Raw genomic sequence first — 144,179 nt, forward strand, 5'->3', positions numbered from 1 at the left:
TGAACTGCCGAACTTTTAGCAAATCGTTTGAGTTCGTCGAACGACTCGAACACCCCCCAAAATTACTCGAACATGAAATTGGCGAACCTCGAACATCGCTGATCTCTACTGATTACATCAGCCCCAGTCCCTCACAAGTAGCAGCGGTGGCATCTATTCCCTTGCCGCACTACCGCAGGTGGCGTCACGAACATTAACTTTATAATCCCTTGTAAATAGCCCCTGCCATCTTATTAAGCGTCCGCCATTACCCGGGTCCGGGATCACTCGAGCCACCGACCACCCGGATCCGAGCAGCTCGGTTGCCCCGGGCGCGACAGATACTCACTTGTTATCGGTGATGCTGTCCCCGGCGATGCTCCTGCTTCCAGGTCCGAAGCAGTCAATATTCAATGGGCAAAATTAGCGGGGGTCAGAAGCAGGAGACAGCAGAGCCGAAGACAGCAGCGCTGGATACAGGTGAATATAGAATATCTTTTTATTTCAAAAACACGTGTTTTCTCTGGTACGTGTCACACTGATGTCACACGGATAACATCAGTATGCAATCTGTGTGACACCCGTGATGCCGGAGAAAAAACAGACATGTCTCCGTGTGTGCATGTGGGGTCACTCCGGGTCACACGGTCCATGTGAAAACACGGACGTGTGTGTAACTCCAGGGAATAACATGGGTACATGTGGCATCCTTGTTAAAAATGGATGTCACACGTACCTGAAACATGGATGTCTGAAACCGACCTAAAAGTGAGTGCACATGAACAGCGTTTGCAACGTTTTAGACGCAGTGTGTTTTTGCTGCGTGCAAAATACTGCGTAATACAATAGAAGCACAGTGGATGTATTTATAGAAATCCCATGCCCACTGTGCTTCTTTTGTCCACAGCATAAAGTGACCTGCGGCGTGGCTTCCCGAGCTGCAGTGTGTTAAATTGATGCTGCGGAGACGGTAGTGTTCTCCGCAGGAAGAATAGAGCTAAAGTCTGCAGGAGCTCGATTCCCAATTGTGGGCACGGGCAGCGGCATTCTCCTGCGGACAGCACTCGCGTACCCGCAGGAGAGGACCCGCTGCGTCCAGGACGCTGCATGTCCTGATCGCAGGCTGCTTTCACACTTGCATTGTGAGGCATCCATCACAGTGCGTTGTGTGACGCATTTGACGGATGCGTTGCGTTGCAAATAGTGTTCTAATAAAGGTAACGGATTCCTGTGAAAGAACGTTTTGCGGGTTTTTTTGTTTTTTTTAATGTTTCGCCGGGAAAGGAGATTTACGGTCAGGAGGACAGAGAGAGAGACAGGTGACCACAAGTCCCCTGAGTGACCGCAGTGAGCCGCGCGATCAGCGGTGCCGTCACTCAGGTGAAGTCCTCCATTTGAGAGCGGTGGCCGCGGGTAACCTAAATGACGGCACAGCTGATCGCGCGGCTCACTTCAGTTGCTGCATGGAGCTGATAAAGAGCGGTCGTGTTCTACAGTCGCTCCTGTCAGCTTCATGTAGCAGAGCTGGATGCATCGCGGTACCTCGTGTGGATTACGCCGGACCTGGAGGGGTATTTGGGGATTAATAAATGGTGAAAGAGGGTGTTTTTTTGTCTTTTATTCCAAATAAAGGATTTTTTCGGGTGTTTGTGTTTATTTACTTTCACTTACAGGTTTATCGTGGGGGGTTGTCTCATAGACGCCTGTCATGATCAAACTAGGACTTAGTGGCAGCTATGGGCTGCTGCCATTAACTCCTTATTACCCCGACTGCCACCGCACCAGAGCAATTCGGGATGAGCTGGGTAGAGTCCCGGGACTGCCGCATCTAATGGATGCAGCAATTGTGGGCGGCTGCTGGCTGATATTTTTAGGCTGGGGGGCTCCCCATAATGTGGGGCTCCCCATCCTGAGAATACCAGCCTTCAGCCGTGTGGCTTTATCTTGGCTGGTAGCAAAATTTGGGGGGACCGCACACCGTTTTTTTAAAATTATTTATTTATTGTACTGCATTACATAGACACGCTCACCGGCGGCTATGATTGGTTGCAGTGAGTCAGCTGTTACTCAGTTTGGGGGCGGGTCTGACTGCAACCACTAATAGGCGCAGGTAGGCGGGGGAAGCAGGGAATACGAGATGGAATAATGAGCGGCCTGCATTTTCAAAAGCAGGAGAAGCCGCCAGAGCAGTGTGACAGCTGTGCAGCGCCGCGCCAGTGATCGATGAGTATGAGAGAGGGGGTGAGAGGGAGAGACTGACCGACAGAGAGAGACCAGGAGTGATTTTAAACGATTTAGATCATTCTGCTGGACATGCTGAGCATGCTCAGTAGAACGTGACGGAATACGTCAGCGGATTCGGCCGCTTAGCGCATTGTGGTGGAATCCGCCACCATAGACAATCATTAGACACCTTGGCGGAATCTAACGGAATCCGTCAAGGTGCGTTATTTTAACGACCCAAAAAACGCTACATGCTGCGTTCCCTCCGCTGCATCAAAATAACGACTCAGCGTCGTCCAGCGGATGCAATGCAGACTTGCTAAAGTGCGTCGTTAATACAAGTCTCTGGAGAATAGTGCAGTGCGTTAACGGACTGCGCTATTCTCCATAGCGGCGTATTGCACTGAACGCAAGTGTGAAAGCAGACTAATTGCTTCCTGCATCGCCCAGTGGCTGGAAGTGAGCGGCTACAGGGAGAAATAGCTACACTGCGACTTTTTGTAGCTACTGATTGATTCTACAGCTGCAGTCCAAAGCGATACATTGGGTAGTATGTAACAAGGTTACGGCAGTTGCCACTTAATAGTTCAAATCAATTGTAGCGCTACAGTAAAAATCACAGCGTAGACCAGGCCTAAGGCTATGATGCATTTTGTCTATGCATTTTCTATGCATTCTGGGGTAGAAAACCGCTGAAAGAATTGACATGCTGCAGATTTATTTCTGCACCAAATCTGCAAGGCAAAAAAAAAGCAACATGTTCATAAAACTTCAGGATTCTCATTCATTTTGCTGGCATAAGGATCTGCATACAGTTTAGTGACAAAAGTACTAAAAAAAGCACTGTGTGCACATGACCTAAAACTTCTTTCTTTCCCTGTAGCTGCGCTTAGAGTAAGCCTGCCAGACATTGATATAAATGCTATTTACCACTATATCTGCAGGTAAGGCCTCTTTCACACGTCCGTGAAAAACCATGCACGTTTTTCACGGACATGTCAGAGGTGCGTTTTGCCCTTAGTGAGCTGTGTTTTTGGCACACGTGTTTTCTCCGTGTGTTATCCGTGATAACACACGGAGAACGGGAACTTTCTGCTCAACTGTCCCTGGTGTTGCTGTCCGTGGTGCTGATCTACGGTCTCCGGTCCTGCCGACTTCCCGCTGTTGCAGCTTCCGGCTGCAGTGAAGAGAATATTCAATGAGCGGTGGTCGGAAGCAAGTGACAGCAGCGGCAGAGACAGGAGGGCTGGAGAAGGTGAGTAAAGTTTTTTTTTTTTTTCTCAAACACATGTGTTTTCTCCGGCGCGCATCACACGGAACACTCCGTGTGGTCCGTTTGCGTTCCGTGTGACACCCGGGATGCAGGAGAAAAATGGACATGTTGACATGTGGAGCACATGTACACACGGTCCATGGCAGAACACGCACGTGAGCGCAGACCCATTGATTTTAATGGGTCTACGTGTGTCCGTGTCTCCGGTACGTGAGGAAGAGGACCAAACACGTACCGGAGACACGGACGTGTGAAAGAGGCCTAAAAAGGATTTCTGGAGTTGACGGGTTTTCTTTAGGGTAGGGTCACATGACAATATAATATATAGTTCCGATTTTCATCCAGAAAAGTGGGACAACTTTTCTCACTTGTCATCTGTGTGTAGTCCGTATTAGTCCGTGTGCCACCCGTTTTTTTTATAGCAGCAGCTTTTAAAGGGAACCTGTCACCAGATTTTTCCCTATGAAACTAATAGAATCACCTTCTGAAGCTCCTGTGCTGCATTCTATGAAGGTGCACCTTGGCCCTGACTCCCCTAATTAGACCCCAAAAATAACTTTATGAAACTTGGCCGTTAGGTATGCTAATTACCTGTGTTGGTCAGATGGGCGGGCTCATTTTCTGCTCCTTCCCCCCTTCCGCCGCTGATCACCATCCTCCTTTCTTGATTGACGGGATGACGCCTCCGTCATCATCCTCGTCGCATTTTGAAATCTCACGTCTATGCAGTTAGGTTGGCTCGTGTGAGATTTGAAAATTCAACAAGGATGATGACGGAGGTATCTGTAAAAATCTTATACTATACTGTGACATTTGTTTTTTTTATTTTCACCCATAGACTTGAATAGATGAGTATCATTCAATTTACTGACGAAAATCGTGCCTGGTGCATTTATTTTTCACTCACAGATTCTGTCAGTGAAAAAAAATCGGTCATCATTGCATAACATTGCTCCGAGTTCTGTCTGATTTTTTTCATGGATAGCACTCAGACTGAAAATACGATCATGTGAATCTGGCCTTAATCAGCTAAATTTCAGATAAAATTGAAGAAAAATCTATGTTTTCTTATTGTATCAATAAGAGAAACAAAATAATCTTACAGTTGTAATAAAAAGTAAAATAAAAGATTTGTGAATCTGCATGTCTTCGTACACGGCAGGTCTCTTCATCATTAGTGATGTAACAGACTCAAAGAGGCGCAGACCTGGAATAAATGGCCGTCCATCAGAAGACCTGAAACACCCGCTGTATCACATCATTTATTTCATCAAGGGTTTGTGCAGATGAAGGCTAAGCCACACGGCAAGAAAATCGGACCGAGTGGAATGCGATAAAACATCGCATTCCACTCAGACCAATATTAGTCTATAGGGTGCTTTACACGCTACAACATCGCTAGCAATAGATAGCGATGTCGTGCGCGATAGCACCCGCCCACGTCGCTGTTTCGTCATGGGGGTGATCGTTGCCGTAGCGACCAATACCACTACGGCAGCGTCACACGCACATACCTGCTTGGCGACGTTGCTGGAGACACCGAACAATCTCTCCTTTAAGGGGGCGGTTCATTCGGCGTCACAGCGGCGTCACTAAGCGGCGTCACTAAGCGGCCGCCCAGTAGCAGAGGAGGGGCGGAGATAAGCGTCCGGAACATGCCGCCCACCTCCTTCTTTCCTCATTGCCGGTGGACGCAGGTAAGGAGATGTTCGTCGTTCCTGCGGTGTTACACACAGCGATGTGTGATGCCGCAGGAACGACGAACAACCAGCGGCATGCACCACCAACGATATTATGAAAAGGAGAGACATGTCACCGATCAACGATTTTTGACGTTTTTGCGATCGTTGATCGTCGCAACTAGCTGTCACACGCTGCGATGTCGCTAACAATGCCGGATGTGCGTCACAAACACAGTGACCCCGACGATATACTGTTAGCGTTGTCGCAGCGTGTAAAGCACCCTTATGTCCCAGCACCCATGAGCAATTATTTTCTCTGCCCCAATCGGAACGAGAAAACAGTCGCAGCATGCTGCGACTGTAATGCAAGACTCTTTCTCTCGCACCCATTTAAGACTATGGGGTGAGAGAAAGATCGTACTGCACTCGCGGTACACCAATATCCGGCAACGGAGGAGAGAGGGAGATAAATCCCTTCCTCTCCTACTCAGCGCTGGCCCACCCCTCCTCATCACTGGCCCACCCCTCCTCAGCGCTGGCCCTCCCCTCCTCAGTGCCAGCCCGCCCCCTGCAGCTGTGGTCCGATCGCATGATCGGACCTCAGTAGCAGGGAAACTCACGTGACACTTGGCTCCTGCTGTGCTGCCAGTGTGAGCAGAGTGTCATGTGAGGATCGCATTAGTCCCCGTGTGGCCCCGGCCTAACCGTATTTTCAGTCTGAGTGTTATCTGTCAAAAAATGTGATTGCATTGGGACCAATGTTATTCAATGAGGTCTCATTTTTTCCGCAGACCACAAAATTTGCAGCATGCATGATCTGCCTCCATAAATCAGATCACACTCAGTCATTCAACTCTATGGATCCATGTAGAAACTCGAATCACACACGGTCATTCTACTCTATGGGTCTATGTAAAAACGTGGACTGCACTCGGGCATTCTACTCTGTGGGTCCATGTAAAAACTCGGACCGCACTCGGCCATTCAACTTTATGAACTCTATGGTTCCATGTAAAAACTCGGACTGCACTCGGCCATTCAACTCAATGGTTCCATGTAAAAACGGGGAAAGCACTCGGCCATTCAACTCTATGGGTCCATGTAAAAACTCGGCCTTTTAACTCTATGGGTCTACGTAAAAACTCTAATTGCACTCGGCCATTCAACTCGATGGTTCTATGTAAAAACGTGGACCGCACATGGCCATTCAACGCTATTGGTCTGTGAAAAAACTCAGACCGTGCTCAAATAGTATTCCAGTGTAGTCCGATTTTCATGGACTAACGGAATGGAGTTTTTGGAGTTTTTTTCCCTCTCCACTGCTGGGAAAAATGGATCCCACTCTGATCAGATTCTGATAAAACTGTGCTCAGCATAATCGGACCATTTCTCTCGGATGGGGAAAATATGGTGGTGTGACCCAGCCTCAGGCTACGTTCCCACAGTGAGCTTTAGGTGAGATTTTCTGCACCTATTAGGGCTCATGCGCACGTAACTGCTGAATATTCTGCAGCGATTTGACAGCACATGTGCGCTTCGAATCGCTGCAGAAACACTGCATAATGGATGTAGTTTTTTTGTAGAAAAAAGCCGATTTCATGCGCTATGGCTGCTGCCCCCACCATAGACAGAGTGGGAGCTGCATCCAGAACGCACAAATTAATTTACATGCTCATTTTGTGAACGCACGGATTTGGGTCAAAATTTTAGCACCCAAATCGCTGCGTTCAAAAAAGCAACGTGCGCACGTGTCATGCACAATCTACATAGAATGTGCTGGGGACGCAGGACGCCTGCATTTACGCTGCAGTGCAATACAAAGCGTAAGCGCATACAATTAAACAACGTGCGCACGAACCCTTAGGCTATGTGCACACGTAGCGTTCTGTCCCTGCAGAAATTTCTGCAGCGATTTGAACAGCACACGTGCGCTGCAGAAACAGAGTCCGTAATGAAAAAAAAACAAACGATTGCATGTGCTCTGTGTGCAGCCCTCCCATAGACAGAGCGGGGGCTGCATGCAGAGCGCAGGAAAGAAGTGACATGTCACTTCTTAGAATGCGCGCTTCGGGCAGCAGCCGAAGCGCTGCGCTCTAAAACACCACGTGCGCACGGCCCCTGCATAATCTTCATGGATTGTGCTGGGGACGCAGGACGCATGCAGTTACGCTGCGGTGCAGATTGCAGAGTAACTGCATGCAAATACGCAAGGTGCGCACATAGCCTTAGGTATATTAGGTCCCCTGCACTCTTTTTCTCATTGCATTTTTCAGCGTATTCTTTCTGCTGCCGTTTTGTCTCTTTTCATACTTCCTATTACTCGGCTTTCAGTACATGCGTTTTTTTAATTTGTTTCAGCCACAAAACGCACTAAAAACTTTTTTTTTTTTCCTTGCGGATTTTCTCTCTCCTTCAGCTCTATGTGGAAAATCTGCAAATAAAAGTCATATTTACTACAGGAGAAAGTGACATTTTCCATCCGGGACGTCGGGTTACGCAGCGTAAGAACGCACAGCGGCCGTGAGATTTCTAGAAATCCCATTAACTTTGCTGGAAATGGTAGACGCTGAATTGAGCAGTGAGATATGCAGTGGAAAAAAAAACAAAAAAAACACTAAAATTTCACTGGAACTTTTGAAGAAAACAAACAACTATTCTGCTTTTCTAATATTATTATAATAATAATAATAATAATAATAATAATAATACCACTTATTTTGTCTTCTAACAAGATACCAAAGGTTTTTTTTGTCCTTTTTTCCCCTCTAAAACTTAAAAAAAAAATGCAAGAGTCCAGAGGTGCAAAGAATGTAATTCTTAGGAGGTCACATTAACCTTTGTGCAGGCAGCACCACAGACTATTGTTTCCTGCACATAACAGAAGGGCATCTCAGGGCACCACAGAGAATAGATGGGGGCAGCAGACCAGCATGGGCTCCAGGCACTCCGGCTGCCCCTGCCCCCTGACCTTGTGCCCTGCACAGCCCAGTTGTGTGACACTCTCCACATGCCTGAGCTCCCCTCCCCCCTCACCAGAGGATGCACTATTATGTAGTCCCGGCCACTCAAGGTTTCCCTGTGTCCATCGCCCCCCACCTCTGTGCTCTCTCCCTCCGCCTCCTTCTACCTCGTGTGCCTGCGCAGGAGCTCGAGGAAAAAAAAGTCCCGGAGGGCTCTGCCGAGCGCCCAGTGTGAGCGCCAGACGGCGAGAGCTGCCGGTGAGAGCATGAGTGGCCGGTGATGGCAGCGGACAGGATGGCCCGGAGGGCACTGCTGATGTGGGCAGCGCTGGTCAGCCTCCCAGGTGAGTAACTTTCCTCCTGCCGTGTCCTATGTATGGCTGCCCCAGGACCGCACATAGCTGCACTCTCAGCCATGGGAGTACTCGGCTGCTGTGATGCTATTCCCATCAGCTCAGCCTAATATTGTGAATTATTGGGCACTTAGTGTAAATATACCATGTGAGTTGGAGGGGTCTGTCAGTATAATGTGTATTGGGGTGGCCATGCTCAGTGTGGAGTTGCCCAAATGCTAATTAGGGTGGTGATGTCTGTACAGATGTTCCCATTGATGCCCATGGTGTCCATGCCACTATGTAGGGGGGCAATTAGTGAGTAAAGTTTGAGAAAAGTCAGTGTTGCTTGTCCTTTCCATTTATTTTCCATCCACCTTGTCAGACTTAGAAGCAGGAATCAGTTATCATTGCTGACAATAAGTTATCCGCAGACGATGGCCGCCCCCCATACACGGGCACACGGAATGGTAGATCCTATATATAATATTCATTTATATAACGCTGTTAATTCCACAGTGCTTTACATACAATGGCAACACTGTCCCCATTGGGGCTCACAATCTAGGTTCCCTGTAGGTATGTTTTTGGAGTGTGGTAGGAAACCAGAGGAAACATACAAACTCCTTGCAGATGATGACCTTAGTGGGATTTGAACCCAGGACCCCAGCACTGCAAGACTGCAGTGCTAACCACTGAGCCACCGTGCCGCCCATATATAAGCCCATACATCCCATGTATTTATACGTGATCTGCGGAGAAGTGACAGTAGTATGGGAACAGGTCACTCTGGTTACATATTAATGCTGGAAGGTATCATCCATTGGCTCTACCATTCACAGAGATCAAGCAGAACTGTAATCTTCCATCCGTGTATTTACTGTATGAACGATTATTGCTCAGTGGTTAATACTGTAACCTTTAGGGTCTTGGGTTCAGATCCCACCAAAGACAACATCTGCAATGAGTGCCTCTGTCCTGTATGTTGCATGGGGTTCCTCTGTGTCCCACTCCAAAGACTTACTGATGGGGGATATCGATTGGGAGTCCCAATGGGGACAGAGCAAAGCGCTGTGGAATATGTTGGTGCTATATAAGTAAATGTGCCCCTTCTCTTGTATAGCACCATGGAATCAATGATGCTATATAAATTGATAATAATGTACTCACAGACAGGTGTGGACTATGGTAATATTGCATTTTATTAATAATAATAATTAATTTTATTCATTTATATAGCGCTATTAATTCCACAGTGCTTTACATACATTGGCAACACTGTCCCCATTAGGGCTCACAATCTAGAGTCCCTATCTGTATGTCTTTGGAGTGTGGTAGGAAACCGGAGGAAACCCACGCAAACACGGGAAGAACATACAAACTCCTTGCAGATGGTGTCCTTGGTGGGATTTGAGCCCAGGACCCCAGCGCTGCAAGACTGCTGTGCTAACCACTGAGCCACCATGCCGTTTGCTGTTAATGTGCTATTATTTCATTTGTAAAGCGCCATGGAATAAATGGCACTATAATAATAAATAATAATAATTATACTGGCATAAGATCATGCATTTATCATCAGTTGGATTGTGTATTGGTGATCAGCATTGTTCATGTTTTGTTCCATCTCATTACCTGTATTTATAGCAATTAACGCTTTATCTTGTGAAATAAGTGTTTGTTGTGGAGCATTTAGTGATGCCTATTGTAAGGCAGATCAGCCATTATTAGCCCAGAGATCAGATAAAGCCAGCTTGTGATAGATTTTATACTTTTGGATCTCAAATTGTGTAAAATGTATCAGTTTCTGGAGTCCACTTATTGACCCTTATCTGAAAAATCAATTGTCAATGTGGATTCCAGAACTATTTATAAACATCACCTTAATGTCCTTAAAACAGAGCAGAGATTAAAGGGACTAATGAAGGGGATTGCAGAGGCTGTGTCCTCAGGCCGGGGCTCTTTAGGTGACCAGCCTTCTTTTTATCTCTGGTGGTGATGGATGAAGAATCCAGGCTTGTTGAATTAGGTACAGAACGCATGTTAACTTCCTTGAGAGATCTGTTCTCCTAAGAAAATGTGTATTGGGTAATTAAGTAATCCCCACTGCATGAGACAGTAAGCAGCCAATTAGTTCCGCATTTCTGGAACAGTTGGCAATACACAAACGTGGAAATAAAGGGTCCCTAATCCCTCTCCCACTGCGATCTAGCAGCAAGAGTCACAAATATTAGGAAGTGGCTTTGTCCTTCATTTAAATCCATCTGCGAAAATGTAGAAAAAAAATTGGTAAATGAAGCAAGTTGGTAAATGAAGCAAGTTGGTAAATGAAGCAAGTTGTAAGTTCTGAGGAGCAATCTCTGCACCAGTAACATAAAATGACCACTTTTTGATCTAGGACATATAGTTATTATTCAGAAAAGGGACAATAATAGGATTATTATTCACCTACATGCGAAGTATAACTCAGTAAAAGGTATTACAGGCTACATAAAGGCCGTTATGGACTTAACCCTAACCACCCTGGGTGTGAAAGTGCTAAATGTCCCCAGGGTAGAGAACCTGCTTGTATATAAAGAGGCAGGGATGTTAATGATTTCTTTTAAAATCAAACTTTTATGACTTTCCTTGTTTAGGATCTCCGTGACAAGCTTGTAAAATTAGCAAACAGCTTTACCTCTTGTTTTCCTGTTAATGACGGTGAAACCTCACATTGTGACTTGTCGTTTGTGGAAAGTGTCCCTAGTTTACGAGTGTTTGGTAAATAAATATGAGAGCGATTGTAAAGTTCACGTTTCTTTCTTTGGGACTTGGAGACTTCATTTGGTATATTGGCTTAGGTGCCTGTATCGAGTCCATCCACTTTATATCTGGAGTAGGGAGACATCTGGGACCTCGGTATCTATATTGGCTTGATGAAAAAAGTGATGCTTTTATGTAACAATACGATAATTGTAGTCGGGGCAGTGAAGATTTTTATTTTTTTTTCTTGAAATCATTAAAGGGAACCTGTCATCAGAAATTTTTCTTTAAACCTAAAAGTTTCCCCCTCTGCAGCTCCTGGGCTGCATTCTAGCAAGGTTCCTGTACTTTTTGTGGCCCCTTTTAAACCAAATTAAATACTTTATAAACTTGTACCTTTTGCTATGTAAATTGCGTAAATCGTCCATGGGGGCGGGCTCTCTGCTGACCGTTGCTGTTCCTCCAGCAGATTTGTGCCGCCCCCCCAACGCTGAATTTCATCTCAGGACGACGCCCCTGGGCGCCCGTGGTCCCGCGCATGCGCTGTGCGACTGTAGCGGGACTGTGCACTGTGTGCACGTGTGACCGCTCGTGACGTTTTGCGCAGGCACGAGATTATGGGCGGCGCTGTGAGTGTCATCAGCAAGTGCCGCCCATAACCTCGTGACTGCACTTTCCCCTCTTCCTCCAGCGTTCTGCGCAAGCGCTTGCTGGCCAGATGACCCGACGTCACCTCTTTCCCATCTTGCCCTGCTGCAGGGAAAGATGGGAAGGAGATGACGTCGGGTCATTTGGCTGACGAGCGCTTGCGCAGAACGCTGGAGGCAGCGGGGGAAAGCGCGTCCACGAGATTATGGGCGGGCACTTGCGATGCAGTCACAGCGCTGCCCATAATCTCGTGCTTGTGACACACGTCACCAGCGATCCTGGCGTGGGCGGCACCTCGGGCGCAGTGGGCGGCGTCCTGATGGGTGAAATGGAGCGTGGGGGGACGGCGTCAATGTGCTGGAGGACCGGAACGGTCAGCAGAGAGCCCGCCCCCATGGACGATTTACAAAATTTACATAGCAAAAGGTACAAGTTTATAAAGTATTTAATTTGGTTTAAAAGGGGCCACAAAAAGTACAGGAACCTGCTAGAATGCAGCCCAGGAGCTGCAGAGGGGGAAAAGTTTAGGTTTCAAGCTAAATTTCTGATGACAGGTTCCCTTTAAGGCTTGCTCACATGTTGCGTTTTTTGCAGCGGAAAAAAAATCACAGCATTTTACAGTCCCAGCAAAGTGAATGAGATTTCTGATTTTTTTTTTTTCCTTGCAGATTAGACCCTTCATCATAATAATAATAATCTTTATATAGCGCTAACATATTCCACAGCGCTTTACATACATGAGCAACACTGACTGTCCCCATTTGGGCTCCCAATCTAAATTCCCTATCGGTATGTCTTTGGAGTGTGGAAGTAAACCGGAGAATCCGGAGGAAAGCCACGCAAACACGGGGAGAACATACAAACTCCTCGCGGATATTGTCCTTGGTGGGATTTGAACCCAGGACCCCAGCGCTGCAAGACTGCAGTGCTAACCACTGAGCCACCGTGACGCCAAATCTGCAGCGTGTCCATTCTCTCATTGTTTTTGTAGTATTTTTCAACCTTTCCAATGAATGGGGGGGGGAGCAAGATAAAAAAACCCCCAAACAAACAGGCAATCAATGTGCTTATTTAACGCAACTGTCTTGCCAACACTTTGGTCTTTGCAGCAGAAAAATCTGCTGCCAATACTAAATGCATACACATACCCTTAGCTGATGCTCACATGCAGTAGTTTTGCAGCGGTTTTATTTTTTATCAACAGAAAAGAAGCTGCTTTTTACACTACCTGTGAGATTTCTTCTTTTATTTCTTTTTCCTGACTGAACTTGAGAACCTCAGCATTTTTTTCATCCACCACCGTGCGGAGCTGCCGCCCCACCACCGTGCGGAGCTGCCGCCCCACCACCGTGCGGAGCTGCCGCCCCACCACCGTGCGGAGCTGCCGCCCCACCACCGTGCGGAGCTGCCGCCCCACCACCGTGCGGAGCTGCCGCCCCACCACCGTGCGGAGCTGCCGCCCCACCACCGTGCGGAGCTGCCGCCCCACCACCGTGCGGAGCTGCCGCCCCACCACCGTGCGGAGCTGCCGCCCCATCTACACCCCACCTACTGTCTCCTCCCCATAATCCTATAGAATGTAAGCCCGCAAGGGCAGGGCCCTCTTCCCTCTGTACTAGTCTGTCTACTGTAACTTGTATATGTATTTTGTATGTAACCCCCTTCTCATGTACAGCACCATGGAACTAATGGTGCTCTATAAATAAATAATAATAATAATAATAATAATAATCCATTGAAAGGAATGAAAACGTGCAAAAAAAATGCACTAAACAGGTTTTGCTACGTTTTTGCAGCATTTTTTTTTTTCGAGGGGGGTGAATAAAGGTAACGTTAGTAAGTATGTACTGTAGACAAAGCACACTCTTGATCCACACCAAAAAAACACTGCAAAAAAAACGAGCGAAATGTGCGCTTTGAACACAGCATTTTGCTACCCATAAAGCAGGTTTTGGTTGCAGAATAAGATTCTACAAAAACACTGTATGTAAGCATAGCCTTAAGCGGGCTTTATACACAGCGACATCGCTAACGATGTCGCTGGTGAAAGCACCCGCCCCCGTCGGTTGTGCGTCACGGGCAAATCGCCCGTGGCGCACAACATCGCTTACACCCGTCACACATACCTGTCTAGCGACGTCGCTGTAGCCGGCGAAATGCCTCCTTTCTAAGGGGGCGGTTCGAGCGGCGTTACTAAGCGGCCCCTCAATAGAAGCGGAGGGGCGGAGATGAGCGGGCTGAACATCCCACCCACCTCCTTCCTTACATCCTCATTGTGGACGGCCGCAGGTATGGTGATGTACAGAGCGATGTGTGCTGCCGCAGGAACGACGAACAACCTGCGTCCTGCAACAGCAACGATAATCGGGATAGGAACGACTGGTCAATGATCAACGATTAGGTAAGTAATTTTGATCGTTACCGTTCGTTCCTGTGTTTCACACGCAACAACATCGCTAATGAGGCCGGATGTGCGTCACGAATTCCGTGACCCCAACCACATCTCGTTAGCAATGTCGTTGCGTGTAAAGCCCGCTTAAGGCTATGTGCGCACTAGGCCGTTTTACCCGCGGATTTACCCGCGGATTTGCGGCGGAAATTTCTCGAGAAAGGTTTGAAATCTTTCTGCAGACATTTCCCAGCAAAACCTATGGGAACAAAAAATAGCTGTGCACACGCTGTGGATTTTTCTCAAGAAAATTTCTTGAGAAAATTTTCTCAAGAAACTTTCTTGAGAAAATGAGCATGTCCATTATTTTCCGCAGGTACCTGCGGTATACCCCCGGAATTTCACTCCATTCACTGTAATGTAATCGCGAAATTCCGGGGGTATACCGCAGGTAGCAAATGATGTGCGGTATACCCCCGGTATAGCCGCGATTTACCTGCGTTCAATGATCATCGCTCCCTGCGGTTTTGCATGGAGTGATGTCATTATGACAGAAGAGGAAGCGGAGCAGAGTAAACACAGACGTCATACTCCCTGGACGCCGCACAGAAGCACTTCCGTGTGACCTCCAGGTGCCCGTGCAGTCTGTGTCCCGCTGCAGCCCCGCCGCTGCACGCACAGCAGTGTTAGTGTCTGCCCGCAGTATCAGCAGCTTGTCACGCTGCAGCGCAGGCAGACACTGACACTCAGCAGTGCGTGCAGCCGCGGGGATGCCGAGCGCTGCTGTCAGGAGGTGAGATGAGATCATTACCTGCTGTGACGATCTCCTGCCTCCTGACGTCACGTCGGTCACTGCTGTCTATGCCCGTCTCGCGAGCGGCCCGAGACTGTCACTAGCGGTGACGTCACGGGCTCTCGCGATACTGCTGACAACGCGGCGGGCATAGAAGGCAGTGACAGCGCTGATGGCAGGACTCCAGGAGATCATCACAGCAGGTAATGATCTCATCTATCCTCCTGACAGCTGCGCTCGTCATCCCCTGCAGTGTCCTGGGCTGACCTGTTGATGTTGGCTCAGGTCACTGCATTGCTCTCCCAGCCAATCAGGAACATTCTGTTCTTCATGGACTGGGACAGTGACTATGGTTTGGAACGCCGTGGGACGCACCCCCCCTTATTGGATTACGCCGGACGTGGAATTGATTGTTCTTATCAATAAATTGGTGAAAGAGGGAATGTGGGGAGTGTTTTTTTTCAAATAAAACTTTTTTTGTTGTCTATTTTATATTTCTTACTGACTGGGTTTGTGATGTCAGGTATCTGATAGACGCGTGACATCACTAACCCCAGGGCTTGATGCCAGGTGACATTACACATCTGGTATCAACCCCATATATTACCTCGTTTGCCACCGCACCAGGGCAACGGGATGAGTTGGGGCGAAGCACCAGGATTGGCACGTCTAATGAATGCGCCACTTCTGGGGCGGCTGCAGCCTGCTATTTTTAGGCTGGGGAGTGTCCAATAACAGTGGACCTCCCTAGTCTGAGAATATCAGACCCCAGCTGTCCGCTTTATCTTGGCTGGTGATCCAATTTGGTGGGGACCCCACGTTTTTTGTTTTAAATTATTTATTTAATGTAAAATAACAGCGTGGGGTGCCCTCTGTTTTGGATTACCAGCCAAGGTGAAGCTGCCAGCTGTGATTTGCAGACTGCAGCCGTCTGCTTTATCCTAGCTGGCTACAAAAATAGGGGGAACCGCACGTCATTTTTTTTTAATTATTTATTTATTTTTTGGCGAAATACAAGGCTAGGCACATGAAAGTCACTAAAGGGTGCCAGCTTAGAATATGCAGGGGGGTGGGACATTATATAGGTCTTTCTCATCTATCTATTCATCTATCCATCTATCCATCTTTCCCTCTATCCATTATCTGTCTATCTATCGATTATCTATTATCTATATTATTTATTTCTGTTCAGCATAAAAAAAACGCAGGGACCAACCTGCGGAAAAAACGCGGCAAAAACACATGCGTTTTTCCCGCGGATTTGGTGCGTTTTTTTACCGCAGGTGCGGTAATCTTCAACTCCCAGAAGTTTCTCAAGAAATTTTCTTGAGAAAAATCACTTTTCTAGTGCGCACATAGCCTAAGTCTTAGGCCACGTGCATACATTGAGTATTTGGTGAGGTGTTTTTTACCTCCAGTATTTGTAAGCCAAAACCAGGAATGGGTAATAAATACAGCAGTGGTGCCCGTGTTTCTATTACACTCTTCCTCTGTTCCACTCCTGGTTTTGGCTACAAATACACCAAATACTCGGTGTGCGCACGTGGCCTTGTTTTCAGCCCTGCAAAATAACCTATGTGGTGCTGATGTTGCAGTAGCTTTCACCCATTGGTAGTGGGGACATCCTCTGTCGAATTTACAGGTTATATCTGTAGCGTAGGTTTCCGCTGAATGGCGATGTGGCCTACCACTTGTGCCATGTGACTTTGTACAAGTGAGAAATATCTTTGTGCGGCCACAAATGTAATCACATCTATGGGATATCTTTTAGAATGTTATATCCCATTAATATTAAAGGGGAAAGGACTTTTTTTTTTTTTTTTTTTTTTTAATGGCCCAGAATCCAATAATAATAACTTCTACCTGTCCGTCTTGGTGATGTGACATGCCATTATTGTGGAGGATACATTGTCACACTGTTTATCCCTGTCTTTCTCAGTTGCCTTGCTATTTTCAAAACTCCCATAGAAGTGAATGGTGATAGCCACGCAAGATCAGCGCGTGTACTTTATTCAGAGCGCAAGATGGGCCCTGTTCTAGAGAGAGATTGTGGATATGCCATGAATGTCTGAGATGAGAAACTCCCTTTAAGATGTTTCCAATGAAATTGACCAAAGTGCACTCTGTAATTACTTCTTTGGTGTTAATTAGATCCTCTGAAGAGCATTGTATTCTATGAACGGGTTTGCTTCATAGTGGCTGGATTTCTTGTGCTTATTTCTTCTTCCTTTTGTGTTTTCTTTTCTATTGTGAGCCCTCGCGGGCAGGGTCCTCTATCCTCCTGTACCTGTCTGTGCCTTGTATTATTTATGATTATTGTACTTGTCTTTATTATGTATACCCCTTTTCACATGTAAAGTGCCATGGTATAAATAATAAAAATAATTGTTCTTCTCCCGCGCAGGGTCTTGGTGTTTCAGCGATCTATTGTTCGTAAACGAACCTGTGGATGTAACAGTTTATCGGAAAGATCCAGCAGTATTAGATTGCGTGGCTCAAGGGGAACCTCCAATCACAATCACATGGCTGAAAAATGGAGCAAAGATTTCCGAGACTGAACGGATCTCAACTTTACACAATGGCTCCTTGTACATCCAGGAGGTGGAGGGCAGGAAAGGAGAGCAGTCCGATGAAGGATTTTACCAGTGCTTGGCTCTGAACAGATATGGTGCCATTTTAAGTCAAAAGGCTCATCTTTCATTAGCAAGTAAGTTTGGCGTTACGTTTCATCTGAGCTGCGAGTCCCGGTTTTCTATAGACTGAAGAACAATTGGACTGGATTTACCTAAATATTTGAACAAAGTGAAGACACTGTTCAATATACTCCTTAATTAAGCATCCGTTTGCACTTCTTTGCTGATTGGCGGTCATTGATAGCCTGTTTATACAGGCAGACCGCTCTTCGTTCATTGAGCATAGGCTGCCATTGTTGTTGACAGCGCGAGTCCTTTTTATACAGGGCAATGTACTCCCAAAAACAATGATTCCTAGGAACGCTCATTCATAGTGGTCATGCAGTATGTATGGACCTTAAGGGTATACATGAAATGAGAATATTAGCATCTTAAGGCCCCCATGCACATTAGACTAATATTGGCTAAACCCACCTATATCGCTGGTTCAGACAATACTCTAATATGTATGGGGTACCGTCTGACTGATGGTCGAGAGAGATTTTAATCAAACAGATTGTCCTAAGACAGTAGTTAGCGCTTAACCCAAAAACCCAATATATCTGCAGCTAGGTTAAAGACAAAAAAAACCCTTAATTTGCCTGGATTCAAAAATATAATTTGCAAGAGATTTTCTAAATAGACATAAAAAATCTCAAAAAACCAGAGCTGAAAATGGGTTTAATTATTTATTTATTTAATGTTATCCTTGTCCTAGACAAATAGACGAAATACTATTCAACACAATATTCACACAAACATACAAAAAAAAATAAATATTTTTTTTATATATAAAAAACACAATAATGGCACAGCAGCCAAATGACAAATCAATTCATCGTGATGCCCCGGCCGTGTTAGCCTTGTGCCACCGGCCGGGGCATCACGATTAATTGATTTGGCATTTGGCTGCTGTGCCAGTATTGTGGTTTTATTTATATATATATATATATATATATATATATATATATATATATTATACATATGTATGTATGTATGTATGTATGTGTGTGTGTGTGTGTGTGTGTGTGTGTGTATATATATATATACACACACACACACACACACACACACACACACACACACACACACACACACATACATACATACATACATACATACATACGGTACATACATACATACGGTACATACATACATATATATATATATATATATATATATATATATGTGTGTAATATATATATGTGTATGTATGTGTGTGTATATATATATATGTGTGTGTGTAATATATATATATGTGTATGTATGTGTGTGTATATATATATATGTGTGTGTAATATATATATATGTGTATGTATGTGTGTGTATATATATATATATATATATATATATATATATATATAATATAAATTTTTATTTATATATATAAAAATTTGAATGTTTGTGTGAATATTGTGTTGAATAGTATTTCGTCTATTTTTCTAGGACAAAGCTAACATTAAATAAATAATTAAACCCATTTTCAGCGCTTTTTTTTGTCTATTTAGAAAATCTCTTGCAAATTATATTAGAGATTTTGATCACTTGTGTCTGATTTCTTATTGCCGATCACATTTTCTCTCTGAGATAAGCTGCCGGCCGATATGTAAGCTGTCGGCTTTCTGATGGAGAACACTGGAGTGCTCACTCAGCCAAGTAAGCTCTCATAGCAGTGTTGGCTAATGGCTTAAAGGGATTGTCTCACAAAGTTAATTGTTATCAATAGATCTTGGAATAATAATAACTTCCACAATTGGATATGTTTTAAAAAAATGTTCCTGTGCTGAGATAATCTTATATATGTGTCCCTACTATGTACTGTGTAATGGCAGTGTCTGACCGTACAGGAATATGGTCTGATCATATAAGAGCTCCTGGGCCAGTGAGGACACACAAAATAATATACAGACAGGACAGCATGGAATCGCAAATAATTTTCTTTTAAGGTAAAACATTTTTAAAAAACAGGCAGTGAAATGTTTTACCTCACAAAAAGAATCATCTATAATACCATGCTGTAATGTCTTTATATACTTTTTTTTGTGTCTTCCCCAGCCCAGGAGACATGGTATAATCAGACCATGTTCCTGTATGGTCAGACAGAAGGGGCAAATATATAAGATTATCTCAGCACAGGAACATTTCTTTAAACACCTCAAATTGTGGAATATATTATTATTCCAAGATCTATTGATTAAATTAACTTGGTTCATGAGAAAACCCCTTTAAATGGAACCTGTCACCAGATTTGGGGACTATAAGCTGCAACCACCACTGAGCTCTTGTATACAGCATTCCAGAATACTGTATATAAGAGCCCAGGTGGCGCTGTATAATGTAAAAATCACTTTTATAATACTCACCTGGGGGTGGTGGTCCGATGCGTGTCGCTGCTCTCCGGTCCGACGCCTCCTTCTTCTGAGGCCCAGTGTGCATGATGCGTCTTACGTCATGCACACTAGCCGTCATTGAGGCGCAGGCGCACGTTTATCTGCCCTACTCAGGGCTGAAGAAAGTATTGTAATGCACATGTGCAGGGAGTCTTTAACCTTTCTTCGCGCTTGTGCATTACAGTACTTTGATCTGCTCTCAGAACTGCAATGTTGGCTTAGTGTGGATAACGTAGATGCGTCATCCACACTGGGCTGGGTAGAAAGTGGATGGAGATCGCAGCAGAGAGGAGGTGCTGGACACCCATCGGACTGGGCCGCCCACCTAAGTGAATATTATAAAAGTGTTTTTAACGTTATACAGAGTGGCCTTAGCTCTTAGGCCTGAAACACATCTCCGTAGAAAACATGTGCGTGTCTTGTGGTCAGTTTTTCAGGTCCGTGTTGGATGTCCGTTTCTCCGGTACGTGTGACATCAGTGTGATGGTGTATGCTTGCTGTGCGTGCGTGTGGAATGTCCGTGTATGCGTGAGATATGTATGTGTCATGTCCGTGTGCAGTCCGTGTTTCTTGAACCGTTTCACTATTAAAAAAATAAAAAAATGCACACGGACCATACGGAAAGCACACGTACATGGTCCGTGTCACGTACGTGCGGACACGGGCCCATTGACTTTAGTGGGTCCGTGTCTGCGTGATGCCGGCAAAACGCAGACATGTCATCCGTCTAAAAAAAACCGCACACACGTACAAACCACACGGACACACGTTCCGTGTGGCTTTACGTGTGTGTGCCTGTTACCATGGGGTAACATTGGTGCACGTGCTGCCGGTACGTGCAAAAATGTACCGGCAGCACAGATGTGTGTTGCAGGCCTTATATACAGTATTCTGGACTGCTGTATATAAGAGCTCAGTGGTGGTGGCCGCAGCTTATAGTCACCAAATCTGGTGACGGGTTCCCTTTGTTCGTCCGACAGCCATCAAACAACTGCCATGTGTATTCCCATGGTAAATATCAAACTTCGCTTTTGATCACGATGGCAGCCATATTTAAAATAATATATCTGAATGGTAAAAATATGAAATTAGAAATAAATAAATAGGCATGAAATGCATTGTTTTCTATATATGTGATGTAGGTCAGGTGAGTATTCTTTATTTCTGCAGATATTACGATTTAATGAGATGTGTGGGAACACATCAAGGACGGGTCAGTTAATTTGTTTATTTCACACCAGAGTCCATCAATTTCCTAGTGAAAAGAGAATTTCCCAGTCAGTAACGGAACATGTCTAATACATTAGAGCCAGGTCCGCAGGGTGCAGACGTGACTGCCGACACCTTTACATAATCACGCTCTGTGTAGTAGGATCACATGGTGGGGATGTGTTGTGTTTCAGCTTCTCACGTTAGCCCCTCTCATCAATGGTTCATAGGAAAAAGCCAGCGATGTAAAAATGGCTAAATGCATGTTGATCCTCACTTTTCTGTTTAAGTGCTGCCTTCTCCCCATCTATCTATATTCTAACTGATGCTTCTCTAATTGCCTGGCCTTCCAGTCCAAAGAATGTGCAATATGCCAAATATAATCCCTTTCTTTCAGTTTTTTGAAGCATAATGGCTTCTCCTGTTTGACACTTGTGTATAGACTACCCTTAAGGATTAAACATTTATCTGCGGTTGTAAAAGCTAGGCTGTGAACCAATTGATTTTTCCATTAGCCTGTGTTTCCAAGGCAAGCCTTTTGCCTACCATTTCATATTTGTACCAGATAACATCCCTTTATTCACATCCACTATTTTTGTTCGCTATAAACAGTAGGGGCGTTTTTTTTCTTTTTATTTTTTCTCTTAATCGAAGACAAGCGATTCTCTTGACAGCACTGGCTATTTCTACCTACCTCATGCAAAAGCTTCTTCTTACCATTGTGCATTCTCAAATGTGATCACGACCTTATTTTTAGTATATCTAATATATATTTCTTACATATGGGGTCCATTTCTAAACACATCCTACATATTACTCTGCATCTTATTTGGAATGACTGACTTTATATGATCCACTCGAACTAGTCGATACATTTGTGTTTAAAAAAAAAGGGAAAGCCAGCTCACCACCCCAATAGATGAATCCAGTTTGCTCGGAACTACGTCCACACGACGTGTAAAAACTCAATAATGTAGAAAAAAATGTATTGTTTCAATCTAAAAACAGATTAATTTTAGGGAAGGGATAGAGTTTGAAATGCGTCACTTGTTTCTTAACCCACGCGTCTTTCACCAAAAGTTCAGCATAAAGACGTGAAGGTTGAGGAACAAGGCAACGAATTTTGAATCCTCTCCTTTCGCGAAAATTGATTCTTAACATTATCTCGGAGCTGGAACAATACTTTTTCTACATGACTTACATTGCCGTTGCACTTGGCACACCATCACCTGTTTACAAGGGATAATTTGCTGCAGAGAATGATGACTTTTGAGAAAGCTCAATCATGTAATTAGATAACAAAGCGTTTTGCTTGTTTGTTGGGTTGGTGGTCAATTAAGGTGTTTCTGGGTATGCCCTTTCACAATAAATACACCTTAAACGTCTGCAGTTATGTATCTATAAGATTTCCTAGATCCCTTTTGGACATTTTTTTTGCAAAGATTGGACTGTTAAAATACCTCTAAAGGTCGATGCACGTGATACTCCTCTTTGAGGCATCATGTTGATAATTTATACCTTATGATGTAGTACAGGAGAGGAGTTGTGTACATGTCATTGCCTAATGCATGAACCCATAGCTTAAGGTAGTTGTAATGAACAGAAACCCTGATCGGATATGCTGAACAGCTATCTACTGAACACTGTGGATTTCATTGTAAAATTGGAAGTTACAGCTAGCCTTGTATTCCCTTTGTAATGGCACAGTTGTCAGGGCCCGTCACAGCAATGGTCTTTGTTACAGCTCTCTTCACTGGCTAATAGGTGGTGGGTTGTGCGTGGCGGCACTCTTTGTGATGCCCATATGCCTCACAAGGGCATATGGGAAGGGGTTGTCTTGATGAAAACTTATAGTGAATAACTCCTGATGTGTTTCTGATCTGTTAATTCAATACTTCTGTTTAACGGCGGCTGAGGTCATTGCTGTCGTGAGCCAAAATGTGCCCAGAGCGGTTGCCAACTGTCCTCCTCACCCCATAATAGAAAAGGGAAACCTCGCACTACAACACCTCCAATGCCTGGCTTTGCTAGTCACTGTCGTTGTGGCTAACAAAGTAACATTCCTAGTACTTATCTAAAATGTATGTACCAAAGTAGAAGTTCTTGAAGAATCCCCTATAAGAATTTGTTTCTGAATGGCATCTAATCTAACAATCTTCCTGGAAAGGATCACGTCTTCTCCATCTATAAGCTGCAGAGCATCATGCTGGTGGATCCCGGAAATGATGATACTGTTTCAGCTCATAATCCTCTACTCGTCCACTAGATAACATTATGCAATATATAACGTTATTGGGAGCATAAACCTAGATTGGACCAGGAATTCCTAATTTTAAACATTTTGTAAAATAAAATTGTGATTATTGGAAATTCAATTTGGTGACCTGTGCTGTTTATTTTATACTGTGTTCATCCAGAACGTGACTATCCCACTAGTTGCCATTATGTCATGTGACAGATAATAAGCTATTCACGTTAGTGTCCTCTTTTTCTTTGAGGCAATTGATGGCTTAATGAGTCTAGACTCTCCCACAGTATATGTATAATGCTTGGCACAACATGGCACTGTGTGTAAGCAGATACATAAATTAGCATTGAAGATGATAATGGCGCACTGTATGGAATTAGCGCTGTTTTGAATATCAAATGCATTGTTAATCACTTCCCGTAATGGAGACATCAGTGGGTAGCTCTGAGAATATCCTAAAGCCTTTTTCACATGGGATAGAATAGTAAATAGGAGAAAGGGGGCAGTGTGTACTCAGGCTTAAGGCATTTTTCATTTTGTTTGCCCCATGTAAACTTCTCTTCTAAGTCGCCTAGAGACAACGGCAATAGAGCCCAACGTCTTAAATGAACATCTTCTAGATAAATACACACGTCTATGGAAATTGGTGTTGGGGTCAAATTTATCCTGGTACAAAGCCTTATAAAAAAAAATGTGAATGGCAGTGATTGCTTTATCAGCATGTGTCCGTTTTCGTCATCTTCATCTACTTACCAGCATAATTTTATAAGCTAATGTATGTAGATGGCCCAATTTCTATTTAACTAAGGAAATTAAACCAAAATCTTCTAATTCCAAAAGATCCTCTTTTTACTCCAAATGGAGTGTAAAATAATTAATTGCATGGACAGTTTAGATAGAAAGATTTAGCTTCAGGTTTTTTTTATATGCATTTTCCGGTATATTTTAGGAGAGCTATACATATTAAACAGGTGGAGAATAGGCATTAAATGGGCATTCTTTGTAGTCAAAGAGCAAGTACTATCTTAGTCAGTGGCAACAGCAGGGGGCAAGGATGTTCTTTTTCTGTGACTGGCCAAAGCATTGACAAGTAAGATTGCCATTAGCTTTGGGATCACAATGCAGAGTTTTGCATTTTGAGATGCCTAGAGCTTTAGCCTGGGCAATGGTCTAGGAGCTGAACACACAAGTAGATCAGGACCAGGTTTCTAAAGTTTAAGAAGTGGAAACTGGAGGTTGCACTCTATACAGGAACGTCATTATGACATTGCAAATGAAGGCTTCACAGGGTTGAAAGGTTAGAAACTGGCCAGGGTGCGGCTTACCCCCCTGATAAAGGGCAGATGACCCTGATTCTTTGGCCATTTCTTTCATGTCTGTCCTCTTGCAAAGAGTGATTGCCAGGGATTGTTCTTTAGGAATGCACAGATTGGAAAGTAAGCAGACCTTTTTTTTTTCTTTTTGGGTGTCCCTTAGAATCTTATCTCCTGTTCCCAGCAGGTCCACCAGCAGACTCTGGTCTTCCTAGACTTCTCTATTTAGCCATGCAACTGAACAGCTTTTATCCATTAACCCGCTTCTTAAAGGAAACACCAGTGAAGTTATTCAGGTTGGGTGGCAAAATTATCTAATTTGGGATTATTTCATTTTTAACATGTACCCAAACTGTTTTATTAAGTTTAAAGTTCTTAATTTTTGGAATGATACAAATGTAACTGTCCTTGTGTAGCCATTAGGCATTACTCAGTAATCTTATTTTATATACTTCTATAGCACCAGCATACTTCACTGTTCTGTACAGAGTTTGTCATCATACACAGAGGCTTAACTACAATAGATGCAGGGGTTGTCTGGGGAGCCCAAAAAGTTCCTTTTAGCCTATATGAAAAGACCATTTCTATTAAAGACTTGCAATAATTGGAGGCCCCATTAGAACTTTTGCATTGGGGACCATGAGCTTCAAGTTACGCCATTGATCATACTGATCAGTCCCTGTGACCAGTACACTTCTAATCCAGTTTGCTGATCTCTCCATTATCCTATATTTATGCTTCTTGGAGTGTGGAAGACACCATGGTACCCAAAGAAAAACCTAAGACCTTACAGACTTCACTGATGATGTGTTTAGTTGAAGGTAAATGTCGAATATCCATTAAACACTTAGGCACAGTTTTCATAATTTCACATGAATTCTTAAAATAAAATAAAATTTGCTCAAGCAACCATTGCGATAATAAAATTTCCAAATTTTCATTGTATACCTTATTGGATATTTTCAATATTATGTGCAAAATAATGCTTATAGCCCATTGTACCAAAATAAAAAGTCAACTCCAAAAACTCAACTAGCCCTTCCATCTGCCGGAAAGTACTTTGGTCCTGTTCTAATATAAAATGCTTAGTAGCTTCTAATTTTCTGTATAATGTTCTGATTCTGCTCATTATTCGGGCCATGATGTATATGGGTCAGCTGCTCTTTTCAGCAGACAGGTAGGCTATGCCTGAGAAATTCCTTTAGATAGAAGATGCTGGACAGCAGAGATGTCAGAAGTAGGACTCGCCATGTGTCTAGCACTGCTGAGCTGGCCACCTCTTCCGTTTCTGAATACCTAGCTGATGGAGGTATTCAGCCTGGTTCTTTTGTTTGCAGCCCATGACTGTTGAATAGTTTCTATCTCAAAACAGTTCCTTAGTCCAAAGTCTATTGTAACGTTTTCCTATTCTGCAGCTGTGCCTATTGTGTACAGTGTAGAATAATTTATGACTGAGGTTCCCATTCGGTGAATACTTTTAATACATTTTTCTGTTTCTCCCCTTTTGACATTATTTATTATAAAATTTGTTTGAATCACCTGTCATTCATAAAGAGAAACCTCTGATCTTATAGCGTATCTTTGGCTGCTTAAGTTGATGTGTTTTGCACACACTACATGTAGACATATATATTACTAATATATAATATCACAATATATTATAATATATAAAGATCACAAGTTACAAGACAAAACTATTGTATTGGATACGGCTATATATATATTATATATATAATTACACACAATCTTGAAAAGTACTATATCTTGTGTTTTTTTGCTGGTGGTGTATCTTCCAGTACTTTTGCTTGTCAATCTTATGTTTTACGTCAGTATGGTGCTAAAAATGTCTATATAGTAGATATGGTAATTCCGCTAATACCATGATTGAATGGCAGCAAGGTTTGGACGACATGAATAGCTTTATCATTGTTGCTAGCTCTGGCTTGAAAACTGTTTTGTTTTTTTTGTTTTTTGGTTTTTTTTTTCCCTCTGTCTAGTAGTTTGATTCCTCTTTGAGTGATTTCTATTACAATTGAAAACAAAGTGTCAGACTTTCCCTTGTAGAAAGCTGAGACAGACTATTTCTTTATCCAAGGATTTGCATGTAACACTAGAAAGCAAGTTACAGATTCCCCAGAACTACTTTATAATGATGAGTCAAGACAATAAAAAGCAAAATTTTTAAAGTAAAGGCCCCTTTACACACTGAGACTTTCTAGCGATCCCACCAGCGATCCCAACCTGGCCGGGATCGCTACAAAGTCTCTGGTGAGTCGCTGGTGAGCTGTCAAACAGGCAGACCTGGCCAACGACGCAGCAGCGATCCGGACCTGCAGAACGACCTATCTAGTCATTGGGGACGTTGTAAAGCAGCTTTTTGAAAGGGAAGTCGCTAACGAAGTCGCTGTAAAGTCCCCTTTACACACTGAGACTTTCTAGCGATCATGCTGCACAGCGGGAAACAAAGGACCAAAAAATGGTCCTGAACGATTTGTAGCGATCAGCAACTTCACAGCAGGGGCCAGGTCGCTGATGTGTTTCACACACTGCAATGTCGCTGGGGAGGTCGTGTGTGTGTGTGTGTGTGTGTGTGTGTGTGTACGTGTACTCATAAAAGGGATATTTGGCTTTGAGGTGAAGCTTATCGAAAATGTAAAAAGTTCACGCTTTAGTGATATCTCATGAAGTAGCGCAATTAAGGAGCAACATGTGATGGTGATTTCCTCTTCTCAAACAATTTAGTCAAACAAAAGCCACAAAAATGGGTATACACTCCAAAATTAAATTTCAATGTCTCAGTAACTTGTCATGTGACCTTAAACATCAATTACAGCTTGACAACAATGTCTCATGCTGTTCACAAGTGGAGTTATTGCCTGCTGAGGCATGGCATCCCACTCATCTTGAAGGGCAGCCTTCAAGTCATTGACATTCTGGGGTACAGAGTTACGAGCCTCTACACAGGGACTTAGGATTCAGGTTTGGATAAAGTGTAGGCCACGCCATTTGAAGTACCCCAGTCTCCAGAAGCCGTTCCCTAATGATCCAACTTCAATCTCGAGTATTGTTGTCCATGAAGATGAAATTAGGCCTGTGTTGTTCATACAGAGGCACAATGACTGGATTAAGGATTTTATTCAAATAGTAGGGACTTGTCACTGTACCATTCACAAAGTGTAGGGTAGTTCTGTATTAACTGGATACGCCTACCCACTCTGTAACACCACCACCACCAAAGGTTAGTCTGGTGATAACAGTGGCTGATGCATAGCGCTCTCCTTGACGTCTTTCATCAATGAAGAGCACTGAAGCCCATTGGTACCTCGAACAGCTTAGATGCTCTCTGGTCCATGCAAGACAATGATGCTCATGCCTGGTGGTGTTGTCAGGTACCTTGGCAGAACATTTAAAACAGGCAACGCTGATATAAACAGCTTTGAATGGTCTGACGTTGCACTTGGGTGCCTAGAGTTGTGTGCCATTCATCATCTGGTTCTGAAGGGCATTGTTCACAATGGAGTGGTCATAAGTGTAGGATGTGGCCAAAGGAAGTCCACTTCTATGTTTTTCTGTGACCATTCCAGTCTCACTGTATCTCTGTTGCAACCTGCTGATCTCACTCTGTGACACTTTAAGCTCAGTGGCCACTTCCATCTGAGAACATTGTGTTTGAAGCCTCGCAATGGCAAGATGCTGTTGATTAATTGTTAGGTGTTGTCGGTCTCATAATGACAAAATGTGAATAGCATGATAAAGAGGACTGTTCAAGTACCAATTCTAATTGAACCCCAAAATTTATTGGACAATTTGATGGATCCAACACATTTTGAGAATTTTACCATTAAGCTCCTTGTTAGAAAAAAACAAGTTGTGTAAAAAGCACTGAAACATTGAACAGTTGGACATGTGCATCCAAAAGTTCAGAGAAGGTCACATTAAGTTCACTGAAAAGGTTTGAGTGCATTTTAGGAGCATTCTGAAATTTCACCTGAAAGTCAAATATTTCCAATTTTTTTTGTAAGTCCACCCCTCACATTCTTGTAAATACAGTATTGTATTATCTTTTTCATTGGGCAACACTGAAGATGTGACACTTTGATACAATGTAAAGTAGTCAGTGTACAGCTTGTATAACAGTAAATTTGGTGTGTCCACTAAATAACTCAACACAGCCATTAATGTCTAAACAGATGACAACAAAATTGAGTACACCCCTAAGTGCAAATGGCCAAATTGTGCCTAAAGTGTCAATATTTTGTGTGGCCTCCATTATTTTCAAGCACTGTCTTTACTCTCTTGGCCACAGCGTTCACTAAAGCTTCACATCACAGAGCTGTTGGATGTTAGAGACTTTGTGCTCTAACATCAATAGGGTTTAGTTCTAGCACCTTTTACCCTCAGTTTCTTTAGCAAGGCAGTGGTCATCTTGGAGATGCATTTGGGGTCGTTATCATGTTGGAGTACTATCGTGCGTACCAGTTTCCGAAGGTAAGGGATCATGCTCGGCTTCAGTATGTCACAACACCTGTTGGTATTCAATGTTCCCTCAATGAAGCAGCCCCAAATCATGACACTCCTCCCATCATACTTGATTGTAGGCAAGACACACTTGTCTTTTTTCTCCTCACCTGAACCTGGTTACTGCCACACACACACTTGACACCTTATGAACCAAATAAATTTATCTTGGTCTCATCAGACCATGTCCTTAATCTGCTTGTTATCAGAAAACTGTTTGTTGTCTTTCTTGTGCATCATCTTTGGAAGAGACTTCCTTCTGGGACAACAGCTATGCAAACCAATTTGATGCAGTGTGCAGCATATGGTCTGTGGTCTGACCCCCACCCAAGTCCACCCCGGTAACCTATACAGCAATGCTGGCAGGACTAGTACGTGTATTTTGAAAAGACTACCTCTGGATATTATGCTGAGCTTGTGCACTCAACTTCTTCTTTAGTGGACTATGACAAGTCCTGTTCTGAGTTGAACCTGTCTTGTTAAACCACTGTATAGTCTTGGCCACCATACTGCAGCTGTTTGATGGCAATCTTCTCATAGCCTAGGCTATTTTTATGTTGAGCAAGAATTATTTTTTCAGATCCTCAGAGAATTCTTTGCCTAGAGGTGCCATGTTGAACTTCCAGTGACCAGTATAAGGCCCCCTTCACACGGTCTCCGTCACATGTTTGGTCCGTTTCCTCACGTGCTGGAGACACGGGCACACGTAGACCCATTAAAATCAATGGGTCTGCGCTCATGTGCATGTTGTGCCATGGACCATGTGCCCGTGTGCTGCACACGTAGACATGTTCGTTTTTCTCCGGCATCACGGGTGTCACACAGACCGCACGGAGGTGTTCCGTGTGACATGCACCGGAGAAAACACACGTGCCTGTGAAATAAACAAAAAATTCTGTACTCCCCTTCCCCAGCACTGCTGTCTCTGCCGCTGCTGGCACTTGCTTCCGACCCCCGCTCATTATGCTCATTGCATATTCACTCCACTGCGGAATGGGACGGAAGCAGCAGCAGCGGGGAGTCGGCAGGATCGGAGACCAAAAATCAGCACCACGGACAGCAACACCAGAGACAGGTGAGCAGAAAGTTCCCGTTCTACGTGTGTTATTACGGCTAACACACTGAGAACACACGTGTGCCATGAACACGGCACATGGAGGGCAGTACGCACTTTTGACACGTCCGTGAAAAACGTACATGATTTTCACGGACGTGTGTAGGAGGCCTAAGAGTGTGTGAGCGATAACGCCAAATGTAACACACCTGCTCCCCATTCACACCTGAGACCTTGTAATGCTAATGAGTCACATGACACCGGGGAGGAAAAATGGCTAATTGGGCACAATTTGGCCAATTTCATTTAGGGGTGTAGTCACTTTTGTTGCCAGCAGTGTAGACATTAATGGCTGTGTTGAGTAATTTATCGTGCACACCAAATTTACACTTATGCAAGCTGTACACTAACAACACTGTATCAAAGTGTCGTATCCACAGTGTTGTCCAATGAAAACATAGAATTAAAATATTTACAAAAATGTGAGGAGTGTACCTCCTCTTGTGATACAGTGTGTGTGTGTGTGTGTGTGTGTGTATATTTATTTGCGTGTGTGTTGCAGTGAACCTGGGAAGAGTTCTGAGATATGGTAGTTAACCCTCCACAAATCTTTCCCTCCTGTCTTGATAAGTTTAGTGTTCCACTACTTTGTTCGTTGGGGGCTTGCACATGAACAGTATTGTAACTAAAGCAGATGGCTATTAGAATATGTTCCAAAGCCAATTGAACCAAGGAATGTTAAATCTGTCAATCATTGGGGAGAGATTTTGGAGGGTCCGAACCTCAGAATTCTTCTTGCTTCAACTACTTCGTGCTTGAGCCACTCTCAGGGGTCACTTGCCAAGATTTCTGGAAATAACTTTAAAGAGTTGCAACATTACTTTTTTATTGTTGACCTATTGTAAGGATAGGTCATCAATGTCAGATTGGGGGGCTCATCACCCCTCACAGATCAGCTACTAGTGGCATTCAAATAGTAGTTGCAGAATTGAATATTATAGCTCCGTCAAGTTTGTAGTGGCCGCTTACTGCACATCCTCTATAGTAATTCATTCGTATAGTGGGATATTTGCAGTACCCGGCTGAGGCCACCACATAATTGACACAGCTGTTATGTTCAGTTCTCCAACTGCTAATGTCTGCCCACCAGCGGTGCCGCGAGTAGCTGATCGGGGGGGGGGGTGATTGGTTTTGGATGCCCACCAATCTGAGCTTTTAATATATATTATACAATTATCTGGTGAGGGTGGTAGATATACTTTAGAATGTTTGTTTTATACGATAACAGTTTTTTCACACCAATTCTGTGCAGATTTGGATATGAGATTTCTGAAGGACAATCTTCAGCCTGTGAGCTGTATACCAACATTATTATTAGATTGAATATCTTGGTGATCAAGCAGAGATTTGATCACTCTTGGCAATCTAGATTGCCATTTTGGTTGACCTTTGGTAGTTGTAAATTATGTCCAACAATGGGGGTGGGAGAGTAGTGTGGATGTGAACATCAATAATGCTACCTTGGACACAGGGAAAGGAAAATGGATTCCTGTCAAAGCAATCCACTATTTACAGTGCATGTAATGCAGAAGTCCCCAATTAGTATTTACAAGACATGATTTTTCTGTTTCCAATTGACCTATTCGTGAGATTTTTCAATAAAATGCAATGAATATTTTCTGTACAGCTTACACATTTTAGTATAGAGGGCTAAGAAAATATCAGAGCAGCTCCCATTTAGCACCCATCTGTGCGGTTTTGTAAAGAAAGTGCTTACCACCAATTATAACTATAATTATATTTGGCACCATTTATCATTAAACATATAGAAAATCAAAGTTGTCAAGGAATGAAGGAAAAATAAGTGTAAGAAAAATAAGAAACAAAGACATGAAAGTTGGCGCAAAACATATGGAGAATAAAGGCCACGTCTCACTAAGCAACATCGCTGCTGAAGCACGACTTTTGTGACGCAACAGCGATGTTGCTGTGTGTGACATCCAGCAACAACCTGGCCCCTGCTGTGAGGTCGCCGGTTGTTGCTGAATGTCCTGGACCAATTTTTAGTTGTTGCTCTCCCGCTGTGAAGCACACATCGCTGTGTGTGACAGCGAGAGAGCAACAACTGAATGTGCAGGCAGCAGGGAGCCGGCTTCTGCGGACGCTGGTAACCAATGTAAATATCGGGTAACCAAGAAGCCCTTTCCTTGGTTACCCGATATTTTCCTTCGTTACCAGCGTCCGCCGCTCTCACGCTGTCAGTGCCGGCTCCCTGCACACGTAGCTAGACTACACATCGGGTAATTAACCCGATGTGTACTCTGGCTAGGAGTGCAGGGAGCCAGCGCTAAGCGGTGTGCACTGGTAACCAAGGTAAATATCGGGTTGGTTACCCGATAATTACCTTGGTTACCAAGCGCAGCATCGCTTCCACGCGTCGCTGCGGGCTGGTCACTGGTTGCTGGTGAGATCTGCCTGTGTGACAGCTGGTGGGATCGCTGGAGCGTCACTTAGTGTGTCTGTACCTTAAGACTCAAATACTAAATCCACTAAGAAGCCACAAATTTCTCCAGAAGACTTTGAAACCATAATGATTAATCGGGGTCTATATCTACCTAGATCTGTTGAGTAGGTTTGATACCTTGAAAAGTGTTAATCATGTGACAAGAAGCTACCTTCACTACTGACATATGCTTGGATAACTGTTAACTGGGATCTTTTTCATGGCGACCACCACTATTTTCTACTTATCTTCATGAAGTCCACACCTTTCTGTAGTGGTATATTTCAGTGGCTGCAGCTTCTCAACGTATCTTTTGTTAAATGCTTTTAAACTGTTGTCCTCACACAGCTGAAAAAAAAGAGAACTTTAGGGACCCAAAGGTGGGCACAAAATTTGCAAAACTATTCCACATAAGAAGAGCTTTGTTTCTATTTCTTCCTCAACTGTTTTTTCCACAGATTAGTTGAGAGGATTTTTAGAAAATCCCTTTCACGCTTTGCAGTTAGAGCACACGTTTTGTGGATTTCAAAGGGTATAAAAGCAACAAAGAAAATCTGCACATTTTTAATGGGGACAATTTTTGAAACATTTCTTACCCTTCTCTTACAAACCTGCGCTCTGATTTCAGCAAAAACACCCTACATTAAAGAGGTTGAGCCTTTGAAGGGAACCTGTCAGGTGCAATATGCACCGAGAACCATGAGCAGTTCTGGGTGCATATTGCTAATCCCTGCCTAAAGGGTACTTTACACGCTGCGATATCGGTACCGATATCGCTAGCGAGTGTACCTGCCCCCGTCGGTTGTGCTTCATGGCAAATCACTGCCCGTGGCGCACAACATCGCTAACACCCGTCACATGGACTTACCTTCCCTGTGACGTCGCTCTGGCCGTCGATCCGCCTCCTTTCTAAGGGGGCGGTTCGTGCGGCGTCACAGCGACGTCACACAGCAGCCGTCCAATAGCAAAGAAGGGATGGAGATGAGCGGCCGGAACATGCCGCCCACCTCCTTCCTTCCTCATTGCCGGTGGACGTAAGAAGATGTCTGTCGTTCCTGTGGTGTCACACACAGCGATGTGTGCTGCCGCAGGAACAACGAACAACATCATACCTGCAGCAGCAACGATGTTTGGGAAAGTAGCAACGTGTCAACGAGCAACGTTTTTTCACGTTTTTACGCTCGTTGATTGTCGCTCCTTGGTGTCACATGCTGCGATGTCGCTAACGGCGCCGGATGTGCGTCACGAACGACGTGACCCCGACGATATATCGTTAGCGATGTCGCAGCGTGTAAAGCACCCTTAACTGTCCCTGTATCTAGCAACATACATAAAGAGATCTTTAGAAAACGGATTTCTAAAGATCCTTTATGATATGCTAATGAGCGCAGAGACTAGTCGCAAGGGCTTTAGTTCCTGAGCTCATTCTGCCCTCTTAGCATGTTAGTACGCCCCTGTGGGCAAGCCAACATGCTATTCAATGCCCATTACCTCGCATCCTCAGCGGTGACGCTCGTACCTGTGTCTGCTGTCAACGCTGATCAGAATGCCCAGAACTTCCGGTCGTGCGCACTATGAAGCTGGGTATATGCGTCCCGGCTTCAGAGATGTCTAATGCGCATGACCGGAAGTGCTAGGGACTTCTTGCCCTAAGCCCGGTGTTGTGAAGCGGTGGCAACAGACGCAGGTACATGCTTCACCGCTGATGACAGGAGGCATTGGTCCTTGAATAGCATAATAGCTAAGAGGATGGAATGAGCGCTGGAACTAACGAACATGCCACTAGTCCCTGCGCTCATTAGCATATCATAGAGGATCTTTATAAATAGTTTTTCTAAAGATCCCTTTTATCTATGCTACTAGCTACAGGGACAGATAGGCAGGAATTAGCAATATGCACCCAGAACTGTTTGTGGTTCTGGGTGTATATTGCACATGACAGGTTCCCTTTAACAATTTTATTACCTATCTACATGAAGGATCATGAGTGTATAATCTGTAGTGGTCTGTATGAGGAGATGCCCACCAATTTAGAGAAATGGAGGCAGAAAGTGTCCCTGTGAATGGGGCAGTGGTGACCATGTGCGGCTACTACTGTTATATACGGTGACTGGAATGGTAGTCGCACATTATTTCTGAATTCCTACATAGGAACTTTAGCACCACCTCACCGGTTGTGCCCTTAGTGATTATACATTTAACACCTATGGAGTTGATTTAACACGCAGTTTTTGTGCTCTTCTATTATTACTAGTAAACATAGTTGAAGGAGTATAAAGTTGCACTTGCAAAAGAATGAAATCAACAGAAGGTGTTAAAAAATCTAACAAGTGTCCAAGCAGCATCTTGCCCTTCATGGCTTTAACCTTGGGTAATTGTACCTTTTGTGTTGTGCCTACAATTTATTTTTATTACTGAACTCAACACTGCAGCCAGGATTTATTTCCTAACTTTGTCTTTCTCAAATAAAGTATGAAAATGTTGTAATTGGGTCTCTTCTCCATAGCAAACAATAACGGAATGTGCTTAGTTTATAGAATCTTTGTTTAATGGTCGTGATAAGGAAATGTTTGAAGGAATGGAGAAAATGTGTGTGTTTAGGAAATGTATTGATTAGAATTTTAGGGTATGTTTTTATCTTTTTTATTATTATTATTATTTATTATTATAGCACCATTTATTCCATGGTGCTTTACATGTGAAAAGGGGGGGCGTACATAGACAAGTACAATAATCATAAATAATATACAGACTGGTACAGGAGGAAAAAGGACCCTGCCTGCAAGGGCTACAAGGAATGGGTGAGGGTAGAGCTGGTCAGGAAATGTAAGGCTAGGTTCACACACTGCGTTTTTTTGATGCTGCATTTTTGTGCGTTTTTTTAGCCCTAAAAACGCACAGAAACGCAGCGTCTTTAAAAACGCATGCAAAAAACGCATGCGTTTTTACCGCGTTTTGCTGCGTTTTTTCTCACTGCGTTTTTTTGCATTTTTTTTATCAGTGAACATTGCCATTAAAGATTGTTGAAGAAAAAAAAAGGTCTGATGTCATTTCCTTCTTCCATATGTTCGTCATTCTCCACTAGTGTATGCAGGAGAGCAGACAGCTGCAGAACTACAAGGCTCAGCATGCTCCATCCAGGACTGTATGCTGGAGGGAGAGTCAGGGGGAGCAGACCTACAAGGCTCAGCATACTCCATCCACTATTGGATACAGGAGAGCAGACAGCAGCTGCAGAACTACAAGGCTCAGCATACTCCATCCAATAGTGTATGCAGGAGAGCAGACAGCAGCTGTCGAACTACAAGGCTCAGCATCCTCCTTCCAGGACTGTATGCAGGATTTCTTTGCCCCCCCAAACAAAAAAAAAATGACGTGGGCTTCACCATATTTTTGTATGCTAGCCGGTTACAGCAGGCAGGTACCGGCTGCCCCCAACCCCCAGCTGCCTATTTGTACCCGGCTGGAAACCAAAAATATAGGGAAGCCCTTTTTTTTTTTTTTTTTTAATTATTTCATGAATTTCATGAAATAATTAAAAAAAAAAAATGACGTGAGCTTCGCCTAATTTTTGTGTCCAGCCAGGTACAACTAGGTAGCTGGGGATTGGAATCCACAGTGCAGGGTGCCCAAGCTTTCTAGGCACCCCCGCTGCGAATTGCAGTCTGCAGCCACCCCAGAAAATGGCGCTTTCATAGAAGCGCCATCTTCTGGCGCTGTATCCAACTCTTCCAGCTGCCCTGGTGACGGTGGCTCGCTGGGTAATAATGGGGTTAGGGCTAGCTTTATATTATCAGCTGGCCCTAAGCCCGAAATTCATGGTGTCACGCCAATATTAGACATCGCCACCATGAATTTCTAGTAAAGATAAAATAAAAAACACAACACACAGAAAAATATTTTTATTAGAAATAAAACACAACGCAATTAGTGACTCCATCTTTATTGAAATAAAGAGCCCCCCTCCGCAGTAATCCTGGGTCAAGGGTCCCGCGCCGTCCAATCCGGATCCAATATCATCTGATCGGTTTGCTGGAAGGCAAAGCGATCAGATGATGTGTCAGCTTCAAGTGCCTGAATCACATCACACATCAGCTGATTGCATAAAAGCCGTTTATACAATCAGCTGATGCATTGGTGCAAAAAAAAAAAAGATACTCACTTATCTGCTGATTACCGGCAGCTCCTGGAGCAAGTCTGATCCCGTCCGATTGCTGCAGGAGCTGCCGGTAATCAGGGATGAAGTCTCCTGACGGCATCCACTGACAGGTTAAGCCGGCCGGCCGGGCCCCGCGAGACTTACGATCAGCTGATGCGTCAGGTGACTGCATCAGGTGATCCATCGCCAGGTCCTGCAGGCATACGTACCCGGCGATACCGTGAGAGGAGCTGGGAGCGGGCATGGCACCGATAGCCTGCAGACAGGTGAGTATTTTTTTCTTCTACTGTTCACTTTTGATTTCGCAGCTGCCTCCACCTCCCGCCCAGACATGGCGCCGCACGGCAGCATACATGCACAGGACTGGAGGTGGAAGCGGCGGTGACGGTACCAGGAGGATTCACGCTTCTGTATTTACTGACAGAAGGAATCCTCTTCCTGTATATGTCACTTTACTACCCATTTCCTGCGTTTATAGCTGCGTTTTTGGTCTTAAGAAACGCACCAAAACGCACGAAAACGCAGCTATAATAACAATTTGCGTATCTCATTGCGTCTTTCAACATCCCATTGCACTCAATGGATGAAAAACGCGGTTGAAAATCGCGGGAATAATTGACATGCTGCGTTTTTGTGGTCACCACAAAAACGCAGCTGAAAAAAAACGCGCTGTGCAGACAGCAAAAATGAAAACTCATATACTTTGCTGGGGAAGCAAAGTCATGCAGTTTTCTGGGCAAAAACGCACCCGAAAAATGCCGCGAAAAACGCACTGTGTGAACTTACCCTTATGGAGTTTTGATTACAAGAATATTCTCAATTGGAAGGAGACTTTTATAAGAAGCATTATTTAGTATATTCCTGCATTAAAGATGTCTCGTCAAAGAAATTGTCTATACTGGCTGTCCATAGAGCTGACTGAACAAGCTGGATGAATTAGAGACAAAATGGCATGGGTTTACAGCCCGTAATCATCACTAGATGTAAGCCAAACCGGCTGATGTCTGCATGATCAGAAGACCATTGAATGTGTGGTGGCACCTCCTGACTCTGTTCAACAGATGACTTTCTTTGAAAGATAAGCTTCTTCCAGAGGTATCTTTCTCTCCTCTCCCCATTTGAAAACACATTGACTCTCGTTTAGCTGAACTTTTTATGTTTATTGAAGAGTCAGGAGTGATGACTGTTGGCCTAAAGGGTGCTTTACACGAGACACGTGCGATAGATCGTCGGGGTCACGGTTTTTGTGAGGGACATCCGGCATCGCTTGCAACGTCGGGCTGTGTGACACCTCCGAGAGACGCAGTATCGCTCACAAATCGTGAGTCGTGTACTTGTCGCTCGGTTTCATAATCTCGTTTAATTAAAATGGCGCCGGTTGTTTGTTCCCGGGGTAGCACACGCTGCTCCGTGTGACACCCCGGGAACGCTGAACAGCAGTTTACCTCCGTCCCGTGGCACCCGCCGGCTATGCAGAAGGAAGGAGGTGGGCGGGATGTTTACGTCCCGCTCATCTCCGCCCCTCCGCTTCTATTGGCCGGCAGCTGTGTGACGTCGTTGTGACGCCGAACGTCCCTCCCACTTCAGGAAGTGGATGTTCGTCGCCCACAGCGAGGTCGTCCAGAAGGTAAGTGCGTGTGACGGGGGTTAAACAAGTTTGTGCGCCACGGGCAGCGATTTGCCCGTGACGCAAAAATGATGGGGGCGGGTACGATCGATTGTGAAATCGCACAATCGGTCGTCCCGTGTAAAGCAGGCTTTAGCCTCGATCGGTCTATGCCATGCAAAGGTTTGAGCAGTTTAAGACTGTTTATATAGTGTTTGCCCCTACGTTCATTGGGGTTTACTTGCAAATCCTATTTCCAAGTCACGTGTGCTCTGTTGTGCATAATTTTTGGCCGTATACACCTGATTGAGGTGAGGCAGCAAGATATAGTCAACTCTTTCTTGCTGCCTGCCTCAACTAGGCATATACAGTGTAACCTCGCTTAACGAGTAATCCAGTTAGCGAGTATTTCGCTTAACGAGCAAAGCTTGCTGTAAAAAATAAACTCAGTTTATGAGCAAGCTTTGCTGAACGAGCAAAATACTCACCGCACACACTTCCGGTTCCATACATCCACCGCGCTCTAATTCGCTCTTGCAGTCCACACAAACACACACAAACGGACACAAACAAACATGCATGCACGCATGCACACACACATATTATGCTCACCTTACCTTCCGTTCCATTGCCGGCCTCATGGTTCTTGTAGTTTGCCGGTAGAGGATGTGTATCGGCAACCATCGCGACGAGGGAGGAACTTCCACTGTCAGCCGCTATTCAAAGACAGCGCGCTGGCCAATCAGAGGCAAGCGGCTCCTGCCTTTGACGACAGCGCTCTGGCAGCGGAAGTTCCTCCCTTGTCGCGATGGTTACCCGATACACATCCTGTATCGGCAAACTACAAGATCCAGGAGGCCTAATGGAACGGAAGTTAAGGTGAGCATAATATGTGTGTGTTTGTGTGTGTGGAATGACAGAATAGGGGACCAGGATGGGACATTTTAAAAAGTTGTGGAACGAATTGTCTGCATTGCAATGATTTCCCATGGAAAACAGTAATTTGGTTAACAAGCACACTCCCAGAACGGATTGTCCTCGTTAACCAAGGTTCCACTGTACTGCTGAAAATTATTTACAACAGAGCGGACTGTGACTCTTTCAGCATCGTTCTAGATGGCCCCATCTGTGTATACACCCAAATCTCGTTCTGTGGGGGTTTGGAAATAAGCCCTGATGGCTCCACTGAACATAGTGGCAAATGTGATATGAACCCATCCTCTGTGCTGCTAACACTTTAGCAATTAGTGGTGGGTGACGTGTCAAAACCCTGCCGATCGAACGTTGATGACATATCCTAGCAATATACAGCAATGTTTGCGATTCCTTTCTAAGATGCAAACTCTTGGAAAAAAATACATGTAATGATCAATAGCTTAACATTTTGTCTATATCGGTTTATTTTATCTTTCTATATTAACATATTTTCCTTTAATGTTATGTCTTTGGTATCCTGTTTGGCTTTGAAATAACAATTTTCCAGCCTTTGCATTCTGCAAAACCATTAGTTTCAATTTAAAATAATTGCTTAAAATTTTAGGCAATGTGTGTCAAATTGTTCAGCATTGTAAAGTCTTCCTTCCAGAACTCCATTAATTACAGTACCAAGTGCCTAGGGCTAAACATATTCATGTATTATATATGCTCCCTTAACTTCAGTACACAGTGTTTGTTTGGCTTACTGACAGATATTTATCATTCGCTTCATTAAACTTGTCTTTGACATCCGGCAAATTAATGATAGAAATACTTTGGGGGAGTTGGGACATGACATTCTGCCTCAGGAGCAAAACTTTTGAAGAACTTCGCACCTGCTGAAAATGCATTAACAAAGTGTACATGTCCAGCAAAGTCAGCCTTGATCATAGGCTGACCATTGGAGTTAGATGTCTGCGGCTGAACGATGCTCCGCCAACTTGACAACACACAGCAGCGCATATACGGCAGACAGCTTGTGTGTTCTCTATAAGAAAGCAGCCAGATGACACGGCCGGCTGCTTATCTTTCCTCTTATTATCAGAACAATGTAATCGACAGTCTTAAATCGGACATGCATGACTGGCATCTCTCCCAACCATCAGTTGGCCAGCAACCCCATAGACAGTAGACCGTCTGCCAAACCCATCCATATCGGCAGGGTCTTTGTTTGGGCTTTTATACAATGCTGATTTTCATATGCCGTTAATATGTGGGTAATATTGCATACTTCACCATTATAAGAACCAATGTGACTTAATGTGTAATATTAGTCAGTATGAATAACGTATGTTTTTGGTTTTTTTTTCAGTGAATACTCTATTTTTGTGGGGGTTATCTCTAGGGTCTTTTGCAAGGTATCTTTCTCTGTTGTGGAAATTTTGTACAGTCCCCTAAACGGTGCCCCTGAGGCGGCAATTACAAGATCTAAATATCAAACATTTTGATGATTACGCTATGATTGTGTACTATTTTATATGGTTCTGTGCATTGTTAATGTGGCTCTATGCATAGTTAAAGAGGGACAACCACCAGGATTTTCATTTATAAACTAAAGCTAGTGCCATAATGGCGCTATCATACAGATTCTGTACATGCCTGTTAGTTGTGAGATCGGATGTATCGCCTCTGAAATATAGGCAAGTAAAGTTTGTGAAATGCACTGTTATTTAGTGATAGGTGCAACAGAATACCTAATAGGTGGGTCTGGTTTTGCTAGTTATTCCTGCCCCTGTTTGCCTGCCTGTCCAACCCCCCCCCCCCCCTCCCCCGTCCTTTCACCTTTTCTCCTCCCCCTGTAATAACAGAGACAGGGGAGGAAGGACAGGCAGGCAGACAGGGGCGGGAATAGCTAGCAAAACCCGCCCACCTATTAGATATTACGTTTCCCCTCTCATCAAATAATACGTTTCACAAACTTTACTTGCCTATATTTCGGAAATTATACATCCGATCTCACAACTAAAGGCATGTACAGAATCAGCATGATGGTGCCAGTATAGCACTGACTTTAGTTTATATATGAAAATCCTGGTGGTTGGTCCTTTTTAAGTTAGCCATAGTTCATAAGTTCTGCTAAACCACTTTTTTTTTTTTTCTTCTTTCTTTTTTTTTTTTATTGGTGATGTTCCCTGACATCAGATAATTTCTAGTTCTGTTATGTTTTCTGTTGAGCTTGGAGACATTGTAGACCTGGAACACATTGCATTGCTGCACAGCTCACTGGTCGTGATTCACTAAAGGACGGGAAATGGGCATCTCTTTTGTGCTGGGGACATATGCATATGCGCGCTTTTATCTGCATTCATTTCATGGTAATCTGCCTAAAGCTGCTCAATAGTCAATGATATTTACTTTTCCCAATCTTTGTATGTCATGGAAATCTAAATAAATGCCATGCAAGGCAGTGCAAATGATTGGATTTCTGTGACAGGATACATCCTACTTTCCTCACTCACACTATTTCATTACTATGTAGGTTTCCGAGATCAGTGGATCTAATAATACCATGCGACAAGATCCACTGTTAAATAAACAATTTCATTTCACACCATTACCACTCAGTGTGCATGTGCATGTTCAGACTGAGGGACATTTTAGGGCATCTTATCGACATTTTGAGTGGGGACTGAAAAAAAGAAGCTGACAAAACTTCTCTTTGTAAGAGTTGTTCACATGCTCCATTTTCTACATTTTTGGAGGGTAAATAAAACCCTGTAAAGGGAATGAGATCTGTGAAATCTTATACACATACGGCTAGGTTTTTTTTCTTGCTGATTTTTGACCCATCAAAGCTTTTTTGAGTGGAGGAAAAAACATGTAAAAATGCATCAAAAGCGTGCATATTTTACAAAGCGTATTTCTAGCCAACACTCAGATTTTTGTTTGGCGATTCAAATCCACAAGGAAAAAATAAGCACCATGTCAATGAGATTTCAAAAATGTTAGCTTTGCTGATTGTGTAAAGTAACGTTTTTTAGCCTTGAGAAACAAAGACCAAAAATGGAGGTCATGTTGTTGGTCATCATCACCAATCAGTAGCTTCGGTTGTAATCATGTTCAGCACTGACTGACAGCTGACTATGCACTGCTGATTTGGCTGTCAGTCAGTGCCAGAGCGAGGTAACAGCTGCCGCTACTGATTATGGATGAAGCCACACCTCTATGACTGAAAGCCAGAGGCTACTGGGAGGAATAAAGTTAATTTCTTCCTGGTAGCTGAGCTTTCACTACAGTAGCCAGGCAACTTTACAACGCCATTTGCCTGCAGAATACCCTCTGCAGGTTACTAACATTTTTACATGAGCGGTTCTCTTTTAAAGATTTAGGTGTAATTCACACTTCCATTTTTTGTTATAAAGTTACAATTTTTTTTAACGGATAATAAACTGACATCTTTACTCACAAGTCCTAGTTTGGGCCCATTTGTGGATGAAACTTGCCCATATTAATGAATGGGTCTGTATTTCAAATGGACGGCACAAAAAGCACATCTGTGTTGCATCCATATGCTGTCTGAAACATATACGTGTGAATAAGGCGTTAGGGTAATTGAACTCATGTGAAATTAGTCCCATTGTCTATAGATTCGCTGATTGTAATCAGTGCAGAGCCGTTGTGTGCTGTGGAATAAGTTACCACTGTTTAAACATAGAATAGAAAATATACTTTGTTAACAAGACCAAAAATGCGTCACTGAATGTCAACCTAAACAAAAAAAAGCTCGGCCAAGATAATAGAGCACTTTTATTTTATTTAGATGCTAAAGTATTATACGCAGAGGGAAACAACACTGGGCAAACTGGTTTTCGGAAAAAATATGAGTGGTGTACAAAGGTACAAAAATTCTCAGAACCAAGAGTATAACGACGCGGTTGCAGAGGTCACTATCGAAACCGGACCCTGCAGCCTGTTCCTCTCAGTGAGAGAGGAGCTTCTGTGGCAGACCATGCGGCCTCTATGGAGCCCGTGAGTCGGGGGCCCTGTGCCAGCGGCTGCACTGCTGGGCCTCCCTTGTTTGCTGGCCCTCGCTCGTCATCGCACACAGCAATGATGAAGCCTGGTATTCTGTATGCACCCATACACAATAAAGTAAACTGAGTTTGGCAAGATTGGCCAACCACCATATATACGAGTGCTTCCTGGTGCAAATTTATGGATGCTAGCTTTGTTGGAAATAGCTGCATATCTCCCTTAAAAGGAAAATAGTTCTTGACGATAGCAGGCTTCTTAGAATTAGATTTGCCCCTATATTTAGCATATTTCAAAGTTTTCCATACCTTGTTAGCACACCATGTCCATGTTGACAGGACTGTTGTAATATGATATCATTCTATGATTAATTTATATCCATTCCTGTTATTTGTAAGATAATGGTTCCTTCATTCTATAGAAGTAATTAAAGTCTGTTTCGTCTGACTAAACATTAGAACAATGGGCAGAAACACAAGGAATCTCTCAGATAGTCCTAGCTGGAGGACATCTGAGGAGAATGAATGTGAAGATCTTTGTAGGGGCATCTTCGCTGACCCTGGGGTGACTGATCTATTCAGAAGGTCTGCAGCTTTGCAAGAGCTTGACCACTGGTCAATGAACCTTGACAGGCATTTTTCTAACCATATAGGTTGCAGGGCTAGCAGCTGGAGATTGATTTGTGTAACCATCCAGCCCTACATTCTTGAGAGAAGAGCTTGTCAAGAGACAAAACGGCCCTATGGAGAACCATTTATTTCCTTGAAATGGATGAGACATATTATATGACTGAGTGGATTACTTTTGGGTCAAAAGACCTCTCTTTCTGCACTATTTTAGTTTGGTTAGCCATTAAAGACGAATTTAGGCAAGGCCTAGAAAAACTTTCCTGAAGGAGTTAGTAAATTACTACGTTCTATATAGACAATTAGTTTTCAAATGAAAGTGATCTGTATTAGGAAACCATGTAAGGCTGCTTTCACACCTCCGGTTTTAGCAGAGCCGGCCGATCCGGCTCTGAAACCTATGCAACGGATGCGGCAACAAAACCAAATCCTTTGCATAAGTTTTTGACATGCGGCCCGTCCGTTTTTTTGCCGCTTGCGGCAGGCTACTAAGCATGCGCAGTGGAAAAAAACGCATGCGGCGGCCGGATGCGGTGTTTGCCGCAGGACGCCACATGCGGTGTCCATAGGCATGCATTGCAAATCGCGCCGCATCGGCCGGATGCAGCGCGATAGTTTTTTTTTTTGCGTTCCATCCGGCCGCTGCATCGGCTAAATCTGCCGCATGCGGCAAAAACCAGACTGAACGCAAGCCCATGCGGCACAATACGACACTAATGTAAGTCTATGCAAAAAAAAACACAACCGGCGGCAAAAAATAACGGTTGCAGTTTTTCTGCAAAGCGCCGGATTGTGCCACACAGGAAAAACTGGATGTGTGAAAGCAGCCTAACAGACTTTAAAAATCATTAAAGGGAATCTGCCACCAGGTTTTTGCTACCTAAGCTGAGAGCAGCATAATCTAGAGAAGGAGAACCTGATTCCAGCCATGTATCACTTCTTAGTGTAGTTTTGGTAAAGTTACTGTTTTATCAGCAGAGATTAAATCTCCTTCATTAGAACAGGAAATCACATTTGTGATGCAGTACGACTTCTTGTCCTGAAGAAGGAAATTTGACCCCTTCTCATAAATTTGACTCTCTATCTGTGTTGGGCTGCTGCAGCCGTTTATGTCTTCTACAGTGGTTGTGACTATTCACAACTGAATAAGGTGAACTTTATTTTAATACTGCCTGTTCTTAATACCTGGGTAAGACCCTTTTGCACTTATTTTGTCTATTTCAGACTTTTACCCAAAACATGATTAATTTGGCAGATTGATAATTAAAATTGATCTAGAGGATTTGTATCTTTTGTATATACATTGCCTACCAAATATTCATCCCCTTGAATGGTTATAGCTTATGCGCCCCATTCATTTAGACCAGCGTTATTTACTCTGGTCTTGATGAGGAGATGTGCCGGAATAAGACGCTCCTGATTCATGAAGAGGCGTATGTCTCTTCATAAAACAGGAGCACTGAACAAGGACCTCTCTGGGTGCCTTAGCACAAATCCCACTCCAGTCCCTGCTCCGCATGAATTAATTAGCGGCGATCATCACACTCTATCCCCCCCTCCCCCTTAAGCTCCGCAGACTTTGTTGGAGTTGGCCGAAAATGGCATGAGCACTTCAAAAGTCAAAAAACAGAGCCTCGAGTTGCACCAAAATTTTGTGACTTTTCAAAGATATAGAGGCGAGTACTGGCGCAAACATTTTGATTATTCTGGCCCTTTGTATTTACTATATCACTCTCTGTTCAGTTAGGGTTTTTGTGTTTTAAAACTCACGACGGAAGATTCTTAAGCGGGCTTTACACGCTGCGACATCGCTAGCCGATGCTAGCGATGGCGAGCGTGATAGCACCCACCCCTATCGTTATGCCGATATGTGAAGATCGCTGCCGTAGCGAACATTATCGCTACGGCAGCGTCACGCGTACTTACCTGCTTGGCGAGGTCGCTGTGACCGGCGAACCGCCTCCTTTCTAAGGGGGCGGTTCGCTCGGCGTCACAGCAACGTCACTAAGCGGCCGCCCAATCAAAGCGGAGGGGCAGAGATGAGCAGGACGAATATCCCGCCCACCTTCTTCCTTCCTCATTGCTGGCGTGTGGCAGGGAAGGAGAGGTTCCTCGTTCCTGCGGCGTCACACGTAGCGATGTGTGCTGCCGCAGGGACGAGGATCAACTTCGCCCAAGCGACAGCAGTGATAATTGGGAGAGGACCCCCATGTCAATGAGGAGCAATTTTGGACGTTTTTGCAACGATCCAAAAACGCTCCTAGGAGTCACACACGAGATCGCTACAGCGGCCGGATGTGCGTCACAAAATCCGTGACCCCAACGAGATCGCTGTAGCGATCTCGTAGCGTGTAAAGCCACCCTTACAGTTTATTTAAAACCTCAGTATTCAGTAGTAAGAAGAAAATCAAGGTTAAGTGGTCATAATTTTATAGAACATGGGTATATAGGTTTTCAATCTTCATAGCACACAAGGGTCTCGACATGTAGACTTGCCGGCAGCTACTTTCCATGGCAGGCCCTTTGTAGTTTTATATGGAGGTAAGAAGATAGGTGGCCACCACACTCGTTTCTGATGGACGCTCACTATTGACACAAATGGGGATATGCTGACAAACCTTATTTTATGGCGAGATTAATATGTGGACAAATATCACTTTCCTCTGTGTACGTTTGCTGGATTTTATTGAATATAGGTGTTAGCAGAACAAAAAAAACACATAGAATTTATAATTTTCCCTCCTGCTCGTTTGGGTAATTATGGGGGTCAGTGTTTCCGAGTTTTGTCATAATGACTTACTGCAGTCATTTATAGGCAGTGCATTAATTGCATTACTTCTTGCTGGGGGTTAATCTCTATTCTTCCCCTTTTCCTTAGGGATTTCCGCTTTCATAGCCGGCTTCATAGTAACTCTTACAGTAGCCATTAGATCACCTCAAATGCGTCTTATTGTGTAGGCAGAATATTCTTTAGACTTATTACGTCTGCAGAATTCATAGCGCTATATGTGAATAACATTTTAAAAAAATGTATTGACTTAATCTTTTTGCTATAGCATTAACTTAAAAAGAAAATGGAAACTGTATGTTTCCATCTATTGCTACATTTGTTCTCTACTCTTGGGGACTAATGGGTTAATGCTGCTTTCCTCCCAGCTTTCCTCACTATTTCTAAATGATAGCAATAACTCTTTAATTTTTTGAAATCACAGCCCCCTCTGCAGCCGCGTTCAGACCTATCCATTAACATCTCAGTCATGCTGTGTTAAAATGTAATTTAATTCCACAGCAGGCAAGTATTTGGGCACTACAAAGGCAGATTCCCTCCCCCAGGACTGGAAATTTGATAAATCCGAACATACAATACTTTAGGAGGGTTCGTTTGCTTCTGACCATGTTTTGCTGCAGTGGTCATTCTACTCCCCCATGGACGTGCACCTTTGCAAAGGTCGTGTAATATTATCTTTAATAATTAAAAGCCTATTGTAGGTGATTTCCCTGGGTTGCCACATCTGTATTTTTTTATTTGGATTTGCTATATACTACCTACTTGTATTTGTAATAATGGAGCCACAGTTACTTCTGTGCCCCACACTGTGTGTATGTACACTACTAGCAAAGAAATAACTGTGCATCCATTATTACAAATAGAAGTAGGTAGTAAATAAAAAATAAATTAATGATAATTATATATAATTATCTCATAAGAATATTATGGAATACTTTGCTTGCTTGGCTGTTCAATGAGCTTATTTGATACCATATCACTACCACATCTGCAAGGAGTTTGCATGTTCTCCCTGTGTTCATTTGGGTTTCCCCCAGGTTCTTCGATTTCCTCTCACGTGCCAAAGACCTAGTGATTGGGAATTTAGATTGTGAGCTCCAATGGGGACAGTGTTGCAGATGTATGTTAAGTGCTGTGGAATTAATGGTGCTAAATAAATAAATATTATACTATACTATGAGGGGGCTGGTGATAAGTCTTTGGCTTTACCCAGAACGAAACGAGCTAGGATGATGAAACTTTATATTTATTCCCACAATGTCTGTCTGCTATTTCATCCTTCTTCTCTGCGCGATTCCTAAAACTTAACATGGACAAAACAGAGTTCATTGTCTTTCCCCCTCCTCACTCATCTCCTCCAACAAGGCTTTCCATCAAACTTGATGGTTGCTCACTCTCCCCAGTCTCACAAGCACGTTGCCTTGGAGTAACCCTCGTCTCTGCTCTATCCTTCAAGCCACACATCCAAGCCCTCTTCAACTCATGCCGATTACAACTCAAAAATATCTCCCGGATCCGTGCTCTCCTTAACCAAGAAACAGCAAAAACATTAGTGCATGCCCTCATCATCTCCAGCCTTGACTACTGCAACCTCCTGCTCTCTGGCCTCCCTTCCAACACTCTTGCACCCCTCCAATCTATCCTAAACTCTGCGGCCTGCCTAATCCACCTCTCCCCTCGCTACTCCCCAGCCTCGACACTCTGCCAATCCCTTCACTGGCTTCACCCAATGACTCCAGTTCAAAACATTAACCATGACATACAAAGCCATGCACAACCTGTGTCCTCCCTACATCTGTGACCTAGTCTCCCGGTATCTACCTGCACGCAACCTCAGATCCTCACAAGATCTCCTTCTCTGCTCCTCTCATCTCCTCTTCCCACAATCGCGTACAAGATTTCTCCCGTGCATCCCCCATACTCTATGCTCTACCTCAGCACATCAGACTCTCGCCTACCGTGGAAAGCTTCAAGAGGAACCTCAAGACCCACCTCTTCCACCAAGCCTACAACCTACAATAGCCCTCAGTCCAGTAGACCACTGCGCAACCAGCGCTGTCCTCACCTATTGTACCATCACCCATTCCCTGTAGACTATGAGCCCTCGCGGGCAGGGTCCTCTCTCCTCCTATACCAGTCTGTTTTGTACTGTTAATGATTGTTGTATGTATACCCTCTTTCACTTGTAAAGCGCCATGGAATAAATGGCGCTATAATAATAAATAATAATAATATTCCACATACTGTCCAATGATGTCAACATACGTCTTACATCGGTATTACAAGTTCTGTAAGCCTAGCAAAAAGAAGGATTTCGGTTGTGCCTCAAACCAGGCATCTGTAGCAGCCATGGCATCAGAAATTGTATGAAATTTGGTACCCTTGAGGTGTTTCTTTAGGTTTGGTAACAGATGATAGTCAGAGGGACCTAGATCTGGTGAATAAGGTGGGTGGTCAACCAGCTGGATGCCCACCTCAGGCAGTTTTGGCGCGGTTGCTTGTGTAGTGTGAGTGGAGGCATTTTCTTCCAGGATTAAGATTCCTTTGGACAGCTTGCAGCGCCTTTTGTCTTTCCGAGCTGCATTCAATTGGTCCAAAAGTTCAAAGTAATACCCTGCATTGATGGGGGAACCCTTTTGAAGGTAGTCCACTAGCAGCACACCCTCCTTATCCCAGAACTGATGCCATCACCTTAGTGGCTGTTTTTTGCACCCTGAACTTCTTTGGATGAGAAGAACCACTGTACCTCCACTCCTTTGACTGCTCCTTGTTTTCAGGGTCATATATATAAATCCAGGTCTCATCCATAGTGACCAGTCGATCCAGGAAGTTCTTATTAGTCCGGAAACACTGACAAATAGACAAAGACGTTTTCACTCACATGCTTCTCTGATCTGTTGTCAAACATTTGGGGACCCACTTTGCAGATAGCTCCCTCATGTCCAAATGTTTATGGATAATGACACAAACACATTTGCGGAAAATCCCCATGATGTCTGCTATTGCTTTAGCTGAAATTCGTCGATTCTCCAGTATGAGGTGTGCACAGCATCGACTATCTCCGGAACAACAACCACTCTCGGTCGTCCAGGACGTTCCTCGTTGTTGGTATTGAAGTGGCTCGTTTTAAATTTGGCAACCCAGTTCTTAACTGTGGAATATCAAGGCCATTGATTCCCCAATGTCTGCGACATATCACCATGAATATCTTTCGCATGAATATCCTTGCAGAAACAAGAATTTTATCACTCCTCTGCTCTCAGTTGCTGTGAATATCGCATTAGACTTCACCATTTTGTTTTCTCGTGTGCGTAAAACACTTGCAATAAGCAACAAACACAAAATTTTGAAAACTTAGACACATAAGGCTTTCATGTGATGTAACATTCGTTACCACAGAAACAAAAAAAAAATCACAAAGCCAAAGACTTTTCAGCAGCCCGTCGTATAATGATGATTACAAAATGATTCCTATGCTGGATCTATTTTTTTATTTTTTATTTTTTTTTACACAGTTTACTGTAAACATTTACAGTTTCAAGGTTTTAATATTTTTAATTGCAAAACTAGTCCTAAAAACTGTGTTATTCATGTTATAAAAAAATGTAGGGCTTGTGATCATTGGGGAGTCCAGTGTCCGGCACTGCCGCCAATCCTGAGAGTGAAGGGGTGTGTGTATATGTAATGCCATGTTTTTCACTTTTTCTTGCACCACTGCGCTCCCAGTTACCACAGTGCATGGTTAACTGTATCAAGTTCATAGGCAATGAGGTAGAAAAAATGAACGAGCACTCACCAGTTTTGCTGTGCGATGATCAAAGTATTTTATTCATACTTGGAGGTTACATGCTGCGGCAAGCGGGGAGGGGTGAGACAGGACAGCACGTTAGACGATGGCCGTTTCGCCCCTGAGGGTGGGGCTTCGGCGGGTCTAACGTTAGACCCGTAGAAGCCCCACCCTCAGGGGTGAAACGGCCGTCGTCTAACGTGCTGTCCTGTCTCACCCCTCCCCGCTTGCCGCAGCATGTAACCTCCAAGTATGAATAAAATACTTTGATCATCGCACAGCAAAACTGGTGAGTGCTCGTTCATTTTTTCTACCTCATTGCCTATGAGATTTTTGTCTGCTTTTTTGAATGAGCACCACGCAGCTGTGACCAGTAGTTCTCTATCCTTAGTACTCTTGTACATTGCAGAGGCTGAAGTCACACCAATTGAGTGTTCAAATGTGAATAGTGGTTGACCTTTTGTCAGGAGACATTTTGTGGAGCAGTGCCCTGTAATTCTTTCTTTTGAATATTTTCTAACTGTATGAAGTTGGATGTCCAATAACACTGAAGTGGAGGGAGAAGTTGGAAAGTGAATGCTTCACCATACCAGCACAAGTCATTCTTCTATTTGCAGACTCGTAATGGGCCAGAACCCCAATGATCATAAGTAATGGCTTGTCACAGTAGCAGGGTATCACTTAATAAGATGGAAATGGACCTTTTATTGTCATTGTAAGGCTCTGTGCGCACTAGACCAATTTACCCGCGGATTTACCCACGGAAATTTCTTGAGAAATGTCTGCAATCTTTGTGCAGACATTTCCCAGCAAATCCTATGTGAAAAAAAAATAGCTGTGCGCACACTGCGGATTTTTCTCAAGACATTTCCTTGAGAAGAATTTCTTGAGAAAAGTTCTTGAGAAAATGAGCATGTCAATTCTTTTCCGCAGGTACCCTGCGGATTTCGGCAGTACAGCCTGCAAAATCCGCAGGGAAGAACCTGCAGCAAATTCGCGGCTAATCCGCTGCAAATCCGCATGCGGATTTGGTGCGGATTTTTTCCGGAGGTCCGGAAATCTTCCACTCCCAGAAGTTTCTCAAGAAATTTTCTTGAGAAACTTCACATTTCTAGTGCGCACAAAGCCTAAAGTGTTGAGAGGTCTTAACTCCACTAGAAATAATAATTAACAATATAATAATTTTAAGATTTGCATGTAGATCCCTCACTTTGCCTCCTGCTGATATTTGAATAGTCATTCCAGACTTCCACAGATGAAATCTGATCTATATGTTTCTTTAACTGCACTCGTATAAACTACAAATTGTTTTGATATGGCTTATTCCGAGCATTATGGTTGATTTCCAATTGGCTGGGTGCCAGAGTGTCACACTTTGAGTCTTATGTGTGACGGACTAAAACCTGCTGCTGATTATCTGGTTGAAAACTTAAGATGTGCATCTAAGATAGTAGAATATGTAAGAAATTAACACAATGTGTGGTTAGGGGAGCAGAAGTTCTCCCCATAATTGACCAGTTGAATGACGTGACTTATAACATAACAAGATTCGAGTTTACTATTCGGTATAACTGAAACACTAACTGGCGTGACCCATTCTCTTCTGCTCAAGCTAATCCTTTTTAAACTCTCCCAAAATTTGCTCTCTTCATGATATAAAGAAGGGTTGCCGATAGTAACAAAATCTCTCTGTCTGTCTCCCACTCTCTCTCACCACCAGAACTCCTATTAAACCCCTTCACCACCGGCCGATTTTTCGCTTTGTTTTTTTTTTTCGCAATTCTTCTTCCGAGAGACGTAACTTTTTTTTTATTTTTCAGTCAATATGGTCATGTGAAGGCTCATTTTTTGCAGCCAAATATATTAGCTCACACATGCAAACAATAAGTAAGCGTTGTTTTTTGGGCGAATAGCTGTACATACATACTCAGCTTATACAGTGCCTACAAGTAGTATTCAACTCCCTGCAGATTTAGCAGGTTTACACATTCGGAATTAACTTGGCATTGTGACATTTGGACTGTAGATCAGCCTAGAAGTGTGAAATGCACTGCAGCAAAAAAGAATGTTATTTCTTTTTTATTTTTTTTTTAAATTGTGAAAAGTTTATTCAGAGGGTCATTTATTATTCAACCCCTCAAACCACAAGAATTCTGTTTGGTTCCCCTAAAGTATTAAGAAGTATTTCAGGCACAAAGAACAATGAGCTTCACATGTTTGGATTAATTATCTCTTTTTCCAGCCTTTTCTGACTAATTAAGACCCTCCCCAAACTTGTGAACAGCACTCATACTTGGTCAACATGGGAAAGACAAAGGAGCATTCCAAGGCCATCAGAGATAAGATCGTGGAGGGTCACAAGGCTGGCAAGGGGTACAAAACCCTTTCCAAGGAGTTGGGCCTACCTGTCTCCACTGTTGGGAGCATCATCCGGAAGTGGAAGGCTTATAGAACTACTGTTAGCCTTCCACGGCCTGGACAGCCTTTGAAAGTTTCCACCCGTGCCGAGGCCAGGCTTGTCCTAAGAGTCGAGGCTAACCCAAGGACAACAAGGAAGTAGCTCCGGGAATATCTCATGGCAGTGGGGACATTGGTTTCAGTCCATACCATAAGTAACGTACCCCACCGCAATGGTCTTCATTCCAGACGAGCCCGTAAGGTACCTTTTACTTTCAAAGCGTCATGTCAAGGCTCTTCTACAGTTTGCTCATGATCACTTGGAGGACTCTGAGACAGACTGGTTCAAGGTTCTCTGGTCTGATGAGACCAAGATCGAGTTCTTTGGTGCCAACCACAGACGTGACGTTTGGAGACTGGATGGCACTGCATACGACCCCAAGAATACCATCCCTACAGTCAAGCATGGTGGTGGCAGCATCATTCTGTGGGGCTGTTTCTCAGCCAAGGGCCCTGGCCATCTGGTCCGCATCCATGGGAAGATGGATAGCACGGCCTACCTGGAGATTTTGGCCAAGAACCTCCGCTCCTCCATCAAGGATCTTAAGATGGGTCGTCATTTCATCTTCCAACAAGACAACGACCTAAAGCACACAGCCAAGAAAACCAAGGCCTGGTTCAAGAGGGAAAAAATCAAGGTGTTGCAGTGGCCTAGTCAGTCTCCTGACCTTAACCCAATTGAAAACTTGTGGAAGGACCTCAAGATTAAAGTCCACATGAGACACCCAAAGAACCTAGATAACTTGGAGAAGATCTGCATGGAGGAGTGGGCCAAGATAACTTCAGAGACCTGTGCCGGCCTGATCAGGTCTTATAAAAGACGATTATTAGCTGTAATTGCATACAAGGGTTATTCCACAAAATATTAAACCTAGTGGTTGAATAATAATTGACCCACACTTTTATGTTGAAAATGTATTAAAATTTAACTGAGCAACATAACTTGTTGGTTTGTAAGATTTATGCATCTGTTAATAAATCCTGCTCTTGTTTGAAGTTTGCAGGCTCTAACTTAGGGTGCCTTCACACTTTAGCGATGCAGCAGCGATCCGACCAGCGATCTGACCTGGTCAGGATCGCTGCTGCATCGCTACATGGTCGCTGGTGAGCTGTCAAACAGGCAGATCTCACCAGCGACCAGTGACCAGCCCCCAGCCAGCAGCGACATGCAAGCGACCCTGCGCTTGCACGGAGCCGGCGTCTGGAAGCTGCGGACACTGGTAACGAAGGTAAACATCGGGTATGGTTACCCGATGTTTACATTAGTTACCAGCGCACACCGCTTAGCTTTGCTCTCCTAGCTACAGTACACATCGGGTTAATTAACCCGATGTGTAATGCAGCTACATGTGCAGAGAGCCGGAGCCGGCAGCACAGGCAGCGTGAGAGCTGCGGAGGCTGGTAACTAAGGTAAATATCGGGTAACCACCTTGGTTACCCGATGTTTATCTTGGATACAGCTTACCGCAGCTGCCAGACGCCGGCTCCTGCTCCCCTGCTCGCTTCATTCGTCGCTCTCTCGCTGTCACACACAGCGATCTGTGTGTCACAGCGGGAGAGCGCCTTTGAAGAAAACGAACCAGGGCTGTGTGTAACGAGCAGCGATCTCGCAGCAGGGGCCAGATCGCTGCTCAGTGTCACACACAGCGAGATCGCTAATGAGGTCACTGCTGCGTCACAAAAAGCGTGACTCAGCAGCGATCTCGGCAGCGAGCTCGCTGTGTGTGAAGCACCCCTTATTTGCATCTTATCAAACCTGCTAAATCTGCAGGGGATTGAATACTACTTGTAGGCACTGTATGTGTTTGTGTGTGTGTATATGTATGTGTGTGTATGTGTGAGATATATATAATATATATATATATATATTTAGATCGTGCACACACTTTTGAACATTATGCATTGGATAATATTATACATTGGGATTCTACATAGGTAAGATATACTCCTTGAGTATATTATTGTTAGCATTTCGTGCAGAGGATTGCTTGTGCATTAGGTTACCAGTGATACTAGTGACACTACTTGCTTGTCCACATGGTGTGTGTAGAAGTCTAGAAAAATGTCACCTTGATGAACTTTGCTGAGAAACGTTTTGTCTGGACATGTGTCAGGAAGTCCTAGCTCAGAAGAAGAGGTTGAGCTTTACTCCGCTGGAAGAAAAACACAAGCTGAGCCCTTTGAAGTATATAAAATAGTTTAGTGAAGCTTCATATGTACGCTGCTTGAGTGAGAGATAATGTACCCCTAATTATGAAGAACTGAAAATTGTGGCCTTCAAGTTATTTGTAATGTGAAAGGACTGTGGTGAGGAGAAAAACAAGGTTAACATGAAGTGTAGCTGTACTTTTCACGTTAGGCAAGGTTCACACTTCCGTTAAATTGTATCAGTCACAATCCGCTGCTCTGGTAAACAACGGAATCCGTTTAGCGGATTCCGTTGTTCCCATAGACTTGTATGAGCGGCGGATTGTGACTGATGATGCTGCGTTGCACCCTCCGCCCGACTGATCAGTCGTGGAACGACTGACTGCGGGGCGGAAGGAACGCAGCCTGTAACGTTTTTTGAGCAGCGCAATCCGTAGGATTTCGCTGCGCATGCTCTCTCTGGCTTCCTGCACACGTAACCAGGATACACATCGGGTTACTAAGCAATGCGCTTTGGTTAGTTACCCGATATTTACACTGGTTACGTGGGCAGGGAGCCAGCGCTAAGCGGTGCACGCTGGTAACCAGTGTAAATTTCGGGTAACCAAGCAAAAAGTGCTTTGCTTTTAGTTACCTGATATTTACCCTGGATACGTGTGCAGGAAGGCCAACACTTCCCCGCTCGGCTCCGCCCCCTCCCGCACTCCACATGTACACACAGTCTCACACACTCACCTGTCCCCAGCCCTGCAGTCCCTGCGGCACTGACGTCCTCAGCGCCACGGCCCCGCTCGGCTCCACCCACCTTGAACTCCACCGCCCGCACACAATGGAGTACGACAATGAATTCTGTTCTTCGTCATCTGTTGTACAACGCATCAGTCACAAGCGTCAAGCAACGTATGTGACTGATGCAAAACAACGGAAATGTGAACCTAGCCTTATTATTAGACATAGCCGATAGTCACCACCAAAAAAGTGTATCAAATCTATGTAAGGTTAAGAAATTCTTTTGGGATTAATTTATTTGCCTGTTTCAAGAAACCTTCTTTTTGTCCTTTTTGTCCTTGTAACTACAAACGGACATAGTCCTTATATCTGAAGGCTATTTGAGACTGCTCGATTTTAGCCATTTACAAGTGCATTAAACGGAATCAGTCACCAGGTTTTTGCCACCTAATCTTACAGCAGAATAACGTAGGAGCAGAGATCCTGATTCCAGCAATGTGTCACTTACTGGGCTGCTTAGTGTAGATTTGATAATCTACTGCTGATTAAAACAGTGATTTTATCATTAGAGGACTACTTGGCTTGCTGCCAGGTAGTCCAGCATATTCATCAGCTCTGTATAACTGCTAAGTAGATCTGCAGCAGAAAAAAAGCATTGATTTTATAAAAATGACAACAAAGAGCTCAGTAAGTGACACATCGCTGGAATCAGAGTCTCTGTCTACATTATGCTGCTCGCAGATGAGGTAGCAAAAACCCAGTGGCAGATTCCCTTTAAGGAAGGACAATAATTAGCCTTATCAGCATTCAAAAGAACTCTCATTCCCAATTTTTTTGCCCATTTAAACATGGCTTTTTCATTGGCTAATTGTACATTTCATGCCGCATATTTTTTTTTTTTTTTTACACCGTGAGATAGCAACAATATATAGATTGTATCGGGACTGAGCAATTATACTGATTAATATCTTTTGTAAAAGGATCTTCAACCCCTTCCCGATGTGTGATGTTCATGTACAATTCATGTGTGCCATTGTTTGGAGCAGGCTCAGGCTCTGAGCCTGCACCATACTAAGCAGATGCTGCCTATGTTACACAGGCCAACATCTGCCTTAACAGCTTGCTATGATGGCTGTTGTTAAAAGGGAGTGTGTCACCACGAAATTAATATTAAACTATCTACACAATGAATGGGAGACTTGGCCCCTATATATCATACTAACACTGTACCTGTTAATACCGTAGTTGGGTGAAAATACTTTAATTTATATGCAAATGAAGGCCACGTAATGGCTGCCAAATTATTCTTAATATGGGCTGGGCTTCATAGGAGAAAGTCATTTTAACTACCGTATATACTGCAATAGAGTAGTACAACAGTATATAAAACAAAGAAATAAACGTAGTTTTAAGTAACCAAAAGGAACGAGAAAATAACCAAATATAAACATTTGAATCTCCCACATTTCCCCCCATTTTCAGCTCTTTGTGTATGTATATTTGTGTAAAATTACCGCAAATAAATAAATTGGCGTAAGGTCCCATATTATTATATTCAGCATAGATAATGTATACGGCTACAGGCTGCAGCCCCCAGCAGTTATCTTGGCTGTGTATCAAAATAAAAAAGACCCCATTCAGCTGTTTGAAAAAATTATTTAAATACATTTTTTAAAAATTGCGTGCGGTGACACCCTCCCCCTCCCCCCCCCCATTTTGATACCCAGCCATGATAAAGTCAACAGCTGTGGGTTGGTATTCTCGGCTGGGTAGACCCATGGTTATTGGGCCCTTCAGCCAAAAAAAAATAACCTGCAGGCACCCAGGATTGTCGTAGCCATTAGTTGTGACAATCCTGGAATTTTACCCGGCTCATCCCGATTGCCCTGGTGCGGTGGCACAGTTCGAGTCTGACCACGACCATCACTAGTTATAATGAAAAAAGTGAATCAAAATGCCAGAATAGAAGTTTTGCTCAAAACCCCTCCATTAAAAAATGCAATAAAGATCAATGAAAACATTGTATGTACTCCAAATTATCAGTAAAAATGTCAGCTCTCCATGCAAAAAAAAAAAACACATACACATACATTTTTTTTTCTTTTTTCATATATTTATTCCATAACATGTATAGTAATTTGAACAGTGCCATGGAAAGTTTCAGCTCTTCATAGAGCTATGTTCATGTAAAAATAAGTATTAGAGCTATTGGAAGAAGATGAGAGAGCAAAAATTAAATTTGGCCACAGCAAGAAGGGGTTACAAGAGTGCTGATCAACCTGTTCTGTATTGGATCAGTACTTTTTAGGGTAGGGTCATACGACAATATAAATAGTCGGTCCAATTTTCATCCAGAAAGTTAGACAATTTTTTTTTTTTTCACTTGTGATCAGTTTGCAATCTACTTTTTCTTCTTCACAGTATCAGTTATTAATCATTTATAGGAAAACTTACAGTTTCCTATGCATTGCAGTGTATCCGTAAAAACTGGTTGACCTACTGTGGTGTCTTTTTTTTTTTCTCTCACACCCATAGGCCACATTGTGTTTTTTGTTTGTTGGTTTTTTTTGCATTTTCTTCGGCGCTCCATTGGGAGACCCAGACGATTGGGTGTATAGCACTGCCTCCGGAGGCCACACAAAGCAATTACACTAAAAAGTGTAAGGCCCCTCCCCTTCTGGCTATACACTCCCAGTGGGATCACTGGCTCACCAGTTTTCTGCTTTGTGCGAAGGAGGTCAGACATCCACGCATAGCTCCACTCTTTAGTCAGCAGTAGCTGCTGACTATGTCGGATGGAAGAAAAGAGGGCCCATATACGGCCCCCAGCATGCTCCCGTCTTACCCCACTTGTGGTTTGTAAGGTTGAGGTACCCATTGCGGGTACGGAGGCTGGAGCCCACATGCTGCTTTCCTTCCCCATCCCCCTGAGGGGCTCTGTGGAAGTGGGATCTTACCGGCCCCCAAGCCCTGAGGCCGGGCTCCATCCACAGACCCAGTGAACCTGATGGATACGGAGCTGTGTACCATTCAGGGACAAGGCCCTGCAACTTTCAGGTACTCTGTGTCCCCGTACAGGCGGGCACGCACACACCAGACTTGCTGGGTGTGTTAGTGCGCCGGGGACAGTAACGCTCGGGTTAGAGTCACTGCAGCTTAGCTGAGTGACTTCATGTGCTGGGAACTACCGCGCCGGCCACTCTCGGAGCGGCGGCGCGGCTGGGACTTGTAGTGCGCCGGGGACTTAGCGCCGACCGCGCTTTTACGGCGGCGCTTATAAATTTAGTCCCCGGCTTTTGCGGCCTAGCTCCGCTTCGTTCCCGCCCCCTCCCTGTCAATCAGGGAAGGGGAGAGACGCTGTACGTTTACTCAGCGCCGAGGGCTGGAGCCTTATTTACATGCTCCAGCCCTCTCACTTGGCACAGTGGGACGCAGGTTTCCCGCTTTTAGTCTGGCACGCCCAGGGCCCGCCCCCCCTCCACAGAGACGCCGGCAGCCATTCCTGCATGCAGTCTGGCTGGAGGACGGACGCAGGCTCTGGGAGACCCAAGACTAGGGATTCTGGCGACCACACACCCGCGTTTAGCGGGCGGTAAGCAGCACTTTCGTGCTGGCCCCCCTAGTGCCACAGTGTGTATTGGTGTACTCTTTCCTGTACCTGATATATATATATATATATACTGCACTGTACGGTCGCTTCTTGGCTGTATACCCTATATTGCTCTGGGAAGACAACAACATGTCATCCACAAAACGCAAGGGTGCCAAGGCACGGGCTGTATACACTGCTTGTACAGCATGTGGGGCTAATCTACCAGCAGGCTCCAACGACTCTCATTGTGTGCAATGTTCAGTCCCAGTGGCACTTCGTCAGCCAGAGCCTATGGTGGTAGTAGCCCAGGCAGAGACGCCGGTGAACCCTGCCCCGGTGACGGGGACAGAATTTGCAGTCTTTGCTGATAAAATGTCTGTGACTATGACAAAAATTCTGGAGACCTTGCAGTCCAGGCCAGTTGCTCAGACCATGGACACTGCTGTGCCTATGTTCCCCGGTCCCCCTCAGTTGGAACTAATCCGTACTTCAAGGGGGTCCCAGGCATCACAGGCTGAGGGCTCTGACTCAGATGACAGTCCCAGGCCGCCTAAGCGAGCTCGCTGGGAGAGACCCTCCACGTCATCACGCGGGTCAGGGTCTCAGCGAGAAGGGTCTCTATATGATGAGACAGAAGGGGGTGATCAGGAGTCTAGTCCTGACACCGCACTCAATTTGGATACGCCAGATGGTGACGCCATGGTAGATGACCTTATAGCGGCCATCAATAGGCTGTTGGATATTTCTCCCCCAGCCCCTTCAGCAGAGGAGGCAGCTGCCCAGCAGGAGAAATTCCATTTCCTGTATCCCAAGCGTAAATTGAGCACCTTTCTGGACCACTCTGACTTCAGAGCATCAATCCAGAAACACCATGCTTATCCGGACAAGCGTTTTTCCAAACGTCTTAAGGATACACGTTATCCCTTTCCCCCTGACGTGGTCAAACGCTGGACCCAGTGTCCAAAAGTGGACCCTCCAATATCCAGGCTTGCAGCTAGATCCATAGTTGCAGTGGAGGATGGGGCTTCACTTAAAGATGCCAATGACAGACAGATGGACCTTTGGTTGAAATCTGTCTATGAAGCTATTGGCGCGTCGTTTGCGCCTGCATTCGCGGCCGTGTGGGCGCTCCAAGCTATTTCAGCTGGTTTGGCACAGGTGGACTCTTTCATACGTCCAGCAGTGCCGCAAGTGGCGTCCTTAACTACGCAAATGACTGCGTTTGCGACCTACGCTATTAATGCGGTACTGGACTCTACGAGCCGTACCGCAATGGCTTCCGCCAACTCTGTAGTTTTGCGCAGAGCCTTGTGGTTAAAGGAATGGAAAGCAGATTCTGCTTCTAAAAAATGTTTAACCAGCTTGCCATTATCTGGGGACAGACTGTTCGGTGAGCAATTGGCGGAAATCATTAAACAGTCCAAAGGTAAGGACTCTTCCTTACCCCAGCCCAGATCAAGCAAACCTCAACAGAGGAAGTGGCAGTCAAAGTTTCGGTCCTTTCGAGGCTCGGGCAAGCCCCAATTCTCCTCGTCCAAAGGGACTCAGAAAGAGCAAAGGAGCTCTGATTCATGGCGGGCTCACTCACGCCCCAAGAAAGCAGCCGGAGGTACCGCTTCCAAGGCGGCTGCCTCATGACTTTCGGCCGCCTCCCTCCGCATCCTCGGTCGGTGGCAGGCTCTCCCGCTTTTGCGACATTTGGCTGCCACAGGTCAAAGACCGGTGGGTAACAGACACTTTGTCTCACGGGTACAGGATAGAGTTCAGTTCTCGTCCTCCGCCTCGCTTCTTCAGAACTTCCCCACATCCCGACCGAGCAGATGCCCTTCTGCAGGCGGTGAATTCTCTAAGAGCAGAAGGAGTGGTGGTCCCTGTTCCTCTTCAGGAACAAGGACAAGGTTTTTACTCTAATCTCTTTGTGGTGCCAAAAAAGGACGGCTCATTCCGTCCTGTTCTGGACCTAAAACTGCTCAACAAGCACGTGAATGCCAGGCGGTTCCGGATGGAATCCCTCCGCTCAGTCATTGCCTCTATGTCTCAAGGAGATTTCCTAGCATCAATAGACATCAAAGATGCTTATCTACACGTGCCGATTGCTACAGAGCACCAACGTTTTCTACGCTTCGTGATAGGAGACGACCATCTTCAGTTCGTAGCTCTGCCATTTGGTCTGGCGACAGCCCCACGGGTGTTCACCAAGGTCATGGCGGCAGTGGTAGCAGTCTTGCACTCTCAGGGACACTCTGTGATCCCTTACTTGGACGATCTACTTGTCAAGGCACCCTCTCAGGAGGCATGCCAACTCAGCCTGAATGTTGCACTGGAGACTCTCCAGACATTCGGGTGGATCATCAACTTCTCAAAGTCAAATCTGTCACCGACCCAATCGCTAACGTATCTTGGCATGGAGTTTCATACTCTCTCAGCGATAGTGAAGCTTCCGCTGGACAAGCAGAGGTCACTACAGACTGGGGTGCAGGCTCTCCTTCAAAGTCAGTCGCACTCCTTAAGACGCCTCATGCACTTCCTCGGGAAGATGGTGGCGGCAATGGAGGCGGTTCCGTTTGCGCAGTTTCATCTGCGTCCACTTCAATGGGACATTCTCCGCCAATGGGACGGGAAGTCAACATCCCTGGACAGGAAAGTCTCCCTTTCCCAGACGGCCAAAGACTCTCTGCAGTGGTGGCTTCTTCCCACCTCATTATCACAGGGAAGATCCTTCCTACCACCGTCCTGGGCGGTGGTCACGACAGACGCGAGTCTGTCAGGGTGGGGAGCAGTTTTTCTCCACCACAGGGCTCAGGGTACGTGGACTCAGCAGGAGTCCACCCTTCCGATCAATGTTCTGGAGATCAGAGCAGTGTATCTTGCCCTACTAGCCTTCCGGCAGTGGCTGGAAGGAAAGCAGATCCGAATTCAGTCGGACAACTCCACAGCGGTGGCATACATCAACCACCAAGGGGGGACACGCAGTCGGCAAGCCTTCCAGGAAGTCCGGCGGATTCTGATGTGGGTGGAAGCCACGGCCTCCACCATATCCGCAGTTCACATCCCCGGCGTAGAAAACTGGGAAGCAGACTTCCTCAGTCGCCAGGGCATGGACGCAGGGGAATGGTCCCTTCACCCGGACGTGTTTCAGGAAATCTGTCGCCGCTGGGGACGGCCGGACGTCGACTTAATGGCGTCCCGGCACAACAACAAGGTCCCAACCTTCATGGCACGGTCTCGCGATCACAGAGCTCTGGCGGCAGACGCCTTAGTGCAAGATTGGTCGCAGTTCCGGCTCCCTTATATGTTTCCACCTCTGGCACTCTTGCCCAGAGTGTTGCGCAAGATCAGATCCGATTGCGGCCGCGTCATACTCGTCGCCCCAGACTGGCCGAGGAGGTCGTGGTACCCGGATCTGTGGCATCTCACGGTCGGCCAACCGTGGGCACTACCAGACCGTCCAGACTTACTGTCCCAAGGGCCGTTTTTCCATCGGAATTCTGCGGCCCTGAACCTGACTGTGTGGCCATTGAGTCCTGGATCCTAGCGTCTTCAGGATTATCCCAAGGGGTCGTTGCCACCATGAGACAGGCTAGGAAGCCCACGTCCGCTAAGATCTACCACAGAACGTGGAGGATATTCTTATCCTGGTGCTCTGCTCAGGGAGTGTCTCCCTGGCCATTTGCATTGCCTACATTTCTTTCTTTCCTGCAATCTGGGTTAGAAAAAGGTTTGTCGCTCGGCTCCCTTAAAGGGCAGGTCTCGGCGCTATCCGTCTTTTTTCAGAAGCGTCTAGCACGACTTTCTAAGGTACGCACGTTCCTGCAGGGGGTTTGTCATATCGTACCCCCGTACAAGCGGCCATTAGATCCATGGGATCTGAACAGGGTACTGGTTGCCCTCCAGAAGCCGCCCTTCGAGCCTCTGAGGGAGGTTTCACTTTCTAGACTATCACAGAAAGTGGCTTTTCTGGTAGCGATCACATCTCTTCGGAGAGTGTCTGAGCTAGCAGCGCTGTCATCCAAGGCTCCCTTCCTGGTCTTCCACCAGGACAAGGTAGTGCTGCGACCCATTCAGGAGTTTCTCCCGAAGGTGGTATCCTCTTTTCATCTTAATCAGGATATCTCTTTGCCTTCTTTTTGTCCTCATGCAGTTCATCGCTATGAGAAGGATTTACATTTGTTAGATCTGGTGAGAGCACTCAGAATCTACATTTCCCGCACGGCGCCCCTGCGCCGTTCGGATGCACTCTTTGTCCTTGTCGCTGGTAAGCGCAAAGGGTTGCAGGCTTCCAAGGCCACCCTGGCTCGATGGATCAAAGAACCAATTCTTGAAGCCTACCGTTCTGCTGGGCTTCCGGTTCCATCAGGGCTGAAGGCCCATTCTACCAGAGCCGTGGGTGCGTCCTGGGCATTACGACACCAGGCTACGGCTCAACAGGTGTGCCAGGCAGCTACCTGGTCGAGTCTGCACACTTTCACCAAACATTATCAGGTGCATACCTATGCTTCGGCGGACGCCAGCCTAGGTAGAAGAGTCCTGCAGGCGGCAGTTGCCTCCCCGTAGGGGAGGGCTGTCTTTGCAGCTCTAACATGAGGTATTTCTTTACCCACCCAGGGACAGCTTTTGGACGTCCCAATCGTCTGGGTCTCCCAATGGAGCGCCGAAGAAGAAGGGAATTTTGTTACTTACCGTAAATTCCTTTTCTTCTAGCTCCTATTGGGAGACCCAGCACCCGCCCTGTTGTCCTTCGGGATTTTTGGTTGTTTTTCGGGTACACATGTTGTTCATGTTGAATGGTTTTCAGTTCTCCGATGTTACTTCGGAGTGAATTTGTTTAAACCAGTTATTGGCTTTCCTCCTTCTTGCTTTTGCACTAAAACTGGTGAGCCAGTGATCCCACTGGGAGTGTATAGCCAGAAGGGGAGGGGCCTTACACTTTTTAGTGTAATTGCTTTGTGTGGCCTCCGGAGGCAGTGCTATACACCCAATCGTCTGGGTCTCCCAATAGGAGCTAGAAGAAAAGGAATTTACGGTAAGTAACAAAATTCCCTTCTTTTTATAGTGGGTTTTTTTTGTTTTTTTTTTTAAATCAATAAAAGCAAGGAAAAAGCATCCCAGCAAAGACTGAGAATTGTGACTTGTTGTGCACACGTTGCTTCTTTTTTCTTGCAGATTTTGTTGTTGAAAAAGAAGCAGCATGTCAATTGTTTCTGCGTTTATTTTCTCCATTTCTATAATTTCCTGCAATGCTTTATGACTAGAGGGGATTATAGCGCAGCACTTCGCCTCACACAATGTGCATACAGCATGGTGTGTGACACTCTCCGTAGCTCAGTAACCCGGGGTCGTCATGGTGACGACCCAGGGTTACTATGGCAGCGATCGGGGCCCTGTGATCACATTCCAGGGACCTGATCGCCAAGGAGCAGTAAGAAATCCCTCTCCCTGCCTTCTGAATGCTGCAATCACACTCATCGCAGCATTTAGGGGGTTAAACTGCCATGAGCAGCGCTGGGACCGCTCAGAGCAGAGAGAGCCGATGAACTGGTGGTGATCGCGGGGGTACAGTGCCTGACACTGCGCAGTCACCATGATTAAAAACGCACAAAAAGAAGCATGAAAAAAGCCTGTAAAAAAAACATGCAAAGCAATAAAAAAATGTGCATTTTTTCCTGCCAAAACATGCATTTTTAGGCCTAAGACACATGGCATGAAAATCGGACCCAGTGGGATGCGATAAAACATCGCATTCCACTCGGACCAATATTAGCCTATGTGTCAGCACACATGAGCAACTCCCTTATCGGCCCCAATCGGACCGAGAAAACAATCGCAGCATACTACGATTGTAATGCGAGACTCTTTCTCTCGCACCCATTCAAGTTTATGGGACGAGAGAGAGATTGCACTGCACTCAGTACACCAGTGTACCGCGAGTGCAGGTCAAGAATGGCAATAGCCGGCTACGGAGGAGAGAGGGAGAGAAATCCCTCCCCTCCGCAACTCCAGCCCTCCCCTCCTCATCGCCGGCACTGCCTTTTTGAATAACATTGGTCCAATTTCCCTCAGGTTTTTTTTCATGGATTGCACTCGGACAGAAAATGCGGCTGAGTGAACCTGGCCTTAGGAGTAGAAATCTGCCCATGCGACTTTAGTCCTTCAGAATAAGCAGTGTCAGGCTATGTGCGCACACTGCTTTTTTTTGACGCTGCGTTTTTGTGCGTTTTTTAGCACTAAAAACGCACAAACGCAGCGTCTTTAAAAAATGCATGAAAAAAACGTGTGCGTTTTTACCGCGTCTTGCTGCGGTTTTGCTCACTGCGTTTTTCTGCGTTTTTTTATCTGTGAACATTGACATTAAAGATTGTTGAAAAAAAAAAAAGGTCTGATGTCATTTCCTTTTTCCATATGTTCTTCATTCTCCACTAGTGTATGCAGGAGAGCAGACAGCTGCAGAACTACAAGACTCAGCATGCTCCATCCAGGACTGTATGCTGGAGGGAGAGGCAGGGGGAGCAGACCTACAAGGCTCAGCATACTCCATCCATTAGTGGATGCAGGAGAGCAGACAGCAGCTGCAGAACTACAAGGCTCAGCATCCTCCATCCAATAGTGTATGCAGGAGAGCAGACAGCAGCTGTCGGACTACAAGGCTCAGCATCCTCCTTCCAGGACTGTATGCAGGATTTCTTTGCCCCCCCAAACAAAAAAAAATGACGTGGGCTTCGCCTAATTTTTGTGTCCAGCCAGGTACAACTAGGCAGCTGGGAATTGGAATCCACAGTGCAGGGTGCCCATGCTTTCAGGGCACCCCCGCTGCGAATTGCAGTCCGCAGCCACCCCAGAAAATGGCGCTTTCATAGAAGCGCCATCTTCTGGCGCTGTATCCAACTCTTCCAGCTGCCCTGATGCCGGGTGGCTTGCTGGGTAATAATGGGGTTAGGGCTAGATGTGTATTATCAGCTGGCCCTAAGCTTGAAATTCATGGTGTCACGCCAATATTAGACATGGCCACCATGAATTTCTAGTAAAGATAAAAAAAAAAAAACACAACACACAGAAAAATATTTTTATTAGAAATAAAACACAACACAATTAGTGACTCCATCTTTATTGAAATAAAGAACCCCCCTCCGCAGCAATCCTGGGTCAAGGGTCCCGCGCCGTCCAATCCGGATCCAATATAATCTGACCGGTTTGCTGGAAGGCAAAGCGATCAGATGTCAGGTTCAAGGCCTGAATCACATGAGACAGCAGCTGATTGTTTAAACAGCTTTTATACAATCAGCTGATGCATCACTGCAAAAAAAGAAAAAAAAAAAACCCACTTCTGTGCAGCGTCGGACTGGCTACTGGAGGAATCTCCAGTAATGTCAGGCCTGGATTCAGGTACCTGCACTGCACTCCGGAGTTGTCACCTGAGCTCTGGCGTGCAGCCTGGACTTTACAGCGAGCGCCGAGTGACTGATTCCCCGGCACTTGCGATTCAGTTCATGGCAGCTGCAGACATCCCAGGCTAATCTCCGGTGCTCTCACCTGAACTCCGGAGATCACCCCGGCCTGTCTGCAGCTGTCATGAACTGACTGCAAACGCCAGGAATCAGTCACTCGGTGGTAAAATCTGGCGTCACCGCGAGACTTACGATCAGCTGATGCATCAGGTGATCACCGCCAGGTCCTCACGGCCAGGTCATGCAGCTATTGTACGTGCCTGGAAGCCGGCACACAGCCAGAGCGGGGGTGGCGGGACCGGGAGAGGAGCTGGGAGCGGACATGGCACTGGGAGTCTGCAGACAGGTGAGTATGACATTTTTCTACTGTTCACTTTTGATTTAGCAGCCGCTTCCACCTCCTGAGCGGGAGCTGACATGGCACCAGGCGGGAAATGGAAGCAGCGGTGGCGGTACCGGGAGGATTCACGCTGCTGTGTTTACTGACAGAAGGAATCCTCTTCCTGTACATGTCACTTTACTACCCACCCCTTGCGTTTATAGCTGTGTTTTTAGTAATAAAAACGCACTATAACGCAGCTATATTTGCAATTTGCTGTTTTCATTGCGTTTTTGAACATCTCATTGAACTCAATGGGTGGAAAACGCAGTGAAAAACGCAAAAATAATTGACATGCTGCGTTTTTGTGGGCACCACAAAAACGCAGCTAAAAAAAAACGCTGTGTGCAGACAGCAAAAATGAAAACTCATAGACTTTGCTGGGGAAGCAAAGTCATGCAGTTTTCTGAGCAAAAACGCACCCGAAAAACGCGCAAAATGGCCGCGGAAAAACGCACTGTGTGAACTTACCCTCAAACTGGGATACCCTGAGCCCACAACTAATATTGACTCTGGGGGCTCACTGTTCAGCTACATACAAATATCACCTGTCCCTCATTCAGAAATTGACCTCTGCTTCTATATAATAATAAATTGTGCAGTTTGGAAAATGAATGAGGAGATGCTGCCTTTTACTGCACGTTGAGAATCATGTGTATTGTGACAACTAATTGTCACAATACACGTGCAGTAAAAGGCAGCATCTCATTCATTTTCCAAACTACCCAATTTATTATTCTATAGAAACAGAGGTAAATATCTTACATAGTTACATAGTTATTTAGGTTGAAAAAAGACCTAGGTCCATCTAGTCCAACCTTCCTCCACCAGTTCTACATTTTGTCCCTAACTCATTTATAACCAACAATGTTGTGTGTACTGAGGAAATCATCCCGCCCTTTTTTAAAAGCTGTTATAGTGTCCGCCATTACTACATTTTGTGGTAGAGCAGTCAGACTATGGAATGCCCTAACTATAAAGAACCCTTTCCTATTTAGCTGTCGGAATCGCTTTTCTTCCACCCGCAGTGAGTGCCCCCTTGTTCTTAGTATTGTCTTTGGAAGAAATAAGTCATGTGCCAGTCCTTTATATTGACCACTCATGTATTTATACATATAAATCAGATCTCCTCTGAGATGTCTTTTTTCTAATCTAAACAGATCTAACTTTTTCAACCTGTCATCATATATAAGGCCTTCCATTCCTTGTAATAGTCTAGTTGCCGCCTTTGAACTGACTATAACTTCTGAATGTCTTTTTTTTAAAATGTGGAGCCCAAAACTGGAACCCATATTCCAGATGTCGCCTTACAAATTACAAGTGATTTATAGAGGGGTAACAATACATTGGGATCACGGGATCTAATCTCTCTTTTTATACACCCTAGAATCTTGTTTGCTTTAGCAGCTGCTGCTTGACATTGAGTGCTGCTGCTCAGCTTATTTGTAATGAGAATACCCAAGTCCTTCTCCTGTTCTGTAGTCCTGAGTTTACTTCCATTTAATGTATACGCAGCTATAGGATTACTCCGTCCTAGGTGCATTACTCTACATTTATCAACATTAAATCTCATTTGCCAATTATCTGCCCATTCTAACATCTTATCTATCTTGTATTTACTAAATCATGTATTGTGACAACTACTTCTCGTATAGGAGAATTGGGGGCTTGCCCTGCACAGGGATTCACCTGTACCCCAATGGGCCAGTCCGAGCCAAAACTATAAACTTTTACAGAAGCCTTCTAGTATTTGTAAATGTATGTAATCAAATGCTCTATCTTCCTGATGCAATGATTTGGTTCCTTGCCATTTTGAGATCTGCTTGCAGTTGACAAATGACAAACGTTTTCTTGACACCTGGAAACTGAAAGTGTTATAGACCTCATACGGGTGCATCTCAGTAAATTAGAATATCCTCAAAAAGTTAATTTATTTCAGTAATTCAATACAAGAAGGGAAACGCATATATTATATAGAGTCATTACACACAGAGGGATCTATTTCAAGTCTTTATTTCTGTTAATGTTGATGATTGGCCAACAAAAACCCAAAAGTCATTATCTCAGAAAATTAGAATAATTACCACCAAACACCTGCAAAGGCTTCCTAAGCATTTAAAATTGTCCCTTAAGGCCCCGTCACACTAAACAACATCGCTAGCAACATCGCTGGTAACGAACAACTTTTGTGAAGTTGCTAGCGATGTTGCTGTGTGTGACATCCAGCAACAACCTGGCCCCTGCTGTGAGGTCGTTGGTTGTTGCTGAATGTCCTGGGCCATTTTTTAGTTGTTGCTGTCCCGCTGTGAAGCACAGATCGCTGTGTGTGACAGCGAGACAGCAACAACTAAATGTGCAGGCAGCAGGAGCCGGCTTCTGCAGAGGCTGGTAACCAATGTAAACATCGGGTAACCAAGAAGCCCTGTCCTTGGTTACCCGATATTTACCTTTGATACCAGCCTCAGCCGCTGTCACTGTCAGTGCCGGCTCCTGCTCTGTGCACGTGTAGCTGCAGGACACATCGGGTTAATTAACCCGATGTGTGCTGTAGCCAGGAGAGCAGGGAGCCAGCGCTAAGCGATGTGCGCTGCTCCCTGCTCTGTGCACATGTAGCTGCAGCACACATCGGGTAATTAACCCGATGTGTGCTGTACTAGGAGAGCAGGGAGCCAGCGCTCAGTGTGCGCTGCTCCCTGCTCCCTGCACGTATGGCTGGTCACTGGTTGCTGGTGAGCTCACCAGCATCTCGTGTAGCCACGCTCCAGCGATCCCTGCCAGGTCAGGTTGCTGGTGGGATCGCTGGAGCGTCAAAGTGTGACATCTCACCAGCAACCTCCTAGCAACTTACCAGCGATCCCTATCGTTGTTGGGATCGCTGGTAAGTTGCTTAGTGTGACTGGACCTTTAGTCTGGTTCAGTAGGCTACACAATCATGGGGAAGACTACTGAGTTGACAGATAACCAGAAGGCAGTCATTGACACACTCCACAAGGAGGGTAAGCCACAAAAGGTCATTGCTAAAGAAGCTGGCCATTCACAGAATGCTGTATCCAAGCATGTTAATGGAGAGTTGAGTGGAAGGAAACCATATATTATTATAGTGGGGGTGGTTAGTTAAGGAAAATGAACCTGCAATAATTTGATTGCTTATACTTGGTGATGGGCAGACCCAGACTGTAAAAGTCTGGATCCGTTCTGGTTTAAAAGAACCTGAGCACCTATTTTGGCAACTTCAGGTAATGATCTGGATCCACCCGGGTAATTTAAAAAAAATAAATAAATAAAGCAAGCGCTTCATACTTAGCCTTACAGCTGCGCGGAGATCAATATGTGCCCACGCTGCAGAATTTGCTGATATTTTTTTCGCGGAAATTCCGCAGATTTTTCAAAAATCCGCAGTACAGCGAGTCCCCAGCTATTTCTATGACATTTGGGGAGTGCTGTGCCCATGCTGCGGTTTTTTTTTCGCAGAGGAAATAATGCGAATTTCCCTGAGAAAATCTGCAGCATGTGAATTATTCCTGTGGATTTTTCCGCAGGGTCCCATACTTACCTGCCTTGATGGAAGACACCGGAGTCACTTCCTCCGGTGCAGAGGAGCGTGGTGGAGCCAGGAGCAGGAAGGAGGTGGGCGGAACCTGCATAAGCTCCGGTCATGTGACAGCCAAAGCTAGTTCAGGCCCGCCCACCTTTTCCGGTAATGTGCAGACAGACACGGCCGGAAAGTGACGTGCTGCGTGATAGAGGTAAGTATGAACGCCCCGATCACTCAGCACTTGTTCTGCATTGAGGATGCAGTGCCGAAGCCATGGTACTGTATCCTCAATGAAGACTGACCACAGAATATCCGCAGGACATTCCGCAGCACATCCGCAGCTTGTATACAGACAAAGTTGTGCTGCGGTTTTCTGGGAGCTCCTGTGGATTTATCCACAGGACACTTTCCCTATGGGCACATAGCCTAACTCTGCTTCCAGGCAGCTCACTCTACTTCCAGGCTGCTCATTATCTTCAGGCATATGCACTGCTTTCCCCGCCCACTGCCAGTCTTTGCGTCTCTGGTTGCAGTCAGACAGCGCCTCCACCGTGTGACAGCGTGTCTGACTCCAACCAATCAGAGGTGCTGTGTCTGCCTCTAGATGGATGTAAAAATAAATAAAATAAATTGGTTGGCGTAGGTTTCCCCCATATTATGATACCCAGCACAGATAAAGCATACAAGCTGCAGCCCCCAGTCGTGCGCTTATCTTGGCTCTGTATGAAAATAAAAAACTGCATGTGGCTTTTTTTTTATTTATGTAAATAAATTTAAAAAACTGGCATGTGTCCCCCTCCCAATTTATATATCCAGCCATGATAAAGCCAACAGCTGGGGGCACTCGGGGTCTGAGCTTGCTTCATACAGCCTTTAGTGGTCTAGATCAAAATATGCACATCTGTTTATTAAGTGTTAACTTACTTTGGTTTTGTCTTTTTGTTGTTGGGCATGGTTTTCCTTAGTCAGGCATTCATTATTGGCACAATTGTACTCCAGTACCCTGCTGCAGTATAAAATCTGTCCAACTGGATTTTGTAGTTGAAGACTACATGCAACTACATGCAACTACATGCAACTACATGCAACTTTAAAAGAAAAACAAACAAAAATGAGCAAAATAGTTAAGACAAGTAAAAAACAGCATATCTAATTTTGTGCAAAATTCATCAATCAGTGTGTGTCATTTTGAAGAACTTTGTGCAAGAAAATACAATGAAAACCACAGAACAAAAAAAGAAGAGCGAAGTGATAAATCGGGGCTGAAGTCAGTTGTGAAGTTGTATCTTTATACAATTGTGGCGCTTTATTTGCAGAACATAAAAAATGATGGCAGTAAGAAGTTGTAGGTGTGAGTGGTCACATTTCCATGAGGCGAATATTAGCTGCAAGGGGGACATTTTATTTCCCATACGTTTTCTTCCTAGCCTTTAATTGCTCGTGAATAGTTGCAGGGATTCAATGTGGTTTTCATGTGACTATTTAGCTACTTACCAGTGCTAATACTTTATGGAATGGCTGCAGGTCCTGGGAAAAGGTATGTGTAGGATTAGTTATCAACGCAAGGAACCAATCACTTTGCAAAGTGTTGAGAAAAAGCACCCCTGGCAAGGGGGAATCTATGTGCCCTTTGGCCTCTAAAAGCATTGTGGCCACACAGGATGAGGAGCTTTGAAGCTGTTTAATGTGGCTTGTTGCTTGCCTGACTTGTACTAGTTTCTCCTTTTGCTAAAAAAAAAAATTGTAAGGGGCCAAAGGAAGCTACTGATAAGTGTATTAGCATTTATTGTGCATTTCTCTGGCCACACACTGCTGCCTACATGATGGATCATAATCTGAGAAGGGGAAACCCATCTGGGATGCTTTAAAAGTGAGAAGATCAAATCACACTTGCTAAGCTCGCAAAATCAAATACATTCTGTCAACAGCACTTAGAATAAGCGATAAGACACATGATCGACACATGATGCTCCTGCTCCCACTGTAAATCAGAACGGTTAACCCATACAGCCGAATAGCCGAAAAGTGTCTACAGTACGACAGTGTAGGTGATTGAGGAACTTTCTTACTAGAGGAGTATGTTCACATGAAGACAGAATATAATATTGTACTTGTAGTTTTGGTGGACTAACTCCGGTCAGTAGTTTTTCCTGGTTGGGCAATCTGGTGTTCGATGATTTAGATTGAACACAAAATATTTTTCAAGACAAAATACTCTGGGCCCCCCCAACTCTAAATGTCATGAAACCCTTAGGCTGCTTTCACACATCAGTTTTTTGCCATCAGGCACAATGCGGCAAAAACATAAAAAAACGGATCCGGCATCTGTTGCCGCCGGATCCGTTTTTCCCCCATAGACTTTCATTAGCGCCGGATTGTGCCGGATGGCCTTGCATTTCATCCGATCCGGCAAAATTTACTTGTCCGGCAGCCGGATGAAACGTTGAAGTGAACGTTTTTGTGTCCGGCAAAAAAAAGGATTGCGCCGGATCCGGTGCTGTACGGCATGTTTTATAATAGAAGCCTATGGACGCCGGATCCGGCGTAATGCGGCAAAAAAACAGTTCCGGCCGCCGGATCCGTTATTTTTTTAACTGAGCATGCTTAGTATCACACCGGATCTGTCCAAAAACTGAAGGAACTGATGGAAAAAACTGATACAACTGATCCGTTTTTTCGACATATCCGTCGCATCAGTTTTTTTCCTCGGATTGTGCCTGATGCCAAAACACTGATATGTGAAAGCAGGCTTACTAACCTCTACACTTGGATATGAGAAATCATTTTCATTTTAAGAGCAATTCTCCCTTGCGTTTTAATTGCTTTCTTGAGTTTTAATGCTCTTTTTAAACCATTGACCCCTTTGCCACTACCCTTGAAACTAAATGATCATTGCACCCCTATATGAGAATTTAAAAATCGTCAACTTTATTAACAGGGTTGATCACTACTAGACAATCCTTAATAAATGTTACCCTTCTGGACCAGTACAGGGCAAAAATGGGGAGAAATACATCAGCTCACCAACTCCAGTAAAGCCATGGAGCTCCAGTCCGACTTTTTGGGTTAGGTTTCCATATAAGTAAGAGATGCAGTTGGTATTTCTAGCTCACAGAATTTGATCCAAAATATTAAAATATCCCGTTTATTGAAGAAGGTTTTAATGTTGTTTTTTTTTAGTAAACGTGATGTTTTAACATTTTGGATCTTCCTCTTCCTCTCTCTATATTACACAGATTGTGGAGTAGAAATGCCTAATAAGGAGGGGAAGCTGCCGGAAAGAGTGGGGGCAGGGGACTTAGATTTAAAGCGCCACTACAGCAATGAAATGTAAAATAACATTTTATATTGAGTTTTTGTATTTGTGTTTAGAAACTGCAATAACACCAATAATAAAAGAGATCTATATTGCTGATAATATAAAGTGATCCAAAGGAGGATGTCTGGTTCCTTGGTTCCTGGACTTTTATTTTGCTGATAAAAATAGTGTTAGGCATCCTGAGTGGATTAAACTAACCGGTTACTTTTAAATTAGGATCCAATAATGATTCTAAAGGTTATTTCAACTTCTTTCATTAGATAATGTAATTAGCAATGTTAGGTTCTTCTAATTATTAGTTATGCTGATTTACTGCTGATGCTCCTAACAGAAAGAAATGTGAGACGCTCGCTATGTAGAAAGTCCATCCAACTTTCATTTCACCTGATATCTCACCTGACCATAGACTTTAAAAAATGACTTCTGCACACCGATAATGAAAGGACATAGCACAGAAAGTTATAGGGGTCTGTGCCAGTCAAGTACAGTCAAAGGCGATATTTTTTACATTTAGAATATATTCCTCTACTCTTTGTGCCACAGGATTCATCCAGTAATTCATGCTTCATGGTTGTGTCACTGAAGGTAATTAAACCTTACGTGTTATTTCACTTTAAACCCGGTCTACGTGTTAAGAAGAATATGTTTTATCTTCTGATTCATAAATGTATTTGTTCTCTGCTGTGGAAATCGTTTTTGTAGTTTAGTCTTGGGGATTTTTTTTTCCTTTTAAACATTTTGCTGTTTGCCCCTTGACCTTTTAATTACTGCCATGTGGATAAGGGTGTTTAGCTGGTCATTTGAAATGTTTTTCTGTTGTAATGGCTGCTGGGCAGCCCCTCACATCCTGAACTTTGAAAGAATTTGGTGATTGACATAGCAAATGTGTTCATTGCCAGTGGAGCTTCTAAAACCATAGACTCTTCTACAGGATTTTTTCTTTTATTTTGTATCTTTTGTAATTTATTGTAATGTTTTAAAGTAATAGTATTTAATATTTGACTGTAGGATTATATTTTTCTTTATTTTAGATATTTTAATATTTGCTGGCAAAATAAATATATATATATATATATATATACAGTTAGGTCCAGAAATATTTGGACAGTGACACAAGTTTTGTTATTTTAGCTGTTTACAAAAACATGTTCAGAAATACAATTATATATATAATATGGGCTGAAAGTGCACACTCCCAGCTGCAATATGAGAGTTTTCACATCCAAATCGGAGAAAGGGTTTAGGAATCATAGCTCTGTAATGCATAGCCTCCTCTTTTTCAAGGGACCAAAAGTAATTGGACAAGGGACTCTAAGGGCTGCAATTAACTCTGAAGGCGTCTCCCTCATTAACCTGTAATCAATGAAGTAGTTAAAAGGTCTGGGGTTGATTACAGGTGTGTGGTTTTGCATTTGGAAGCTGTTGCTGTGACCAGACAACATGCGGTCTAAGGAACTCTCAATTGAGGTGAAGCAGAACATCCTGAGGCTGAAAAAAAAGAAAAAATCCATCAAAGAGATAGCAGACATGCTTGGAGTAGCAAAATCAACAGTCGGGTACATTCTGAGAAAAAAGGAATTGACTGGTGAGCTTGGGAACTCAAAAAGGCCTGGGCGTCCACGGATGACAACAGTGGTGGATGATCGCCGCATACTTTCTTTGGTGAAGAAGAACCCGTTCACAACATCAACTGAAGTCCAGAACACTCTCAGTGAAGTAGGTGTATCTGTCTCTAAGTCAACAGTAAAGAGAAGACTCCATGAAAGTAAATACAAAGGGTTCACATCTAGATGCAAACCATTCATCAATTCCAAAAATAGACAGGCCAGAGTTACATTTGCTGAAAAACACCCCATGAAGCCAGCTCAGTTCTGGAAAAGTATTCTATGGACAGATGAGACAAAGATCAACCTGTACCAGAATGATGGGAAGAAAAAAGTTTGGAGAAGAAAGGGAACGGCACATGATCCAAGGCACACCACATCCTCTGTAAAACAAGGTGGAGGCAACGTGATGGCATGGGCATGCATGGCTTTCAATGGCACTGGGTCACTTGTGTTTATTGATGACATAACAGCAGACAAGAGTAGCCGGATGAATTCTGAAGTGTACCGGGATATACTTTCAGCCCAGATTCAGCCAAATGCCGCAAAGTTGATCGGACGGCGCTTCATTGTACAGATGGACAATGACCCCAAGCATACAGCCAAAGCTACCCAGGAGTTCATGAGTGCAAAAAAGTGGAACATTCTGCAATGGCCAAGTCAACCACCAGATCTTAACCCAATTGAGCATGCATTTCACTTGCTCAAATCCAGACTTAAGACAGAAAAACCCACAAACAATCAAGACCTGAAGGCTGCGGCTGTAAAGGCCTGGCAAAGCATTAAGAAGGAGGAAACCCAGCGTTTGGTGATGTCCATGGGTTCCAGACTTAAGGCAGTGATTGCCTCCAAAGGATTCGCAACAAAATATTGAAAATAAAAATATTTTGTTTGGGTTTGGTTTATTTGTCCAATTACTTTTGACCTCCTAAAATGTGGAATGTTTGTAAAGAAATGTGTACAATTCCTACAATTTCTATCAGATATTTTTGTTCAAACCTTCAAATTAAACGTTACAATCTGCACTTGAATTCTGTTGTAGAGGTTTCATTTCAAATCCAATGTGGTGGCATGCAGAGCCCAACTCGCGAAAATTGTGTCACTGTCCAAATATTTCTGGACCTAACTGTATATGACACAGTATGATATATACTGTATGTCAGGTCCGGTATTGGGGAGGAATAGTCAATTTCTCAATTTTCACTCTCTTAGGGATCCCAGAGTTTGTATTCCAAGGTTAAGATTGTTTAGGCTGCTTTCACACCAATTTTTTTAAATCAGGCTCAATCTGGCTCAAAAATCTATGCAACTGATGCGGCGAAAAAAACGGATCCGTTGCATAAGTTTTCCCATGCGGCCCGTCCGTTTTTTGAGGGATCCGGTTTGATACTGAGAATGCGCAGTTCAATAAACTGCATCCGGCCGCCGGATGCGTTTTTTTGCCGCAGGAAGCCGCATCCGGCGTCTAAAGGCTTGCATTGTAAATCGCGCCGCATCGCGCCGGGCGGCGCGATGCGTTTTTTTGCCACAGACAAAAAACTCTGCAAGCAACGTTCCATCCGGCCACCGCATTGGCTATATAAATATACCGCATCCGGCAAAAAAACGGACGCAACGCAAGGCCATGAGGCACAATCCGGGTCTAATTCAAGTCTGAGGAAAAAACGCATCCGGCGGCAAAAAAAAGGATGCGTTTTTTCTGCAAAGCGCTGGATTGTGCCTGATTTGCAAAAAAATGATGTGTGAAAGCAGCCTTAAGGAACTTTGATGATAGTTAGATACATAAATAGATTGAGAAGAGAGAGCGATATGGATGGACAGATAGACCAGTGTTACACACAAGGTTTGGAAAGTTATGTTGATATTCGAAAATGCAATATGACTATATATGAATAAATGTTTGTTTTTTTGTTCAAGAATAATTGTGGATTGCTGTTCATGAAATAAGACATTTCCTGAAAATCCAAGCGCATCTTTTGCAGCAAAAAATAATATAAGACCCTGTCTTTTTTTTGGAGAAATACACTTTCTATAAATTATTTGTATATATGCTGTGTACGTATATATGTTTGTGTGTATACATATATACATATAAATTATAATTCTCCTCAGCATTCTGCATGGCCAGTGTAGTACTGCCATGTATAAACCCACATATAGGGAGGCATTAACCAATTTCCTTTAGGGAGGTCTAGGTGACTATCCATTATCAGCGGACGCTGCCAATAAATGTGAAATGTGATAAACTTTCATCTTGGACTGATTCGTTCCCTAAGGACATACTAGAGTTACACATGGTCTGAATGCATTTGATAGTAATTAAGTCTGACAGGTTGGGGAAGTAACAATTGTGTTTTTTGGTTATTTTCATTTGTAAACCACAGAACAAATTAGCAAGATGTGTCCATGAAATGAAATATACCATGCATCTACCTTCCAGGATTAAAAGCCAAATCATCTAGCTTGGTACTGATACATGACAGATCTTTCTTTCATTACACCTAGAAGTAATTTCTTCTCACTTTCAGTGTCTGGTATATGTACATTACTTTGTAGTGTCCACTTTCCAATTTTGGATGGAAAATGTAAGTTCAGGTGTAGTCCAGTGGGTCCAGTCATTGCTGGATGAAATAAAGGTCTAAGGCCATATAAACACGTTTACGATGCAGTGCGTTTTGCCGTGTACCTCAGTATTTGTAAGCCAAAACCAGGTATGGGTAAAAAATATAGACGTAAGTCATGTGTTTTTATTATACCTTTCCTTCGATTGTTTCACTCCTGGTTTTGGCTTACAAATACTGTGGTAAAAAATTCACCAAATACTCAACTTGTGCACGTGGCCTTAGTGTTGACGTAGCCGGAGAGTGTGATGGTCAATAAATGGCAGTGAACCCATCCTGATGTTAGTAGATGTGGTAGAACATAAATATTTGGTCGACTATGACAGGAAATTTTTGTTTGTTATGTTTGATAATAGTTTTTATCTTATCTTAATAGCAATTCAATCCTGAGTGGAGGAAGCACAGGTGCTAGGACCATCATTTCAGAAGGCTTGGGGTTGTGTGTAGAACACAATAGCTGGTGTGGTTTTTGCCAGGTTGTAAACTTGAGAACGATCTACATACTAATAGAAAGGGGTGAACCGCTCATAAAAAGGCAATTACATTTATGATGTTGTGGAGGGAGCTGTTTTCTCGGAACAACAGAACCCTCTCCCAGGCTTTGATGTGGAGTTCTTTTATGGCTTGTTTCTCCCATCACTGCATTGCTTTTACAGTTTGGGTTTTAAATTGACATTAGCACTGAATAAAAAGGGGCAGTAAGAGATTGTGCTACTACAAAAGACACAAGTGTCCTGGAAATGACATTGCAGCTGATAGGTCAACAATCCGGAGGCAGAAATGTGCACTGTAAAAGAACAGAAACACTAATGCTAAATAGAAATATTCTACCTGTGCGCATTATGATTGTATAAGCACACATCAGTCTTGTACGTGGTGACTTGATTTGTTGAAAGAGCAAAAATCACCAGTAAGCAAAATTTCTTGCGGTATGGCTTGCTCAAGTTTAGGAAACCATTGAGTAATGTCATTGCTTAAAGGGAACCTGTCAGGTCCTGTATGCACCCAGAACAAAGAGCAGTTCTGGGTGCATATTTCTAATCCCTGCCTAGCAGTCCAAGCCTATAGTAGCATAGATAGAGATCTTTAGAAAAATAATTTCTAAAATTCTATATGATCTACTAATAAGGCTAGGGACTAGTCGCAAGGGCGTTACTTCCCTTGGCTAGTCAGCCCTTCTAGCATGTAAGTACGCCCCTGTGGGCGTGCTAAAATGCTAATAAATGCACAGCATCAGACGCATGGTCGCTCACTTCTCTGCTGTCACCACAGCCAACACTGGTTTTCATCTCAGTGCGCATGAGCAGAAGTCTCCGGATGTCCAGTCATGCGCACTATGAAGCTGGGTGTATGCGTTCCGGCTTCAAACTGATGTAGTGCGCATGACTAAAAGTCCGGGGACTTCTGATCATGCGCACTGACCCTATGCCCGGTGTTCTGAGGCGGTGTAACGGACACAGGTATGTGCGTCACTGCCGAAGATGACGCTGGGCAATGAACATTGAATAGCATGTTAGATCCCTTTATATCTATTCTACTATAGGCTAGGACAGTTAGGCAGGGATTAGCAATATGCACCCAGAACTGCTCTTGGTTCTGGGTGCATATTGCGCCCGACAGGTTCCCTTTAAGGCCCCCATGTGCATTAGATGGTTGTTGACCGAATGATGCTTCAACCGATCGTTTTGGCCATTAGGCATTTTGGCTGTCCCATAAACTGGAGGTCTTGTTCAGCTGAGCATTTCTGTGTCCCCTATTAGAAAGCTGCTGACAAACTCTGAGAGAACAAAGGGAATGGCAGTCCAAAATCATACAATCAACATCTCCCATCCCAAAAATCAGTTGGCCGACTCTCCACAGGTTAGAATGTAGGCCAAACTCCTCAATATCAGCAAGTGAGGTTGGAATGAGTATAATGAGGGCCGCCATCAGGGCATTACAACCATGACTACTGTACGGGGCCCGGTGAACAGAAGCCAACAGGGGGGCTTGGGTGCAGACAGCCTAGGCCCCTCACCTTTCATCCCTCAGCTCACCGGACCCCAGGGGGCAGAGCCGCCATCAGATTGATGAGGGGGGCCCGTGCCGCTTATAGAGAGCTGCCCTCTCTCTTCCTGCTCTGCACTGACCTATGTGATCGGTGCAAAACAGGACAGGAAACTTATCGGACCAGAACAGAGGCTGAGAAGGTGAAGAACCTTGCAGGTCATCTGACTGATCATGTGTCTGATCACATGAATTGGAAAGTCCTGTAGTTGTTCAACTGCTGCAGCCTCCATGCAAGTCCCAGTGGCTCCTCTCCTGCTCTGTACCGATCAGGAACTGCAAGATGAGGTAATGTGTGGCGAGATGTGCCTGTTGTAGGGCCGTGTGTGTATATGAACATAGTAGAACTCTGTGTATATGTACATGTAGTCTGTGTGTATGTGTGTATGTGTGCATGTAGCAGAGCTGTGTTTGTGCATGTAGTAGAGCTCTGTGTATGTCTATGGCGATTTAGCAGAGGCGTGTATGTCAATGGGCATGTAGCAGAGCTGTGTTTGTATATGTGTAATTGTAGCAAACTCTATGTATGCATGCATGTAACAGAGCTGTATTTGTGTATGTGTAATTGTAGCAGAGCTGTGTTTGTGTATTGTTGCATTAGCAGAGCTGTGTATATCTATGGCCATTTAGCAGAGCCAACATCCTCTATAATATTATATATACACAGCCAGCATCCGCTATATATTATTATATAGCCAGTAGCCTGTATCCTCTGTAATATATAATGTATAATATGGCTGACTATTCTGTTTGGGGCTCGTCATTTGATAATACGGAAAACGGTGCATGCAGTTTTTTCCGGCTGTCACAATGTTTCATTGGTGAGGACGGTTTGCAGAATTGGTGATATTCCTAGAGTGGTGTTGAGACTGTGGAAGGTTTGAGGGGTGGAGGCGGAGTCTCAACGGGGCCCAAAAATTTTGGCAGTAAGGGGCCCTGAAATTCCTGGTGGTGGCCCTTAGAATAATGCCCATACTTGTGTGACTATTGTTGGTGGTCCTGATGATCTACCAACAATCGTATATATAAACAACATCTGAACATAACTAAGTGGGGGAGATTTTTGGTGGTCACCAATGATCACCATAACCCCTATAAGAGACATAAAGGATACAAAATCCCTGGTAGTGACTCCATATATACAATTGAAGAACCAAAGAGAAGAGTCAGTAACACTACCTTCATGCAAAGAACAATATTTTATTAAACAGTTATATAACAAACACGATTAAAAAGGTTCAAGGTGTGCTGGTAAGGATACAAACAATAGTGGAACATGCACACCATTGCTGGCTATAAGTATATTAGGCAAAGCAGCCTATAGCTGGGACTATGTGTCATAAATAATTTACAAAAATGAGGCACTCAAATGGTTAACCAGAAAAATACATACAGTGCAACAAAGTGCAGAGATGTAATTACTATAGGCAGACAGTCAGTAAGTGATCACTATTGAGTGGAGCAAAACACTCACAAGATAAATGAAAGGAGTGAAAAAACATCACTTTCACTCCTGCCTAACTGGTAACCAAGGGAGGCTTGAAATTACACAAGGTTAGAATGACACATACCCATAGTCGCCAAGTCAGCAAAGGAGGTGCAGTTCCACAGACCTTGGAACTGCACCTCCTTTGCTGACTTGGCGACTATGGGTATGTGTCATTCTAACCTTGTGTAATTTCAAGCCTCCCTTGGTTACCAGTTAGGCAGGAGTGAAAGTGATGTTTTTTCACTCCTTTCATTTATCTTGTGAGTGTTTTGCTCCACTCAATAGTGATCACTTACTGACTGTCTGCCTATAGTAATTACATCTCTGCACTTTGTTGCACTGTATGTATTTTTCTGGTTAACCATTTGAGTGCCTCATTTTTGTAAATTATTTATGACACATAGTCCCAGCTATAGGCTGCTTTGCCTAATATACTTATAGCCAGCAATGGTGTGCATGTTCCACTATTGTTTGTATCCTTACCAGCACACCTTGAACCTTTTTAATCGTGTTTGTTATATAACTGTTTAATAAAATATTGTTCTTTGCATGAAGGTAGTGTTACTGACTCTTCTCTTTGGTTCTTCAACAATCGTATATGTAGGAGACCTCTGACTGTCAACAGATGTCAAAGGAAATGAGATTCAGGCTTTGTTTTTAGGTTTTAAGAGGTCTAATCCTACTTTCTTCTGAACGATAAGTGCTTCCTGAGGATAAGCATTGTATGCTCACTGGAGTTTATTTTCCTTCAATTTTTTTTTTTTTGTTATTCTAAACAATAAAATTTATAGAAATCCTTATTTGAAAACCGGGTTAGATCAAATGTGCATAAGGAAATCTCTGTATAAAGAATTCATTGGCAGACCTGATTTGTGCATCTGACTGAAGATAGGATTTCATTTGCTCTTTTGTCCATTGTCATAAATATCCATTATCCAGGAACTGTAGAAATGGTTGTATGGAACCAAGACAAGACATATGACATGTAACAACCTTGCGCATTGTGGTCTGCTGAATATACTTGAAGACTTTGAGCTAATACTCCTTGGCTCTTAGGTCTTCTTTGTTGTAATGTAATTGTTCATGGTGCTTGTAAATTATCTTGCTATCTTACTTATATGCACTTTTCACCCTTCACCCGGGTTCTCTGCATTGTACATGGTACTCAATATTCTAATTGCTATTTCTAACCATTCATGTTTCCCTCACAGTGAACCAAGAGACCGAGCACTTATAGGTTAGATAATAAATTTAGAGGTGACCAAGATGGCATATTTATATAGAATATAGAAATGTGGCACTCCTTCTATAGTCGCTGGTGCTTGGATAGGGTCCCACCCCAGATCAAAAAATTGAAAAAAATCCAGCACTCAAAGCATTCAACTGGAATTGTTTTATATTTTATTCATTGTTCTGTGTAATTATTAAAGACGTTTCGGTCATCCGACCTTCATCAGTTTACACTACAATAAAAAGATACATGAAAAATTTTTAAGTATACAGAAATAATGGCATTATACAATCATGGTAACAAAAAAGGGCAGAAATATTCACCACATTATAATGCATGAACCATAAACTATGATATACAAAAAATGTCAACAAAAAGACAAAAATGAAGAATCTGTCAGTTGAGCCGCTTCACTAGCAGATATACTGTCCACCTAAAGATATAATTGAAATACAGATAAAATGTAACATAATAGAACCATTATACAACAAAAGGGGAACCAAACAGGAAACCCAAAAATTTATCCAAAAAATGTATATCTTGCTAATATAGAAGGACAAAAAGCCTAAGCACCAGCACTGAGACACTATTCTAATCTAATAAAACAGACAATACACAGAAATGCCATGTAATGAACACTCACCAGAAAGGGCTCTGTAGAAATATATGGAAAAGCTGGACCAGAGGAAAAAGCTGCCCGTCCGGGTCTGCAGTCAATGTAATCTGACAGTCCAATGTCCAGATTTAAATAGACCGCTCAATTAGCTCATTACAAGTTACAGAGCGTCACTTCCGGTCCGAAAACCGGAAGTGACGTCACGGAGCGTCACTTCCGGTCCGAAAACCGGAAGTGACGTCACCGGTTGGCAAAGTGTAAATCCTGATGGTTGGCAACTGTAGACATACTCAGACAGCCACTCCTCACCGCAGGACGTCACTTCCGGTCCGCAAACCGGAAGTGACGATCCTGGTTGGCAAAATATAAACCAGATGGTTGGCAATTTAAAGACAAATTACCTAAAAGATCAAATAAAAGAAAAAATAGAAGAAATAAGATAAGAGGATTAAGGGAATGGTGTATTTATTCAGAATCAATTTAATAATTTTTTAATTTTTTATCAACTATAATCAACCCTAGTAAAAAAAGGAAAAAAAGAAAAGAAGAAAAGAGAAAAAAGAAAAACTATGAGGAATATACATAAGGAAATGGAGGGGGGGGGGAAAGGGGGGAAGGGAAGGGAAAGGAAGTGGGCATTGGGAAGGGAAGGGGGGGGGAAGGGGAAAGGGAAAGGAGAGACTATGGAAAAAAGGGATCAAGGGAAAATTAGTAATGCGTAGAAAAAACTAAAACTAGGGAAAAAACAGAAAAAAGGATTATGTTAAGAAAGAAACAGGAAGAAGATTATAAGACAATACCTAAAAGGACCGGCCATCATCAAATCAGTGATCAACTCCTCTAAAAAAGATAATAAAAAGTAGGCATAAATGAATGAAAAGCTATAAGAAACTAGAAGTATCGAAATCACGATTAAGGCCTTTGGGCTCCAAAGTCTAAAGAGTAAAAATCCAATACGCCTCCCTTTGTTTCAATTTTTTAACCCTATCACCTCCTCTTCTATTTGGTAAGACCTGCTCTAACACCTGGAACCGTAATTGACTAACACTATGTCCCTGTTTATGAAAATGAGATGGAAGAGGTAAAGTCAATCTCTCACACCTAATGGTGGATTTATGTTGTGATATACGTTCCTTAACAGTCTGGGTGGTTTCGCCTACATAGAGTAGGCCACAAGGACACTTCACTACATATACAACATAAGATGTCTCACAGGTGAAAAAACCTCTAATTGGATAACCCCGACCACTGTAGGGATGCAAAACTCTATCACCTTTCAGCACATTACTGCATTGGGCACAATTTAAACATGGAAAAGTACCACGTCTCTGGGTATAAAGATGAGTTTGAACGGGTCCAGTCACACCGGCGCCCACATCAGCTCTCACCAATTTATTACTGAGATTGGACGGTCGTCTAAAACAAGGAAGAAAAGGTGATTTAAATTCTTCCACCTCCGGGTACCCTTTACGCAAGATGTTCCAATGACTTCTGATGAATTTATGAATTTTGTAAGAAAAAGGATGGTAAGTATGAACGAAAGCCAAACGTTTATCTCTAGTCTTACCAATAGAAGATTCGGTATTCACACTAGCACTATTCAAAACCTCCTGTGGATAACCCCTCGCCAGAAACTTAGTCCTCATCTCCTGTAATCTGGTATCTTTAATTTCTTGTTGGTTAACAATCCTATGTACCCTAAGAAACTGGGACTTAGGTATAGAATTCTTCATGGCTTTGGGATGACAACTATCATATGCGAGTAAGTTATTCCTGTCCGTCGACTTTATGTACAAATCGGTTTGTAAATGTCCATTCTCTAATTTCGTAACAGTGACATCTAAAAAATTGATATGATGTAAATCATATTGTATAACAAATTGAAGTTCAGACCAAATGCTGTTAATGTAATTATGGAACTCCATGATGGAATCCAACGGGCCAACCCATATGCAAAAAACGTCGTCAATAAATCTCTTCCAACACTTGCAGTGCTCCTGGAATCCCTTATGTGGATATATGAATGTATCTTCAAAGTAAGACATGTACGTATTTGCATACGGGGGCGCTACGTTGGACCCCATCGCGGTCCCCTGTTTTTGAATATAATAGATGTCCTGAAACAAAAAGAAATTTTCAGTTAACACTATTTGTAATAAGTCCAGACAGAAATCACTTGTATCACTCGAAAAGTTATGTTGTAACAATAACTCACGAACTGCTGACATGCCCTTCTGATGTACAATAGACGTATATAAACTTGTCACATCCCAAGTCACGAGAAAAGCATCAAATGGAATAGTATCAAGTCCACGAATCACCTCTAGGAAGTGACCAGTATCCAACAGGAAAGAAGGAATGTTTTTAGTCAAAGGAGTAATAATCTTCTCAAGTAAAATGGCTAAAGGGGAAAGGATAGAATCTGTGCCCGCCACTATAGGTCTACCAGGAGGGTTCACCAAGGTCTTATGAATTTTGGGGAGTACATAAAAGACAGGAATGATTGGATTCTGCTTTTGTAAGAAATCAAATGTCTTCTGATCTATTACTCCCTTCTGTAGATAGGATTAGATCTGTGACCGGCCACTATCTCGAATCCTATTCGTCGGGTTACTTGCCAATATTCCATAGACATTACTGTCCCCCAATTGTCTCAGTATTTCCTGTAAATACATGGATTTGTCCATAACTACCAAAGCTCCGCCTGGCATATTTAACAGTACAATACACTTGCTGGTGGCAATAGAATTTGTTGAAAAGGATTATCAGCAATTCTGTATATAAGTATTAGAGTAGTGTTGAATATTTAATGTGTGGGATTTTTAGGCAGAATTTGCTTTTAAGACTGCTCTTTTATATTTCAGCTATGTCTGCCTTTGAAGAACAACCAGTTTCAATAAAGGTGCAAGAAGGAGGGATGGCACGTTTCTCTTGTAGGATAACCGCAAACCCTCCGGCTGTCATTACCTGGGAAGTAAATCGCACAGCTCTACCTCTTGCCATTGACAGGTAAGTAGTCTTCTGAAGAATTTATCTGAATATGTACTGTAATCTGTTCTTTCTTTAAAGGCCCAGTCACACTAAACAACTTACCAGCGATCCCAACAACAATACAACCTGATAGGGATCGCTGGTAAGTTGCTAGGAGGTCACTGGTGAGATGTCACACTAAGCGACGCTCCAGCGATCCCACCAGCAACCTGACCGGTCAGGGATCGCTGGAGCGTCGCTACACGGTTTGCTGGTGAGCTGTCACACAGGCAGATCTCACCAGCAACCAGTGACCAGCCCCCAGCGCCGCGTGGAAGCGATGCTGTGCTTGGTAACTAAGGTAAATATCGGGTAACCAACCCGATATTTACCTTGGTTACCAGCGCACACCGCTTAGCGCTGGCTCCCTGCACTCCTAGCCACAGTACACATCGGGTTAATTACCTGATGTGTACTGTGGCTATGTGTGCAGAGAGCAGGGAGCCGGCACTGACAGCGTGAGAGCGGCGGACGCTGGTAACGAAGGTAAATATCGGGTAACCAAGGTAAGGGCTTCTTGGTTACCCGATGTTTACCGTGGTTACCAGCGTCCGCAGAAGCCGGCTCCCTGCACATTTAGTTGTTGCTCTGTCGCTGTCACACACAGTGATGTGTGCTTCACAGCGGGAGAGCAACAACTAAAAAATGGTCCAGGACATTCAGCGAAGTCACAGCAGGGGCCAGGTTGTTTCTGGATGTCACACACAGCAACATCGCTGCAACGTCACAAAAGTTGTTCCTTAGCAGCGATGTTGCTAGCGATGTTGCTTAGTGTGACGTGGCCTTAAGGCTGACATCATGAATTTCTTCTCAAAGATTATTAGGCTGGATATACACCACATTGATTGGATGTTAAACTTTATTGTATAAATCAATAGAAGGTTTTTCTTGCCACTTTATGATCACAGATGGCCTCATTGACAGCTGTAAGACATGTTTGTCACACTAGTGCTTCCTCTTTTAGTGCCTTCTTTGTATGGGAACTGATCAGTAGTAAGTTCATATTGATGAACTATACATCACGGTGTCAATATCCAGTGAGCTGGTGCCTGGTATTGCCACAAAGTCCTTTTCACTTGCATGGAACAATACCAGTGTAGCCACTACCAAGTGATGCTTAGTAAGCAAGGAAGGAGCTTCCACCCTTCAGCTAGTCAATTGTTGAGATGCCTATTTCTCTGTTCATTCAATAAAAAGAAAACAAAAGTGTCTATTGTTTTAAAAATGTTGCAACATGTCCTTAAAAACTTTCAGCTCTCCGTAATTTTTAGATAAGTTATACAGAAAAAATAAAAAGCAGATGAGTAACACTGGCCATCGGTGATCTAATTGATGATCTCTCCGAAGTATAGACCATCAGCATCAAATTCACACAAATACCTAGAACAGTTGATTGGTGGATTTATCTGCAATTTGTTTTGAAAAATCTCAACCAGCTCCTCTAACGTAATAAATTATATATTCAAGCACGTCTATGCATGTGACATTGCAGTTGGCCAGCTTGTCGTGACTGTCTAGCTGCATATCTGCTAAGGAAAGTGTAATTGCACTTTCACAAAACTTTTGATATATGTAATGGAGACCTGTCAGAAGTTTTTAATTGTGGTGGTCTGTGTTAAATACACTTACGGTCGCTTAATCAGAGCACTGGAATCGTTTTTCTAAGTCTGAAAAGGAACTTATAGACCGTCTATTGTGCCCATCTTAAAGGGGTTGTCCAGGCAAAAAGAAAAAAAAAACAATTTTGCCCAGGGAATTTGTGATTATTAAAAAAAAAAAAAAAAACAAAAACAAAAACCCTAAAACAAAACTGTAAATAAAAAAACTGTCAAACTTGCCCACGAGCACACATCTGGATGAAGAACACGTCGTTCTGTGGTCTGAGCAGAGAGAGGAAGTGGTGATGTCACTGTTCCACCAGCCGCTGGACCACTGCGCTGGTCAGGTGACTTAATATCTTGTCAAAGGATATTTTATGATGCCATGCTGTAAAGCCATTTGACCACTGCAGCAGGTGATGGAATTGTGACATCACCACTCTGTAGACCACGAAGCAACTCGAGCTGGATCCAAGTAGATTCTGGATTCTAGTGAGTATGACTAAGTTTGCCCATTGGACCAAAATTGTAACAATAACCCAAAGTTTTCCTTTGGTCAGACACCTTTGTTTGCCTTTATGGAGAGCAACTTCAGTGCTTCTGTGTTAGCGATCAGTGGGAGCCTCTGTGCCAAGATCCAACCGATCAAAACATCTAGCATGCATATGTCTAGAGCAAATTCTTTCTCATTGGAGACCCACACAGACTGTTTTAAGGAATACATGAAAATTAATAAGTTTCATCACACGTTCTGTTGTTTTGTCCATACAGGATTACCTTGCTACCAAAAGGGGTTCTTCATATCTACGGCATCACTAAGAAAGACGCTGGAAATTATCGCTGTATCGCCACCAACTCATTAAATAAACGGAAGAGCGCCGAAGCCACGTTAACAGTTTCATCAGGTATGTTGTATCAGTTACATAGATATTCACTTGTTTAGTGCAGCTCACATATTCTTAATCATATATGACACGTGATGCATCATACAATCTGTGTGACCTCATATGGATGTTCACTTGTGCCACAAAAAATTGTAGCCGATACATCACAGCCTAGTCTGTGCAAGTCACAGGAAATTGTCATGAGACAAGGTAAGGGAAATAGTATAACTTTGTTAACCACCATTTAGAAGAAAAAAGTTGCACAACAAAATATTTGAAAAGTTTGTCTATGGCCACTTTCATTCGTTCTGTGACAGCAAATGTAAAGAGATTTTCTTTTTATGTCGTCTTCTAGCCACACCAGAAGAGCCTTTCCAGAAGCCAGTCATTATAGCACCTCCGCAGAACACAACTACCTCTGTACACCAAACTGTTACACTGGAGTGTATGGCTAAGGGAAACCCTAAACCTATAGTATCTTGGAGCAGACTTGGTAAGAACATCACTAACATAAGTAAAAATGCTTCCCAAATTATATTGGGTGCTGTCATAGAATTTTCATTAACAGATTAAATGTTACATAGCTGCAAAAAAATATTGTCACTTTATTTTCTAGACCAAAAACCCATTGATGTCTTCAACACCCGAGTTGTAGGAAATGGAAATCTTGTTATATCTGATGTGAAAGTGCAACATGCCGGAGTTTATATTTGTCGAGCAACTATCCCAGGAACTCGTAATTTCACTGTAGCAATCGCTAATGTTATAGTCTTGGGTAAGACATAAATCTTCATTGATCTGTGGTACTTCTACTATGTATAGTAACTGGAAGGAAAGAAAATACTAAGGCGATGTGCGCACATTGCAGATTTGGTGCAGGAATTTTTTGCATCAAATCTGCACCTTCTGCTAGAAAAAGTACCAAAAAACGCATGTGGCTTTGGTGCATTTTTTTCCCATGCGTTCTATTTGTGAACTCAATGGCTGAAAAGGCTAAAAAACAGTAAAACATGCCCCAACAATTGATATTCTGTAGATTTTTTCTGCACCAAATCTGCAAGGGAAAATAAAGCAATGTGAGCACAGCACTTCAAGAACCTTGTAGACTTTTTTTCAGGATAGACATGCAGATTTTGGTACAGATTTCTCAAAAAACGCATAATAAAATCGCACCTTGTGCAACAGTCCCTGATGGTCATCTCTCACTAAAGTTCATCATTTCACTTCCCAACAGTCCTTGTTTTTCAGTAAATTTGAATAAAACTTTTAGTTAATGGATTGGGGTGATTGCTTTGGTCTGCATGTTACATCCATGGAAGACAAACATTTGGTCATTTGTATCCAATCATGTTTCACACGCAAATGGCATTATTCAAGCATTGCTAGGATGGGGTGAGTTTTGTTTTTTTTCTCACTGATTGACCACTAGTCTGACTAGAGTGACTGAGAATGGGAAGGGAGGGCTTTTGGTGACCAAGTGAAAGAAAAGCATCCCCACGAGATCGAATACAACAATGGTAGCTGTCAAGCATCTACTTCCTGTCCCACCACTTGATGTCTAGAGCACAAGTGACTAAGAAACCCTGAGCAGAGTCCCTGCACATCAGTTATGTTATACTGGAAATTAGTGAGTGGGCACTTGACTTGTTTATATGCTTATTGTTAGGATTTAGTACCCAGATTATCTGTGTTTGAATTCTACTTGAATCCTTATTATTCTTCAATAGTTTTTGCTTTAATATAAGAATTTATTCTTGGCCTTACCATGTGAGCGCTTTATCAGGAATTAACTCAGAAGATGCCAGTATTTGCTGCCAAACGTATGTATTATGCTGTAAGCAATACAAACCTCTGTAAATACAATGACTGGAAAGCGACGTTTCTGTATCGTATGAAAATAGACTACTTTGTTGTACAGTTTTTAATCTTAGTTTAAATTGTTACAATTGGTTGTGTAACGTTATATGGTAAAATTGCTAAATGTAACCTCTCATTGCACATGTGGAGTGAATGAACTGAAAAGCCAGGTGCATGGACTATATGCCAAGACTCTACATATGTGTCTTTCCAGCTCCACCATCATTTACCGAGCGACTGGAAAGTTTGACCAGACCACGTGCGGGAACGGGTCGTTTTGTATGTCAGGCAGAAGGAATTCCAACTCCCAAAATCACCTGGCTGAGGAACGGCAGAAAGATACATTCTAATGGGAGAATAAAAATGTATAGCAGGTGAATAACGTCTACCTTATGTATAATTTGCACAGCAGGACACAAGGGCGTAGCTTGATGTATCCTTTTTTATTTATTCCATATATTTGCTACTGAAAGCATAATAATTAATGTTTATTTCTTTAAGGGTTCGCTCACATCTGCGTATAACAAAAACTGTCTGCTTTTCATCCAGTAAAGTTGGATGAGTGAAATCTGTTTGGTATTCCACATGTCATGTGAATGCGATGTGTGATTTTTATTTTTCCCCTTCCCCCATGACAGCACCACCAGAAAGAGAGTCCGCCCATGCAGGACAGGAAACCCACTAAAATTTAAAATGCCGCACTTCTTCTCCGCATCAGTTTTGGGTTTCCTGCACTCAATGGGAGGTGGGCGGCGTTGGATGTCCCAAGGCTGAACAGGCCTAGGAAGAATGGCTTACCTCGCCGTGGCGTCGGGTTACACGACGCTGGAAACACTTCACCAGGACCTTGGTTACTGCGGTAGTGGGCACAGGCATAGTAGGGCCGGAAAGGGTCTTGTTTCTGGCGTCACCCCTTACCTGTGTGCACGCAGGGCTCCCACTCCATATGGGTAGCCCTGTCTTGAAGCATGTCGGGGTGAAGTTGCCAGAATGTATACTGTATAGCGGTGCCATGTCACTCAGCCGCCTTTCGAGTGTGTGTTGCTCCGCTGGTGCAGGGACGCTGAAGGCAGGGCAGACAGGAAGTGACACTGCCTGACCCGGAAATAATTCTTGACGTGTGTGCGGACCGCCACAAGATGGCATTGGTCCAGGGGACCGGATCATATTTAAAGAAGGCTCCCATCATGGAGGATCAGCAGAGCCCAGAAGAGCAGCAGCAGCAAGCTGGACTAAAGAGTTTGGATAGCAACGCAAGCAAGAACAAGTCAAGCCAGAAGTCTATGGATTCCCGACGGGTGCAAGCCTGTGATCCTGGCCTGTCTTCAGATCTGGTATATCCTGGTTTCGTGGGGGTAAGTGATCACTAATTGGGGTCCCCTTTTATTCTGTTTATTCTGTTGCCCCAGGTAATGGCTAAAAAGCACACATCCGGGGGTACAGGAGGACCTGTGTACATCTTGTGCACAGAGTACCATTAGTAAGGAGGCCCCAGACTTCACCTCCAATATAAGATCTATAATTAAGGCAGAGGCGAAGGAATCCTTTTAAAATTTATCCACGCACAAGAGAATCAAAAGGAGCCGCAAATCCCCTAGTCCTCAAGATAGTTCCTTCTCGGATTCCAACTCCTCCTCCCACTCCTCTTCCGCCGTGTCCTCATCATCGGATGAAGGTGTAGGTGGCAAGCCCTGCTTCACAGTAGCAGAGACCAGCCGCCTGGTCGCAGCAGTTAGGTCGACTATGGGGCTGGTAGAGACTAAGAAACTGGAATCGGTAGAGGATGTGATGTTTGGTCGATTAGAGCAGAAAATGCGTTCCTTTCCCGTGAATGAGAAGGTGCAAAAATTTATCATGAAAAAGTAAAAAAGGCCGTACAAGAAAAGCGGCGTTCTACTCACTCCTCCCTGAAGAGGAAATACCCCTTTTGAAGAGAAGGACTCTAAATCCTGGGATAAAAGTCCCAAAATATACGTGGCTGTTACTAAGTCGCCCAAGAAGTTGACGCTCCCATTCGAAGACTTGGGAGTTTGAAAGACCAACTTGACAGGCGAACGGATAGCTACCTTAGGGGTTCCTGGGAGATGGCTGCGGGAGCCTTGAGACCCGTCGCTGCAGGGACTTCAGTGGCTAGGTCGCTGATGATCTGGCTCCAGCAGTTGGAACATCAGCTTAAGGGCAGCTTGTCAAATAAGGAGTCACTATCTGCACTGCCGTTAATGCAAGGGGCAGCAGCCTTCCTGGCGGATGCCTCTGTGGACACCATGTGACTCTGTGCAAAATCTGCCGCCCTAGGTAACTCTGCTAGGAGGCCCTGTGGCTTAAGTGTTAGCCAGGGGATGCCCAATCCAAAGCGAAACTATGTTCTCTTCCATGTGAAGGGGAGTTCTTATTCAGTATGGCTCTGGATGATATTCTGGAGAAAACCAGCATCATAGGCTGTGAAGCAGTTAAATAAAAAGGTTGCATGGGCAATTCAGATAGCACAAGTCATACCTTAAGGTCCAGTCACACTAAACAACTTACCAGCGATCCCAACAACGATAGGGATCGCTGGTAAGTTGCTAGGAGGTTGCTGGTGAGATGTCACACTGCGACGCTCCAGCGATCCCACCAGCAACCAGTGACCAGCCCCCAGCGCTGCGTGGAAGATGCTGCGCTTGGTAACTAAGGTAAATATCGGGTAACCAACCCGATATTTACCTTGGTTACCAGCGCACGCAGCTACACGTGCAGAGAGCAGGGAGCAGCGCACACTGAGCGCTGGCTCCCTGCTCTCCTAGTTACAGCACACATCGGGTTAATTACCCGATGTGTCCTGCAGCTACATGTGCACAGAGCAGGGAGCAGCGCACAATGCTTAGCGCTGGCTCCCTGCTCTCCTAGCTACAGCACACATCGGGTTAATTAACCCGATGTGTCCTGCAGCTACATGTGCACAGAGCAGGAGCCGGCACTGACAGCGAGAGCGGCGGAGGCTGGTAACAAAGGTAAATATCGGGTAACCAAGGACAGGGCTTCTTGGTTACCTGATGTTTACCGTGGTTACCAGCGTCCGCAGAAGCCGGCTCCTGCTGCCTGCACATTTAGTTGTTGCTCTGTCGCTGTCACACACAGCGATCTGTGCTTCACAGCGGGACAGCAACAACTAAAAAATGGCCCAGGACATTCAGCAACAACCAGCGACCTCACAGCAGGGGCCAGGTTGTTGCTGGATGTCACACACAGCGACATCGCTGGCAACATCGCTGCTACGTCACAAAAGTTGTTTGTTAGCAGCGATGTTGCTAGCGATGTTGCTTAGTGTGACGGGGCCTTTAGAGTGCTCTAGCTATTTTGGCCAGACCTACAGAGTGCTTAGACAGGCTGGATTATTAGTCACAGCCCCTTCATTAGGATGTGGTCAAGCAGAACCTGAGTGTACTCAGTCCTCACCACAAGCAAGGTAATCGCCTGACAAATGTACCTGTGCAGGGCTGTAAAACCAGTGTTTGAGTTACTCTGTGGAGTCTAATAAAGGTAAAAATGTATTGCCATATATTGCATCTAAACGTCACTGCAACTATTGTCTATCGCTTCAATCCAGATCTGGCTGGTCATACAGACAATTCAGCTGGTTACTGGACCACTATTCATAGCTAGCCATTGTTTAGTGGAAGACCGCGTGGTAGGCCATTTGCACACATGAACAAGAGGGTAATTTGGCCTCATACTAGGTGAGTCTTGTCCAGCTAATTCAGATCCCTTGGTAAGGTGTTCTTTGGGTGAACTAACAGGCCTCTGATTTCATCTTACCTTTCCGTTTGGTGGAGTTACAGGTCTTTTGTCCACTGACAACTTCCAGTCAATTTTTTGTAACCTCTTAACTTAGGGCATCCTTTTAGCAATACAGGTAGCCCTTCTCCAGCTTTTCCGCTGAATGACTAGGCTCCCTTTTCATTGACTCCAACCTTTAGTTCCAACATTTCCTCTTATTCTAGTAGCAGAGGTTGCGGAATTGCCCTTGAAGTCTTTTTTTTTTTTTTTGCTTGACAGTAAGAGATACAGATGGCTCACACTCACTGAGGTTTCTTCAGCTGATAGGAGGCCGTTGATGAGGGTACACCAGAATTGATGCTCCTATATAGGGAGGTCTATTTTAGATCATTGAATGGCTGTTGAGACTCCCTTTTGGGTTTCTCGTTCATTACTTTGTTTCATCCTTTTTGCTGTCCCATTCTCCACCTTATAGTAGTTTTTGTCACCTTTTATAGAGCTCTGACCAGGTCCATCTCATTTAAGTCTTAATGGAAGTTGTTCAGATGATCGCCATCCAAGACATTTTCAGATCTTACACTGGTGAGGGTTTCCCGAGAGGCCTAATGCATACACTATAGCTTCCCTTAGTAGGAGACAGGTCAGGGCATACGTTTTGGCTCTTCCACATTCTAGAGGAATCTTGGTGTTTCATTATTAGGACAACATTCTCCTTTCCCAGCTTAGATTGGATATTTTGATTACCGGGTTAGCTTCGTATTCTTCAGTGTGAGTCCAAAACTCCTTGTCATCTGTCATTTAAAATATCCCTATATTATTTTTTTTTCTTTCTAACTTTTTTGTTCTTCTTGAATTTTCATTTTATTCTCTGCAGCCGCTTTATTTATCTGCAGCTTAACCAAATATGACATGTTTGACTGCTGAACTTCACAGTCATAGGTGGCACTGCCCAGCCCTGCACTCTGCCCACACTCATTGGCAATCAATATTCTGCTCCCGCACCTCATAGATAAATGAATACTATGTAATGAAAATTACATATATAATATATACATTCATACACTCACACATACACCTCCACCCGCTCTGTCTCGCTCGTGCACGCTCTTCTCTCTCCCTGTGCTTTCCTCTGCTTCCCCCGCTCTATTACTCGTGCACTCTTCTCTCTCCCTGCCCCCCCAGCAGCCTGTGCTCTCTCTTACCTGTGCACTCTTCTCTCCCCCTGTGCTCTCTCCTCTGCCCCCTGTGCTCTCCTCTGCCCCCCCGCTCTCACCCGTGCACTCTTCTCTCCCTCTGTGCTCTCTCCTCTGCCCCCCAGCTTTGTCTCTCACCAGTGCACTCTTTTCTCTCCCCATGCGCTCTCTCCTCTGCCCCCCCCAGCAGCCCCCCTCGCTCTGTCTCTCACCTGTGCACTCTCCCCTCTGCACTGTCTCTCACCCCGTGCTGTTCTTACAGCTGAGTGATACAGAGATCAGTGCTGCTGACCGCGGTGTCAGGTGACATCACTGGGCTCTGCTCCCCACTGTATTCATACATCATAAAGAGCTGGGAACACATAGAGGGCACAGAAAGCGCAGCGCACAGGGAGAGGTGGAGAGTACGGAGAGGGCGGGGGAAGATATGGGGCGGGGGCTGCATCGCACTGTACTTGATAGGCAGCAGGACAGCAACATGAAGCCCATCAACAAGGTCCTGCCCCTGTTGTTGTGACGTCAAAGGAAGCAGCAAAATCCCGGCAGGAGCTCTGAGCCGGGGGAGAGGGGGCTGACCGCAGGGTGGGTAAGTAGTTGCTATCTACTTACCTGCCCCAATGTACCCCAATAGTGAAATAAAAAAAAGCAAAATAAGCTGGATAACCCCTTTAAGTGTATCAGCAGTTCGGAAGGCTCCTTAGCCTTTCGGATTGGGTTTGTCTGACTTGGATTAAGATGCTGGGACCTTTTAAGGTCACTTTTCTGCCATTTAACTTAGCACATTTTTCATAGGTGGGAACCTATGGGCAGCACGCTTATGGCAATATCGTTACTTTTCATTTTTTACAGGTCTAGTTGAACTAATGTAGACTCCGAAAAGCCAGGTTCCTGCCCTGGCTATTCTGGTCCAGCAGAATTTATTTAATAAAGCTGAGATTAGGATTGGGTAGGGAAGACTCGTGGTCAACATATTATTCCCTGAGTTCAGGAAAACCTATATGGTCCTACCGCTTTTCAGTCTTTCCACTTTTTTTGCTTCGATCGGAGAGATCTCTCCAGTTTGACGATTTAGTAATTTTTCTCTACTTCTCTAGGACAATAGGTTCTGGTGTTTTGGCTCCCTCCTTTCGCCTTAAGGCGCTGTTACACGCAGCGATATCGCCGGTGAAAGCACCCGCCTCCGTTGTTTGTGCGTCACAGGCAAATCACTGCTCGTGGCACACAAAATCGTTTGGAGCCGTCACACGGACTTACCTGCCTAGTGACGTCGCTGTTGCCGGCGAACCGCCTCCTTTCTAAGGGGGCGGTTCATGCAGCGTCACAGCGGCGTCACTAAGCGGCCACCCAATAGTAGCGGAGGGGCGGAGATGAGCGGGACGTAACATCCTGCCCATTTCCTTCCTTCCGCATTGCCGGCGGCCGCAGGTAAGCTGCAGTTCGTTGTTCCCAAGGTGTCACACGTAGCGATGTGTGCTGCCTCGGGAATGACGAACAACCTGCGTGCTAAACAATCAACGATTTTTTAAAAAGGAACGATGTGTCAACGATGGGCGATTTGGTGAGTATTTCCATCGTTAGCGGTCGTTTCTTGCTGTGACACGCAACGACGTTGCTAACGATGCCGGATGTGCGTCACGGAATCCGTGACCCTGGCGATATATCGTTAGATACGTCGGTGCGTGTGATGGTGCCATTAGTGTAGTTCTCTGCCTTTTCACTTTAATTAAGAGATTGCTCTGCTCCTTTTAGGTATTTTGCCTCTTTTCCCTGAGAGATTCTTGCATAGTCTGACATAGCCAGATCTATGCAGCTCTGCCCATCTCACAGCTCCGTTTGGCTGTCTTGTGGGTCATTCTCTGCAGAGGTCTGATTGCCTCTACGGTTACCATTGCTTGCTGATTAGTTTAGATATTAGCAAGCTTTATAGGCCGAGGTGTCAGTGCTACCCCATTCAGGGTTAGAGAACACTCTTGCTTGTTGGACTGTAAGAGTTTCCCTCCACACAGCAGTGGATACTGCTAATGACAGACTGCAAACCACAGAGACTCTTAATAGCATTACTACAACTGCCCATGGCAGAAATAACAGGCTGCAGATCCCAGTCACCTATCTGCTAGCATTCCAAATACTGCCTTCATCTCAGGTGCTAGTTACTGATGAAGGCCATGTTTGGGCCGCAACGTCTTGACTTTACTATACTGAGTATGAAATAATAAAAAATCATCATTTTACTGAATTCAGGAGTGCCTTGTATATATTACTACTGTATATAGTCTGGAAACCTACCTGAGCACCCTGGTAACTAGAAATTCGGTAGAAGTGCCTTATCCTTTTGAACTGTAAGAGTTTCCTGGGCCGTTCTTCACCAGGCCTCAGTTCTGTAACTATGTAGAGTAACTACTGGATGATAGGTGCATACCTTTCTAAGCTTTACAGGGTCTGCCATTCGCTTCTGCAGTTGCAGGTCTTGGCTGAAAGATGCTGCAGACGACAGTTGCCCAGGTGTATTTGGTTTTCATTCCCATCACATTCTGCTGTGTCCCTCCAATGAGACAAACGAGAAAAGTAGATTTTGGTACTCGTCATAAAATTTGTTTCTCGTAGTCTTCATTGGGGACAATGCTTCCACTTTTTGTTGCCCAGTCAGGTGTGCATTTTCTTTTTTTTTTTTTTTGAGTATAATAAGATTAAAATTACCTTTTTTCATAGAATCCTAGAATGTTACATTTGGAAGGCACCGCCAGGGTTATCTGGTCCCACCTCCTTCTCACAGCAAGATTCACTATATCATCCCTTAAAGAGTGGTGCTTTAATTCTTTTGGCTTCTCCTATTGCATTCACAGTAAACTGAGGAGGCCTGATGCTAACAGGCAAGGTATAGTCTGCTGGGAGGAGCCAATCTTTAATTCTATGTAATGCTAGTTTCAGCCTCCAGGTGGCAGCAGATTATCCCATGGTTCTGTGTCCCCCAAATAAAACTGAGAAATACATTTTACGGTGAGTACCAAACTCTACTTTTTTATTTTTTTTTTCTCAGCAACTATTATTCTGCAATCCTTTACATGACCATTTATAATATTCTGTGCTATAGAATGGTAATGTATTCATAAAAACAAACGGCATACGGATGGTCCATGTGATGTCTGTTGGTTTTTTTTCCTCACCCATAGACTTGCATTGGCGAGCCTTAGCCGTTTTACGCCACCATATGTAGCATACTGAGCGTTTTTTCCTCTTGCTGAAAGCGGCTGAGCAAAAAAATCGTAGATCAGCACTGCCTTTTTGTCTAACATTGGACCTAGTGTAATCAATATTTATTTTATTAGATTCCACTTGGCATATTTATACGCACATGTAAGCGAACCCTAAAAGAAATGTAGCAGATTTTTGTTATGTAATCGGAGATCTTTATGATTGAGGGGCAGAGACCCGGAGTCTAGCGATGTATCACTTACTGGACTGCTTGATGCAGTTTTGCTAGAATCCATGTCTTCTCTTAAGTATATATAGCAGTGATCATAATGCATAGCTTTGGGTAACCCCACCCCCCACAACATTGATTGGTACCTTCCTCTGTACACTGGTGGGGGCCGGGTTACACAGATTATCTTAAATGTCATGCACGATAGACTTAAGGCCCCTTTACACACTGAAACTTTCTAGCGATCCCACCAGCGATCTCGACCTGGCCGGGATCGCTGGAAAGTCTCTAACAGTCGCTGGTGAGCTATCAAACAAGCAGATCTGGCCAACGATGCAGCAGCGATACGGACCTGCAGAACGACCTCGCTGGAAAGGGAATGCTAGCACGCCTATGGGCTGGGTCGCTAAAGATGTCGTTGTAACGGTGTCAAACACACCGATACATGCTGCACAGTGGGGAACAAAGGACCAAAGAATGGTCCTGAATGACTTGTAGCGATCAGCGATCTCACAGCGGGGGCCAGGTCACTTATGCGTGTCATACACTACAATGTCGCTGGGGAGGTCGCTATTACGTCACAAAACCGGTGACGTTACAGCGATATCGCTTGCGATGTTGCAGTGTGTAAAGGGGCCTTTATTCCTGCAGTGATAATATCCAGCTGATAAAACACTGATTGTTTTGAAACTATAGCAAGCTGCTGAGTAAGTTGACACATATCTGGAATCGGGGTCTATTGCATTATTCTCGCTGATTAAATAGATAAAACGGTCTTACAGATTCCCTTTAACTTATACTTATCTTATATTTTTGTTCTAGTAAACTTGTAATCAACCAGATCATCCCTGAAGACGATGCAGTTTATCAGTGCATGGCTGAAAATAGCCAGGGCTCTGCCATGTCCCGGGCAAGGCTCACTGTTGTGATGTCTGAAGACAGACCCAGTGCTCCACGTAACCTCCGAGCAGAGACAATGTCCAGTTCAGCCATTATTCTATCGTGGGAAAGGCCTCTGTATAACTCAGAAAAAGTCATTGCTTATTCTGTGCATTACATGAAGGCGGAAGGTAAGAATAAGACTTGCAGCAAGTGTTTATGGAAAGCCTATAGATTTCTGACAGCTGCACTCAGCTTTTGTCGTCCCTTTGATAAGATTTTCTGTTCCAGAATTACCTTTAGCTTTCATTCAGTAATGTGGAATTAAATTAAAAGTCGATTGATAAATGTTTCACGTGCTATTTCTCAACTGTGCTATACATTTGCTTTGTATGTGTAATGCTACTTTTACCATATCCATACTCTTAGGTACATGCTTTAGGTAGGAAAATTGGTTTGAATATTTTCTAGTGATCATCTGACTTTAATATACTAAGGGCATGCAGTATATACAAGTATACAGCGCCTAACCTTGTTACAACTCTTTTATGTGTCGAATAATGTTTTTTTTGTGTTTAAGCAAAAGGAAAAACAAACTTCTTTTGTAACACTGCCTACAGAACTTCATCATATTTTCTATAGAGAAGAATACAACCTAATGTATAAGTAGTTAGTGTGGAGTAGAAAGAGATCGGCGTCAAAGAAAGCCAACAGGTGTCCTTTAAAAAGGGAGAGCTCTTGCATTTAAATTAGCGGGTTAGTGCGCCGGGCAAACGAAAGGTCTGATGAGAGTACATGAGTGTATTAATTCCTTGTTAGCAATTTGGAAGCTCTACAAAGAGTGTAGTGATTCTGTTTGTAGGCTGGTCTCACCCCCTATTATGGCCATTTCATCAGGCCTCCACATGAGGCCCAGTGGCTCATTCACTCCAAGAACAAGGCCTTTTAATTTGAGCTTAAGGATCTTGTTTAGCGGGTCAAAAATCGTGCCACGACATTCCTAATTAACAAACCATCAACGGCTCTGTTGTGAGATGCCAGTAATCTTGTCTAATTAAAATGCTTTTTAGTCAATTCAGAAATGTGGGAAAGCTTAATAGTGGAATTTGGTCTTTGGTTTTGTTTTATAAATTTAATGGTTATGGGCGGTGGGGGAGTTTTGATTAAGTTGACATGCGTTTTGGTGTGAAATGGACTTGAACCACAACAGCCTTCAACAACCTTATTCCGCTTACCAGTTCCTATGTATAGGAATTAGGACGCAACAAAGAGAATCACAGCAATGCAACCCTCTGCATATTTCAATATGAATTGCCGAAAATTTTCCTAAGCTCATTAAGACGCAAGACATTTATAGAGGGCCTTCTCCTTCAGTGCCCCTGCTTCATCCTATCCCATGTCCATAATAGATTTCAACTATATAATCGCCCTTTTACAATGCAGCTTTTTGTGTAGTTGTTGTTTCTTATAAAACGGCTTGTTCTTGAATGCCACGACTCCGAAAACCTGGTTTGTTTTTCCCAACGTTAAATCACAAGGATTTAGAGTGAAGGAATTGTAAGTGGGTAAATGGTCTATCGATTAGCCATGTGTTGGTTTTTTTTTTGTTTTTGTTTTGGGGGTTTTTCTCTCTTTAATGGAACAGTTTACCAAAACTTGTTGTGACTAGTTGTGAAACACAAGCTGATTGTTACTTTTAATGCTCTTGAGTGAAATGTAATTACTGATCGGATATAAGAGACACAAGATTCAGTTACATTATAATCTTTCTACGCTCATGAAAAAAATGGACCCTTCTGTTAAAGTAAGAAAAACCCACAATGGGCACAGAAATAACTTGAAATTGATAAAAGTAATTTTCAATTTAAATTTACTGAATATATATTAATGAAAATCAGGCCTTTATTTTCGAATTGTAGTTCAAATTAAAAAAAAAATTAATAAAAAAAACACACTAATGAAAATTGTACTCCTAGAAAAGATTTAAAAAAGGTGTGCCCTGTAATTAGCATCTATAATTAGCATTGTCTAAAAGCTTGTAATCAGTCAGTCTGCCTTTTTATAGGGTGAAAAGTAGTCACTGTGCTGTTTCGGTATCATGGTGTGCACCACAATAAAAGCTAAGGAGGGAGTTGTCACAGGAGATTAGAAAATTATATACAAACATGTTAAAGGTATAAAACCATCTCCAAACAGCTTGATGTTCTTGTTAGTATAGTTGGACATATTATGCAGCAGTTTAAGGACTATGTGACTGTAACTAACCTCCCTGGAAGTGGCTGCAAGTTGAAAATTGATGACAAATGGAACAGACGGATAATACGAATAGTAAATAAAGAGCCTAGAACAAGTTCTAAAGAGATTGCAGGTGACCTCCAAGGTTAAGGTATAACGGTATCAAATTCCACCATCCATAGCTGTGTTGGCTACTGTGGACTTCATGGAATATTCATGAACATTGTACCTACTGTGAAACATGGAGATTGTTTTGGGGCTGTATTGCTTCCTCTGGCACAAGGTTTCTTGAATTTGTGCAGGGTGCAATGAAATCTCAATCTCAAGACTATGAAGTCATTCTGAAGCCAAATTTGCTGCCCAATGTCAGTCACAGGTCATGTGTCCTCCAAGAGGATAATGACCCAAAACACACAACTAAAAACATCCAAGAGTGGCTAAGAGCAAAGAATTAGACTATATTGATATGGGCTTCTATGAGTCCTGATCTAAATCGTATTGATCATCAGTGGAAAGAGCTGAAACATGCAGTCTGCAGAAGGCAGCCTTCAAACCTTAAACAGCTGGAGACGTTTTTTCATGAGGTGTGGACCTATATACCTGTAGACAGGTACAGAAGTTTCATTGAGAGTTATAGAAATCGTTTGTTTGCATTAATTGCCTAAAAAGGTTGTGCAACAAAATATTTAGCTAAAGGTTCCTTAGTTTTTTGTCCAGGCCATTTTCAATATTTTTTTTCGTTGTAGAACCACAATTCAAAATCAATGTCTGATTTTCATTAATAAATATTTAGTACATTTAAAAATTTGAAATTATTTTTGCCAATTTCTTTTTATTTTAATGACCCCTGTGGGGTTTTCTTACTTTTACCAGAAGGCTGTCCACATTTGTATGTGCCATTGGGATTTATTCTCCAAAGCTGTTATATCAACAAAAAGCTTAATGTTAGAATCCTACTTTCTTTGTCACTCTATTGGGAGACCCAGACAATTGGGTTGTATAGGCTATGCCTCCGGAGGCCGCACAAAGTATTACACTCAAAAGTGTTAAGCCCCTCCCCTTCTGCCTATACACCCCCCGTGCTCCCACGGGCTCCTCAGTTTTTTGCTTTGTGCGAAGGAGGTCAGACACGCACAGCACAGCTCCACAGATTGGTCAGCAGCAGCTGCTGACCATGTCGGATGGAAGAAAAGTGGGCCCATATAGGGCCCCCAGCATGCTCCCTTCTCACCCCACTCTTGTCGGCGGTGTTGTTAAGGTTGAGGTATCCATTGCGGGTACGGAGGCTGGAGCCCACATGCTGCTTTCCTTCCCCATCCCCCTCAGGGCTCTGGGTGAAGTGGGATCCTATCGGTCTCCAGGCACTGAGACCGTGCTTCATCCACAACTCCTGTGGAGACTGCTGGATAGGAGCCGGGTACCGTTCAGGGACATGGCCCTGCTACGTGAAGGTACTCTGTATCCCTGTGGGGACCGCGCACGGCAACACCTCAGCTTTGCTGGGTGTGCTAGTGCACCGGGGACCGCGGCGCTGACCGGGTTTAATTGTGCCATTACACACTCAGCGTCGCTGAGTGTGTTTATATGTAGGGGCTACCGCGCTAACCGCCGCTGCTATGGGAAACTGTGGAGCGGCTGGGACTTGTAGTTCGCCGGGGACTTCGGCGCCGGCCGCGCTTTTACGGCGGCCATGCTTATACTCGAGTCCCCGGCTTTCTTGCGGCCTAGCTTCCTTTTCTCCCGCCCCCAGCCCTGACAGGCAGGGGAAGGGCGGGACGCTGCACGGAACGAGCAGCACTGAGGGCTGGAGTATGATCTGCATACTCCACCCCCCTCACTGTGCACAGTGTGAGCACCAGTTCCCGCACTTTCTCGGCCACGCCCACGGCTCCCTCCTCTCGTCAGGACGCCGCAGCCATTCCTGTCAGCTCCTCCGACGCTGCAGAGAGGGACAAACCCTGGGAGACCCAGACACGGTCTCTGGTGGCCTCACAACCGCTTTAGGCGGCTGGTAAGCAGCACCTGTGGTGCTAGCCCCATGGTGCTGTAGTGTATTGATACATTATTTGTTTATAGTATATACTCTACACTGTATGAGCACAGTTCATTCTGGCTATATACCCTATTGTGTTACTCAGGGAAAACAATAGCATGGCGCCCACAAAAGGCAGGGGTGCCAAAACACAGGCTTATTATGCTGCCTGCGCCGCATGTAAGACCCCGCTACCGGCAGGTTCCACTGACCCTCATTGTGTGCAATGTTCGGCCCCTGTACCACTTCTTCAGCCAGAGCCTCTGCTAAGAGGGGCCCAGGGGGAGCCACCTGTTGACACTGTCCAGGTGACGGGGACTGAGTTTGCAAAACTCTCTGAGACTATGGCTAAGATACTAGAAGCCTTGCAGTCCAGGCCGGTATCTCAGCAAAGGGACTCTGTTGAATCATTGTTCCCTGACCCCCCTCAGTTGGTCCAACAATGTCCTCCCGGGGTATCTCATACATCCCAGGCTGAGGGTTATGACTTAGACCCCAGCCCCAGACCGAATAAGCGGGCTCGCTTAGAATTTCCCTCGACATCATATTGTTTAGGGTCTCAGCGGGGGGAATCTCTGGTTGATGATGCGGAGACAGCTGATCAGGATTCTGATCCTGAGGGCGCTCTCAATCTTAATACTCCAGACGGGGACGCCATAGTGAACGATCTTATTGCGTCCATCAATCAAATGCTGGATATTTCTCCCTCAGCTCCTCCGGCGGAGGAGTTAGCGTCTCAGCAGGAGAAATTCCGTTTCAGGTTCCCCAAGCGCACACAGAGTATGTTTCTAGACCACTCTGATTTTAGAGAGGCAGTCCAGAATCACCATGCTTGTCCAGATAAGCGTTTTTCTAAGCGCCTTAAGGATACACGTTATCCTTTTCCCCCTGACGTGGTTAAAGGTTGGACTCAGTGTCCCAAAGTGGACCCTCCAATCTCCAGACTGGCGGCTAGATCCATACTTGCAGTGGAAGATGGGGCCTCGCTCAAAGATGCCACTGACAGGCAGATGGAGCTCTGGTTGAAATCCATCTATGAAGCTATCGGAGCTTCTTTTGCCCCAGCATTCGCAGCCGTTTGGGCGCTACAAGCTATCTCAGCAGGTCAAGCGCAAATTGAAGCAGCCACATGCACGGCCGCGCCACAAGTGGCATCCATTACCACCCAGACCTCGGCAATTGCGTCTTACGCTATTAATGCGGTCCTGGACTCTGCGAGCCGTACGGCGGTTGCGGCCGCCAATTCGGTGGTACTCCGCAGGGCCTTGTGGCTACGGGAATGGAAGGCAGATTCTGCTTCCAAAAAGCGCTTAACCAGTTTGCCAATTTCTGGCGACAGGCTGTTTGGCAAGCGTCTGGATGAAATCATCAAACAATCCAAGGGAAAGGATACATCCTTACCCCAGCCCAAACAGAACATACCCCAACAGAGGAGAGGGCAGTCGAGGTTTCGGTCCTTTCGGGGCGCGGGCAGGTCCCAATTCTCCTCGTCCAAAAGGTCTCAGAAAGAACAAGGGAACTCTGATGCATGGCGGTCTAAGTCACGTCCTAAAAAGACCACCGGAGGCGCCGCTAACAAAGCGGCTTCCTCATGACTTTCGTTTTGCGACACCTGGCTGCCACAAATAAAAGACCGCTGGGTGAGAGACATTCTGTCTCACGGTTACAAGATAGAGTTCACCTCTCGTCCCCCGACTCGATTCTTCAGGTCATCCCCGCCTCCCGAGCGAGCCGAGGCTCTTCTGCAGGCGCTGGGCACTCTGAAGGCGGAAGGAGTGGTGGTCCCTGTTCCTCTTCAGCAACAGAGCCACGGTTTTTACTCCAACTTGTTTGTGGTCCCAAAGAAGGACGGGTCTTTCCGCCCGCTCCTGGACCTGAAACTGCTCAACAAACACGTAAAAACCCGACGGTTCAGGATGGAATCCCTCCGCTCCGTCATCGCCTCAATGTCCCAGGGAGATTTCCTTGCATCGATCGATATCAAAGATGCTTATCTCCACGTACCGATTGCTCCAGAGCACCAGCGCTTCTTGCGCTTCGCCATAGGAAACGAACACCTGCAGTTCGTGGCACTGCCGTTCGGCCTGGCAACAGCCCCACGGGTTTTTACCAAGGTTATGGCTACGGTAGTAGCGCTCCTACACTCGCAGGGTCACTCGGTGATCCCGTACTTGGACGATCTGCTGATCAAGGCACCCTCTCAAGAGGCATGCCAACGCAGCCTCGACGCTACCCTGGAGACTCTCCAGGGTTTCGGGTGGATCATCAATTTTCCAAAGTCAAATCTGACACCGGCTCAATCGCTGACATATCTTGGCATGGAGTTTCATACCCTCTCAGCGATAGTGAAGCTTCCGCTGATCAAGCAGCAGTCACTACAGAAAGGGGTACAATCTCTCCTTCAAGGCCAGTCACACCCCTTGAGGCGCCTCATGCACTTCCTGGGGAAGATGGTGGCAGCAATGGAGGCAGTCCCTTTCGCGCAGTTTCACCTGCGTCCCCTTCAATGGGACATCTTACGCAAATGGGACAGGAAGCCGACGTCCCTCGACAGGACCGTCTCACTCTCTCAGGCGACCAAAGCTTCCCTTCGGTGGTGGCTCCTTCCCACTTCATTATCGAAGGGGAAATCCTTCCTACCCCCATCCTGGGAAGTAGTCACGACGGACGCGAGTCTGTCAGGGTGGGGAGCGGTTTTTCTCCACCACAGGGCTCAGGGTACGTGGACCCAGCAAGAGTCCTCGCTTCAGATCAATGTTCTGGAAATACGGGCAGTGTATCTTGCCCTGAAAGCGTTCCAGCAGTGGCTGAAGGGCAAGCAGATCCGAATTCAGTCGGACAACTCCACAGCGGTGGCATACATCAACCACCAAGGCGGCACACGCAGCCGGCAAGCCTTCCAGGAAGTCCGGCGGATTTTGATGTGGGTGGAAGCCACGGCCTCCACCATATCCGCAGTTCACATCCCAGGCGTGGAAAACTGGGAAGCAGATTATCTCAGTCGCCAGGGCATGGACGCAGGGGAATGGTCCCTTCACCCGGACGTGTTTCAGGAGATCTGTTGCCGCTGGGGGGTGCCGGACGTCGACCTCATGGCGTCCCGGCACAACAACAAGGTACCAATGTTCATGGCACGGTCTCAAGATCCCAGAGCTCTGGCGGCAGACGCCTTAGTTCAGGATTGGTCGCAGTTTCAGCTCCCTTATGTGTTTCCTCCGCTGGCACTGTTGCCCAGAGTGTTACGCAAGATCAGGGCCGACTGCCGCCGCGTCCTCCTCGTCGCTCCAGACTGGCCGAGGCGGTCGTGGTACCCGGATCTGTGGCATCTCACGGTCGGCCAACCGTGGGCACTACCAGACCGACCAGACTTGCTATCTCAAGGGCCGTTTTTCCATCTGAATTCTGCGGCCCTCAACCTGACTGTGTGGCCATTGAGTCCTGGATCCTAGCGTCTTCAGGGTTATCTCAAGACGTCATTGCCACTATGAGACAAGCTAGGAAACCAACGTCCGCTAAAATCTACCACAGGACGTGGAAAATTTTCCTGTCGTGGTGTTCTGCTCAGGGTATTTCTCCCTGGCCTTTTGCCTTGCCCACTTTTCTGTCCTTCCTTCAATCTGGACTGGAAAAGGGTTTGTCGCTCGGCTCTCTTAAGGGACAAGTCTCAGCGCTCTCTGTGTTTTTCCAGAAGCGCCTAGCCAGACTTCCACAGGTACGCACGTTCCTGCAGGGGGTTTGTCACATCGTCCCTCCTTACAAGCGACCGTTAGAACCCTGGGATCTGAACAGGGTGCTGATGGTTCTTCAGAAACCACCATTCGAGCCAATGAGGGATATTTCTCTCTCACGCCTTTCGCAGAAAGTGGTTTTTCTAGTAGCAGTCACTTCACTTCGGAGAGTGTCTGAGCTAGCAGCGCTTTCATGCAAAACCCCTTTCCTGGTGTTTCACCAGGACAAGGTGGTTCTACGTCCGGTTCCGGAATTTCTCCCTAAGGTGGTATCCCCCTTTCATCTCAATCAGGATATCTCCTTACCTTCTTTTTGTCCTCATCCAGTTCACCAATGTGAAAAGGATTTGCACTTGTTAGATCTGGTGAGAGCACTCAGAATCTACATTTCTCGTACGGCGCCTCTGCGCCGCTCGGATGCACTCTTTGTCCTTGTCGCTGGCCAGCGTAAAGGGTCACAGGCTTCCAAATCAACCCTGGCTCGGTGGATCAAGGAGCCAATTATCGAAGCTTACCGTTCGGCTGGGCTTCCGGTTCCCTCAGGGCTGAAGGCCCATTCTACCAGAGCCGTGGGCGCGTCCTGGGCTTTGAGGCACCAGGCTACGGCTCAGCAGGTGTGTCAGGCGGCTACCTGGTCGAGTCTGCACACTTTCACGAAGCACTATCAAGTGCATACCTATGCTTCGGCGGATGCCAGCCTAGGTAGACGAGTCCTTCAGGCGGCGGTTGCCCACCTGTAGGAAGAGGCCGTTTTACGGCTCTCTTACGAGGTATTATTTTACCCACCCAGGGACTGCTTTTGGACGTCCCAATTGTCTGGGTCTCCCAATAGAGCGACAAAGAAGAAGGGAATTTTGTTTACTTACCGTAAATTCCTTTTCTTCTAGCTCTAATTGGGAGACCCAGCACCCGCCCCTGTTTTTTTGTGTACACATGTTGTTCATGTTGAATGGTTTCAGTTCTCCGATATTCCTTCGGATTGAAGTTACTTTAAACCAGTTTATAATTCTTTTTCCTCCTTCTTGCTTTTGCACCAAAACTGAGGAGCCCGTGGGAGCACGGGGGGTGTATAGGCAGAAGGGGAGGGGCTTAACACTTTTGAGTGTAATACTTTGTGCGGCCTCCGGATGCATAGCCTATACAACCCAATTGTCTGGGTCTCCCAATTAGAGCTAGAAGAAAAGGAATTTACGGTAAGTAAACAAAATTCCCTTCTTTAATACCCCTTTTGCTTTAGGCATTGTTGTAGCTGCTACCTTGTGTTTCTCCCTTTGCTAATTTTTAAATGCAAAAATCAAGTGGAACACATCTATCTATCTATCTTTACCGATCTATCTATAATGGCAAGCAAAAGGGTAACAATGTGTTTTGAACATTTTAATTTCAGGCTCTATATCTCACCATCCTCTATAGCTTTGAGCGTGAAAGTACCTTTATTTTATAGCGAATCATCTTGGCTATCTCATACAAAATATTGAATTGCTACTATTTAGCATATGATTAGTTTTGCAGATTCTTGTCATGTCACTGCATTGTTACTGTTTTAACTCCTACAAATCTAAATTTAAATTATTATTTTGTAAATCCACCTTCGGCTTTCAACACTGCCTGAATCCTTCTGGCATGCTCTTGATCAGATTCAAGCATATCTCAACCAAATTCTGATGCCAGATCTCTTCCATACATTCCCAATGTTGGTGCATACTGGTCAACTCGTTTGTGATGCAGCTTTTCTTATGATATTGAAGGATTCTTCACCTTTTTCAGGCAACCATTTCAGACTTGTGTAACGTGCGTCACATGGTGCTTGCACCAGAACGGATAGACTTTGATGAGCTGTGTAACTGTTGACTCTGATATTTTGCCTGGACCTCCACCTCTTACCTTTTGAATGGTTGGATGGACTTGCTTTCATATTCTTCCAACTGTCATGGCACTCACATGCAGTTTGGCAATTTTCTTGGCGAAGAGACTGCTATCAATTAGCTGGATGATGCAGTTTCTCTTTTCTTGGGAAATCTTCTTCATGGCTGATCCTTGATTTGAACTAGTGACCTTCCACTTTAAAGTTAACCTAATACAACACTGAGCTATTATAGAATGTGGGAACAGGTTGTTATTTGTAGTATACAGAAAGAAAAAGATTTTTCCACCACCAGGAGCAAAACTGTAACAATGCAGTGAAAAGACAAGAATCTGCATAACTAATCATATTCTAACTAGTTGCAAGTCAAATTTCTGTATGAGACAGACAAGATGATTGTATATAACATGAAGGTAGTTTCACGTTTGAAGCTGTAGTGGATAGTGTGATATGGAGCTTGATAGTCAAAGGTTCTAAACATTGTTACCCTATTGCTCGTCAGTCAGGTATTCTCAGTATGGAAAACTATTTTCAGATGCAAGATGAAACTAATTAAAAAAAAAGTTCTGGGTACTGCCTTGTAATCAGGAATGGACATATATCCCTTTTACGAAAAGTTTTAATGTTATGTACACATAGTTATGTGTGTAATTGTGTGCACTGTATATTTTTGTTCCATAGGACTGAATAATGAGGAATATCAGGTGGTGATGGGGAATGACACAAGTCATTACATTATTGATGATTTGGAACCAGCCAGCAACTACACATTTTACATTGTTGCCTATATGCCGATGGGTGCAAGCCAGATGTCAGACCACGTGACACAAAATACACTTGAAGATGGTAAGACGTTGCTGCATTGTCTGTTTAATATTAGTCCCACATGATTTTCCATAATAATCCAATCTACGGTATATCTGTAAACAGATACTTGTTAAATCAGGAAAAATCTTGATAGCTGGAATGGCAATGTGACAACTGGACATGTGAACTCCGCCTTAAAAGATCCATTTGTGCAATGTCTCTTTGTGGGATAGATTTTCACTTCCCATATAATTGTGATTGATTTTACTTTTTAAAGATCGCTCTCCTGGAAAATCTATGCTTTACTCCAAGTTTGAATGGTTATCTCAACAGTAATTGCACTGTACTTCTTGATACTTTTTTTTTAAATTATGCATATTAAAAAAATTGTTTGCTAAACAGCATAAAAAAATGCTTATTTTTCAGTCCCACTCCGTGCCCCAGAAATCAGTTTAACAAGTCGCAGTCCTACAGACGTTCTAATCTCATGGCTGACCATCCCACTTAAGTTTCGGCGAGGAAGAATCATTCTGTATCGGTTATCCTTTCGATTGAGCACTGAAAGCTTGGTCCAAGTTCTAGAACTTCCGGGGACAACACATGAGTATTTTTTGGAAGGCCTTCAACCTGACAATGTTTACTTGGTTTGCATCGCAGCAGCAACTAATGTAGGATGGGGAGAATCCTCAGTTTGGACCTCACACAGGACTCCCAAAGCAAGCAGCATTAGAGGTAAGTGCTTTGTCTCAATATGTAATCATGTATCATGTATTCTCTAAAATGCTTCCTTCATGAAAAAAAAATCTTCATGAGCAGGAGAATTAAACATTCTGAGGTCTCTATATTTGTCTATCAGCAAATATGATATAAAAAAGCAAAAAAGAATATCATTACAGCAAGATGGAATTACAGCTGTATATTGCTCAGGCCAAAAGACTACTACTACTCCACCAGGTTACAGCTAAACCCCCACTAGGTGGAGGCATCACAGGTGCAGGAGGAGCCAATCACACTCACTTCCAAATATGGAGGAGGTGACGGCTGGATGGTAAAACTGCACACTGATGGCTTGCATAGAGCACTGTTCACACTAGCAGACGCACAGTCACAAACCCGCAGCCTATTAGGTGACGCCCATACTATTAGATCAGGCGGGCTGCCAAGCCGGTTCCCACTGCGCGCTACGTAGGGACAGAAACTCTGATAGCAAGGCCTAACAAAAAGGGGCCTGGCTGTATCCTGTACAAAAAATATGAGGTTTTTTGTTAGCGTTATGGCCATAAGACGTAAGCCTACAACCCTCGTCACGGGAACCTCATGCTTGTAGGTCCCTACACTATATATAATATAAAAAAGCAAAAAAGAATATCATTACTTACAGCAAGATGGAATTGCAACTGTATATTGCTCTGGCCAAAAGACTACTGCTACTCCAGCAGGTTACAGATAAACCCCCACTAGGTGGAGGCATCACAGGTGCAGGAGGAGCCAATCACCCTCACTTCTGACTGACTAACATGTCAGCAAACATGTTACAATTTACATATGTCCTTTATTCCGAAAACAAAAATCTGTAGTTTTGATTTAGGAAATTCCTTCTTTAGAATAAGCTGGATAGGGCTTTGCAGAGACGCTGACTCAGGTGCAATCATCAGGAGCTGATACTCGCGAAGTTGAGGGGCACTCCCATTTTTCAAACCTCCCCTTGATTGAGAAAGAGGAACGCCCCCCAAACGTCGCAAGTGTGATCTCCTGCTGGTTGCACCTGTATCTCAGCTGTGGTCTCCCCAAATCTCTATCCAGCTTTTTCTAAAGAAGAAAAATCGTAATCAAAACTACAGAGATACAAGTACATATGTTGGCGATTTGAGCTATCTTCGTTACCAATTTCCCACTGTTGAGCTAGAAAATTCCAATTCTAAAAAGTTTGTCTTAGATTTTCTATTTGTGTAGTTGTCTAATTTGTTTGAAAAAACCTGTAGATGAGAAGGTTGAGCTAGAATTGCAAGTAACTGTTTACAGATAATGCAGAACTTAAATGCATGGCTGTGACATCTGAGGTTTGATAGTTCAAGTCAGGTCAACTAAAAACTGAATTCACAGAGGCTACTCTTAGGTTCTTCTGTAAAAACAGTCCTTTTGCTCATGCTGTCACATATCAGTGGCTAGACTTGGTATACCAGTTGGTTTTCTACCTTGCAGTTCCATATTAAGTCTGTCAAAACTTGTAAAGATGCTACAAAAGAGACCATGGTCTATGTAATGTATCAAGGTGGCCATACTTAATGAAGGGCACAGGCAGGCCCCAAAGAATGACCACAAAACTGCACACTTCCAAATGACATCTAAAACACATGAAAAAGAGGAGTTTTAATGTGCAATTAAAAGATATTTTATTTAGCATAGTAAAGACAACATATAAGTACATACAATAGCATTGGATAGAAGGCTAACACTCTGCTCCTATGAATCACAAAGTAAACTGACATCACCTTAAGATGTTAAATAGGGATGAGCGAGCATGCTCACCGCTGCTCAGTGCTCGCCCGAGCATCTCAGTGCTCGGTATACTCGGCGAGCTCCGAGTATCGGCGAGATTCTCAGGCAGATGCTCGGCTCCCCCTCCCTGCATGTTGCCGGTATTTACAGAGTCAGCCCACATGCAGGGATTGGCTGTCACACACTGTAATGCCACAACCAACATGGCTGTGGCATTACAGTGATTGGCTGGCTGCACAGAGTCATCAGTCAGCTGTGTATCACACCTGATGGCACTGTGCTCGGCAGTGTTATCCACAGTCAGCTAGTATAGGAGGAGGTGCTGCTGAGCTAGGGACAGACTTTAGTGTGTATCTTAGATAGTGTAGGTACTAGGAGACGTAACATCACCATTGCTATATTAACCCACTCGGTAGGTTACTATGGCATCGGTGATCTCCAATCACCTGATTACCAGGGCCCGTGGAAGCCGGACCCGTGGAAGCCTAATCAAGGCGAAACGGCCGTCGTCCCCTCTTAGGAGCTGTCTCACAGGTTGCCTCCAGCCCTTTTACCTATGCACCTGTTCAAATAAAACTTTTTCCAGCACAGCGGATGGAGTGCGGTCCTTTCTTCATCTTACCTACTTCCATCGGATCCCTTCTGCTGACGGGCACCCCCGCTCTGGATTGATCACATCGCAACATCTTCCCTCTGCATGCGGTACCGCAGGTAAAAACCCGCGGATTGGTGCAGGACCACCCCTTGTTTCTTGAAATGCACCGGCTCCCACAGGAGTTAACTCCCTGTTTACCGGCGCCGCTATTCAGCGGTATATGCAGGACCCGCTGAATAGAGGCGCCGGGAATCACCTGATCGGAGATCACCATTGCTGTAGTAACCCGCTCAGTAGGTTACTGTGGCAGCGGTGACGTCACTGCCTACCAACCCGCCGCAGCCTCTGCTCGATTACACACCATGGGGAGGAGCAATGTTTTTCCTCCCTGTGCTGTGTGATCTAGCAGAGCTGCATGGGTTGAAGAAAACAGAAGACCAGGATCATGGAGGGGTGAGAGGGAGTAATAAAGATGGAGTCCCTTAGTGTGTCTGCGTATTTATTTATAATAAAGTAAAGTTTGCCTCTGTGTGGTGTCTTTTTTTTTTTTTTTTCTTTTTTTTTTTTAAAACCCTTTAAATTTTTTATGAAAGCGGCAATTTCTGGGGCGGCTGCGGACTGCAATTTCCAGCGGGGGAGCCAGAAAGCTTGGGCCACCCTGCGCTGAGAATTCCAATCCCCTGCTGCCTAGTTGTACCTGGCTGGGCACAAAAATTGGGCGAAGCCCACGTAATTTTTTTTTTTTTTTTAATTATTTCATAAAATAATTAAAAAAAAAAATAAAAAAAAAGGGCTTCCCTATATTTTTGGTTCCCAGCTGGGTACAAATAGGCAGCTGGGGGTTGGGGGCAGCCCGTTCCTGCCTGCTGTACCTGACTAGCATACAAAAATATGGCGAAGCCCATGGTTTTTTTTTTGTTTTTTGGGAAAAGACTTAAAGGGCTTCCCTGGATTTTCCATTGCCAGTGAAGATAACACCAAGCAGTGGGGGTTAACAGCCAGTAGCTGCTTGGGTTACCCTTAGCTTGCAATAGAAAATGCAGCGGTAGCCAACGCATTTTTTTTTTTTACCCCTAACCCTTGGATTAGGGTTATGTGTTTGAGTTTTTTCTTTTTATTTTTTAATGATTTAAAAAAAAATAATCGATATGGGCTTTGCCATATTTTTGTATGCCAGCCAGGTAAAACCGGCACCTACGGACTGCCCCCAACCCCCTATTTGTACCCAGATGGGATCCAAAAATATAGGGAAGGCCTTTTTTTTTATTATTATTATTATTATTATTATTATTATTATTATTATTATTATTATTTTTTCATGAGTTTCAGGAGATTTTTTAAAAAAAAAAAAACGGTGTGAGCTTCGCCCATTTTTTGTGCCAGTTACAACTAGGCAACTGGGGATTGGAATCTACAGTGGATGGTGGCCCAAGCTTTTTGGGCCCCACCTGCTGCGAATTGCAGTCTGCAGCCACCCCGAAAATGGCGCGATCATAGAACCACCATCTTCTGGCGCTGTATCCAACTCTTCCAATGGCCCTGGTGCCGGGTGGCTCGCTGGGTATTAATGGGGTTCGGGCTAGGTGTGTATTATCAGCTGGCCCTAAGCCCAAATTTCATGGTGTCATGCCAATATTAGGCATGGCCATCATACATTTCTAGTAATGATAAAAAAAAAACAAAAAAAACGCAACACAGAGAAAAATATTTTATTAGAAATAAAACACAACAAAATGTGTGACTCCATCTTTATTGAACTAAAGACCCCCTCCCCCCCCTTCCTGCTGTAGCCCTGGGTTGAGGGTCTCGCGATGTCCAATCCGAACCCAATATCATCCGATCGGTTTACCGGAAGGCAAAGCAATCAAATGTATCAGGTTCAAGGACCTGAATCACATGACACAGCTGATTGTTTAAAAGCCTGTTCATAAAAAAATGTTTATACAATCAGCTGATGCATCAGTAGGAAAAAAAAACTATACTCCTCTGTGCAGACTCCCATCCGATCGCTCCAGGATCCGCCGGTAATCAGCTGATGCGGTCACCTGACAGCATCAGCTGATCGTTTAAACCGGCTGGGGGGTAAAAAGCCGGCCTCACCACTGGACTTATATGATCAGCTGATGCTGTCAGGTGACTGCATCAGCTGATCACTGGCAGGTCCTGGAGTGACCGAACGTGTCCCGGGAGTCTGCAGACAGGTGAATATGATATTATTTTTTTTTCTACTGTTCACTTTTGATTTCGTGTAGCAGCGAATGTACAGGCAGACAGAAGCTGCCGCCGCACATACACTACTAAGCGAAAGTGCATGTCACACGGGAGGAGGAACACAGGATTCTTCCTCCCCCTAATACTCAGACAACATTGCTCACAGCAGTGACAAAGGAGTCAGAAATGCTTACAGGGGTCTTCCCCATGCTGCTCCCACGTCATTTGAGCACTGTTCCTATACATTTGTGACATTTTTGAGCTTTTTCCAGACTGCCGGGGGTGCCGCTGGAAAAATGCTCGAGTTTCCCATAGGCTAACATTGGGCTCGGTGCTCTGCTCGAGCACCCAAGCATTTCACAATGCACGACCTGAGCATCGAGCACCCGAGCATTTTACTGCTCGCTCACCTCTAATTTTAAAGTATCAGTAAAGTGTCAATATGCATGTGTCTATAAAAATATAGACCAGATGAAAATTATAAATATCTTGTAAAGATAATTATAAACTTGTAAACGTACTGTGAATTAAAGAGTTTGTTTCCTAAAAAATTAACTATAATACTATTAAAAAATCCCATAAGAAATGTTGCCTTTCATTCTAGACACTCTAAATAATTATGGATCCAATGCAGATTTTATACCATCCCAGAAAAGTCTGATGATCCCTAGTTTATTAGCACTTTACTCGTTGTCATCGTTTGTTAAAATACCCGATCACTCATAAGAGGCCAAACTGATCAGGCTTTATTCAATGTGATTTAGTAGCCTGAAGCCGGTCTGTCATCAGACTATGCTGTCCTATTTAAGGGCAGCATAGTATTTGGATAACTCTATTCTCCTATTACCTAAAACCAGTGGTATAGATTGAGGGGTGGCAAATGAACTTTGAGCATCGGGTGCAAAGAGGGTGCATTGTCTCCTGGCCGCCCCCACTGTCACATGATTATCTACAAGCGCAGCTTCTTCTTGGTGTGGTGCAGTAAATGCCCACCTCTTAGGGGTACTTTGCACACTGCGACATCGCTAGCTGATAATAGCGATGCCGAGCGCGTTAGTACCCGACCCCGTCGCACATGCGATATCTTGTGATAGCTGCCGCAATGAACATTATCGCTACAGTAGCTTCACACGCACTTAACTGCCCTGCGACGTCGCTCTGGCCAGCGACCCGCCTCCTTCCTGAGGGGGCGGGTCGTGCGGCGTCACAGCGACGTCACACGGCAGGCGGCCAATAGAAGCGGAGCGGCGGAGATGAGTGGGACGTAAACATCCCGCCCAGCTTCTCCCTTCCGCGTAGTCGGTGGAGGCAGGTAAAGAGATATTCCTCGCTCCTGCAGCTTCACACACAGTGATGTGTGCTGCCTCAGGAACGAGGAACAACATCGTATCTCCTATTGGTGCGACATTATGGAAATGTCCGACACTACACAGATCACAGATTTACGACGCTTTTGCGATAGTTTATCGGCGCATCTAGGCTTTACACGTTGCGATGTCGTTACCGGCGCCGGATGCGCGTCACTTTCGATTTGACCCCGACAATATCGCAGTAGCGATGTCGCAACGTGCAAAGTACTCCTTACTCTTTATACAAAATACAGCTTCTCCTTGATGTGGTGCAGTAAATGCCCACCTGTTGCTCCTTATACAAAGCGCAGCTTTTCCTTGGTGTGGTGCAGTGAATGCCCACCTGTTGCTCCTTATACAAAATACAGCTTCTCCTTGATGTGGTGCAGTGAATGCCCACCTTTTGCTCCTTATACAAAGCACAGCTTCTATGTGGTGTGGTGCAGTAAATAATAACCTGGCGCTGATTTACAGAGCGCAGCATGTGAGATGTGTTGGTCATCAGCTGCTGTGTTCTGCATAGAGAGAGATTGAAATAATAAAGTTGTCTTCTCGGTTGCTGCTTATTAAGAGCTCAGCAGCCTATGACAAACTCGCCTTGACTGCTGCACTCTGCAGAGTTAGTGACTGAAATGACAAAGGATAAATAACTATGATGCGTTACACAGGGCAGAATAGTCTGATGGCAGATCACACTTGTGGTTTCACGGTTTTCAAATATGGTAACTTCAACGTACATTTCTCGTATGCTACTTTTTACTTACAAAATATCACCATAAAACATGTCCATAAAATATATTCTTATACTGTAACCATTGTATAATGTTTTAGAAATCAATCAATAACAATACTGGTAGTAGTGGTTTTCCTATGTCATCAGTTGATGGCGCATTGTTATGATATGCCATCTGTTCCTGAATTGGCAGGAGACCGATCCTGAGAAATAAGTGTGCACAGGCATGTACTACATAGAGAGTGACTGACTATGCAGGGAAAACTATCCAGGGATGATAAGGCTTGAGATAGGAGGGAAAAAAAAAACCTTTAAAAAGCACAGAGGATTCTACAAGGACAACTGGGGAATATTTCCAGGTCAATCATACATTATTGTATAAATGTAAGGAAATATTTATAGCACAGTTTTTGCTTCCCACAATGAGAACAATGTAAAAGGTCAATAAGAAAAGTATGATTTTTTTTTTTTTTTTTTTTTTTACAGCACCAAGGTCCCCAGAATTACGCTTGGATCCATTGAACTGCACAACCATAGCTGTGAGATGGCAACAAGATCCTGAGGAGACAGCAACAATTCAAGGCTACAAACTTTACTATAAGGAGGAAGGGCAGCAGGAGAGTGGACCCATCCTTCTGGATGTCAAGGATTTTGATTACAACATTGGTCGATTGGGTAAGGGTCAACTTTACTGATAAAACTGTGATTAAACTTTTACTGTGTAATATTTTGACAACTGTTTATTTCACTTTTTACTGTGTAATCAAATATGAACTCATACTTAAGATTATCTTTACATAATAAGTATAGGTAGAAATAAAATATCTACCTTTTTGGATATTCTCCCATGAGAATATGTGTCTAGAATCTCTAAAATAAGGCTATTACTGACTACTAGTGATGAGCGAGCACTACCATGCTTGGGTGCTTGGTACTCGTAACGAGTAGTTTGACCCTCGGACAGACTACACTCGTATACCGAATATAATGGAAGTCAATTGGGAACTTGAACATTTTTCTGGAAGATTTTCTAGAAAAAATGCTCGCGTTCCCTATAGTCTTCCATCATACTCGGTACACGAGTGGAGCCCGTTTGAGCATCAAACTACTCGTTACGAGTACCGAGCACCCGAGCATGGTAGTGCTCGCTCATCACTACGGACTACATCTGAGAACTGCATTAAGTGAGTTGTCTCATAAAGTCATCCCCTTTTGCAATTAAGAAAATTGGGTTAAAATTGGGTAAGCTCACTCTTTGCAAATGGTTTGAATTGTGGAGGAGGAGACTCCCTACATAATGTCTATATGTTCTAATGTTAGACCATCCCTTCAATAACCATATATCATCCTTGAGTAGTCCGTTTAACTACTATAGTTCTACCAATTGTTGGGGGGGTGGGGGGTGGGTGTGAGGGGACTAATTGCAGCAGTGCACAATTTTAGGTTAGTATATAGTTAACAGTTTTAGGTTTAGAATATAACAGGAATCCTTAATGAGGCTTCCCTTAAGTAAATGCACTAGACTTCTGTCTCATTTTGCTCCAAAACTGATCTACAATCCTGGTGCCTAAAGTATGTGTTTGTCAGGTTTTTTTAGCCTCACTTGAAGTTTTAGAGTTATCCTAAAACATTGGGTCAAAATGTCACTTTTTAAGTAAATTAGTGTCACACTGGCCTTACACATATATTTGAGTCCATTTGAAACTGGTTTGTCTTTGCAGTCTATGGACCGAATTCATGTGGCATAACTTTTAATGAACTTGATGGGTTGGAGTAGTCATGCCCCGTTTCGCTCATGCCATCCCCTCGTGTTAGTGTAGTGGGCCAAGACTGGTGTGTAAACACAAAATGGAATATTTTTGCACAACTTCTGAATTAAATAAAAATATTATGACTTAAGGTGTTTTTTATCACAATTCTGTAGTACACATCTTAATGAATTGGGGCCTATGGCTCTGCACAGTTTTGCCCAAAATGAGTTTGCTAGACCCAAATTACTGGTTAAAATAAAATGTAGTCTTTATTATTCAAATAGCTGATAAAATATATACATGTCTATGACACAGGGATAACATAACAGGTTTAGGGAAACCGGGATTACGAAGGCTAACTGGGCTTGTGGAGCAAGGTAAGTACCAGAAATGGGGACCAGTCAACATCAGAGAATTATACTACCAAATGATGGTATGGGACAAGCCAGCCTCTGCTAAACTGGTTTCTGTACATCTGTAGTTGTATCCTTAAGTCATGTACATATTTTATCTGCCATTTGATTAAAAAAGAGTAATTCAATTTTTATCAGTAATTTTATGTCCTGCTACACCAATTGTTCTTTTAGGCAAATTTTGGATTACTATCTAGGTACTTGTTTATAGACTATAACTTTTAAAACTTTATTTGGTATTAGTCTACGACTCTGATGGGAGTTTCATCTAAATCTAGTTTTTGGGATTTAGATTGATTCCTGCTTTCACTGCATAAACGCAGTGTGAACAGGTTCTAACTTGTTAAGAAAGATGTGGCAAGTCTATGCTCCATTATTGTAAATATGTCTAAAATGTAGCCAGCTTTAGACCAGACACAAGATAAGACAGTAAGGCTGAGCCACACTGGATTACTGCGTTTCCTCGCATGACACTCGCCTCACGCTCGCCTCACGCTCGCAGCATAGCGGGAGCCGAGTGTCATGCGACTGTGGTCCTGTCGTGCACTCAAACCGCATCTGCAGAGGAGAGGGAGGGATTTATCTCCCTATTTCCTCAGTTGCCGGATGATGCGAGAATCGCACTGCACTCTCATGTAATGTGAGTGCAGTGTTATGTTTCTCTCGCCCCCTTAGACTTGAATGGGTGCGAGTGAAACAAGATCACATTGCACCCGCAGCATGCTACGATTGTTTTCTCAGTCCGATTAGGGCTGAGAAAAAAATGGCTCATGGGAGCTGCCCCATAGAGGAATATTGGTCCGAGTAGTAGAATGCGTTTTTTTTGTTTTTTTTTTTTATCGCATTCCACTTGCTCCGTATTACTCACTGTGTGTGCTGACCCTAATAATAAACCTGACCCATTGCCGCTCTATTCCTTTCATCGGATATATTAAGTTGGTGCATTGTCTACTTTCTGTATTTTGAGAAGTGCAAATCAGAGATGTGAAGGAGGATTCTGCCGACAATAAAACCTGAGAGGGTGAAAATCACTAATCTCTATTTAATTCTAATGTTGCTGTTGCCGGTCTAGTCAAGAGACATTACAGGAATTACGAAAATGGCTGCACTTACACAAAACTGAGTTAGTAATTTATCAATCGGGAAAAAATCAGCCAGGGCGATTAATCAGCTCAGGTCGTTAACAATCTACTGTGGGTTTATTAAATGGAGAGGTGTGCAGGTGATATTTGGGGCTACATCCCTTTTTAACCATTCTTTGTTTTCAAAGAGTTAAGTCTTCAACATGTTTTAGATTTCACTGTAAGAAATATCATTCTTTCTGTTGGTTTCTACATTCTTAAAGCAAGTGATAGATATATCCATTCATTGCTTCATAACCCAATGTAACAAATTTTCTGATGATCTTACACATCCATGCTTTCACATTAGTACACATTCTTCACGTTTAGAAATTAATTTTTTTATTGTTTTTATAAATATCACATTTTTGCATTTCTAATCCTAAAATCCACTACTCTGGAGTCACTCCAGTTCCAAATGTTCTAGATATGAGAATTCTAGAAGAAATTAACTTATATTTTGAAGGTCTTATGACAGATTTAAGGAACTATTAATACGGTTAGCCAAAATATTTAGTTCTGTGAACAGAGGTTTTTATAATGCCTTAAAGTTAACCTGTCAGGTGCAATGTACACCTAGAACCACAGACAGTTCTGGTGCATATTGTTAATCACTGCCTAACTGTCCCTGTATCTAGTAGCATAGATAAAGAGATCTTTAGAAAAAGTATTTCTAAAGATCCTTTATGATATGCTAATGAGGCCAGTGACTAGTTGCAAGGGCGTTAGTTCCCCCAACTTGTCCGCCCTCTTAGCAAGTTAGCACGTCCACAGGTGTCTGTTGTCACCACTTCAGAATGCCAGGTTTAGGGTCCCAGCACTTCTGGTCATGCACACTATGAAGGTGGGTGTACATGTGCCAGCTTCAGAGAGGTCTAGTGCACATGACTGGAAGTGCTGGGGACTTCTGATCATGCACACTGACCATAAGCCCGGTGTTCTGAAATGGTGACAATGGACACAGGTATACGCATCACCGCCGATGACTCGGTGCATTGGGCATTTAATAGCATGTTAGAACGCCTCTGTGGGTGTGCTAACCTGCTAAGAGTGCGGACTAATGGTGAGAATAACTGTGGAAAGAAAAGGCGCAAAAAGGGTCTTAATCGGTATGACACGTGGGGGCCAGTGTGGGTTAGAACACTCACCTGATAGGGTTGTGCAAGTCACAACCCCTATGAAGGCACGTAGTAAATGTGGAAGGCAGCGGTCCCGCAGTGTAGAGGTAATCCAAGAGGTAGAGGAGAAAGCCGGTTTAAAAATTTGCGCCAAGCCACAGAGAATCCAGATGCTTTTTAGTAAATCACTTTCTTTATTTTTTTTCACAGGTCTACGCGTTTCGAGGACACAACCATCCTCATCATCAGGACAATGTACAGAGAAAGACTATAGCCAGGCTATAGCCTTTCTCTGTACATTGTCCTTATGATGAGGACTGATGTGTCCTCGAAACGCGTAGACCTGTGAAAGAAATAAAGGGATTTACTAAAATGCATCTGGATTCTCTGTGGCTTGGCGCGGATTTTTAAACCTGCTTTCTCCTCTACCTCTAAGAGTGCGGACTAGTCATGGGAAATAACTGCTCGTTCTGCGCTTATTAGCATATCATAAAGGATCTTTAGAAATACTTTTTTCTAAAGCTCTCTTTATGTTTTCTACTAGATACATGGACAGTTAGTCAGGGATTAACAATATGCACCCAGAACTGCTCATGGTTCTGGGTGCATATTGCACCTGACAGGTTCCCTTTTATCATGGTGAGTGATGGATGGCTCCTCATCAAAGTGTACAGCTCATACTTCCACTCTGCAGCTAGAACACAATTTATCATTCATCCATTTGAAATTCTCTACTTGAGAGATTTTTTTTTTTCATTGGGAAATATTACTTTTAATATTTCTCATGTAGAAAAAATGAAAACAAGAGTACGGTATTTCCATTTTCATCATGTTTATCATAGATTTGATTTCTGCAAAGTCTGAATTTGTATCCGGTCCGTCAGCTTAATTGCTCTACTTCAAAGCAGGACCACCATTTTTTATTGCCAACGTTTGCAAATACGGCTGATGATAAAAGCATTTTGCCTTATAATTTCTTCATTAAGTGAATAATGAGAAACCTAATTTGCATGTAGAGATCTTTTAGGCTATGTGCCCACGGGGACAGTGTCCTGCGGATATATCCGCAGGACATTCCGCAGGTGCTCCCAGGAAACAGCACCACAACTTTTGTCTGTTTCCATGCTGCGGAATGTCCTCCGGATATGGTGCGGGCATTCTGCATTGAGGATACAGTACCATGGCTTCGGCACTGCATCCTCAATGCAGAACAAGTGCTGCAGTGATCGGGGAAGTTCATACTTACCTCCATCATGCAGCACCTTGCTTTCCAGCAGCCGGGTCACTCTTTCAGCGTCTGCAGGAGAAGGTGGGCGGGCCTGAACTAGCTCCGGCTGTCACATGACCGGAGCTCGTGCAGGCTCCACCCACCTATTCCTTCCTGTACCTGGATTCACCGCGCTCCTGTACACCGGACGGAGAAAGTGACTCCGGTGAGGCAGGTAAGTATATGGGACCCTGCAGAGAAATCCGCAACAATAATTGACATGCTGCAGATTTTTCCGCACGAAAATCTGCACGATTTCCGCTGCGGAAAAATCCGCAGCGTGGGCACAGCATTTCCCAAATGCCATAGAAATGGCTGGGGAGTAGCTGTGCTGCAGATTTCTGGAAAATCCGCGGCTTTTCCGCGAGAAATCCGCGGCAAAATCCACGCATTTTCCGCAGCGTGGGCACATAGCCTTATATTCTTAGCATATGGAATGCTGCAGACAATATGAAACCAGGTGTTTCATAAATGGATGTTAGATACGAGATGAATAGACAGTAAATCTTAAAATGCTATGTGACAGTTAGTTGCCACAGACCGTGAATAGATCAATGGATTGAGGAGATGTATAATATAGGTATGAGAAAAGTAGTATTACGTATCAGCTCACCACTTCTGAAGTCCAGAGGGGCCCAGCGGATTCCAGTGAGCAGGTGCACGTAAATCTGTGGCCGGTATCCACATGAGTTTGTGAAGACAAAAAAAGGTGATGATCCAGCACCATAGTTCAAAGTTTCTTCTTTATTTCATCGTTTAAAATAGGGGAAAAAGAGGGGGATACACCTCTCCATAAAAATGTAAATCACAAGACGCCTTTCGAACACATTGGTGTTTTTGATCATATGTAGTGATTTACGTTTTTATGGAGATGGTGTATCCCCCTCTGTTCCCCTATTTTAAACCATGAAATAAAGAAGAAACTTTGAATTTTATATGGTGCTGGATCATCACCTCTTTTGTGTTCATAATATAGGCATGTATATACCCCACGTTCCAAATTATTATGCAAATTGGATTTAAGTGTCTTAAGTTTTATTTATTTACAAATAAACTCATGGATAGTTTTAGAGCACTTTGGATCAATAAAATCAATTTCAACCACCTGTGATAATTAGTTTGCCAGGTGAGCCCAATTAAAGGAAAATTACTTAAGAAGGACTTTCCACAATATTAAGCAGGGCACAGGTTTCAAACAGTATGGGAAAGAAAATTTCCCTCTGCTACCAAAAAGCATCAATACCTTGGACTATGTATGAAAACATTAGATATTTCTCGAAAATGTAAGCGTGCACATAGTACTGTGAAGACCTTTGTGACTGATGCACAGCACAGACGAGTTTGTGCAGATAAAGGCATCATGAGGAAGGCTTCTGGCAGACAAATTGATCAAATTAAGAGAGCAGCTACTAAAATACCATTACATAGCTGCTAAGCCCGGTTTCAGACGTCCATGTTTCAGGTACGTGTGACTTTTTTTTTTTTTAACACGGATGCCACACACATAAATATTATTCTCTGGAGTTAAACACACATCTGTGTTTTCACACGGACCATGTGACCTCGCACATACACACGGAGACATGTCCGTTTATTTCACCGGTATCACGGGTGTCACACGGATCGCACACTGATGTAATCCGTGTGACACGTACTGGAGAAAACACATGTCTTTTGAAATAAAAATATTTTCTACATTCACCTGTATCCAGCGCTGCTGTCTTCGGCTCTGCTGTCACTTGCTTCTGACCCCTGCTAATTATGCTTGTTCAAAATTCACTGCACCTCGGACCTGGAAGCAGAAGCATCGCCGGTGACAGGTAAGTATACAGCAAGCAGTGTGTGCAGTGACGTCCAGGAGGTCATCCACGTTCCCAATGAGCCTGTAAAGTCACCGTTGTGACACCCGCTGTAGTGCTGGTGTCATTAGGAGATCATCAGAGTTCATTGGGAAATGACCTCCTGGACGTCACTGCACACACACTGCTTGCTGGATACTCACCTGTCCCCGGCAATGCCGACCCCGGCGATGCTCCTGCTTCTAGGTCCGAGGTGCAGTGAATATTCAATGCGCTTAATTAAAGTCTGAGTCTAAAGTCAAATCTGAAGACAGCGGCGCTGGATGCAGGTGAATATAGAAAATCTTTTTATTTCAAAGACAGATGTTTTCTCCGGTATGTGTCACACTGGTGTCCCATGTATGCAAACACAGATGTCACACGCATGTCCATACCCATGCATGTGGCTTGTACCTGATTAAACATAAACACAGACGTCTGAAACTGGCCTAACAGTTATTTGAAGCTACTGGCTCTCTGGAATTCTACGAACCTCAAGGTGTAGAATCCTCCATAAACCTACTGTGTGTATGTATATGTATGTATGTATGTATGTATGTATGTGTGTATATATATATATATATATATATATATATATATATATACACACATACACATACAGCTCTGGCAAAAATTAAGAGACCACTGCAAAATGTAATGTAATGTTCTTTTATTCAATAAACTACTGACAACATGTCTCCGAATTTCCAAGCAATAAATTTTGTATTTATTTTCTGAAAATGAGAAATGGTCAAAATAACAAAATAATGCATTGCTTTCAGACCTCAAATAATACAAAGAAAACAAGTTCATAATCATGTAGAAACCACAACAATACAACTGTTTTAACTCAGGAAGAGTTCGGAAATATCAATATTTTATGGAATAACCATGATTTTTAATCACAGCTTTCATGCGTCTTGGCATGCTTTCCACCAGTCTTTCACACTGCTTTTGGGTGACCTTATGCCATTCCTGGTGCAAAAATGTAAGCAGTTCTTCTTTGATGGCTTGTGACTATCCATCTTCCTCTTGATTACATGCCTGATTACATGCCAGATGTTCTCAATGGGTTTCAGATCTGGGGATTGGGCTGGCCATATATATATATATATATATATATATATATATGTATATGTATATATATATATGTATATAATGTTTGTGTCATGGCCATTTTCTACGCAACATTTCATCTCTCTACAAGGGTCTTTTTCACAGAGACCGTATGTCTTAAGGATAGTTGATAACATGTTTCCACTGGGCAACATCTTTTTAAGGTTTTAAGCACATTGTTTAAGAGAGACAGTCTTGATTCCTTTAAAAATACCAATATGCAATCAAAATTAGTTTATTTATGAGAATTTAAAGCAGATGTATAGTGTTGGCAATGACACATGACAGCATAAGCACTAGTTCCTTGCTAGAAGTGTGATGTGAAGTCTCCACTTGACGTACCAGAAACCATTATTGCAGATTCCGGAAGTTGTGTTTTTTCTTCTTTCATTTCAATTTGAATGTGTCAGTGTTTTAATGGGTTTCTTTGTGGCAAGTACTTTGAAGATCGAGTTGTCCGGATTTCATTAAATGGTTTAGAGGAAAATGAATTATGTGGCTATTTTCATGAGGTTCAAGATAGCTTTTGTTGTTGGAGAATTTATGCAGACTTCTTAGTGTCAGGTGGGAGTTTGGACGCAGAGGTCGTGAAGTACTACTCAGAGGAGGGAGAGGAAAGAAGGCAGATTGATGACCCTCGAAAAAGTCTACTTTAATAATTAAACTTTGGGGCTGCCTATTAAAAAGGCATTGTACTTTAAGTGCTACTTCAGTAGGATTAGGAGAAAAAGGCTTGTAGTGTTCAGCATTATTTTGGCCCCATTTCTTCAATTTATTCTGTTTGCCCATCTCTAGCGTATCTTCTGCTGATGTACTTGATATGGTAACTGTTGTAGTAGATACTATACGTTCACTATTAGAAGCTATTACTTTCAAACCAGAATAAACAGATTTAATTGAGCAAAAGGTGGAGAATCCACGGCTTTCTATTAGACAGGCAGGTCTGGGAATTTATGCCGACGACTTGGGCTTTAGTGGATTCAGCATTTTTTTATGATCTTAAGATTTTGCTACTTAAGTTGGTTGATTAGTGGTAGATCATGGTGATAGGTAACACATATAATATCCAGACATTGATATTTGCTAACCTGGTTCTACAGGTTGTATCAGTGAACCAATGCCTATTGCACAGTTCACTTTATACCTATGTAAGTCATTGTTAATCATTAGACTTCTCCACAATATTTTGTGTTTAATCCCTTTTGGCCTTGAACATTTAGTTGAATTATGACTGTGCTGTTTGTGGGCTGTGCTTCTGCTATGCTCTTTTGTGATTACAGAGTGGTCTGGAAAGCCCCCTCCTCCCTTATTCCTTCAGGGCAGGAACAGATATTCAGCACATAGTTTAATGACATTTTTGTTAAAAGAAGGTTAAAATCTCCTGGGATTGAAGAGGCCAGTAGGTGAAAGGTGATGGGGAGGCAGTAAAGAAAAAGTTCAGCTTTGCTTCCTGGCTGCGAGCATTCAGTCTTCCTTCTTTGCAGATGATAATCTTGGGAAGTGGCACACAGAAGACTCTTATGTCCCCTAAATCTGGGTTGCCTCAAAGCACTAAATATATTTACTTCTAATCATGAATGTCAAAACACAACTAACAGCTCTTCCAAAGAGCCAACACACGAAATGCCAAAACGTATAGTCTCCTTTGTAAATACAAAAGCATTGCAATTGCTGTTATATTACCACAGACTGGTTTTCACAGAATAGTGAAGGATCTGCATTATATTATCACAGTACTTGTCTTTAAAGGGAATCTGTCAGCAGGTTTATGCTATATAATTTGAGGACTGCATGTGGAAGGGGCTGAAACACTGAATTTAGTGATCTGTCACTTATTAGGCTGTGTGCTGTTGTTTCTATACTATGAAGGTTTTATCACCAGGAGATTATCTCTGCCCGAACTACAGCTCATGTAAGCCCTGGTCCAACCATACCCCTTCTCTGATGAGCAGCTCACTGTCAATATATAATGTACACAGAAAGCTGCAGTGTTGGCGGGGTTATCTTCTGAGCTCGGCTACATCTAAGAACTCAGTTTTCTGGGTGCAGCAGTTGTGACACAAAGTGGCACATCATTGGAATTAGGGTCTCTTCCTACTTTATGCTGCTCCCAGATAACTGATGATAGACTCCCTTTAAGCAGCAACAATCATGGTTACAAATGTACTCTTCTTTTTTCTCTCTTCTCTCTATTCTTTTCGCTCTTTTTTTCGCTCTTTTTTTTCGCTCTTTTTTTTCGCCTTCTTTTCGCTCTTCTTTTCGCTCTTCTTTTTGCTCTTCTTTTCGCTCTTCTTTTCGCTCTTCTTTTCGCTCTTCTTTTTGCTCTTCTTTTCGCTCTTCTTTTCGCTCTTCTTTTTGCTCTTCTTTTCGCTCTTCTTTTCGCTCTTTTCTCTTTTCTCTCTTCGTCTCACTCGCTTTGTCTCACTCGCTTTGTCTCACTCGCTTTGTCTCACTCGCTTTGTCTCACTCGCTTTGTCTCACTCGCTTTGTCTCACTCGCTTTGTCTCACTCGCTTTCTCACTCGCTCACTCTTCTCCTGTGTCCTCTCACTCTTCTCCTGTGTCCTCTCACTCTTCTCCTGTGTCCTCTCACTCTTCTCCTGTGTCCTCTCACTCTTCTCCTGTGTCCTCTCACTCTTCTCCTGTGTCCTCTCACTCTTCTCCTGTGTCCTCTCACTCTTCTCCTGTGTCCTCTCACTCTTCTCCTGTGTCCTCTCACTCTTCTCCTGTGTCCTCTCACTCTTCTCCTGTGTCCTCTCACTCTTCTCCTCCTGTGTCCTCTCACTCTTCTCCTCCTGTGTCCTCTCACTCTTCTCCTCCTGTGTCCTCTCACTCTTCTCCTCCTGTGTCCTCTCACTCTTCTCCTCCTGTGTCCTCTCACTCTTCTCCTCCTGTGTCCTCTCACTCTTCTCCTCCTGTGTCCTCTCACTCTTCTCCTCCTGTGTCCTCTCACTCCTCTTCTCCTGTGTCCTCTCACTCCTCTTCTCCTGTGTCCTCTCACTCCTCTTCTCCTGTGTCCTCTCACTCCTCTTCTCCTGTGTCCTCTCACTCCTCTTCTCCTGTGTCCTCTCACTCCTCTTCTCCTGTGTCCTCTCACTCCTCTTCTCCTGTGTCCTCTCACTCCTCTTCTCCTGTGTCCTCTCACTCCTCTTCTCCTGTGTCCTCTCACTCCTCTTCTCCTGTGTCCTCTCACTCTTCTCCTCCTGTGTCCTCTCACTCTTCTCCTCCTGTGTCCTCTCACTCTTCTCCTCCTGTGTCCTCTCACTCTTCTCCTCCTGTGTCCTCTCACTCTTCTCCTCCTGTGTCCTCTCACTCTTCTCCTCCTGTGTCCTCTCACTCTTCTCCTCCTGTGTCCTCTCACTCCTCTTCTCCTGTGTCCTCTCACTCCTCTTCTCCTGTGTCCTCTCACTCCTCTTCTCCTGTGTCCTCTCACTCCTCTTCTCCTGTGTCCTCTCACTCCTCTTCTCCTGTGTCCTCTCACTCCTCTTCTCCTGTGTCCTCTCACTCCTCTTCTCCTGTGTCCTCTCACTCCTCTTCTCCTGTGTCCTCTCACTCCTCTTCTCCTGTGTCCTCTCACTCCTCTTCTCCTGTGTCCTCTCACTCCTCTTCTCCTGTGTCCTCTCACTCCTCTTCTCCTGTGTCCTCTCACTCCTCTTCTCCTGTGTCCTCTCACTCCTCTTCTCCTGTGTCCTCTCACTCCTCTTCTCCTGTGTCCTCTCACTCCTCTTCTCCTGTGTCCTCTCACTCCTCTTCTCCTGTGTCCTCTCACTCTTCTCCTCCTGTGTCCTCTCACTCTTCTCCTCCTGTGTCCTCTCACTCTTCTCCTCCTGTGTCCTCTCACTCTTCTCCTCCTGTGTCCTCTCACTCTTCTCCTCCTGTGTCCTCTCACTCTTCTCCTCCTGTGTCCTCTCACTCTTCTCCTCCTGTGTCCTCTCACTCCTCTTCTCCTGTGTCCTCTCACTCCTCTTCTCCTGTGTCCTCTCACTCCTCTTCTCCTGTGTCCTCTCACTCCTCTTCTCCTGTGTCCTCTCACTCCTCTTCTCCTGTGTCCTCTCACTCCTCTTCTCCTGTGTCCTCTCACTCCTCTTCTCCTGTGTCCTCTCACTCCTCTTCTCCTGTGTCCTCTCACTCCTCTTCTCCTGTGTCCTCTCACTCCTCTTCTCCTGTGTCCTCTCACTCCTCTTCTCCTGTGTCCTCTCACTCCTCTTCTCCTGTGTCCTCTCACTCCTCTTCTCCTGTGTCCTCTCACTCCTCTTCTCCTGTGTCCTCTCACTCCTCTTCTCCTGTGTCCTCTCACTCCTCTTGTCCTGTGTCCTCTCACTCCTCTTGTCCTGTGTCCTCTCACTCCTCTTGTCCTGTGTCCTCTCACTCCTCTTGTCCTGTGTCCTCTCACTCCTCTTCTCCTGTGTCCTCTCACTCCTCTTCTCCTGTGTCCTCTCACTCCTCTTCTCCTGTGTCCTCTCTCTCTTCTCTTCTCTTCTCCTCTCCCACTCTTCTCCTGTCCCCTCTCTCTTCTCCTCTCCTCTCCCACTCTTCTCCTGTCCTCTCAGTCTTTCTTTCTCTCTTTTTTTCTTTATTTCCCTTTTTCCCCCTCGGTCTTTTCTCTCTCTGTCTTTCTTTTTCTTTTACCTTTCTCTCTTACTCTTTCTTTTCCTACTTCCCTCTTTTTATTTCTTTCTGGAAATACCATTGACATTTATTAATCAGTTTTTTTTTCTTTAGATAGCCAATAATAGATAATTATGTTGAAGTTTAATTTGCATCTAACACAAAGGGCAGTAATTCAATATGCTGTGAAACTTTCATTAACTTCATTGGGGATTTCAGCCTGTGGCACTTTGTTCTTGGAAACACAAGATCACTTCTGAGGAGAGATTATTTAAGACACATTCAGGTAACACAATTTAAAATATATTGTTAATATATACCTTTAAAAGGAGATCTAAATTAGTCTGACAAAGTACTAGTTTGATTGTATTGGCTGAAATATTCTTTGTATATGGGTGGCTTCCTTATCTATGGACAACACTTAGGGTGCCTTCACACTTTAGCGATGCAGCAGCGATCCGACCAGCGATCTGACCTGGTCAGGATCGCTGCTGCATCGCTACATGGTCGCTGGTGAGCTGTCAAACAGGCAGATCTCACCAGCGACCAGTGACCAGCCCCCAGCCAGCAGCGACGTGCAAGCGACGCTGCGCTTGCACGGAGCCGGCGTCTGGAAGCTGCAGACACTGGTAACTAAGGTAAACATCGGGTATGGTTACCTGATGTTTACATTAGTTACCAGCGCACACCGCTTAGCTTTGCTCTCCTAGCTACAGTACACATCGGGTTAATTAACCCGATGTGTAATGCAGCTACATGTGCAGAGAGCCGGAGCCGGCAGCACAGGCAGCGTGAGAGCTGCGGAGGCTGGTAACTAAGGTAAATATCGGGTAACCACCTTGGTTACCCGATGTTTATCTTGGATACAGCTTACCGCAGCTGCCAGACGTCGGCTCCTGCTCCCCTGCTCGCTTCATTTGTCGCTCTCTCGCTGTCACACACAGCGATCTGTGTGTCACAGTGGGAGAGCGCCTTTGAAGAAAACGAACCAGGGCTGTGTGTAACGAGCAGCGATCTCGCAGCAGGGGCCAGATCGCTGCTCATTGTCACACACAGCGAGATCGCTAATGAGGTCACTGCTGCGTCACAAAAACCGTGACTCAGCAGCGATCTCGGCAGCGAACTCGCTGTGTGTGAAGCACCCCTTACTGTAGGAAAAAGACCAAGCACATCTCAAAGATCAAGATTTAGATGTGGGCAGCTGGAATTTAAAAGCTAAAACTCAGTGACCCCATAGCAGATTTCTGCTTTAGAAAAAGTGAAGCCTTAAGGCCTTTTTCATTATAAGATGTCACTGAGTTACGAACTGTGAAAAGACTTCTATGTATATTCACCAAATCTGTGAAATATAAATTTGCTCGTTACTAATAGTTAGTGTCACTCTAGCCATAGATGATGGAAGATATCAAATCTTCTTGTTATATTTATATGAAGTCATACAAAGTTTTCATGTATTACAAGTGATTGCGATTATTCAAATGTAAATAGTCGGATTCCCCTGAGGCACTTTGTGTCTTAAACATTAACGTCCAAGTTACCGGTTAACCAAATACCATTGTCATGTTGGCTTCCCACGTTAGTTTTGTAATTGAAAAGAAACTGGAATCCTAAAGGAAGGGACAAATATCTGAGCCGGCAAGAAAATGAAAGCACGTACAATCTGCCATTCAAAACAAAATATCACGCCTCTGAATACCAAGTCAATATTAGACCAGATTTTCGCAAGGATCCTGGACTAGATTTTTTTTGCTGGAGTGGTCAGATTTCTGAACTTCCCATTTACATATTGCAGTTGTTGTGCTGATAATTTACTGAGAGTTTAGAGCAGGTCGAATGTATTGCATGTAGCAACCCATATATATAATAAATATATATATATATATATATATATATATATATATATATATATATATATATATATATATAATTATATTATATATAATATTTTAAACCAGTGTTCCTCATCTCCAGTCCTCAACCGTTCATGGTTTCTGGATTCTCCTACGACTGCACAGGTAATTTATGCCATGAAAACATGATTTGTTGGTGGCCCTTGAGGACTAGAGTTGGGAAACACTGGATTAGACTAACTTTTGCCAAACCTTACTGATATCGGCGAGCTCGGCCGATAGTCTAATGTGTTTAACGGGCCTTCTGACACCCAACTCTCTCCCAACAGATAATGTTCGGGGAAAATATGGATTCTACATGTCAAATTTAGGACTACTGGTCCTTTTGTTCTCTGAGATAAGCCATCACCAGAGACGTCTGTCAGTCGCTCTCTCAGAAAAAAGGAGCACTGAACCGAACAAGCTCCTCTGTGTTTAGAGGAGTCGGTGGAGATAGCTGCCGGTTTTCTGCTGTGTATGGGGGTCACTAAGTTGTACAGGATATTAATATCCTGCAGCCAGAGAAAACCCTTTACATTTAGCTGACAGCATGGTGTTTTTTGGGTTTAAAGAGGAAGAACACACCTATAGAACAGCTTGATACATGAAGACCATTGGCAGACAATATCTCAAGTCTGTGGTACGTTTATTTTATGCTCAGATGTCCCGTTGTGCTGCTGTCCAGCCAGAGTGCGGCATTTTACCTTTTTATAAAATTGTAGAGCTTTTCCACCATGCCAAATCATTGCAATATGTGTGAACAGCTTTAGTAACAATTCAGGAATGAAGAACTAAAAATGTTTCAGCCACAATCCACAGATGTTAAATGACATACTGATAAGTGTCTTTTATCAGCTGGCTGTGACCTCCTGATCTTTAGAGAAAAGAAGTCCTGTGTTGTTAAGAGAACAGAACTCCAGGATTTATAAAGGAGATGGAATGGGAAGATAGCGCTCTGCTGACTTGACATGTCTTTAAGATCCCCCAAGAAGTTATTTGTTTCGAGGTTTCATTATTGAGATATTAGGTGCAAATATTCTACGTTAAATTCTATCAGTGAAAATTAAATCCTATAGCATAGCACATGTCTACAAATTGTGGCCTCTAAATTTACTAATGACTAAATTGTGCCCTCAAATGTCGGTTTCCACATATAGTATGTAGAATGCATTGAATACGCCCATAAGCTCCTACAAATAACAAGGGGACATAAACACTAATCAAATACAAGTAAAATAATATTTTATATATGGACTAATCTATTGTCTGTTTTTAAAGGGTTATCATTGTGGAAACCACTATGCATATGAGGTGTGAAAAAAGCAAACTTGAAATTGTGGAAATACCAAATCACAGGACTTTATATAAAGTTTATATATTTGGTTTGTACAATGTTCCTGAGAGCCGGACTTTACTCAGCAGAGTCCAACAGTCCGTGGTTTCCATTTATTTTTCATGCACTGATTATTTCAAAATGCTCATATTGCCAAATCCCAAAATGATCATCCGCTTTAATTTTCATGATGTAAATATGAAATCCAACCCCTTTAATATGCATAAATAAATATATATTTATGGTTATATATGTATATGTACATACACACATATACATACATATACATACATTTTAGAGAACTATAGATAGATGTGGATCAGAGACCGCATTAATGAAGGCTTAGTGGCCGGGTCAATTTTTAAATTACAGCGTGTTGGCTTTCCAATAATTTACTGGCTTAGATAGTAATTAGGTTTAGTAGGCATCGCCACATCTCTACAGGCAGCATATCTACTCTTCTATTGATCACGAGGTTACACGTGACAAAACATGACAAACACTCTTAATAAAAAAAAATTGAGTAAAGCTCTAGGCTTACTAGAATTAATGCAAGGTCATGATTTTGATAGCAAAATATGGAGCTTCTTACCTAGCAGTGGCTGGAATATTAAACATTCGTTATCCCCTTTTGCTTCATCTCTCAATGAAATGTAATTAGTTAAATGTAATTATATTCTAGTGAACTTAGTAAAGCAATTCATCTTGGCTTTGCTATTACTAAGGTATCACGTTGACACCGTATTTATCACCTGGTGCCACAATTTCAGTTCTATTTCAGTTGTAGCTTCCTTCATTTATTGTGATAAATATGCTGTTACTGTACCTGTTACATATTAAGAGTCAATGATTTCGCTTGTAGTGGCAGCTCTTGAGATAATGAAATATTAGATGACTTATTCAGATGAATGGTTGTCCAATATGTTGACTTCTTGGGTCCACCAGACATGGAGATGCTACTTGAGTACTGCAGCTTTGTATTTTGGCCCTTATATCGTCCATTTGCACTAATAATGCGTATGGACCAAGGGTACAGTGAAAGGCTCCCACTTAATCAATATTCCTAACCGTCTTATGCCCTTTTGAGTTGACTTGATAGAAGCGGGTATTGATTTACAAACAAGCCAACATTTTTCAGTTTTCAGTTGACTTGGCCGTTACCAGTTTTCCAGATACTGACACGAATAGATTTCCATGTTGCTGAAAGTGAATACGCTACCACTGCTCAGGAGGGTTCTTTGTTACTGATTCCTCTCTAAGGACACATTGAGACAAGCTTGTCTGTTTTTGCAGATACAAAAGTTGTCTTTCATGTGCCATTTGTTTTTAATGGAGCTTCAAAAATTGAATTCTCGATTCTGATCCACAAAACTGGTAAGAATGACATAGAACAGAGATGCAGATCCGTAAAATAAAGTGTGAATGGTTCTATTAAATTATATCGATTTGTCTATTCATTGGATAGCACAGGGAGGAGAAATAAAATCCTATTAATATGCTCCGAAAAGGAATCTGTTATCTGTGGGCTCTGCTGCACTGTGAGCGATGAGATAAGGGCCGCCATCCTGAATATTGTGTGGGCTTCAAATAGATTGCTACCAGAGTAAGCGCTTGCGCAGATTGAGTTATCAGCTCAATCACAAGTTTAGATCTCATCTGCGCACGCGCCACCTCCAAGCGCCATTTTCCTTAAGTCCGCTGCTGGCAGATCAATGGGCTGGAGGCAGCGTGTACGCAGATGAGATCTTGAGCCGAGAGCTCCTGCACAGCCTCCACAGCCCGTGCACAGCCACCACAGCATTGCCCCTGCCTCCTGCTACCCCTCTTCACCACCCCTGGTAAACTTCATGTAGATTGTAAGATGCACCCCTCACTTTTCTCCCAAATTTTTGGGACGAAAAGTGCTGCTTCTAATCCGAAAAATACGATAAATCATTATTGTATAATTATTTTATGTTTCCATACCCAGCAGTGCCGCTTACACAGTAGGCTCCTGATCGAGACACACTAATTGCCTTTTTTTGTACATATCTTACCACGCAGGTTCTCTACATGACTTAGTGATTGTGACGATCTGAAAGTGCTTTTGAGATCTTCTGGTATCACTTTCATACGATATTATTCTTTCTGATAAGGGAGGATTTGTTAGAGAGCGCTATTTGTTTGTGCCAAAATCGATTGGGTCTTCTTATGGGAATTATTTTTGGGGAAAATTTTCTGTAATGCGATTGTTCCTGTTTTTAACATGTACCTGAAAAAGTATAAAGGCTTTTATTAAGCCATCTAAGCATAATTATTTTTTAACTTCGTTTTATTAATTCTAAAAACGTGGTACAGAATAAATCACACATAGCATTACTCAAGTACTTTCCAGGAATGTCTGTCGATAGCATGAACAAATAGTAACATTAACGGATAAGGTAATAAGATTTTCATAGCACTATCTGCACCTCTGTCGACCTTGTCAACTGCATGCTACAACACTGATCCTGCCAGTACATACTGATATATATATATATATATATATATATATATATATATATATATATATATATATATATATATATATAGCATGTAGTCAATTTTAATCCATGTAATCTGTAGTCTCTAAACCTAAAGAAAACGAAAATTAGTAACAATAACTATTCCTATTCTATACCGCCTAGCTATGCCACTGGAATGCGCTTCATTATCCAATACTGAGTATGAATCTATTATTGTAACAGTAATCAACCTGAGGCTTCTTCGAGTGTGCCGGGGGAGGAGTTCCACATATCCCAAATTTTCCTGAATTTTTCCGGATGTCCTCTATTAAAGTATACCACCCGCTCATATGGCATTATCGAGTTAACCAGTTTAATCCAGGCTCGCACAGTTGGATTTCAACCCCCCATCCACCTCAAGGCAATTAATTTCCTGGCCAGGAACAATGTCTCTCTAAGAAGTATTCTTATGTAGTGATCTCCCATCCCGTCCTCCATTACTCCAAACAGGCACAACAGAGGGTTGCATGGAACAGGCATCAACACCATTGAGGACAACTGGGAAGTCACTTCCTGCCAATACGTGTATATGATCGGGCAATTCCACACCATGTGCAGAAAGTTTGCGTCTGGTCCATGGCATCGTGGGCATTCCGACGATCGGCGCTGGTCCATAGTAAATAAGCGAGTGGGAGTTAAGTATGCCTGATGTATAAAATAGCATTGTATCAATCTATTGTTGATGGATGGAGATACCATAGTTGGAGACTCCAGTACCTCATCCCACTCCTCCACTCCTCTCCCTGTAGACAGGGAATTAGGAGCCTCCATTTATCCTGTACCGGCAACGGCACCGATTCCACTCCAACCGATAACAGGTGTGTATAGATAGCTGAAATCATACCCCGGGGCCCCTGTGACTTCAGTATGCCTATCATTGGGAACGACGATATCAATGCCCCTGACCCTGTCCTCCGCAGGTGAGATTGAATCGCTGTACGGAGCTGCAGATACCTAAAGAATTGTGAGCGTGGAACATTATAATCGGTTTGTCTCTGCCCAAAAGATTTAAAAACAGCAGTTCCTGATACATAAAGATTTCCCAACTCGAGGACTGTATGAGCTATCCAAAACTGTGCCGACGGGTGGTCCTTTAGGGTAGGAAAGTAACCATTGCCCCATAACGGAAGCTCTGCCACTGCCCCCTCAAAGCGCATTACTTTTTTGGCTTGTCGCCGCACTGATCGTGCCAACCTTAAAATAGGCAACAGCCTCTGGACATTCGCCCTGTCCGACTCCAGAAAGCCCAACAGACAGTCTGCCCCTACCGCACGTGCCAAATGATCCTCTGAGTTAGGCAGCTGACAGTCCAGCGTCCATGTACCCAGCATCTTGAGTTGTCCTGCTAAATAGTATAGGAAAAATTCTGGTAAGGCCATCCCTCCCAATGACTTAGATCTCTGTAGGATGGACATCCGGAGTTTAGGCCGAGCCTTCCCCCAAATAAAGGATGAGGTGAGTGAGTTAAGTGTGGAGAAGTAGGACCTGGGCACCAGCACCGCACTATGTTGCAGAGCATAGCTAAGCTTAGGAAGCAAAATCACTTTAATTAAATTTATCCTTCCGACTACTGAGTGGCAATTTTCCCCATAAGTTATACTTAAGTTTGACATGATCTAAAAGTGGTAATATATTCATCTTAAGATCCATTGTGTGGTCTTTATGAATATGTATACCTAAATATTTGAAGCTAGATACAACAGGCAAGGGTGACATATCATCCATCGGGACCTCTGACCCATGTGTTAATGGCATTAGGGCTGACTTGTCCCAGTTAATATAAAGGCTGGAGAATTCTCCAAATCTATTTATAGCTTTAATGACGACTGGCAAAGTGGCACGTGCCCTATCCATGAAGACAACCATATCATCTGCGTATAGGCCAATAGTGTCTGTGCGATCTGCTATGGTAATTCCCGTGATAGATGGATGAGTACGGATCCGAATTGCCAAGGCCTCGATAACTAAGGCAAATAGGGCAGGAGACAAAGGGCACCCCTGACGTGTACCTCGTCCCAAAGAAAACGGTGCAGATGATACATTATTGACTATCTAAGCATAATTTTGTTATTAAAGGATTAAAACTCCTTTAAACAATGCATAAAATTGCATCAATTCTTCTTCAAAAGACTACCAAATTCAGAATCAAAACTCTCATACTGGTCACTGGAAGGTAATATAATTATATTTATTCACTTATATAGCGCTATTAATTCCACAGTGCTTTACATACATCAGCAACACTGTCCCCATTGGGGATCACAATCTAAGGTCCCTATTAGTATGTAAGGGAGGAATTTGGAGTGAGGGAGGAAACCCACGTAAATACGAGGAGAACATAAAAACTCCTTGCAGATGTTGTCCTTAGTGGGTTTTGAACTCCGGATCCCAGTGCTGCAAGACTGTAGTGCTAGCCACTGTGCTGCACTACTTCATGGCAAAGAATTCTCTGAGGGTCTCAGAAAAAGAATTGTTGCACTACATAAAGATGGCCTTGGCTATAAGAAGATTGCTATAACCCTGAAACTGAGCTGCAGCACAGAGGCCAAGACAATACAGCAGTTTAACAAGACAGGTTAGAACAGGTCTCGCCATGGTCGACCAAAGAAGTTGAGTGCACTTGCCCAGCGTCATTTCCAGAGATTGTCTTTCAAAATAGACCTATGCCTGCTGCTGCCAGCATTGCTGCAGAAATTCGAGGAATGGGGTTCTCAGCCTGTCAGTGTTCAGACCATACGCCACCCACTGCATCAAATGTTCTACATTGATATCTGCCAAGAAGGTAGCCTCTTCTAAAGATGATGCGTGAGAAAGCCCGACCAGTTTGCTGAAGATAAGCAGACTAAGGACATGGATTACTGGAACCATGTCCTGTGATATTATGAGACCTAAATAAACTTATTTGGTTTAGATGGTGTCAAGCATGTGTGGCAGCAACCAGGTGAGGACTACAAAGACAAATGTGTCTTGCATACAGTCAAGCATGGTGGTGGGAGTGTCATGGTTTCGGGCTGCATGAGTGCTGTCAGCTGTGGGGAACTACAGTTCATTGAGGGAACTATAAATGCCAATATGTACGATCACATACTGAAGAAAAGCATAATCCCCTTCCTTCGGAAACTGAGCTGTAGCGCAGTATTCCAATATGATAATGACCCAAACACACCTTGAGGATAACCGCTGTCCTGCTAAAGAAACTGAGGGTAAGGGGTGCTTCACACACAGCGAGATCGCTGCTGAGTCACGGTTTTTGTGACGCAGCAGTGACCTCATTAGCGATCTCGCTGTGTGTGACACTGAGCAGCGATCTGGCCCCTGCTGTGAGATCGCTGCTTGTTAAACACAGCCCTGGTTCGTTTTTTTATTGTTGCTCTCCCGCTGTGACGCACAGATCGCTGTGTGTGACAGCGAGAGAGCGACGAAATGAAGCGAGCAGAGAGCAGGAGCCGGCATCTGGCAGCTGCGGTAAGCTGTAACAAGGGTAAACATCGGGTAACCAAGGTGGTTACCCGATATTTACCTTCGTTACCAGCCTCCGCCGCTCTCACGCTGCCAGGGCCGGCTCCCTGCTCTCTGCACATGTAGCTGCAGTACACATCGGGTTAATTAACCCGATGTGTACTGTAGCTAGGAGTGCAGGGAGCCAGCGCTAAGCAGTGTGCGCTGCTCCCTGCTCTCTGCACATGTTGCGACGTTATGATCGCTGCTGCGTCACTGTGTTTGACAGCTAAGCAGCGATCATAACAGCGACATACAAGGTCGCTGTTGCGTCACAGAAAATGGTGACGTAACAGCGACGTCGCTGTCGCTATGTGTGAACCCAGCTTAAAGATCCTGGACCTAAACCCTATTAAGCATCTGTGGGGCATTCTCAAATGGAAGGTGGTGAAACACAAGGTCCCTAAAATCCACCAGCTCTGCAATGTCATCATGGAGGAGTGGAAGAGGATTCCAGTGTCAACCTGTGAAGCTCTAGTGAACTCCATGACCAGGAGAATCATGGTAGTGCTTGAAAATAATGGTGGCCACACAAAATATTGACACTTTGGGCACAATTTGGCCATTTTCAGTTAGGGGTATAGGGTATACTTACTTTTGTTTTCAGTGGTTTAGACATTAATGGCTGTGTTGTTATTTAGAGAGCACACCAAATTTATACAAACTGTACACTGACTACTTTACATTGTATTAAAGTGTCATATTTTCAGTGTTCCCCATAAGACATAATAAAATATTTACAAAAATGTGAGGGTTGCACTCACCTTTGTTATATAGGTCTATATATATATATATATATACTGTATATAAAAAGAATTATGGTTAGTGTGTATACAATTAACAATGTTGTCTCTTTTACATTTTTGTCCTGCATACTGTGGGCATGATTTATACAGTTTACGGTTAACAATTGCTGGCTATTTGTGGATGTACTGTCAACAGTTTTACGTGGTCTTCTGTACAATAGTAGTATATGTACTTTCCATTGCAGACCCCTGTAGCTTAAAGTGTGGCATTTGAAGTTGGATGAAATACCTTATTACACCCTGGGGGTTAACAGTTATAGGCACGGTATGCACATTTCAGAAAATAAAATACATATACATCATATGAACATTTCAAACACTTTTGGTTTTAAGTTCATTTCACAGTAGGAAAACGCTTAAAACTCTGAAATGAACCATAAAAAAAAAAACTTAGAAAAATAATGAATAGCAACTTGAGACGTCTCTGCTGAAGACTTTTAACAAAAATCCCCCTGAAGAAAATTAAATCAGTATTGTCCATTAATCATAGTGCATGCCAGACCTTAGGCCTATATCAATTGTTCTCTGTGAATGGAAGTCGCCATTTAGATGTGTGGGGCCTTTCTGAGGTCTTCAGAAGTCAAAGGGGACGACTTAAAAAAACAGAGCTATTACCACATGAAAGCTCGGAGTGGACAGCAGAAAACATTTATTGTGCTTGGGAAAAAGTGGTGTAGTCTTCCTGCATGATGTGACTGAGGGGATGACCTCAGTAATGGTCACCAAGAGATTATGTCACACAAGCTTAAGATCAAGACGCTTGTTATTGCTGGATGAAAGCTCTCATACTTGATATGACGAATTCCTGCTTATGCTGATATGCAGATTGGAGATACAGGGCTGACCTATTATAAATGCCATTGGATTCCAGTTTTTGGATATAGGTGAATATTATGAAGATTGATCCAGAGACTGTTTTCTCTTGAAACCAATTTTTTGCTCCTGTAATTTTCATTTTTTTTTCCCTAAACAACCTGTGTTTACACCTTTCTATATCACAAATTTCGTAGAAAGGTATTGGGTATTGTGCATGGAACACAACTGGAAGCTGCTATTGCGGAAGATTTTGAAAAATGTGACAAACCCTAAGAGCTTGGGTCTATGCATCCTTGTAACAAGCTGCCACCTCTGATCTTGAGGTCCTTACTATAGGGAGCTCCTTCTTCCAGTATGATGGAAAACATAACATCACAGTCCATCAATTCTAAATAAGCTTGTCAGCTAATAATGGAGCTGCCCCTTGACACTAAGAACATGTCATAAATGGAATTTAAAAATATACACACCCTTTACAGCTGCTGAAAGATATTGGATAATGATAATGGCTGTATCTGCTGACAGGTTCCCCCCTCATTTGCCATTATTTCTGTCCTTATACTGACATTCAAAAAAGTGTATCTGCACGGATTGCTTTTTTATTCTAATGCTTTGATGTAATCTAAACTTTTATCAATTATATGGCTAATTTTGGCTGGTCTTCCTTTAAGGCCCGTTTCACACGTCAGTGAAAAACACTGATGTTTTTCACTGGCGTGTAAAACACGCACATGTCCCTGCGTGTGCCGTGAATCACGGCACACGTGGGTTGTCTAAGTGCAATCCGGGCTCCGTTCTCCGTGGCCCGTGATTGCACTTAGAAAACAACTCACCTGTGCGCGCTCCCGCTGTCCATGGTGCTGATCGCTCCCGCGGTGCAGCATCCGGCCGGCGGTGACCCCCCCCGCAGCAGCTGCTTCCGGGTCGGCTGTGTCGCGCATAATGAATATGCGCTACAATAATGAGCCGGCTCAGAAGCAGCAGGGAGAACGGGCTGCAGAGGACATCGCTGGACGCGGGGGAGTAAAAATGATTTTTATTTTAAAAGCACGTTTTTTTTCTGGCACGTGTTTCACGGACCACACCACTGCGTGGTCCGTGGAACATCAGTGATGCCAGAAAAAAATGGACATGTCTCCGTGCGGCAATCACGCACACGCGGGTACGCCGCACGGAGACACGTGCAGTGAAAAATCACTGACGTGTGAGCAGACCCATTCATTATAATGGGTCTGCATATGTCAGTGATTCTGGTACGTTTTAAAAAAAGCACAAACGTCCCAGAATCACTGACGTGTGAAAGGGGCCTAATAAAGCATCTGTTTGTGCCTTCTGTGATGTTTTGT

General features: G+C 43.9%; 1 protein-coding gene across 1 annotated transcript; it reads left to right on the top strand.

Moving 5' to 3' along the window:
• Nucleotides 1–8,397: 8,397 nt before the first annotated feature.
• LOC142280526 (protogenin-like) lies at nucleotides 8,398–119,412 on the top strand. Its single transcript, XM_075332745.1, has 11 exons — nucleotides 8,398–8,461; nucleotides 17,423–17,725; nucleotides 86,911–87,055; nucleotides 89,446–89,579; nucleotides 89,914–90,051; nucleotides 90,175–90,333; nucleotides 91,630–91,789; nucleotides 100,608–100,855; nucleotides 111,205–111,369; nucleotides 111,757–112,062; nucleotides 119,204–119,412. Exons 1-11 carry the CDS (start codon nucleotides 8,398–8,400, stop codon nucleotides 119,410–119,412), a joined length of 2,031 nt encoding a protein of 676 aa, XP_075188860.1.
• Nucleotides 119,413–144,179: the final 24,767 nt, after the last annotated feature.

This window comes from Anomaloglossus baeobatrachus, unplaced genomic scaffold (genome assembly GCF_048569485.1).
Source record: "Anomaloglossus baeobatrachus isolate aAnoBae1 unplaced genomic scaffold, aAnoBae1.hap1 Scaffold_456, whole genome shotgun sequence".
In the NCBI taxonomy this organism is placed as follows: Eukaryota; Metazoa; Chordata; class Amphibia; order Anura; family Aromobatidae; genus Anomaloglossus; species Anomaloglossus baeobatrachus.

Excerpts from the sequence above, each read along its gene's own strand:
- LOC142280526 (XM_075332745.1), top strand. The coding sequence starts at position 8,398 with ATGGCAGCGGACAGGATGGCCCGGAGGGCACTGCTGATGTGGGCAGCG. Across the intron at positions 8,462-17,422 it reads AGCGCTGGTCAGCCTCCCAG|GGTCTTGGTGTTTCAGCGAT; the intron begins GTGAGTAACTTT and ends TCTCCCGCGCAG. Across the intron at positions 90,334-91,629 it reads CGCTAATGTTATAGTCTTGG|CTCCACCATCATTTACCGAG; the intron begins GTAAGACATAAA and ends GTGTCTTTCCAG.